This window comes from Cetorhinus maximus, chromosome 11 (genome assembly GCF_964194155.1).
Source record: "Cetorhinus maximus chromosome 11, sCetMax3.hap1.1, whole genome shotgun sequence".
Lineage (NCBI taxonomy): Eukaryota > Metazoa > Chordata > Chondrichthyes > Lamniformes > Cetorhinidae > Cetorhinus > Cetorhinus maximus.
In genome coordinates, this window is record NC_135889.1 from 62,154,423 (window position 1) to 62,298,601 (window position 144,179).

At 39.9% G+C, this 144,179-nt stretch overlaps 1 protein-coding gene across 5 annotated transcripts; it reads left to right on the forward strand.

The window, feature by feature from the left end:
- The first annotated feature begins 1,207 nt into the window (after positions 1–1,207).
- Positions 1,208–113,994, forward strand: LOC144686636 (neurabin-1-like). 5 transcript variants are annotated; one of them, XM_078552097.1, is made up of 19 exons: positions 1,208–1,308; positions 2,487–4,288; positions 46,162–46,294; positions 50,234–50,354; positions 51,340–51,444; positions 58,303–58,441; positions 58,702–58,845; positions 64,275–64,328; positions 64,434–64,663; positions 65,874–65,970; positions 66,068–66,215; positions 76,006–76,056; positions 77,783–77,934; positions 83,526–83,877; positions 86,520–86,601; positions 88,032–88,103; positions 88,364–88,562; positions 101,823–102,008; positions 112,029–113,994. In XM_078552097.1, the coding sequence occupies exons 2-19, from the start codon at positions 2,681–2,683 to the stop codon at positions 112,197–112,199; spliced, it is 4,044 nt and encodes a 1,347-aa protein (XP_078408223.1). In that variant the 5' UTR covers positions 1,208–1,308; positions 2,487–2,680; the 3' UTR covers positions 112,200–113,994. The 5 variants fall into 5 exon arrangements, with proteins under 5 accessions (XP_078408223.1, XP_078408225.1, XP_078408222.1 ...); XM_078552096.1 differs by lacking the exon at positions 1,208–1,308 and adding an exon at positions 1,802–2,084; XM_078552100.1 differs by lacking the exons at positions 1,208–1,308; positions 112,029–113,994 and adding exons at positions 1,802–2,084; positions 106,038–106,246.
- The last annotated feature ends 30,185 nt before the right edge of the window (positions 113,995–144,179 follow it).

Genomic DNA, 144,179 nt, shown 5'->3' on the forward strand with positions numbered 1-144,179 from the left:
TTTATTATTTAGCAGGCTGGGGCCAGACTGCCTTTGAAGTCTGAGAAAAGATTCATGCACCCGAAGTGCCTTTTCTCTCCACAGATACTCCCTGACCCGCTGAGTGTTTCCAGCATTTTGAGCCTTTAAAAATATCCTAGCCTTTACAATTAGGTCAACACACAAGGGAGGACATAGAAAATCCAATGGCAGATCTATCGAATCAGATCCATCTGATCCAAATCTTACGGAAATGTTAAGCAATCGGCACAAACTGCACAAATTTCAAGTGTGACTTATCTCGTCATTATAATGGCCAAACCTGTTACGATTATTGTAAAATCAACCAAAAACAGTCATTTCAGCATCCAATGTGTCTGCATGTCAGCGTTTACAGTAAGCAAATAGTTATTTTAATTATCTTAGACAAATGCTATCAATACATCTATGCAAGCGAGCGGTCACCTTCCTGATTAAATCTATCACTGTGGTATGGTTACTTTATCATTAACCACAAGAGGAAGCACTGTAAATTCAAGGAAATTGTTAACAGAGAAATGCGGCATTGAACAACATGCTAGTGTATTCATTGGTCATCTACAGTGCGAAATGCCTGTTAGATATACCTTACAGCAATTAGCATGACAGAGCCAAAAGGTGTTACTATAATCATTGTTGTTTTTGAGCATGCGTTAGTTTAGCTTCCCCTCCACCTTCATGCGTAATAACCCTTACAGATTGAACTACGATAGTTGGCAACGTTCCTTCTTTAAACAGACACGTTTAAAAATGACCAAGATTGACAAAAGAAAACAAATTTTTTTTTTCATCAAATTTCCTCATATATTGCTTTTTTTTAATGAGGAGTTTTGACTATGGGAGTCTCTCAATGCACTACTTACTTTACACTGAACCCTGGGGAGTATTTTAGTGTCACTGCCCCTTCCACCTACACTGTGGAAAACCTGTACAATTTCATTGGTGCTTTTAACAGGTTACGTCTTTGGCTCCGACTACATTTTAAGGATTGGAGCGATATGCTACAAACAAAATTAGAAAAACAAATGTCCCTCGTAACATTATAACTAAGTTTTAATTTGGTTGCAAAAAAATGATAAATTCATGCCTAACCTAACTAACTGGAAAATAAATTATTTTGAATCAATATTTTCCTGAAAAAAAAATCAGTAATATACTTGAGGGGGTGGGGCTAGGTCTTTAAGGAACTGTGGACAAAAAAAACTTATCCAAGAAGACACCATGAATAGTGAAGGCGGCAAACCCCAGCACAGTTCCGTCTTCAGAAGTTCGTGCGTGGGAGTTTTAATGGTTTGTTATTTCTCTGCAAACCAAATATGAACTCCGTGTCCCGGGTGTGGAGCTCCGTGTCCCGGGTGTGGAGCTCCGTGTCCCGGGTGTGGAGCTCCGTGTCCGGGGGCCCCTGTCAGTTACCGAGCTCCGTGTCCCGGGTGTGGAGCTCCGTGTCCGGGGGCCCCTGTCAGTTACCGAGCTCCGTGTCCGGGGCCCCTGTCAGTTACCGAGCTCCGTGTCCCGGGTGTGGAGCTCCGTGTCCGGGGGCCCCTGTCAGTTACCGAGCTCCGTGTCCCGGGTGTGGAGCTCCGTGTCCGGGGGCCCCTGTCAGTTACCGAGCTCCGTGTCCCGGGTGTGGAGCTCCGTGTCCGGGGGCCCCTGTCAGTTACCGAGCTCCGTGTCCCGGGTGTGGAGCTCCGTGTCCGGGGGCCCCTGTCAGTTACCGAGCTCCGTGTCCCGGGTGTGGAGCTCCGTGACCGGGGGCCCCTGTCAGTTACCGAGCTCCGTGTCTGGGGGCCCCTGTCAGTTACCAAGCTCCGTATCCCGGGTGTGGAGCTCCGTGTCCCGGGTGTGGAGCTCCGTGTCCGGGGGCCCCTGTCAGTTACCGAGCTGAGTGTCCCAGGCGCGTGGCCGTGGCTGGCGCGCGTGCGCGCGGCTCGGGCCGGGCTCGAGAGAGAGAGAGAGAGAGAGAGCGGGGAGAGGAGGAGGAGGAGGAGGAAGCGGTAATGGCGATGGTCCGGAGTTAGAGGCTGTAAAGCAGCGGCCCTGGCACGGAGAGTGCAGATTAACTGCCGGTACTGATAGCTATTGATCGCGCTGTGAGGATCGGGGGAGGGGAGGTTATAGTTTTTTTGCCTCTTAAAGTTGTTGGAAGAGACTTTTGCTCTTTTTTTCTGAAGCACTGACGGGAGTTGGGCTTCTGGACAAAGTAAACTCTAGGGACAAACCCGCTCCGGTCCCGGTCCCGGTCCCAGTCCCAGCCCCGGCAGTGGCCCTTCCCTGAGGGCGGGCGGTGGGGGAGCTGGCGGTCCGGGCACAGCCCTATCGCTGGGCTCGGCTGGGCGGGGAGGCGCTGTCTCCCGGCGGGACAGGGCACCGCTGAGTATTGGGGAATGTCTACATGGATTCGGGCCGCCCTGCCCTCAACTTCCCAGTCTTTAGTTGTTAATCCTTCCCGGCTTTTCCCCTTTCTGCAGATGGAGAGTTTGGAGTCGCTGAAGTAACCGCCGAGGCTCGAGCCGTCGGAGCGGCTTCTCGCCCAGAAGTCGCCTCTTCTCGCTTTGTTTTGCGGTGAAGGAGCCGATGGTAACCTCCGGGGAGCGGGCACATCAACTTTACCAACAATTTCCATCATATCGCAGTCGCCTAATGCTCGGGGATCTGGTCTAACATGATGAAAGCTGAAGGTAAAGGTGAGAGGACGTTCAGGAGCGCTTCGCCCCATAGGAATGCGTACAAGGCGGATTTTCAGGCTCTGAGGTGCACTTTTGACGGAAGCAAACAGGAAAACATTCCTAAAATGGGTGCCCAAAAAACGAATAGAGAAACTGGACACAGGGAAGAGATGAGAGGAAGGCATTTCGGTAATCGTGTACACAAAATAAAAAATATGTTGCTACAAATGGGCAGCACACCCGATGAAATTAATGAAACTAACAAGCCTGATTTACATCCAGTTTCTCAACCGAAGCAATCAAGTGGAGTTGCCTATAATAATGCCCATAAGTCATATCCAAAAGCATCCAGTTCAGATAAAACGAATAGTGAAGATGGGGATTTGGACAAAACTAGCATGGCTGAAAAATTCTCCGAAACGAGAAAACTTTTTGAGCGTCAAATTGAGGAAAAGGTGTCAGATAAAGTCCCTCATAAAAATGAGAACAAAGTTTCACTTAGTGTTTCATCCGAGAGTAGAAGGAGCGGCTCATCGTCTTCAGAAAGTGGAGGAAGAAAAGTTAAGAGCGACTTAAGTCCCACCACTGATCTGTCCAACAACGATTTGAGAGATCGAAGTAATCTGAAAGCTGCTAGCGATTTAAAACAAAACCAACCTCGCTCGTCTCTAAATGCAGGCCCAATTTCTAGACGATTAGAAAACTTTCTAGCGGATAGTGACAGCGATGAAACAAACAAAGACAACAAAACAAAGACCCCTGCAACTGAGTATCGGATTTCTGGAGGGCACCAAATGCCGCCTGGCACTGCATTTATTAGTAAAAGCACGTCCCCTGCAGGAGATGATGAGAAATTGTCTCGTTCGATTTCAGTGAATACACCTACACAAAGTGAAGATCAGAAAGAAACAGGAATACAGATCTGTAGCAACAATTTTAGGACATGTGAAAGTCACCTTTTGGAAGCAGAAAAATGTCAAAAAGATTCCTTTGGTTTCTCTGAACCACCATCTGCTCATAAAACGGTTCCTTTTAGCAGCAGTGCCTTCAACAGTGAATCAGACAGTCATGTTCCAAATGTGGGTGCAAGCAAAATAGGAGTAGTTCGAGCAGAATTGGTGGAAGTTCAGAATGAATCTTCAGAGAGTGAAATTGAATTGGATGATGTTTTTGTTGAGAGGGAGGTAGAGAAATCAGTGGAACCACTAGCTCAGAGCATTAGCCGTGTGGCAGGGCAGACACGTGAAACATCCAACATCAAAGAAGACAATGATCAGATGTTTGAAGAGACAATGAGCAAATCAGATGACAGTGTAGGAGAGGAGGAAGATGAGGATATTGAGAACATTGAAGAGGAAGATGGAGTTAGTGGAAAGTTGTTTTTGGGCCCAGAGGTTTGTGGGATAGAGAATGCTGCGTTTGTAGATGATAAAGATACTGAAGAATCTTTCCAAGAAGAAAATGAAAGCAAGTGTGATGATGAGTACTTGGCTGAAGAGATTAACTATACCCTTGATGATGATTATGAGGAAATATCTGGCCTTTCTGAGGAAGAAGAGCCAAATTCATACAGACAGGTTCAGTTCTCTACAGCTCCAATCAAGGTAAGTGTCTTGATTTTCTTCAGTTAAAAAATATTGAAAGAGGAAGAGAGCCTGAATAATTGCAGGAATAAAAAAAATCCCTCTTTCTCTTTATCCCAGAATCGCAGGCTAGACAGAGATTAGTTTAGAGACCCTTTCTGAAATAAATATCTTCTCTTCTAATTCCCATTTAAATTGAAAACCTATTACTGCAAGAAGTCATGAGAGAGTTTAGCAAAGTGTATAGAATTTTTCCGACATCTAGATAAAAGGAATAGAGGTCCAACTTTGGTGCCAGATCTGACATGTAGTTGCTCCAGCTCTACACAGGATTCATAGAGCAACCTGACCTCCACTAGTTTCATGTTTTAATTTCTCACAACCTGACTTTTCTGAGCTTTCCATTTTATTATCTACAATTGTGTATCTTGGACTTGCATTCACTTACAACTAGGCTGAGGCCAGTCAACTCTATTTCTATCTGGATCCTTCTTGTCAGCAGATTGGGTTTGATATCAGCCCCAGAAATAGAATAATATAATGCTGCGCCATTCTGTTTCTTGAGATAGTCAGGTTTCCTCCTGGGGAGGAAAGCCTTCCATCAGCAACATAATTATAAAAACAGAATATAAGCCTTTATATAACGGACTGAAAATGTAATTTAAAAAAAATCTAATTCTATATCTGATTAAAACATTTTCTGTTTTTGCCCTGTAACCTCATTTCACTTGCAAACTACATTTTATCATGTCTTCCCATGTAAAATGCCATTTAAGATTGATTAGAATAAAATAAATTTGTTCAGCTCCAGGCTTTCCGAATAGTTAACTATGTGTTAAAGGTTGTTACTGTTGTTAAAGTTGCAGCTGTTGTGTCCAAACTGAGTAAGTAGTTCGGTCTTTTCTCCTGCCCAGCATATGGTGTCCAGATCTGACTAGTGTAGAGGAGAGCACTGAGGACAAAAGCTTAGTAAACTCGCAGTTTGTTGTTCTCCACCAGGTTGCTGTTGTTCCACACTGCAAGAATTACTTCTATTAGTCACTTAACGGGCAGCCTGTCTTGTGAGATGATGATTTATACCTTGGTGGTCAATGCTGTGTGAAACATTGCTTGGTTGGGCTCAGGAGCCCCACTCTGGCATGGCAGTTTCTGCCAATCTTGCTACAGATGAATGCAGTGGCTGAAAAGATGCAGGATTCACTGTTTTCTCATCCAGCAGAACAGTATTTCTCTCCACCCCCACCCTTTTCTGATGTTCCATGCACAGTCAGCCTCCAGAGGCCCTGGCCATTGGCGACTGGCTCCCAGTTGTCTGTGTCAATGCCTGCTATCTTCATATCTCGCTTGCAGGTGTCCTTGTAGCAGGGGTAAGCATGCCCTGCAGGTGGTGACCCAATGGCCAGTTCACTGTACAGAAGGTCTTTGGGTATACGACTGTCATCTGTCCGATAAACATGACCAAGCCATCCCAGACGTTGTTGGCTTTGTAATGAGTATATGCTGACAGAATTAGCATACTCCAGGACCTCTCAGCTGGTGACCTTTTCCCACTTAGAGATGCCGAGGATATGTCTGAGACAATGAAGATGGAAACTGTTCAGTCTTTTCTCCTGCCCAGCATATGGTGTCCAGATCTGACTAGTGTAGAGGAGAGCACTGAGGACAAAAGCTTAGTAAACTCGCAGTTTGTTGTTCTCCATCAGGTTGCTGTTGTTCCACACTCTACTTACTCAGTTTGGACACAACAGCTGCAATTTTTGCAATGTGCATGTTGATGTCAGCTTGTGTCATTGTTGGTGACTGTGAAGCCTAGATACGTGAAACCATCAACAATCTCCAGTGCCGCATCAATACTGATTGCCAATGTCTTGACCCACGGATTTGTCGTCTTGATGCCCATGATCAAACCAATCCTTCACAGGTGTGAGCGAGCCTGTCCATTTTCTGCTGAAGATGTTCCTTGGAATGACATCATCGGTACAGAGCAGTTCTCTGTCTTTGATTTTGTCATCTGCTATCAGTTTATCTACAGATGTCTAATTGCATATAAGAAATGATGGAAAGCTATTCAGATCCAAGACAAAACTCTGCTGTGTCTCTTGGTCAAGTGCTCATTATTTTACTTGTGGTTGATGTGATTTTGAAACAATTCAACCACCAGGATTGAATTTTGTAGATCGATTTTGAAATTTGTCAAATGAGCTGTATGGTCTTGTTTCTGTGAAACCTTTTTCAGCAATTTTTTAATCAGCTGGTTGTGATCTAATATTTGAGATGACTTGGCAGCATATTCACTGATCAAGCATGTTAATTTAATTTTAATTTTAAAAATAGTTTACTTATCAAAAAACCTTACTACTTTGAAAGTACTACAAGACTGACTAAAATCCAGTTCTGACCATCATTCATGTTTTTCCTTCCACATCTCAAATTCTTAGAGGAATGAAAACCTATGTAGTTCATTCTTTCCTGTTATATCTGACTGCATATTTTAGAAAGGTTGTTAGATACATGTAAAATAATTATTGTACAAAATACTGATACCCCATCTCGTTTCATGTAGGTTGGGAAGTCCACATTTGAAATATTATTTGTGCTACAAACTATTTCTAAATTTTGCTGTCAAATGTTTAATTTTATGTCCTTTGTATGGTTCAGTAATTACATTCCTAAGTCATCACAGAACTAATATAAAAGTGTGCATGACTCTATCCTGAAAATATTAATACTTTAAAATTTAGGACCGATTACTCTTAAAACCCAAAAGTCCTCAAAGGAAAATAATTAAAAAGTACTCAATTTAAACTTTAGCTCCAAAGCTCCTATAAAAATTGTGCAGCCATTTGAAAATATTTTCCCACAATTGACATATGCCAGGTATGTTTTGTAAACAAATGGAGTGAAGGCATTTAAGGTTCATTCAGTGGTTCACCTTGAGACCAAAATGACAACTGATGATAAAAAAGGTTGGCATACATAAATAAGGTGGGATTTAGCCCTCAAATTTTTGTTGAGCAATGTTTATGATCCTTTAAAATGTTAGTACTTTTGGTTAATGCATTAGACTTTTTGACTGAAATGTGACACCTTGCAAACTAAAAGTTGTAGATTGAAAATTGTACTTTTCCAAGTAGTTTGTGGAGATAAATCAATGAGAGGCTCACTGTGTACGCACATGTGTGTACGTGTGTGTATGTACAGATGACATTGGAGAAGTACCACCAAAATCATTCAGGCCACCTGCAACCAGCGAGCACTTCAGGACATGAACTGTATTGTTAATCATGACAACGAGATTGTGATATGGTTTTAATTTGAACTGTTGTCAGTTTGAGTGAACCATAAGGGTGTTTTAATTAGTGATGCCTTCCTCAGATTGAGGGGTACTTGGATGCTGACGTCTGTCCTGATGACTGGGCTACCCATTGCTACTTTTTTCAGTTTAGTTCTGTCTCAAAAGTCTAGACTCGAGACTGAATTTTTTTCCCCCAAACACTTGGGAGCTTCCAGTCACATCTGTGTATTTTGAGCATTTGTAGTTTGCAGAAATCCCCAGAATCCATTTGTAGTTTTGACTGGAAGCAAAGTGTGTGTCCCCTTGCTCCTTAAATATCTATTTTTTAATAACTTTTCTCAATTACTTGAAAAGAAGTCCATTGAATTATTGAGGCTTTATTTAAAACCATATCACGTGAAAATATTACCTGCTCTAATTTTATTCTGAGCTGCTTACTTCAGCAACACTTGTAATGACGACACATGATTAGCAACAATGATTGCTTTGATAGCGAAACACAACTGTTTATTTAGAATATTTTCAGTCAAAAGATTTAAAAACTCAAAACATTTTTCTTTTCTGAACTGTTTTGGGGCTCAGGCATAATTTAGTGTATAACCCCTTCCTTAGGACTCTTGCAGCTCTACCTCTCCACAGTGTTCATAAGCAGACTGCTCCTTGCTCCTAGACTTTTGGATTTTACTCCCTAGTGCGACAAGTTTCCAGGGCCTGGGCTTGGAGTTGACGTTTTCGCTAGAGTTCTGACTCTGTTAGATGATGGAAGATGCTGTAGTCTAAATATGTGCTCAGTTTCCCGAGATACGTCAGTGGAATTTAGTTAATTCCCAGTGTTGGAAAGTTTCTGTTAGGCTTTCAGCAATTTTTGGTTTGTTGTGTTTTCCGATTATTGAAAAGTGAGGCCCGTGGACAAATTTTAATAGTTGTATTAAGATGAAGTTATTTTTTTAAATAGACTGTGTGTATGACAGGGAGAGGGAAAACCTCTAACTGAATTAGTTACTTTTCAATGAAAAATCAAATTGCCTTCGTCCATTATAGTTTGTGCTTTTTGAAACTTATTTGATTATTTTTGTTCGTTCTTGGGATTTGAGTGTTGCTGCAAAGCCAGCATTTATTGCCCGTCCCTAATTGCCCTTAATCGCTGCAGTCCGTGTAATGTAGGTACACCCAGAGTGCTGTTAGGAAAGGATTCCAGGATTTTGACCCAGTGACAGTGAAGGAACGGCGATATATTTCAGAGGGAAGCTTGCATGTGATGGTGTTCCCATGCATCTCCTGCCCCTTGTCCTTTTTAGGTAGTAGGTGTCATGTGTTTGGACAGTGCTGTCGAAGGAACCTTGACGAGTTGCTGCACTGCATCTTGTAGATACAAATTGGGTGATGAATTTGAGTAGGTTTCCAATTAACTTTTATCTCAAACATTTTTTACTTCAGAAAGGATTTATGCTCAGTGACATACATGGGCTGCATCTGCAGCTGAAAAAATAGCATAAAATGCAGTTTTAATGTGTAATTAAGTGACAAATTCAGGGAATTAAGTATGCTGTGAGTTGCAAATCTCCAGAAGTTGTTGGCTGACTTAAGCTGCTCAGTTTACTTCACTCAAACGACATTTTGCCCTTACCCCAGCAAGTTCTTAAAAACAACAGGGAGGCTAACACATTAATTGCCTATTAAATGTGCCACAGAAATGTAAGTCTGGCAATTAGAGCACAAGCACCCTTTTAACAACATGGTAACTGTTAATGGCAACTAATTCATCTCGCTAGCTCAGAATTTGAACAATCTAAATGCTTCAGTCTAATTTCTACATGTCAATGATTGGAGACTTTAAAAATGTCATTGTTAAATTTTAGGTTTTTTCCCTTTCTGTCTCACCTCTCTATCTTAATGCAGTTGTTTCTTTATTTCACTTTCTGTACCTGATTTAACTCTAGTTCACTCTCCTCCTCTGTTGTTCCGTTCTTTCTCAATCCTTAATTTCATTAGTTAAGGAGATATTCTGCTGCTGTTGTTCACTTAAGGTCTCAGATGCCCTGTTGCCCTTAGCACACCATATCAGGCCACATTTCTAGCAAATTACAGCTCAAAACATTTTTGAGCTGAAGGGTGTAGGGAAGAAGTAGTCTCGGCCAAAGGTGCACATGAGATGCCCCTTTCCAGCAAGATCTAGCCTAATCTTTTCTCTCCTATCAATTTTTTCTTCACAAATAAGTTGCATTTTGAAAATGTCTTTGGGAAATAGGCTATGAGTAGCTTTAATAAAACAGAAAATGCTGGAAATATTCATTAGGTTTGGTAGCATCTTTGGTGAGAGAAACAGAGTTAACATTTCAGGCTGATTATCTTTTGTTAGATTATCGATCATAATGATAAATTAATATCTGCAAAATAGGAACACAAGCTAATGTGATTTCTCAGTTACACCCTCACCAGAAACTCCCACTAAACTGCGTGACTACATGTATAATATCAATATTGCTTCTCATTAGAAGCAGCATCCTTAAAAGAATATGACCTAAAACCCTAGAAAATATCTAGCATAAAATCCTAAAATGTGAAGATTCTCCTGACTCTTGTAAGTTTTTATTGATGGTATCCCTTATGCTTGCTACTATGATTATCAAAGCCTCGAGGAATTTCAGATCCATATTGCGAGGTATGAGGCTGAATATCAGAATTGTTTGTAATGAAGTTAAGCCATAGCTGTAGTTATGTTCTGTCTTTTCTTCTTTACCCCTTGTTAAGGAAAATATATATTATGTTAATTTGATTATTATGTTAATATTCCATTGTTAGGCCTGTTTGCAATATGTGGTGTTTATCAATTGAAAGGATAGATATGTCTTTGCTGCAGTATCAGCTGTTAGGAGGGGTGCAAGGATTATGAAGGAATATTCCATGTGGTGATGGTTTCAAATACAAGGAACACAAGTTCATAAATGAGAAGGGAAATCAGGTGACACTTTGTTTTACACAAACAGTAATAATAAACTTAAAGCATTTGAAATGCTTCAATCTAATTTGATACAAATTGATTCAATAAAGTGTGTTTCAAAAGAGAGAAGTGGTGGTGATGAGTCATGCACATTGTATAGGATTTGTTGAAAAAAGACTGGCTTTTTGAGCTTGGTGACTTTTCCCTATTTTTAAAATTAATGAAATGCCTTTTCCTTTGCTTCTTTCATGTGGAAAAGGCACCTGTTTTTTATTCCCAGTTTGCGTGCGCATTTCATCTACCGCATTTATGACCTACCATAGGTTGCAGCATATAAGTGAAGCCCATTTTTTCCAGCCCAAAAAATCCATGTTTTTTGCACATAATCATTGTTTAAATTGACTCCCCCACTTCCTCCCCGCCCTCCCTTTTCTCAGCCATGACTTGCTATGTTTACATTAGCAGTCAGCCTTAAATTTTCACCCCACAAAACAATGAAATTGGTGTTCCAACAAAACGAACGAAATATGAAGCTGGTTTCAAGCTCAAAGTCATAACATTTGCTGATGCATCAAATAACTGTCCTGCAGCGAGGGAATTTGGTGTTGGTGAGAAATTGATGCAAGAATGGAAGAAGAGGGAATCTGCCTGGAAGAAGCTCTGCTAAAGACACAATGTGCCATGAGAACAGGGCCCATAAGGCACTGGCTTGATCTTGAGAAGCATGCATCAGAATGGGTCCTCAAAAATTGTCATAATGGTTACATCGTCACCAGAAATACAATGCATATACATGCATTTAAGTGGGCCAAATCATACCCCGAGTTCAGCAAAGATTTCTGAGCAATACCTAATTGGGGTAACCACTTTATAGAATGAAAATATCTAGTGTTCGGCAGAAAACCAAGCTTGCTCAGACTACCAAAAGATCTCTTCCAAAATTACCAGTTTCTAGCAATTCTTCATCAGATATGAACAAAAACATAGGTACCTGTTATGCCACATCGGTAACATGGATGAAATGCTCATAAATTTCGATCTGCCCAGCTACCAAACTGTGGAATGGAAAGGTTCAAAAACAGTTCTTGTGAAGACCACCGGACGTGAGAAGTCAAGATTCACAGTTGTGCTATCCTGAACAACTGATGGAGTGAATTTAAAGCCTATGGTAATTTTCAAATGTAAAACCATGCTGAAAACCAAGTTCCCTGAAGGAGTTTTTGTGCATGCGCATGACTACAAATGGATAAGGATGGAGTGAAATAATGGATTGATAATGTGTGGAACAGGCCATCCAAAGATTGCAGCTTATTGCTGTGGGACATGTTCAGAACCCATATAACCAATGAGCTCAAAAGGTGCCTGCGAAGAAATAACATCTAAATTGCAGTTATGCCAGTGCTCTAACATCTGTAGTTCAACCTTTGATTGTGTGCTGCAACAAACCATTTAAGATGAAGTTGGAGCTGAATGGAATAGGTGGATGGTTGATGTAGGAAAAAACCTTTACGAAGAGTGGAAATATGTGCACTGGCCTGCTTGACATTTTGTGTGGTTTCGTCATCAAATTGTGAGATGCTATTAGTGTACAAGTGTCATCAGTTTGTTCACAAATGCAGAATATCCAATTCGACGTCTGTAGAGGAAACTGATTTGTTGAAGATGGAATGATTATGAAACTGAAAGCGCCACATCTGATCCAGAGTGGGATCCTTATGATGATGCCAAAGCGACTCAGAATGAATTTGATTAATTCTTTGCATTGGATGCCGAAGACAATGAATTTGGTGGGTTTTAAAATGCTTAATTGTGGTTAAACATATCTTTGTAGAATTAATTCATTGAATAAACCGTGCAACATTAATTTAATGCTTTTTTTTTCACATTTCAAAATGATGACCACCCACACCAGCGGTTCACGCTTAAACTCAGCTTGTTAGTTGATCCCCATTTTTGTAAGGATTTTCGGAGGCTTCATAGGTCAACTTATACACTGATCTACGGTACCAAGTTGCAGTACCAATTGTGGTGTCCTGCGGATTTGGTTTTGTCTCGTATTCCAGTGAGGCCTGGGAAATTTGAATTGTTACATAAGTTTCAAATTAGTTTTTTTATACATCACGAATTGCTGTGTGATTTTTAAATCTTTTCCAGTCACATCATGACATGAGAGTCAGTTGCTTTAGCAGTGAAGCATGCCTGAAGGCTTGCTGTTAAACTTAGGCATGGTCAGTTAATAACAGTTTGAGCTGTAAAATAAAATCTGTACCTCTAGGCTGGAAAAGTGCAGGAATAGCGCCTGTTCTTTGAGACATTTGGTGGGCCAAATGGTCCGTCATGCATTACAATCTTAGAATAGATCAATTTTTCTTCTACAAGAAGGGGTAAAGAAACAAGAAAAGAATAGAATTATAGAAAGATAGAGCACAGAAAGAGACATTTGATCCATCATGCCTCTGTTAGCTCTTTGAAAGAACTGTCCAATTCATCCGATTCTCCTGACTTATCCAGATAGTCCTGCAAATTTGAGTGTTATCTATTTCAGATTATTTGCTTATTTCAAAAGTAAGCTTAGTGTTTAACCTTCTGAAGAGTTTAGCCAAACATGTTTTTGGCTCCCTGTCCTGTCTTCCTAATTCTCTCCCTCCAAATAACCTGCCCTACCCATTCATGGACATCACCTTGACCTTACTATTTCATGTGATCCTAAATTATTGACCCCTTCCTAATATCCCAAGCAACCCCATTTCCTTTTGCATCTGCCCCTGAAATAAATGCTTCCTCCTTGTTGCTTGCAGCTGCACTTTCAAACACTCTTCTGCCCACCATTTGGCACTCCATTTGACACAACAACTCTACAGCTACTCCCTCACCTTTTCCACAGCTATGTCTCCAATAAACTTTGTTTCCCATTCTAGTCATCCCACTAACATCCCTTTTCCTGTGGCATCCAGCTTTTCTCGCAGGTCCAAGGATATGAGGCTTCAGTGTATCTTGTGCACAAACTGGCTTAATCATCTGTCATCAGACCTGACTGGATCACAACAAAGTTTAGTGGGCCTCATTCTTCTCTGGCAAAACTGCCCTCCACTTTGAATTAAAGATAAAAGAACAAATCCATTCCTTTGTTCTCTCTAGACTTTACTATTTCAATTCAATGTTCCCTCCAAGCTGTGCAACAACCTGAAAGTTCCCACACCAGCTGAACACAAGTCAGCCCCTTTAAGATCCACGTGTGCCCGCCCACTCAAAGGCCCTGTGCACTTGAATGAATAGGCTGTGCACAACAAAAAAAACAGTTAGAGGGAAATGTTGTTCTAATGCTCTCCTTGACTGACCTCCCATCTTGCTTTCCCCCAGAAAGTTTAGTTTATCTAAAGTTGAACCCACACCAGGTCTCGCTGTACCCTCACTGAACTAAGTTGGTGGTCAGTTCCATATTGCTTAAAATTTATAACTTTACTTGTTTTAACTCTTTCCATTGCTTTAGCCCTCCTTCCCTCTGTAATCTCTGTCAATGATATAACCCCTTATCCCCAAGTTCTCTATTTCTCTGACTCTGCCGCATTCTCACAGTTCTTTGCACCAGTGGCAGCCTTTCTGCAATTTCCTCCCTAAACCTCTACCTTTCCACTTCTATTTTTTAAAAACCTTTCTTAAAATCCACCTCTTTGGCACCCTCCAAATATATCCCTCTTTGCCTCACTGTTCATTTTGCCCTTGCACCTTTGAGATATCTTGATTTTTTTCTACATTTAAATAATGTTTTTGTAATGGTTCTTTCTGGTATGGCAGAAATGAGTTTACAATTTTGGACCTTTGTTCTGCTTTGAAGTAAGCATTTGTTTTCAATAATTATTCATCAGTAGATAATGCAGATGGAGAGTTCATTTTTTGAAGTTTCTACTCTTTATTGGTGTTGCATAAATTTGATTTGATCTCCATTTTTCTAGGATCTTTCAGGTTGTAAAAATGTGGTCCAACACAAGTTTTAAAAATAAAGTTTGTCTGAGAAGTAATCCCTCTTCTGCTTCCAGCAATTTTTTTTATGTGTGCGTGCATCTGTCTTGAACCTCTACTTCATTAATATTTTTGCGACCAATCTCCCCTCATTGCTGCAAAATACCGTTTCTATTTTTCAATGTGTTGAAATCATGGCTGAAATTTGGAGTGGCAAAACTTAAACTGCTTGCCTCCCCTCTTTTTAAAACTTTTTTCACAATCTTTACACTTTTAAAACATGGGCTTGGAATCAACTATTTAACTCATCTGCACTTTATTCAAAACTGGTGATTTGCATGACAGACTGGGTCCTGTAGCTTGGTGTCACTTTTTAAAAAGTTGGCATCTTTTATTTTTCAACTCTGATTACTTACTGCATTCTTATGTTGCCTTTTTAAACATGTTTAGCTTTGCTTTTTTTGTTCTTATTGTGATATCCTGCTTTAATCTTTTTTATTATTTTGTCTTGTGAATGCTGCTTGTGCACTCTGGAGAATTATAATGTGATCAGTCTTAAAAAGTAGTGTAATTTACTCAGTATAAAAGCTGGAACAAGGCAGAATTACAGGGTATGCTATCCAGAATGATCTTTGCTTAACAATGGCAAGCAGTAGGCTGCTTTTTGAACCCTCGGGCGTGCAAATTTCTATAATGTTTTTGGAAAGAATACTTCAGAAGTATTTTCCTCTTAAAATGCAAACTGATGGAGGTGAGGAATGGAGCAGGAGTACAGTATCCCTGGACTTAATCATATTGCATTAGATGCTGCAGGAAAATGGGGCAATAGATGAATCAGTGTGTAGGGGGGGGGAATACACAAACTAATATATGCAGCTGGCCACTTAAAGACCATGCTGGGCCACCAAATTGTTTGGTACTGTGGGACATAAGATAAAATGTTAATTCCTACGCAAAATAAAAGCAAATATAAATCAAGTTCATGGTTCAGTATATAAATTATTTTAGACGTATAGGGGTTTGTCATTTTCATTTTTTGAGAGATTATGTAATGGACCTGCATTTCATATACAACGCACAGTTGTCCTTCCAAACTTGAGTTTGAATGAAGCTTGGCTTTCCATTGTAAATAGTACTTGCACCTTTTGCATTTTGGATATAAAAGGCTATTGTTCAAATTAAGTCTCCATGGTAACTTTCTTAAGAATGCTGAAAGGACTTTATATCTGGGCCACACAAGCTCTAATACTGCATGCAAATCATTGGAAATGCTTGATTATGCTGTGTGCTATTACAGTAATTTCTAGCATACTGTACACAGATGTACATACAATGCATCCTATGTACTGTAGCCCTTGGAAGGAGTTTACATTTTGTTTACTTTTGTTTAAATAACTTAAGCTTACTAATCATTCATAATGCATTTATTTTTTTAACTGCAAAACGTTGTCAATTGTTTAACTAAATCTAGGAAAGTATTTAAGATCTGGTTATGAAAGAAAATATTAATTTCCAGTGTTATTACAAACCGGCAAGTATCAATTTAATAGATTTAATAATTGGTGTGAATTTTGCTGAAGTTTTTTATTTCATGCATGAGAAAAGGTTGCCCATAGAATTGTTCAGTTTGAACCAGCCAGCAATTTGATGTTTGCCTGAAACAACGGGATCAAGAATTTTCCAATAGTTAATACAGGTTCATGATAAATTAAAACTTTTGATTTAATATATAATGTTGGGAATCGCATACCAAGGTTTGTATGTAGAGAGAGGGGTTTTGTCTATGGGTGATGGCTAACTTGAGGAAGATAAATATAAACTTATGTGGGGTGGGGAGAGGGATGGTGTGCGAGGGACCTGAAATGAAAGCAGAAAATGTTGAAAATGCAAAGCAGGTTGTTCAGCATCTTTAGGCCTGGATGTTTCTGTTGACAACGAAAGAACAGCACTTGCCGTTCACCTTGTTAACAAAGTTTTGATGGGCTTTAGAGCACAGACCTCCTGTCATCAGATGTCTGTTTCAGCACAGTGCCATCTCCAGGGGATTTGTGGCATTTAGAAATAGGGTAAGAATCAACAAGGCTCTTGAAGAATCTTTACTTGAGACACGTAGAGTCCAAACCAGGAAGTATAAAGGGAGAAATATAAATGACATTTAAAAATGTACAGAAAGTGAAGTATTGCAAAATACAGATGGGATTAAGAAAGAGCGAGAAAGGAAAAAAACAGTTTTTTTTAAAAGAAACTTCATAGATATAATTTTCTTCTAAGGGAAAGTCACCAAAAAGGAGCTCATGGATTGAATGACTTTGAAGTTGCTTTAACAGAGCAGCAGGAACTTATTAAATTATGAGAACATCTCAGGAACAAAATAACATGCAAATAGTTTAATAATGAAATTATAATGAAAAACACAGGAAAGATATGAAAAAAGTAGTCATTTGGTAGTACGGAGTTTGAGTATTGCTGAAGAAAGAGATAAGAGACACGCTGTGTCAGCTTTTCGCCTTGCACTCATCAGGACACATTGCAAGATTACCAGCAGTAAAGGGAACAACAGTTTATACTGAATGAGAAGAGTGTGCTGATTGGTTGGCAAGTGGACTCTGATAGAGGTGTTGCCACGGAGAATGCAGCAGGGAACAGTTAGCTGCCAAGCTTTTGTTCATATTCAAATCAGGCAGGTCGACTCTGGTCAAGGCATTGCCATGGGAAATGAGCCAGGGAATGGCTGTCCCCCAGGCTCTTGTTTAGTTGAAAAAGGTGCAATGGGTGGGCATGTCTCTTCAAAGAACAGGGTCCTGTGAATGTATGTAGCTTCTAACATGCGTAAGTGAGCCACACTGGGCCTGACAGATGATCTTAAGTTGGTTTTCAGTATCATTCTTAGCACAATCAGGATTGTTTAGCAAGTGTTGTTCATTCACAGAATCACATCTAATGTTGGACACTGTTTTGAGTTTTGCAAACTCAGGCTGGTTGGATACGGTCAGTACTTTGCCTGTTGTGAATAGCCAAAGGTACATGCTGTTTGATACGATCTGCCAGTCATTAGGATGTATGGCCTACATACCTGGCATCACACTGACACTGAAATTCATATATCACATTCCTCATTTGTGTGATAGATTGAACATCTTTTTGGCTTGACAGCAGCATCCTGTTGGTGGAGATCATTGCTAGCCACATATTGCGCAAACTTGTGAATGGGCCTAAGGCCACCACTTTTGGTCCTGAAAAGTACTCAGTCTACCTCAGATTACCCTGGAAGGCTAAGCGCTCTCAAAAATTTGAGCAACAGGTAAAGCTAGCTGTTTCACACTGTTACTATGCAGTAGCAACACGAGTGGTACTCTCCACTAACAGGATGCTGCCTTCAAGCCAAAAAGATGTTCTGCCTATCTCACAAATGAGTCGTGGTGTATGAATGGGCCCTGTTCTTCGCCGACAGAAGGAGCATGTCCACTCATTGCACTTGTTTCAACAAAATAAAAGCTTGGAGAACAGCCATTTCCCTGGTTCATTCCCCATGGCAATGCCTTGAGCAATCAGAGGCGACCTACCTGGTTTGATTTTGAGCAAAAGCTTGGCACTTAACTGTTCCCTGCTGCATTCTCCATGGCAATACCTCTACCAATCAGAGTCCACTTGTCAACCAATCAGCACAGTCTTCTCATGCAGTATAAATTGTTCCCCGTACTGTTGGCAATCTTGTGGTCTGTACTGATGAGTGCAAGACAAAAAGCTTAGACAGCAAGTTTCTTTTTTCAGCAAAATACAAAAAAATAAATTATTAGAAGTACATGATCGGTCAGTTAGACCTGAAAAGAAAAAATTGACTCTCTGTGGTGCTGAACACCTGCTGTAGCTGTATTTTGTAGTGTCCACACCCAAATGTTGCATCCCCAGAAGTCTTAGTTGAAAAGAAATGGGTGCAGTTAAGGTGTAAAGTTACTAAAAATAGAACTTGCATTTATATAACATCTTTCATAGCTTCAGGCTATTCCAAAAGTGTTTGAGAGCCAATTTGGTACTTTTGAAATATACCAGGTATTGTTATGTAGGGAAATAGAGCACCCAATTTGTGACAGCAAGGGTAGCAATGAGATAAATTGGTGGTAATGATTTTAAAGTTAGCCAAGATATTGGGAGAATGCTCCCCTGTTGTTCAAATAGTGCCATGGGATTTTCACCCATCTGAGAGAATAAATAGGTCATGTTTTATCCAAAAGTCACACCCCTTCTGAAGTCATGCATACAGTTTTGGGACAAGGCAGGAAGGGTGTATTGGTCTTAGGGTACTGTGCATATTCGCATAATGTAACCTTTTAGGCACCAGCATTTTTATGGAATCAGGCTGCATAAACATGGTTTGGATTCCCTTTAGTTTAGAAGGCATGGAGTGATCTAATCAAGGTGTTTTAAAAAGTTAAAAGGATTCGATAGGATAGGTCCAGAGGAATTATTTCCTCCGGTGGGGGAATCCAAAACAAGGGAACATTATGTTAAAATTAGAGCTAAACAATTTAGGAGTCAAACTGAGAAATACTTTTATGCAAAGGATATGGAAATCTGGAACACTGTCTCCCAAATGTTTGTGGATATTGTTCAATTGAAACCTGAGATTAACGCATTTTTGGTAGGTACGGTTAACAAGGAATTTGGAATAAAGGTGGCTGAATAGAGTTGAGGTACTGATTGACTATGGTCTGATTGAATGGTTGCACAGGTGAGAGAGGCTGAATGACCTGTTGCTGTGTTCCTATGTTCTTTTGAGAATGCTACCAAATGAGTCAAGGCTGACTGATAAGCTTATGCTAATTCTAGAGTGCATAGAAGAAAGGTAAGGTTCTGTTCCTGATGATTGTGTTGAGTTTGGTTGGAGGATGGAGAGTTGGGATTGTGAATGAAAGAAGAGCCAAAAGGACTTTAGGACAGAATAGAGGTAGTAAATCAATTTCCATTTGATAGTTTAGAAGAAATACACTGATCAGCAATATGGCATTCAACATTGGAGGAAGTACTCTTACACAGCTGTGTCACATGGAGTGTTTGGGTCCAGGATAATGCAGATCACTGAGCCCATGAATAATTTGAGTGTTTGAAGTATCTGTTTCACTTTTCTGTCTCTCTTTAACTGTGTTTCATCTCTGAAGAAGGATCTCATAATAAAATGTTTTGTCTCCATCTATCTTTTGTCTTAGCATTTTCAGTTTTTACTCTTTAAATCATTGTGATTTTCTTTCAAAATCCAATATTATCTTCTAACCTAGCAACGCATCTGTTCAGTTGGAAAGGTGTATGATCCAATCAAGAAAGCACACCCATGCCTCTTCATACCCTACCAAGGAACGCGCTTGATCAATCTGAGAAGACTTTTGGACCATCTATCTACCACTTAACCAGGTTAAGATTGGTGAATCTCTCACCTAAATCTGCATGGCTGCCAGTAGTAAGCCTTTAGTTTTGGTTTTCTAGATGGACATGTACTTTAGGTCTGTAGTTGCTGGCATTCCAAGCATTGGTCATTCAACTATTAGTTGTTTTTTTTTTTGGAAAACCTTTGTAGAACAATGCAATTTATCATTGGCACTCCTCAATTTGATTGCTAATGTGCAAAATGTGCTGGTGAAAGGGTATTACTTTCTGATTTGCATTAAGCTATAGTAAATCACTGTAGGAAATTTAGAAACCAGGAAAGACCAATTTGGTCCAGTATATTTTAGTTGACTCCTGCCTCCCTACCACAAGCCATTATATCTTATTTTCTTAATTTGAAGTTGTTCAGTACACTTCTCTTGATAGTTCATATTTTTGGGTTCTAAATTCTGCTTTGCTGTATTATTTATGTTGCTTACTTCAAATTAGTGGACTTTTTTAGTATTAATGATTTCAAATTATTAGGAGTAGATAGTTTAATAAGTTATGCCACTTAATTCTGAATCTGCCATAAGTATGAAAACTTTGAAATGATTTTTAATCCCTTCCATAATTTTGGGGAAGAAGATGGTTGGATCACCAAACTCCATATAAATTTGCCAAAATTGTACAGATTTACTAGGAGCTTGTTGGTAGCTGCCCTGACTAGTTTTACTTCTAAACAATGGAGTGGAACTTTCATTCTAGTTTTGATTCAAACTGTCCAACAATGTAAAGTGCACTTGTATTATACTGTTCCTCTAATTTCTCCCCTGCATCCTGCTCTCTAATTTGCCCTAAACTTAGTTTTATTACAGAGGAGAATCAATTGTCAGTTCAGAAACTTGCATAAATGGCAACACACAAAAAGGATATTATTGAAAGTGACAAATAACTTGAATGGTAAAACATACAAGAAGCACACTGAAGCCATGGATACTTGCAAATTGCGAGCTATGGACAACTCTCGATGTACCAAACCCTTTTGCAGCTTAAAATCCAGGGTGCTGCTGTATCTGAAACTTTTGGGTGTTCTTCTCCTTGCAGTTTGCTTCCTGTTGTGCCACCAAATTCTTGAAGTCATTGTACTCAGACCAGTGTGAGGCGGTGGCAGGTTTTGTGGAATGGGAACTTCTTTATCCAACATACATTAAGATAGAGAAACCGCTCTGTCTCAGGAGTTGAATGTTTTCATGGCTCTATCCCAGAGAGAGAGCGTATTCTTTGCCACTATGAATACTGACTAGTACGTACAATGCCCATTTTGAAAATAAGGACCGGTATCTGTAATTTATAGCCGTCACTGCACTTTTGCAGGTAAATTCTTTCTCGCCTCCTTCCCCTTTCCCCTTCTGCCCATAACATCTGTTCCATGACTCCTTTAAGAGAAAATATACCCCACTTGTATAATTACAAAAGCAGCTGAGGCTGACCACTTGTTTGGTTTCCTGACCATTAAAGAACTTTTTGGAAGATATATCTGGCACACAGATGGATTCAAAAAATAACAGAATTTACTTTATAATTCAATATCTGCCTACTTCTGATAATTTCCATTTATTTTTAGCATAAAATTGAGTTACCTTTAATTTGAAATAATCACTGTAAATAATACAGTAAAGTGGGAATTTAGAGTTCAAAAATCAAGGATATCAGATTTGAGCTAAGCAATTTCAAATTGATAAAAGTACACTCAAGATGGCTGCTAGTCATCAGATCAGAGATTGACGTTTCATCTGGATTCTAATCACAGAGCTTGAATTCAGTTCAAAGCTTCAGTACAAATTGGGCCTGGATCTTGGCTGATTGGATCTGAGGTAGCTGAAGCATTTCCTTTCAGATAGTAGATATATATATATATTGGAGAGTGCTGTCTTTCAGATGAGACATTAAACCAAGGTCCTATCTGCCTGTTCAAGTGGACATAAAAGATCCCATGGCACTATTTCAAAGAGCAGGTGAGTTATCATCGGTTTCCTGACCAATGTTTATCTCTCAATCAGCATCAGGAAAAAGCAAGATTATTTGGTATTACCACATTGTTAACCGCATTCATAAAATTTTGGCAGAATACAGATGTTAGCCTGTGATGCCAACACAACTAAAACAGAGGCAGGAACAATTTATACCCCATCCTCTAGACTTCTTTGCTTTCCTTCCTTGTTTGAGTCTTTAACTTGTGATCTGGTTCACATAGTGGATTCCTTAAATTGCAATACCGAATGCTTTTACTAGTTTGTATTTTCTGCCACTAATTTTTTTTCATGTGTCCTCTGAGCAGTTGCTGCTTACTTAGTGGATAATCTGTTCCAAAGATTTGCTTTCAAGAAAGGGGAAACCACATTCCAAATGCCTTAAGCTATAGTGGCTAATTTCCAATTTTAATAATGAGCGTAATAGTCTGACTAATGAGGAAATTCTCACCGCTCCAATTATCCAAATACTGAGTTATGCAGGAGTAATGTAAGACGGAGCATGTTAAACTACATGTGCATTGAGTGTTGCAAATTTGTTTTTGAATTATTTTTAAAACCAGGGATAATTTGCATTTATTCTGATGGCAATCATACAAAACACACACCGCTGCGTAGAAAAATAAAAGTCCTTCTCTCCTAATTGTTCTTGGTCCATAATATCCACAAAGCCATCATGTAATTGCATTGTGTTGTAAATGCTTTATATTTTAGATCATGCAGCATTCTTCCAGAGTCGGTTAATCCCTGCAAAGTACAGTCATTGTTGGCTTAGTAACATTAAAAGAGAAACTAAAGTTGTTAAATGTGTTATATAAATAAGATAAGCTGAGAGATAACTGCCTAGATTTATTTGGTGTGTTGTAATGCATTGAGTTCTATCATGCATCCTCTATAAATAGACCTAAAATCTAATAAGAACCTTGTGGTCCTAAGAATTTTTACTTCTGTTTGCTGTAGTAAAATATGGATTTCATATTTTTCCCCACCAATAAACATCATTAGTTAAGGATACTCTAGAACTGTCATGGTATACTGCAAAATATGTATTGGCTTTTAACAAAAGCTTGTGAAAATGGCAAACATGAAAAAGTGAGGTATTTTATCCTCTAGTGAACGTGATCTATTCCTACTTCCGCAAGATGCTATCAGCTAACTGAACTATCATTGAGAAGATGATTGGTTAGGGCCTGCACCTGAACCAGTGGCACCCTTTGGTCAGATGTTATGAAATATGCGACGGCAATCTGGCAAGGCTATAATTGATTTTTCTCTTATTCCAGAGGAAGATGCAGTGCCGTCCACCTTTCATTTCTCTGTGTGGTGAGGTTCAAATTGGAAGCAGAATGGCTTCAGATTTAATCTGTGTTTTCCCATTTGCTGTGTCACTACATGTTGATATTCAATCATGCTGGTGGGATTGCCTTCAATTAAAATGCACATATAGTGGCTATGTAAAGCAATAATTCTGATGCCTCTATATTGATAACTATACAGTACCTACTGGCGGGAGTATAGAATGTTGTCTGTAACTACATTAAAGTTAAATCTTTAACTATGAAGTAGGAGTAGGCCATACAGCTTCTCAAGCCTGCTCCGTCATTCAATAAGATCGTGACTGATCTTTAACCTCAAGTTCACTTTGCTCTGCTCCTCGTTTCTCTTGATTTCCCTAGAGACCAAAAATCTACCTGCTTCACCCTCGCTGATGACTGAGCATCCACAGCCTGCTGGGGTAGAGCATTTCAAAGATTCACAACCTTCTGCGTGAAGAAATTCTTCATCACTGCAGTTTTACATGATCAACCCTTTATTTTGAGACTCTGTCCCTAATTCTAGACTCTTCAGCCAGGGTAAATAAGCTCTCAGGATCTACCTCATAAAGCCCCCTTAGAATCTTAAGTTTCAATGAGATCACATCTCATCTTAACTCCAGAGAATATAGACCCATTCTATTCAACCTCTCATAGGACAACCCTCTCTTCCCAGGAATCAATCTAGTGAAGCTTTGCAGCACCACCTCGTCGGTAAGTATTTGCTTCCTTTAGATAAGGAACCCAAACCACACACAGTACTCCAGGTGTGGTCTTGCCAGAGCCCTGTACAATTGCAGCAAGACTTCCTTAATCTTACACTCCAATCCCAGTGCAATGAAGGACAACATTTACTTTCCTAATTACTTGCTCTATCAATATGTTAACTTTGTTTCTTATGAGTGCACACATATCACTATGAACATTAACATATTAGAAGTTTCTCACCATTTAAAAAATATTCCGCTTTTCTATTTTTTCCCTACTTCACATTATCCATGTTATACATTTCTCACCTTACTGCCCACTCATTTAACCTGTCTATTTCCTGTAGAAGCCTCTTTGTTTCTTTCTAACAACTTACTGTCCCACCTAGTTTTGCACCGTCAACAAACTTGGATACATTACCCTTGGTACCTCATCTAAATCATTAATATAGATTGTAAATAACAGAGGTCCCAGCATGAATCCTTGCAGCACCCCACTGGTTGCAGTTAGCCAACTTTAAAATGCCCATTCATCCCTACTCTTTGCCTTTTATCTGTTAACTAATCCTCTACCCATGTGAATATGTTTCTGTCCAACCCCCTGGCCTTTATCTTGTGTAATAACCCTTTTTATGGCACTGTTATGAGACAGCCTTCAGTAAAGCTGTTATTTAAAAATCCCAGAGGGAAACTTTAAACAGTTGTCATAGCCTATATTTTTAAGTGGTATGTTTGAGATGCAACTCTAAATTCAAGAATCAGACCACCAGTTCCCGAGAGGTTTTATGTTAAACTAAATGAAACATTTTATTAATTTACACAAGTTAAATATGTACACATGGCTACAGGTTACTACTATCATAACTTTTAACAAATTCCCAAACTAATCTCCATTAAGGCAACAGCAACCCATGGACTTAACCAGACACCAGGCAAAGCATTTTCACCTTATGAGTTCAAAATGAGGCTCTTTTCACTTTGGTTCCTGTGGATATAGGTGTAGGCTTACAGCTACTTTGATCTTACATTGTCTCTGCCCCGCATACACGAAAACTGCTGAAGTTATACCTAGCACAGCTCATTGAATGTAAATTCTCATTGTATCACTAGCCTCTTCTAACAATAAAACCTCTTTCATAGTACCAATTGCATTAGTAATATAAACATATTGCTTGGTCTCTGCTAGCTAGATGCCAGATTTCACTCAATGCCCTTGAATGCTCTATTCAAAAAATGCAAATACACTCTACCTCTCTGTTTACATCTCAAAATTAGTGCACATAAAGCACCCAGACTAGCTGGCTGTAATCCAATTAAGACACACCCACAGACTAAACCTCTATTTTAAAAGAAAAATAATTTCCAATAATATTATATACATTAATGGCTTCATGACATCGCCCTATCGAAAAGTGAACCGTCATAATTCTAAAAGACGGCTTCATTTTAATAACCCATCTCACACTACTTCCTATACTTATTACACTATTACATTAACAGATTCATGCATTAACATAATATATATATACACAAGTCCTTGGTATCAACAGAAATCACTCCAGTTCAATGCCTAGGTTTTTTTAAAAGATGTCCCATTTTCCTTTACGCTTCACTTCTTGATAACGCATCTACGAACAGATTTTCTCTTCCAGCAGTATGTATAACCATAGATTAAATGGTTGTACTAATAGACTCCATCTGAACAGCCTTGCACTTTTGTCTCGAAATTTGTCCAATAACTTCAAAGGATTATTGTCTGTATAAACAATAGTTTCTGAATTGTTCGCAGCATAAATTTCAAAATGCTGCAATGCTAACACCAAACTCAAAGTCTCTTTTTCAATTGTTGAATATCTTCCCTGTTATACATTCAGTTTCCGTGAAAAATACCCTATCGGTTTTTCAATTCCAGTATTGTCATCTTGTAACAGTACAGCCCCAATGCCTATCTTGCATGCGTCAATGGCCAACTTGAATTGCTTGGCATAATTGGGTACTGCCAAAACTGGTGTTGTAGTTAATACAGTTTTCAAACTATCGAATGACTTCTGACAGTCCAGTGTCCACTGAAACTCCTTGCTCCCTTTCAGTAGTTCAGCCATTGGAGCAACCATTTGGCTAAAATTTGGTACAAATTTCCGGTAAAACCCACTCATGCCCAAAAATCTCAAAACTTGTTTTGTTGTAGGCACTGGGAAATCCACGATAGCCTTGACTTTCACATCTCTCAGAGCCACCTTACCATGTCCAATGGTATGGCCTAGAGACGTAACTTGCGCTTTTGCAAATTCACTTCTGGCCAAGTTCATCACCAAATTAGCTTCTTATAGTCTGGGTGCTGTAAATACTCCTCCCACATCTGACAAAACAATTAAATCATCAATATAAACCGCACAATTGCTTAAACCTGCAATTACTTTGTCAGCCTTTGAAATGTCGTAGGTGCATTCTTCACACTAAATGGCATGACTTTAAACTGATATAGTCCACTTGGCGTTACAAAAGCTGATATCTTCTTTGTTGTCTCCGGCAATGGTACCTGCCAATGTCCTTTTAGCAAGTCAATCTTTGTGATAAATTTCGATTGTCCCACTTTCTCAATGCAATCTTCCAACTGTGGTATGGGCTACGAATCCGCTTTTGTCACCGCATTCACCTTTCGATAGTCCACACACACACTCTTTGTGTTCCATCAGGTTTCGGTACCAGTACAATAGGCGAACTCCACTTACTGCAACTAGATTCAATTATATCATTTTGAAGCATGAAATCAATTTCTTTTTGTACTCGTGATAACTTTGCCGGGTTTAATCTCTCAGGATGTTACCTTATTGAAGATGATATTTCTATACATGCACATGCATAGCTAAATTTGTCCTTCCCAGCTTATTTCCACAAATAGGTTTGTGTGACTGCAATAGCTTTTCCAAATCACTTTGACACTTGCTTGGAAGGTAATTCAATGTTTCATTTAAATTTTCAAGCACCCACTATTATCCAATCGAAAATCAATTTCAGAGCCCTGCACTACTTCTTTCTCATCACCCACCATCATTAATACCTCTTTTCGGTCCTCTTCCCTGTCAAAGTGCTTTTTAAGCATATTTACATGACACACCCTCTGCTTCTTTCTTCTATCTGGAGTATTTATTAAATAATTTACTTCACTCCATTTCTTTTCAATCCTGTAAGGCTCACTAAATCTTGCATTTAATGAATCACCTAGTACTGGTAACAAAACTAGTACTTTCTCCACAGAAACATAACTGCGAGTTTTAGCATTCTGACCTGCTTTCACTTTCATCACTTGCTATGATATCTTTAAATATTCCCTAGCCAGCTCACATGCTCTGTTCAATCTTACCCTGAAATTTGATACGTAATCCAGGAGAATAATTTCTGAATTTTGACCCATCAATTTCTCATGAATCAATTTCAGTGGTCCCTTCACCTCATGACCATAAGCTAGTTCAAAAGGGCTAAAACCAGTCGATGCATTAGGAGTGTCTCTAATAGCAAATAAAAAAAATGGAATTCCTGTATCCCAATCCTGTGCATAATCCTAACAATACGCTCTTATCATAGTTTTAAAGTTTGATGCCATCTTTCCAAAGCTCCTTGCGACTCCGGATGATAAGCTGTTGACTTAAACTGTTTTATCCCCAAACTGTTCATTACTTCCTTAAACAGCTGTGACATGAAATTTGACCCCTGATCTGATTATATTTCCTTAGGTAAACCATATCTTGTAAAAAAAATTATTTAGCTCCTCCACCATTTTCTTAGTTGTAATATTTCTTAAAGGTATGGCTTCAGGAAACCTGGTAGACGCATCCATTATTGTCAATAAATACTGATTTCAACTATTAGTCTTAGGGAGGGGTCCTACACAATCAATCATGACCCTGTTCTTCAAATGGTTCTTCAAATGCTGGTATTGGGATTAAAGGTGCCGGCTTAATCACAGCTTGTACTTTTCCTGTTGTTTGACATGTATAACAGGTTCTACAGAATTTGACTACACCCCTATGCAATCCTGGCTAAAAAACCCTCTAACTTTTCCTGTGTTTTCCTAATTCCTAAATGTACCCCCATTGGAATTTCATGAGCAATCCTCAGAATCTCGATTCTATATCCTAATGGGATAACAATCTGATGCACCTCCCTCCAGCTTTCATTTGCTGAGACATGATCCGACTGCCACTTCCTCATCAAAATACCTTCCCAAAGATAATAACATACTGGAATACATTTTGCTTCGGTTTCTGAATAAGCTTTCTGATGTAGCTGTTTTAATTGCATATCATTTTTCTGTAACTCCACCAACCTCCTTGAGCACTTCAACTGAACTATCCTGCATTCCTTCCTCTTGAACAATGTTATCAAATACAGTGCCAGTTAATTGGATTTCAACACCCTCTTCTTGCCTTTGAACTGCCTGCTTGCTTATCTTGTTCTTTCCATTGAGCCTTTGATCTCATTACAACACAATCGGGAAACAATCCAAGACGTTCCTTCTGTAACACCTCTGTTGAAAACGCTTCTACAGGCTGCTATAGACTACCATAGGCATCACCCACATTTGCAATCCAGGTATATCATTACCCAGAATAAATTGAACCCCTGTAATGGGCAATTTTTCCACCACTCTAACTATAACTTCACCAGTCTTCCATTTGCTCTTTAAATTTACCTTCCACAATGGAATATACTTAGCATCTCCATGAACCCCTTTTATTATTACCTTCTCCTGCAATACACCCTTTGAACAAATATCACTATCCCATAACATTAAGGTTTGACTAGCCCTTGTGTCTCTTAAAATTTTAACATCGTTACCTACTCCACCCTGTACACCCTTCACACACAAAGTCTTTAAACATTTCTATAGCCTGCTCCTCAGAATTCTCTTGAGTAAACTGTGAACACATTCCCACTTCTTTACCTTTCACTGATTCTCCCTGTCTCACCTGGACACAAACCACTGGTTTCTCCCATGCCTGAACCTCAGACCCCAAGGTACTTTACTTACAGAGCTTTTCTGTACCCCAACAATTCCAACAGATTTTTCTGAAATCTCCAACACACTGAGTTTGTGTGCCCCACTTTATTACAATGAAAACACCTCAATTTTCAAATGTCACTTCTACCTTCAGCACCTTCCTTTTTATTCTGAGAAAAAAACTTCCTGAGAACTTCCAGCTACTCCTCTTCCCTGACTACCTACCTTCCTTTCACCTTTCCACTTTTTATCCTTTTCCAATTTGAAAGAGTGACAATAAAAAGGTTTAGCTCTATGAACTAACTCATAATCATCAGCTATCTCTGCTGCTTGTCTTACAGAATCAACCCTCTGTTCCTCAACATGAGTTCTCACTGCCGAAGGGATTGAGTCTTTAAATTCTTCGAAAATAATTACTTCCCTAAGAGCTGCATAGGTTGTTTCTATTTTTAACGCCCGCATCCACCGGTCAAAATTACTTTGTTTTACTCTTTCAGACTCAATATAAGTTTGCCCAGGCTGTTTTCTCATATTCTTAAATTTCTGCCTGAATGCTTCAGGAACCAACTCATGTGCATTCAAAATAGCTTTTTTTCACTACATCATAATTCACCGACATTTTTCTGATAGTGAAGCATATAACTCAAGCGCCCTACCTAACAACTTAGACTGTAATAATAATGTCCAGTTTTCCTATGGCCATTTCATCTGTTTAGCTAGCTTCTCAAATGAAATAAAGAATGCTTCAATATCTTTTTCCTCAAACTTTGGAGAGCTTGTACAAATTTAAACATCTCCCCAATGGATTCTACTCTAGAGTTAAATCCTTCCTCACCTACTGGCATCTTTTTTAACTGCCAACCTTTTCAGTTGGGATTCATTTTCTTTCTCTCTCTCTCTCTCTCTCTCTCTCTTTCCTCCTCCTCTATCTTCACAATTTCTAATTCCCTTTTAAAAGCCATTTCTCTGCCCTTTGCTTCTAATTCAAGGTTTTTCATTTGCAACTGAAGTCTCACTACCTCCAGCTATGACTCACTAGTGTCAAGTTTCACTTCCAACTGTAGATGCTGTGTTATACTTTTAATTAAAGCTGATTTCCTAGCCCCCTCAGGTAACCTCAATTTTAACTTATCTGCCAACTCTGTTAACTTTTGGTTATTTTTCCCAACTCACTCAGAGTTATCTCTTCTGCTGCCAGACAAGTCTTAGCAATTGCCAAAGCCATCTTGCAGTCTTACTACTTCTAAAATACCCCACAAACTCCTGAATTCAAAGTGCTTATCGTACTCGTACCCTTAAGAATGACCAATTCCAAACCAATCAAGGAATTAGAAATATTTCGATCCTGGCAAGAGCCCCCAATTGTTATGAGAGAGCCTTTTGGTAAAGCTGAGTTATTTAAAAATCCCAGAGGGAAACTTTAAACAGTTGTCATAGCCTAAATTTTTAAGTGGTATGTTTGAGATACAACTCTAAATTCAAGAATCAGACCACCAGTTCCCGAGAGGTTTTATGTTAAACTAAATGAAACATTTTACTAATTTATAAAAGTTAAATACATACACTTGGCCACAAGTTACTGCTATCATAACTTTTAACAAATTCCCAAACTAATCTCCATTAAGGCAACAGCAACCCATGGACTTAACCAGACACCAGGCAAAGCATTTTCACCTTATGAGTTCAAAATGAGGCTTTTTTCACTTTGGTTCCTGTGGAGACAGTTGTAGGCTTACAGCTACTTTGATCTTACTTTGCCTCTGCCCCGCACACTCCTTATACCTAGTACAGCTCATTGAATGTAAATTCTCATTGTATCACCAGCCTCTTCTAACAGTAGAACTCCTTTCATAGTACCAATTTTATTAGTAATATAAACATATAAAGAGGGGAGGTGGTGGCGTAGTGGTATTATCACTGGACTAGTACTGCAGATACCCAGGGTAATTCTCTGGGGACCTGGGTTCGAATCCCACCATGGCAGATGGTGAAATTTGAATTCATTGAAAAATCTGGAATTAAAAGTCTAATGATGACCATAAAACCATTGTCGATTGTCGTAAAAACCCATCTGGTTCACCAATGTCCTTTAGGGAAGGAAACCTGCCATCTTTACCTGGTCTGGCCTACATGTGACTTCAGACCCACAATAATGTAGTTGACTCTTAAATGCCCTCTGAAATGGCCTAGCAAGCCATTCAGTTCTCAAGGGCAATTAGGGATGGGCAATATATGCTGGCCCAGCCGGTGACACCCACATCCCATGAACGAATATAAAATAAAATATTGCTTGGTCTCTGCTAGCTAGGTGCCAGATTTCACTTGTCTTCTTGGATGCTCTATTCAAAAAATGCAAATGCACTCTACCTCTCTGTTTACATCTCAAAACTAGTACACATCAAAGCACCCAGACTAGCTGGCTGTAATCCAATTGAGACACCCCCAACAGACTAAAACTCTATTTTAAAAGAAAAATATTTTCCAATAATATTATATACATTAATAGCTTCATGACAGGCACCTTGTCAAATGCCTTTTAAAATCCAAAGATACTACATTTCACTGATTCTCCTCTATCTACCCTTTGGTTCCATCTTCATTAAACTCTAATCAGTTTGCCAGACACAATTTCCCTTTGTAAACCATGTTAACTCGGCTAATCATATTATGATTTTCGAAGGGCTTGCTTAAAAATCATTACAGCATTTCCCTGATGACTTGTTATCAGGTTAACTGGCCTGTAGCTTCCTATTTTCTCTTTCCTTTTCTTGAATAACAGTGTTAAATTTTCTACCTTGCAATGCATTGGGACTGGTTGGAATCAAGGGAATTTTGGTAGATCAAACCCGGCGCATCCAATATATTTAGCCACTTGTTTTAGAACACTAGGATGTAGACCATCAGATCCGGGGGGAGGAGGCAGGCAGTTTATAGGCTTTTAGTCCCATTAGTTTCTTTAGTACTTTTCCTCTGTTGATATTAATACTTTTAAGTTCCTTACTCTAACCAGCACATTGGTTCCCTACTAATTTTAGTATATTTTCTGTGAAGACAGATACAAAAAATTGTTTGATGATTCTGGTATTTCAATATTCCCCATCATAATTTCTTCTGTTTCAACCTCTAAGGCAATTTCTTCATACATACATGTAGAAACTCTTACAACTTGTGTTTATATTTCTTGCTAATTTACTCATTCTATTTTTTACCCCCATTACTTTTTTGGTCATCCTTTGCTGATTTGTAAAACTTCGAATCCTCAGACTTTCTTTTCTTTGTTACATTATAAGCCTCTTCTTTGAAACAAATACTATTTTTAACTTTTTTAGTCAGCTATGGATGGATCACTTGTCCTGTGGAATTTTTGCATCTCAATGGAATCCTTTTTCTTTGGGAATTCTGAATTATTTCTTTTAAATGTTTGCCACTGCTCATCAACCTACATACTTTTTGATCTATTTTGACAGTGAACCTTGGCCAACTCCCTCTCATACCTATGTATTTGGCTTTATTTAAATTTAAGACCCTTGTTTTGGAATTAAATGTGTCACTCTCAAACTTGATTGAAATTATATTATGATCGCTCTTCCAGTAGGATCCTTTACTATGGGATTGCTAATTAATTATTTTGATTACTGAGATTACAAAATTAATTAACACATAATAAGGATGGCAGAGCAGGTGATGTGTTGCAGCTGCACTATTTGGGAACTGATGGATGCCAGTGTAATCCAAGGCAGCCACATTGAGCCACACAGTAAGTGTCTGTGGCTCGAGGAACTTCGGCTCAGGGTTAGTGAGTTGGAGGCCAAGCTACAGACACTGCGATGGGAAAGTTACCTCGACACTTTGTTCCAGAAGGCAGTCACACCCCTTACAATAGAGTCACCTGATTTGGTCAGTGGCCAGGGGCAGGAGAGTGTGACTGTGATTGAGGCAGGTAAGGAGATCGAGAAGGTAGAAGTGGAGGAGCCTCAGCCCTTGCAATTGTCCAACAGGTTCGAGGTTCCTGCAGCTTGTATGAATGGGAGCGGGGGCTGCAAGGTGGATGAGCAAACTGACTGTGACACTGTGGTACAGGAAACCATTCAAGTGGGGGGAGTAAATAGGAATGCTGTGATAGGAAACAGTACTGTCAGGGGGATAAACACAGTTCTCTGCAGCCAAGAGCGAGAGTCCAGAAGTCTCTGTTGCCTGCACGGTGCCAGGGTTTGGGACATCTGCTTGGGAGTAGAAAGGAACTTGTAGTGAGCAGGGGTGGATCCAATTGTCGTGGTCCATGTGGGTACCAATGACATACATAGGACTAGAAAAGAGGTTCCCAGGTATACAAATAGTTATTTGGTAGTATAGAACTTGAGGTTTGCTGATAAAAGAGACATGTTGAAGCTTTTCACCTTGCACTCATCAGGACAGTTCACAAGAATACCAATAGTAAAAGGAACAACAGTTTATACTGTATGAGAAGAGAGTGCTGATTGGTTGGCAAGTGGGCTCTGGTGGAGGTGTTGCCATGGAGAATGCAGCAAGGAACAGTTAACTGCCAAGCTTTTGGTCAAATTCAAACCAGGCAGATTGGTCAAGGGATTGCCATGGGGAATGAACCAGGGAATGGCTGTCCCCCAAGCTTTTTTTTAGTTGAAAAAGGCACAGTGTGTGGACATGCCCCTTCCATCTGCAAAGGACAAGGCCTTATGTGTGAATATACATGCAGCTTCAAGCATGCATAAGTGGGCCACACTGCAAGCCTGATGATCTTAAATTGGTTTTCAGTATAATTCTTAATACGGTCACGATTGTTTAGCAAGTGTTGTCCAATCGTGGAATCACATCTAATGTTGGGCATTGTTTTGAGTTTTGCAAGCTTGGGTTGGTTAAATACGATCTGTATTTTGCCTGTTGTGAATAGCCAAAGGGACGTGCAGTTTGATACGACCTGCCGGTCATTGGGATGTATGGCTTACATACCTGGCATCACACTGGCACTGAAATTCGTATACCACATTATTCACTTGTGTGAAATGCAGAATGTCTTTTTGGCTTGACAGCAGCACCCTGTTAGTGGAGAATTCCAATTGTATTGCTGCTGCATAATAACAGCGTGAAATGGCTAGCTTCACCTGTTGCTTAAATTTTTGAGACACCTTAATCTTTCAGGGTAGACTGGGCATTTTTCAGGACTGAAAGTCCTGAAAGCCTTAGGCCCATTCATGAGTTTGCTGATACACAATGAGCAATGATGTGATGTGATCAGGGTAACCCTCAGGCTGGCTTTAATACACCCTATTTCAGCACTAGTACTGGGGATAGTGGGAGCTGCACTGTTGGGACTGTCTTCACCTGAATCATGCTGGAATCAGCGTTCTGGTGAGTTGTATAACTAGAGCTGTAGGAAACCTAGGAAAATTGGACTTGGGAGCAAGAATAGGCCATTCAGATTTTCAGGCCTGCTCTGCCATTCAATAAGATCATGTCTGATCTGGCTGTGGTCTCAACTCCATTGTCTGCCCCCTGTAACCCTTGAATCCCTTGTCTGTCAAAAATCTGCCTTAACTCTGCTTTGATTAAATTCAGTGGCCCAGCCTCTACTGCTTCCTGGGGAAGAGAATGCCACATACTAACCACAATTTGAGAGGGGAAAAAAATCTCCTTATCTCAGTCTTAAATGGTAGACCTCTGATTCTCAAAACTGTGTCCCCTAGTTCTAGTCTCTCCCAAAAGTGGAAACATCCTCCTGGTATCTACCCTATCAAGTCCCCCCAGGATCTTATATGTTTCAATAAGATCACCCCTCATTCTTCTAAACACCAATGGATATAGGCCCAACCTGTTCAACCTTTCTTCGTGAAATAAGTCCTTCATTCCAGGAATGAACCCATTGAAACTTCTCTGAACAGCTCCTAATGCAATTTTCAAATAAGGAGACCAAAACTATACACAGTACTCCAGCTGCAGTAAAACTTCCCTACTTTTATATTCCATTCCCTTTGCAATACACACCAGCATGCTATTTACCATCCTAAACATTTGTCCCTGCATACTAACATTTTGTGATTCAAGTACCAGGATACCCAGATCCCTCTGTACCACCAGGTGTGCAATCTCTACATTTAAATAGTGCACTGCTTTCTGATTCTTCCTGCCAAATTTTCCCACATTATACCCCATCTCCCAAATTTTTGCCCATTCACTTAACCTATCCATATCCTTTTGTGTAAACTCTTTAATTGCTGTTGACAGCTGACTGTTTTATCTACTTTGGTGTCATCGGCAAATTTAGCTACCATATATTCAGTCCCTTATGCAGTTCATTGTTACAGATGTTAAATAGCTGAGGCCCCAGTACTGATTCCTACGGCACTCCACTAGTTGCGGTTTGCCAACCCAGAAAGACCCATTTATCCCTACTCTGCTTCTTGCTAGCTAACCAGCCCTCTATCCATGTAATACATTACCCCTTATATCTTGTGTAGTAACCTTTGATGAGGCACCTTATCAAATGCCTGTTGGAATTCTAAGTACACCACATCTACAATGTTCCCCTTTATCCACTTAGCCTGTTACTTCCTCAAAAAACTGTAATAACTAAATTAAATAATGATTTCTCTTTCACAAAATCATGTTGACTCTGCCTGATCCAATTATGACTTTCTAAATATCCTGCTATAACATCCTTAATAATGGATTCTAGCAATTCCCTATGACAGATGTTAGGCTAACTGGCCTATAGTTTCCTGTTTTCTGTCCCTCTCCTTTCTTGAATGAAGGTACTACATTTGCTATTTTACAGTCTGCTGGGACCCTTCCAGAATCTAAGGAATTTTGGAGTATTATAACCAATTCCTCTACTATCTGTGCAGCCTCATTTTTTTAAGACCCTAGGATGCAGGTCATCTTGTCCTGGGATCTTGCCTGCTTTTAGGTCTAATAGATTTCCCTGCCCCTTTTCCCTGGTGATGGTGATTGTTTGTTTTAAGGCCGTCCCTCCCTTTTACCCCTTTTCAAGTATCTTTGGGAAGTTTTCTAAGTCTTCTATAGTGAAGACAGATGCAAAATACCTGTTCAATGCCCCCACCATTTCCTTGTTTTCCATATCAATTCCCAGACTCGCTCTCTAGAGGACCAACACTAGCTTTAGTGCAGAAACTCTTGCTATCAGTTTTTATATTACAAAATAGCTTTCTCTCATACTCTACTTTCTCCCTTTTTTTGGGGTCAGATTTTAAGAACCAGCAAAGAATGACTAATCTCCTGATTTACCACTAATGCTTGCAGATTTGTAGACCTTTAACTTGATACTATCCTTGTCTTCCTTATTTAGCCCATATGATGCATCCTTCTAGAGAGTTTCTTTCTCACTGGGATAAATCTTTGCTGAGAGTTATTAAATATCTCCTTAGAAGTCTACCACTGCATCTCTACTGTCCTACCTTTTATCCTAGCTTCCTGGCTCCCTTTTGTGAGCTCTGCTCTTATACCCTTATAATTACCTTTATTCAGGTTTAACACACTAGTCTTAGACTGACACTTCTCCCCTTCAAACTGAACATGAAATTCTATCCTGTTATGATTGCTGTCACCTAGAGGCTCCTTTACCATGATGTTATTTGATTAGTCCTGTCCTTTTGCTCATCACCAGGTCTAGAATAGCATGCTCTCTGGTTGGCTCTAAAACGTACTGCTCTAAGAAATTGTCCTGCAAACACTGTATGAACTCATTTTCCAGGCTACCTTTGCTAATCTGATTTACCCAATCTACATGTAGATTGAAGTCACCTATGGTTATTGTGGCATGTTTCTTACATGCCCCATTTTATTTCTTCCTGTATAATCTGTCCTACAGTGTAACTACTGTTAGGAGGCCTATAAATTACTCCCACAAGTGACCTCTTGCCTTTTCTATTTCTTATCTCAACCCAAATTATTTCTACACCTTGTCCTTTCGAGCTAAGGTCACCTCTTTACTACTGAACTAATGACATCCTTAATTAACAAAGCTACTCCACCACCTTTTCCTAGCTTCCTGTCTTTGCAAAATGTCAAATGCCCTTCAATATTAATTCCCAGCCTTGGTCACTTCGCAACCATGTCTCTCTAATGGCTATCGGGTCATGCACATTTACTTTTATCTCTACTAACAACTTGAACATGTGAACAAGGAGCAGTAGTAGGCCATTCAGCCCCTTGAGCCTGCTCCGCCATTTAATAAGATCATGGCTGATCTGATAGTAACCTGCATCCCGCCTACCCCTGATAATCTTTCACTCCCTTGCTTACCAAGAATCTATCCACCTCTGACTTAAAAATATTCAAAGACTCTGCTTCCACCACCTTTTCATGAAGAGAGTTCCAAAGACTCTCAACCCTCTAAGTCAAAAAATTTCACCTCATCTGTGTTATAAATGGGCGACCCCTTATTTTTAAACAGTGACCCCTAGTTCTAGATTTTTCCACAAGAGGAAACATCCTCTCCACATCCACCCTGTCAAGACCCCTCAGGATCTTATATGTTTGAACCAAGCCTCTTCTTACTCTTCTAAACTCCAGCGGATACAAACCTAGCCTTTCTAACCTTTCCTCATAAGACAACCCACCCATTCTAGGTATTAGTCTGGTAAACCTTCTCTGAACTGCTTCCAACACATTTACATCCTTCCTTAAATAAATTGACCAGTACTATACATTGTACTCCTGATGTGATCTCACTAGTGCCCTGTACAACTGAAGCATAACCTCCCTACTTTTGTATTCAATTCCCATTCATCCATTTTGTTATGAATGCTGCACATAGGGACTTTGTTAAGGGGGGGAACTGGAAAAGCACTAGAGTGGAGAAGATTGAAAGATTTTTTTTCAAAATCATGGATGGTTCTGATAGAATAAATAAGTGGCAGAAGGACCAAAGAGCAGAGAACACAGACTTAAGGTGACAGGCAATAGAACCAGAGGTGCCATGAGGAAAAGCTTTTTTTAAGCAACCAGTGATTTGTGATGCCTATTAGAATAGTGGAAACAGATTTAATGGTAGCCTTCAAAAGGAAATTGGACAAATACTTGAAAGAGAAAAGTTGCAGGGATATGGGTAAAGAGCGGGAGAGTGGAACTAATTGGATTCCTCTCTGAAAGAGCTGACGCAGATTCTGAAATGATGGCCTCCTCACGTGCTGAACTATTCTATGGTAAAACTTAAAGACATCACGTACAGTTTTTTGATTACAAAGAATTGACTATATATGGATAATACAATATGTATTTCCATTTATACTTGATCTATGGCTTTTCACCTCAAAACTGACATTATTTAATTGAACTTTGCTTGTCCATTTACTGTAAGGTTAAAACCTCTGTAGCTCATAGTTAAAAGAGCAAAGCAGGAAATTCAAATCAGGGTGGTATAGATAGATGGCTGTTGTTCAAATGCTGCCATTTTTTATGGATATAGAAAGGGTATGGAAGGTTGAGAACACATTTAAATATCAATGACTCATGAAATCAGTCTGGCCATCTTTGATGTAAACTGTTTGCAATCCCTACCAGGTGTTCAGTATAGATGATGTAGACTTTTTATAAATGTAGTCACAATTTTATACTGTATTTGATTATAATGTAACAGTTTGACTGAATTTATGCAGTTTGTGTGTATGCCAAGATCTGTAACTTTCCTTCTATTCAGGACAATTACTGTCTAGTGAGAAAACCAAGCAGAACAGTAAGCTTATTGTAATAAATGGACAGTGTAATATAAGGAGTAACAATGCTAGATCTGGTAATGGCAGTCATGTGATGTTCAGTTTTGACTGATATAAAAATCAAACAAAATGAGAAAAATGGCATTTTCAAGTACAAAAATTTTGAATGCTCACAACAGTCTTCCTTCAGGCCTTTCAATTAAAAAGTTACATAAACTTGAACTGAACCTTTGAGCACTTTCAGCAGAACTATTAAGTTAAACACTTCAGTAGAAACTAATCAGTACGACAATCTGCAAATCTGTTTCTTGGCTTCCTTTGGTTGAGGCAGTGAGTAGCTGGGACATGCAGACTAAGAAGGTCCCAGGTTTCATTCTGGCTTTTGTCAAGTTAGTTGAACTCTGCCAGGGCAGTGCTAGAGGCATGACTTCAATGCCCCAGGATTAAGGATAGTGAAAGTGAGTAGCAATCCTACTTTTGATTTGCTATCCAATGATCCTGCCTGGGAATACTTTTGTGGATGTCAGGTCAGGAAAAGATTGGTTTATATTGTGATGCTCCCTGAGATTGAATAGTTAATTCAACTATTGGCCAGTTGAATGATGTTTTGGAGAGCTCCCAGAACCGACAGAACTGCATTCCAGCGTAATTATTGATAGCTTCAGACTTGGAATAAAGAAGCAAAAGCGAGAAAACTGGGTGGAAATTAGAATGGAGGAACCAAAGCTAAACAGTTGAATCGCACACGAAGTAAAACAACAAAATTTTCAAACTAACATTGGATGTGTTCCAGCATTATTTCAAAAACTATCATCCAGCCACAGTTAAAGGTATGGCAAGGTTTTCTCCACCATTCTCATTATATAGATGAACCATTTGTTTTCATTTTACTGCAAACCAATACCTTTTCTGCTACTATCCCTGCTACTGATGAGTTCAAAGTCTTGTTATCAGTTTGTTTTTAAAATGACTATCCTGCTTTATTGTAAATCATTTTTCTCAGTTTAAATTTATTCTTTTTTTTTGTTTAATTCAGTACATTAGTTAAGACCAAATGTATTTCTTTTACTTCGTGCTTTTCCTCTAGTTTCTTGTAATATCCAAAACATCATGTTTTGGGACAATAATCTTGATAATATAATGAAATATTTTTGTGCTTGCACTCCTCTCAATAAAAAAGTAACAAACTATTTGCCATCTAACAAAATCGAAGTACTACTGGTTGAACAATACCAACAAATTCAAGAAATACAGAATTGCAACAGTAGGGTATTTGTGGCAGCTATTTAAAGGAGCCAAGACCGTAGGCAATATAAATATGGCAATGGCTAATGTGACCATGATAAAAGGTGCAATACTAGTTGCAAACGCAAGTGTAAAACCTGCCCAAAGAAACACTGACCTGGATTTTTCCATAGAAATAACAGTAACAGTGCTCACTGTTATTGAGGAGTAAATCAGACAGCAATCTCTGGCATCTGCACATGTGCAGTTAATTGTGGAAATCAAAGTTGCTGTGAGTTCCCCTGCTCCTCCAAAAGTTTTGCTACACTGGTACCTCACTGAGAAGCTCTGCATTCAAATAAAGGCAATGGCCTGATGTCGTGGCACTCACCAGTCAGACTAACTTGCCAGAAAAAGATAGGGCTTATCCATTTAAGTGTAAGTGAATTTGTAATGACTTCATGAATCTTACTTGCTGCTAAGCAAACTCTGGCAGGGAAAGTATACTTTTACAAGTGTGGAGCCCTAGTCTTGCAAGTTTTAATTATTGGAGATTTTAACCAGTTAAAATAATAAAATTTTTGCTGTGCCTCTCCCTCATAATTTTACCTTTTCTTTCTTGTTGCTTTCTTGGCAGTGAATTAATTATTTTAACTGTGCTTTCTGGTTTCAGTAACAATTTCTCATTCTGGTTAAGGGGGGACACACCATTGCTTGCCCTATTTACACAGGTCCCAGATCCCTGTGTCCCTTGCCATTCACCACAACTCTGTTTTCTATCCCTTAGCCAAGTCTCTATTCATGCTGCTGAAGTCCTTTCTGTTCATGGGCTTAAATTTTCGCTAATATGCCAAATATGATGTACTATATCACATACATTTTGGAATTTCATATCCACATCATCAAATGCATTGCCCTCATCTGCCCTCTTTGTTACTTCACTAAAAAGCTTAATCAAGTTAGGCAAACACATTTTGCCCTTATCAAATCTCTGTTAGGTTTGCTTTAAGTCTGTTTTTCCATGTAGCTGTTGATTATCTTCCAGATTATTGTTTCTAAAACCTCCCCACCCCATGATGTTAAATTAATTGGCTTGTAATTATCAGTTTTATCTTTCTCCCCTTTCTTGGAGCAAGGGTATGCCATTTGTAATCCTTCAGTCCTTTGGCACCACCCTGTATTTAAGTAGGATTGGAAGATTGTGCCCAATACGTCTGCAAATTCTGCTCTATTTTCCTCAGTTGCACCCCTAGGATGCACCCCAACTGCACTGGGCGACTTAACTATAATTGCTGAAAGCCTTTCTGTCTTTTTATTTCACCTAGTATCCCAGCCACCTCCTGGCTTTCCATAACTTTTGCAAATACATCTTCATAAAGACTTATTTTGTTACCTCGTCCATGCCTTCTGCCTTCACCAGTAGATCTCCGTTTTGGTTCCTAATTGTTACTACCACTCCTCTGACTACACTTTTACTGCTAATATGTCTGCAGAACACCTTCAGATTCCCCTTTTTATGTAAGCTGCCAATCTTTCGCTTTTCCTTTGTTTCCTTTTTTAATTGTCCTCTGTACATTTTTATATTCAGCCTGATTTCTCCCATATGTTATCAAGCTGACATCTGTCATATGCCCCCTTATTCTACATCCCGCTCTCTAATTCTTTAATCCAGGAAACCCTGGCTTTGGTCGTCCTCCCTTTCCTCCCTGTGAGAATTTACCTAGACCGTACTTGAACTATCGTTGCCCATTACTCCATTACATTCCTCCCTGTCGGTCTTTGACCTTACCTGGGCCGGATTCTTCCTCAATTCACTGTAATTATCCCTCCCCCAGTTAAGTAGTTTTATTCTAGATCGCCCATTGTCCTTCTCCTGGCCAATCTAAATCTTACAATAATATGATCACTATTCCCAAGATGCTTCCTGACCGTGACATTCTCCACTTGACGCAGGAATTGATTCAGGAAATATACTGTCAAATATTAAAAGGCAAAATCTTGAGAACCTGAATCCCCAAATCCCTCTGTTTAACCACATTAACCAGCCTTCCCCCATTAAAAATAAATCACCTCAGACCACCACTGCATCAAACTTAAATTCCTCATCCTTATGTTAACATTCCCTCCATGACCAGCCCCTACCAGCGCTTCCCTGCCCACCCTGCAATATCTCTAGGCTCCTACAGCTCTGCGTTCCTCCAACTCTGGCCTCTTGTGCATTCTCCAACACCTTTCAACCCACCATTGGCAACTGGGTCGGTAATCTAAGCCTTAATCTCTGGAATTTCCTTCCCTAAACATCTCCACATGTCTCTCCTTTTAAGACCTTTCTTGAAATCCATCTCTTTTAGCTTTTAGCCTTTGCATTGAATATGTTTGTATGGCTCAATGTCAATCTTTTCTGATTATGCTCTTTTAAAGTACCTTGGGACATATTCCTACATAAAGGTGCAATATGAATGCAAGCTATTTCTTGCCCTAACATCTGGAAGACAGCAAAGGAGTGTGTTCTCAACTTCAAAAGATAACATCCTTACCTTTTGACTATCATGTAGTGGTTAAGCACTGAAAATATCACAGTGTATGTTGTAAAAGCTAGAATAGGAAAGAAATGCTCAAGTCCAAGAAAATGCTATTAATGCTAAAGGATTAATAAGATCACACATGGGTTATTGTATTCAGCTATGGTTATGAAAGAAAGGATGTATATTTTGGCAACAAAAATTTTGTGAAGGACAACAAAAATGATTTCAGAAAAGGCTGAAAATAGTAAGCAGGTCAGGCAGTGTCTGTGGAGAGAAGAAGGTAAGCTTAACATTTCAAGTCTATGACAGTTCAGTAGATCTTGGAAAAGATGATTCCAAGTTTTGCTAAATCTCTTGGAAGCCAGAAAGAGGAGTAAATAAGCCGAGGACAGGAACTCATTTAAAGTACTTTTATAGCAATATACAAATTATAAAACAAATGATTAAGATAAGTTGGAAGAAAAAAATGTACTTGTATTTGTATAACACTAAGTATTGTCACTGCATCCCAAAGTGCTTCACTACATTAAATTACTTAAGTGTAGTCCCGGTTGCATGGCAAGCACAGCAATCAAAATGTACACAGGGTAGTCCCACAAATAGCAAATGAGATCAATGACTTAGTTGGTCCCTTTTTGATGGTGTCACTTCAAAGAATGTTGGCCAGGAAATCGGCCGAGCTCCTCGTTGTTCCTTGTATAGTGGCATGGAATGTTTTGCATCCATCAAAATAAGCTGGTGGTGCCTTGGTTGAACAGATTGCACTGTTGAGAATGGGGTACTCCCTTGATACTGCACTGAAGCATAAGCCTAGGTCATGTATGAAAGTCCTTGATCAGAACTTAAACCTATGATTTTATGAATGAACCACCATCACTATCCCTGGTTTTGTCCTGTCCTGCCGGCAGGACAGACCCAGCAGAGGTGGCGACACAGTGGTATACAGTCAGGAGGGAGTTGCCCTGGGAGTCCTCAACATCGACTCCGGACCCCATAAAGTCTCATGGGATCAGGTCAAACATGGGCAAGGAAACCTCCTGCTGATTACCATGTAGCCCCCCTCCATCAGCTGATGAATCAGTACTCCTCCATGTTGAACTTTACTTAGAGGAAGCACTGAGGGTGGCAAGGGTGCAGAGTGTACTCTGGGTGGGGGACTTCAATGTCCATTACCAAGAGTGGCTTGGTAGCACCACCACTGACCGAGCTGGCCAAGTCCTAAAGGACATAGCTGCTAGACTGGGTCTGTGGCAGGTGGTGAGGGAACCTACAAGAGGGAAAATCATACTTGACCACATCCTCAGCAATCTGCCTGCTGCAGATGCAGATGACAGTATCGGTAGGACTGACCACCGCACAGTCATTGTGGAGACTGAGTCCTGCCTTCGCATTGAGGATACCCTCCATCGTGTTGTGTGGCACTACCACCGTGCTAAATGGGATAGATTTCAAAAGATTCTAGCAACTTGAGACTGGGCCTCCATGAGGCGCTGTGGGCCATCAGCAGCAACAGAATTGTATTCAAACACAATTTGTAACCTCATGGCCCAGCATATCCTCCATTCTACCATTACCATCAAGCCAGGGGATCAACCCTGGTTCAATGAAGAGTGCAGGAGGGCATGCCAAGAGCAGCACCAGGCATACCTAAAAATGAGGTGTCAACCTGGTGAAGCTATAACACAGGACTATTTGCCTGCCAAACAGCATAAGCAGCAATGATAGACAGAGCTAAGTGATCCCACAACCTAAGCTCTGCAGTCCTGTCACATCCAGTCGTGAATGGCGGTGGACAATTAAACAACTCACTGGAGGAGGAGGCTCCACAAATATCTGATTCCTCAATGACGGAGGACCCAGCACATCAGTGCAAAAGATAAGGCTGAAGCATTTTCTACAACCTTCAGCCAGAAATGCCGAGTGGATGATCCATCTCGGCCTCCTCTGGAGATCCCCAGCATCACAGATGCCAGTCTTCAGCCAATTCAATTTGCTCCACGTGATATCAAGAAGAGGCTGAAAGCTCTTGATATTGCAAAAGCTATGGGTACTGACAATATTCCGGCAATTGTACTGAAAATTTGTGCTCCAGGACTTGTCGCGCCACTAGCCAAGCTGTTCCAGTACAGCTACAATACTGGCACCTACCCAGCTATGTGGAAAGTTGCCCACGTGTGTCCTATACACAAAGAGCAGGACAAATCCAACGTAGCCAATTACCGCCCCACAAGTTTACTCTCCATCATCAGTAAAGTAATGGAAGGGGTCATCAACAGGGCTATCAAGCGGCACTTGCTTAGCAATAACCTCCTCACTGATGCCCAGTTTTGGTTCCGTCAGGGCCACTCAGCTCCTGACCTCATTACAGTCTTGGTTCAAACATGAACAAAAGAGCTGAACACCTGAGATGAGGTGAGAGTGACTGCCCTTGACATCAAGGCCGTATTTGAGTGTGGCATCAAGGAGCCCTAGCAAAACTAGAGTAAATGGGAATCGGGGAAAACGCTCCTCTGGTTGGAGTGACAACAGCACAAAGGAAGATGGTTATGGTTGCTGGAGGTCAGTCATCTCAGCTCTAGGACATCACTGCAGGAGTTCCCCAGGGTAGTGTCCTCAGCCCAACCACCTTCAGCTGCTTCATCAATGATCTTCCTTCCATCATAAGGTCAGAAGTGAGGATGTTCACTGATGATTGCACGATGTTCAGCACCATTCACGACTCCTCAGACACTGAAGCAGTCCATGTCCAAATGCAGCAAGACGTGGACAATATCCAGGCTTGGGCTGACAAGTGGCAAGAAACATTCACGCCACACAAGTGTCAGGCAATAACCATCTCCAACAAGAGAAAATTAACCACCGCCCCTTGACGTTCAATGATATTGACATCACTGAATCCCCCACTATCAACATCCTGGGGGTTACCATTGACCAGAAACTGGACTGGACAAGCCACATAAATACTGTGGCTACAAGAGCAGGTCAGAAGCTAGGAATCATGCAACAAGTAACTTACCTCCTGACCCTCCAAAGCCTGTCCACCATCTACAAAGTACAAGTCAGGAGTGTGATGGAATACTCCCCACTTGCCTGGGTGAGTGCAGCTCCCACAACACTCAAGAAGCTTGACACCGTCCAGGACAAAGCAGCCTGCTTGCTTGGCACCACATCCACAAATGTTCACTTCCCCCACCACCGACGCACAGTAACAGCAGTGTGTACCATCTTCAAGATGCGCTGCAGAAATTCACCAAGTCTCCTACGACAGCACCTTCCAAACACACGACCACTGCCATCAAAAGGACAAGGGCAGCAGATAGATGGGAACACCACCACCTGGAAGTTCCCCTCCTAGTCACTCACCATCCTGACTCGGAAATATATCGCTGTTCCTTCACTGTCGCTGGGTCAAAACCCTGGAACTCCCTTCCTAGCAGCACTGTGGGTACACCACATGGACTGCAGCAGTTCAAGAAGGCGGCTCACTACCACCTTCTCAAGGGCAACTAGGGATGGGCAATAAATGGCCCAGCCAGCGAAGCCCACACCCCTGAATGAATTTTTTAAAAAGCTGACACTTAATATTCATGGTTGAAACAGGCAAGTAGAGAAAATAATTTTAAGTGCCTTGTACTGTATATTTATATAAATAATGGAGGTTATTCTAAAGAAAACAATTGATTGTGGGGTAGTGTCAAAGCATTTTTGGTCAATATCCTGGTAATTGTTAAGCTGCTTGGTGTAATTACAATAAGAAAGTTTTGGAGGGGATCTGAAATGAGTTAATTTGATATGAAATGACCCTGTGGAACACACTTGCAATGTCACTCTACTTCCTCTTTTTCAGGTTTATAGCACCTACTCAAATGATGACTATGATAGGCGTAATGAGGAAGTTGACCCTGTGGCAGCATCAGCAGAATATGAGTTGGAGAAAAGAGTGGAAAAAATGGATGTTTTTCCAGTTGAAATTGAGAAGGGTGGGTATTTAAGTAGCTGTGTTGTTTGATGCTTTTCTGTATCTGGGTGAAGTTTCAATTTTTATTATTTAAAAGAAACAAACTTTGTATTAAAAAAATCCTTGTCAATCTGTATTCTAAGTATGCCAATTAATAGTTGCAATTAAAAAGATATTTAAATCATTTTCAATACCTTTATTGGATACTATCTATCTAAAGCGAGTCTGTTTATTTTCTCACTCATTCAATGTTCACATTCTTAGACAATGTACTCCAATCTTTAGCGGAGAAAGCAACCTGCATCATTGCACAAAGTTGTGACGGTGTTCTATTAGGTGACGTGAAGATTTATTTAAATATGTAGGTTATATTCTATTTAAAGAATGAGGATGTCTTAAATTTTGATTGGGAATTAAAAAGCTCTATTTGTTTTATTATTTTCTCTACATCAGTAATTTCCGAGGAGAAAATAAAGGAATATAAAATACTCTGTCTGCCAGTGGGGATCAAGGTTTGAATAGCTTTTATGTGGCCAGTCCTACGCTCAATGTTTCAAATTTGCAACCAAAATCTTAAGGCTCAGCACTATAAATCAAGTTTTCTTAAAATACTAAGCACAGTGCTTCTATTATTAATAACTTTCTATCTACACAATGCAGCCTGTTCCTTATCCAACCAAAAATCTGTGCGCTAAACTCACAACTGAACCTTACTTCATAGCCTTAAAAGATGGTGTCACAACTTTAATCTCCTTCTTCTAGAATTAACTTTTTAACCCATCTGCCTTCCCACATCTGTCCTCATCCTCAGATTTTCCTTAAAATCTATTTAAAGATAAAATCACTTCAATTATGAGAGAAGATGTTATGAGAGGTAGGCAGGCACTGGAGACTTTGAGTAGAATTAAGAAATAGAAAAGGATTTCAGACTAATGTAGAAGTTGTATATAGGACCCTTGACAATAGCTGTCAAATTGTAGTTGCTACAAATGCTGAGGTTAGGCAAGCATGTAGTAAAGACTTGAATGGAGTATCTTAACCTTAATATAGATTGCAAAACAGACTAGCAAATGTCAGATACGTAGTGAATTTTTTGAATAAGTGTGGGATAGTTTTCTGCAACAATATGCCCTAGAACTAACAAGGTGGGTGTGCCATATTAGATTTAGTAATGAGACAGATTTATTTAACAGCCTAATGGTGTGTAGATATTTATCTAATATCAATAATATGATTTAGTTCATCATAGTGTTTGAAAGGAGGAAATGCTGAACAATCAAGTAAGGCTGACTTTAATGGGATGAGATAGAGACTGTCTACAGCAAACTGAGTAAACCTGTTAATGACTGAAGAGCTGTTTAAAGAAAGAATTTAATGTGATACAGAATTGGTTTAATCCGCAAAAGGGCAAGAGTTATATTTGCTAAATAACACTGCCATAGACAACTAAAGGGGTAAGAGGCAAAATAAAAGAAAAAAACATGCAAAAATGCAAAAAATAGCATGATCCTCACAAATGAGAAAGATGCAAAGGACTGTTAAGTGTGACAAAGCAATTGTAAGAGCTACAAAAAGGGAGTAGGAAAAGAAATTTGCAAAGGATATTAAAATTAACAAACTTTTACAATTGCATTAAGAAAAAGAGGGTGATCAGAAACAATGTAGGCCCCATAAACTGATCGTGGTGATGATGTCAGTGAAAATAAGGAAATGGCAGCCGTGCTGAATAATTACTTTGCATCAATGTCTACAGTAGGGGAAGAGGTCAGCATGCAGAGCATCCCATGAAAACGATTATTGAATCAGGATCAAGGGCCCAACAAAATTAACAAAAGCAAGATAACAATAATGGAGAAATTAATGGCACTAAAGAGCAGCAAATCCCCAGGAACAGATGGTTTCCACCCAAGATTTTAAAAGAAGTAGGTGAGAACATTGCAGACGCCCTAACTATAAACTTCCATAGTTTTCTCGATTTGGGAACTGTTTCTTTAGATTGAAAAATTGTGCATGTCATTCTGCTATTTAAGAAAAATAACAGGGAAACCAGGGAATTGTAGATTGGATAGCCTAACGTGTTGTCAGGAAATTGATGGACCCTATAATTAAAAATAGGGTGATTGAACACCTTGAAAATTTGCAGTTGACCAGAAACAGCCAGCATGGATTGTAAATGGTAGGTCATGCCTGACGAATCTGTTTGAATTTTTTGGAGAAGTGACTAAAGTAATGGACAAGGAAATGTCAACGGCTGTTATTTATATGGATTTCCAGAAGGCATTTGATAAAGCCCCTCATAAGAGACTGTTAAAATTGAAGCTAATGGAATTGGAGGCAAATTATTGAACTGATTAGGAAATTGGTTAAGCAGCAGGAGACAGAGAATAGGGATAATGGGCAGGCACTCTAATTAGTGTGATGTGACTAGTGGTCTCCTGAAGGATCTATGTTTGGCCTCAGCTATTCACTGCGTTCATTAATGACTTTGATGACTCAAGGACATGCGGTATTTCCAGCAGTGTAGATGGAAGGGCAAAATTACCAAGTGATTGATAGATTAAGTGAATGGGCAAAACACTGGCAAGCGGCTCTGAATGTAGGCAACTGTGAGTTTGTCTACTTTGAACATAAAAGGGATAGAATAGAGTACTTTGTAAATAGTAAAAAGCTAGAAACAGTGGAAGTCCAAAGAGACTTGGGGTCTGGGTGAACAGATCATTAAAATGCCATGAGCAGGTACAGGAAATATTCTCAAAGGCTGTTGGACTGCTTGCCTTTATATCTAGGGGATTAGTATACAAATCATACTTCAGCTTTACAAAGCCCTGGTTAGTCCTTACCTGGAGTAACATGAGCTGTTCTGACAAATCACACCTTGGGAAGGATGTACTTGACTTGGAGGAAGTGCAGCATAGATTTACTAGATATGACCTGGACCCCAAAAGTTAATCTAGAAGGAGGGTTTAATCAAACCAGAGTTGTATTCCCTGGTGTTTTAGAAGGTTAAGGAATGATTTGATTGAAGTTTCCAAGATATCAAGGGGAATAGAAAATGTAGACTGGGAGAAGGAAAATATTTCTGCAAGATGGGAAGTCTTAAGACCAGAGGCCATTGTCTAAAAATTGGAGCCGGTCCCTCGAGGAGTGAAGTTAGGATACATTTGCTCATGCAAAGGCTAGTAAAAATTTGGAACATTCTTCTGTAAACAGCAATTAATGCTAGGTCGGGGGAGGTGATGGTGTAGTGGCATTGTCGCTGGACTAGTAATCTAGAGACCCAGGGGATTGCTCTGGGGACACAGGTTTGAATCCCACCATGGCAGATGGTGGAATTTGAATTCAATAAAAATCTGGAATTAAAACGTCTAATGATGACCATGAAACCATTGTCAATTGTTGTAAAGACCCATCTGGTTCACTAATGTCCTTTAGGGAAGGAAATCTGCTGTCCTTACCTGGTCTGGCCTACATGTGACTCCAGACCCACAGCGATGTGGTTGACTCTTAAATGCCCTCTGAACTAGGGCAACTCGGGATGGGTAATAAATGCTAGCCAGATCAGTGACGCCTATATCCCATGAACGAATAATTTCTAAAAATAGTTAATTTTGTGACTGTGATTGATAATACCTTTCACAAAAATCTAAGGGATATGAGGCAAAGGTGAGTATATGGAGTTAGGTCCAAGATCAACCATGATCTCATTGAATGGTTGAATAAGCTCAAGAGTCTAAATGGCCTACGCCTGTTCCTATACTCCTATTTCTCTGATATTGGCTTAAGCGCTATTACCTAACACTCCCCCCACCCCACCCCCCCACTGCATCCTGATTTCTTGACTGTCACCCATCCCTTTTGAAGCACATTGGGATACTTTGCTACTTAAAAGATGCTAAATACATGCACGTTAGCATTGTCTTACAACATATCAATGCTGTTTATAAAATCATCTGAATTTTAGGCGAAGGTGGTCTTGGAATTAGCATTATTGGAATGGGCGTTGGAGCAGATCAAGGACTTGAAAAGCTGGGGATTTTTGTGAAGACTATCACTGAAGGTGGAGCAGCATATAGAGATAAACGGTAAGATGTTAACCAGTTAATTTATTGCACTTTTTTTGTGGTTTCTACATTTGAATTTATAAGAACATAAAATCCATAGATGTTGCAGCATCTATGAAACATTATTAAGAAATTAAGAATAAAGCATGCACATTCTTTACAATTGATGTAGAAGTTCAATTTTTATGTCAAATATGTTATACCTTTTCACTGACTTATTCTGTCCTGCTTTCTAGTTCTTCCATAAAGTATTATGATTTTGTTTACCTTAAGTTTGCATACCATTTTCTGAAATGAGACTAGTAAATTAGTATATCCCTGTATAAATTTGCATAGGAGGTATCTACTTTCAAGATATTAATACTTGAAAGAGCAAAAATCATTGCAGCAATTGTTAATTTCAATCCAGCTTCATTCAACTGTTATAAACCTATCGTTTAAAAGTATATTTTTCTCATTCCAACAGAAGTTCAATTAAAGCTAAGAAAGGGATTCCAATTTTAATATTACCTTGGAAAATAATCTAAATATATACTGTTTTTGTTGTATTGTATTGCTATAGTGCATTCTATTGTCTTTCATTGATGCTTCTTAATTATAATTGCCATTAAAATTTGATTCCTTCAGTGTATCCACTTTAATTTCCATGCTACAGATATCATTTACTTCCTTCCATCTTTGTTTTAGATATTTTCATAATTGCTAAACATGTTTATAATTTTCTTGTGACTCAGATTAGAGTGTAATGCACTTCAATACAGCAATGTATGAGTGTCAAAACCTGCAGGATTAGTTATTAAAAGAATTGATTGAAGTGAAAGCAGCACTTTTCATGCAGTTTGATTAGCCTAAAATATTTGAGGAAATCTACCTCATTGCACAGAATCATACTGACATGGTATCCTTATCTGTAGCTTACTTATTAGAGCTGCTTGAAATTTACGTGCAAGTTGAAATATATTGTATCTTAGAACATATGTACATGTGTTCTTGTTTTTAATTACAGAATCCAAGTAAATGATCAGATAGTTGAAGTAGATGGTGTTAGCTTGGTTGGCGTTACACAAATCTTTGCAGCTACTGTATTGAAGAACACTAAAGGCATTGTTAGGTAAGTGGGCATAATAAGTGAAATTAAGCACTGGTTATACACCAACACTGATCCTTTTCATTTAGGATTTAATATAGATATATTAGTATGATACAAGTGCCTGGATAAAATTGGAGAGTGGATGTCACTCAGTATTTTCATGTCAGTACCATTTAATTTTCCTTTTACTATATTTATTTAATTACCCCTCTGTTACATTATTGCATTTGTTTTCTCCCACTATAAACAGCAGTCATAAGATAAAACTGGAATAACTTACTATGTGAACCAAACCTTGTAAGTGACTTAAGAATGCTAGGGGTCCATAAATAAAACCTAAACAACAAAAATTGTAACTGGACTTCCTTTCATTAGACACTGCACTCCTTTCTTTCAAAAATAGACACGCTGTGGGAAATGTAGCACGTCAATAAGTACTAACATCTTGTTCATCCTTTTGTAATGAAGATGACCATGTTCATCATCAGGGGTATTTGTTAGCTTCCAGTAAGTATGTAGGTGATTGCTAAGGCCGACCTGCGATCGGAGGTTCTGCTGCAGGATAGGATACCGCAGATGACTGCGTTTTGGACAGGTTGCTGGCTTGGAATTTACTCTCCTTGCATTTTCTCCCTGCCTGTAATTTGTGCTTGCTTTTGGAGGAGGCTGCACCCTTTTTTATTTGTACCAAGTGCAGCGATCCTGGGTGACCTTCTCCTAGAACTTGAAGTTTCCATCAAAACACCTAAGTGAAGCCTTCAGAGTGTCCTTGAAGCGCTTCCTTTGACTGTCATGAGAGCGCACCCCAGACTGGAGCTCTGCATAGAAGATTTGCTTTGGTAAGCGGGTATTAGGCATTCTGGCTACATGACCAGCCAAATCAGTTGTGACTATCTCAATATGGTGTGGATGCTTGGCATACCAACTTGAATGAGCACTTCATTGCTGGTATTTTGTCCTTCCATATTATTTTCAGGAGCTTTAAATGCGGTTCGTGTGAAAATGGTTGAGCTTCTTGCCATGACACTAGTACACAGCCCTAGACTTGCATATGTAGAGCAGAGTGTGCAGGACCATTGCTCTGAAGATTTTCAGTTTGGTAGGCAGACTAGCTCTTCATTTACAGATTGTAAATGAAGTCTGTCAAAGGCTGCACTTGCTTTGGCAATTCTAATGTGTCTCGTCATCAATAGAGACAGCTCGAGAGAGTGTGCTGCCAAGAAAAGCGGGTTTATCAACTGCCTCCAGGTTCTGGTCATGGACTGAAACCTTGGGTTTGGGATAGAGCTTTCCTGGTGCAGGTTGCTACATTACTTCAGCTTTCTTCACGCTGTTCATAAGGCCGAAGTTGTCGCATGCATTGGAGAACGAGTCCGTGTCACTTTGCATGTCCAGCTCTGAACTGGTCGCTAGTGCACAGCCATCAGCAAACAGGAAATTGTGAAGCATGTCCTTGGGGATCTTGGTCTTTGCCTGGTGTTTCTCAGATTGAGCAGCTTCCCTCCATGTAATATCTGATTTCGATGTCAGGATCACCCATCATGGAAGGCATTGGAGAACATGGTGGAGAAAAACATGCTGAAGAAGATTGGTGCCGGTACACAGCCCTGTTTAACTCCATCAATGGGAATGGGTCAGAAGACTCACCATCATCCAGGACACGTGCAAGCATGTTGTCATGGAACTGTTGAACCATTGAGATTAATTTCTCAGAGCAGGTGAATTTCCCCATTCCATTCCAAAGGCATCCATGGCTGATTGCGCCAAAGGTCTTGGTCAGGTCAAACGTGGTCTAGAAGTTCATGTTCTGTTCCTGGCATTTCTCCCGGAGCTGTCTAACTGCAAACACCACACCAGTGGGTCCTTGACCTTTTCTGAAACCACACTAGTTCCGTGGCAGCAGACCCTGGTCAAAGTGTTGCGCTAAGTGGTTCAGAAAGATCCTGGTGACGGTTTTGCCAAGGAGATAGAGAAGAGTCAAGCCTCTTTAATTGTCTCCAAGATTGGCAAGTTCCTTTCCACTTGTACAGGTGGACAATGGAGGCATCTTTGGATTCTTATGGGATGCTTCCTTTAGACTGAAAGAGCTCACTGAGCTTTTTGACCAGGCATTGATCTCCAACGTTATGTACCTTAGCTAGGATAGCATCAGTTCCTGGAACTTTGCCACTAGACAGGTGTTTGATTGCGTTATTCATTTCTAAAAGCTGGGGGAGGTCATTAAGACAGCAGTGTATGGCAACCAGTAACAGCCTGTTGATTACTTCATCGTTGATGGGTGAAGGCCATTTGGGGACATGGTTAATGTACTCTGCCCATCTTTCCAGAATTTGGGAAATTTTTTTGTGCATTGCTGACCCATCAGCACTGAGGACTGGTGATGAACTGATAGACTGGGGACTGTAGAGTGATTTCAGAGCATCGTAGTGGTCTGCATATGACTGAAGTTTGTCTGCTTTCTGATTTAGCTAAGTGCCTTGCATCTGAGCTTGCATCGGAGAGTTCTGCAGGTGTTTCGGTAGGCATCATGCTTGGATAGTGATGACATATCATTGAGGTAAACCCTGTAGAGATGATGTTCCTCTTCCAAAAGTTTCCAGATTATCTCATGGTTTGATGGAAATAAATCTTGATGCTTACAAGAGATGGGGCCAAGGGCCTCTAGAGCAGTAGAGTACACTATATCCCTGAAGGTCACCCAGTCATCCTCAATGCAGTGAGCGTCCATTTTCTGTATATAGAGGTGACTCTCATTTCTGTGAAAGAGATTCCTTTATGACTGCCTGTTTGAACCTTGAGACATTGAGATGCTTTTTTATCCTCTCACAGACTGTGGCATTGCTGGCTAAGCCAGTATTTGTTGACCATCCCTAATTTCCCTTGAAAATGCTGTTGGGGAATCAGGGGAATAGATCTTGATGCGAGCTTTGAAATGATAAGATGGTGGTCAGTCCAGCAGTCAGCTTTTGTTACGTGCAAATCCTGCCTGTCCCTCTGCCTGGTGATCACACAGTTGATTAGAAGCCAATGCATAGAACAGGGGTGCATCCAAGATGTCTTGTGATTAGGAAGATGAAAAACTATGTTGGTGGTTATGAGTTCATGCTCAGCACATCTTCAGCGTGGAGAGACCATTGCTGTTATAACTGCCAACCGCACATTTTCTGATGATCCCTTCCCACGTCAGATGATCTGCACCAACTCTTGTGCTGAAAGCACCAAGCATGATTATTCTGTCTGACTTTGGCACAGTAGCAATTGAGTGGAGGTCATCTAGAATTTATCCTTGATGACTTCAGAGTTGGTCATGGTAGGAGTGTGTACATTGGTGAGAGTGCTTGGCTGTTGCCATGCAGGGAGAATTTAAGCACTGTCAAATGATTATTAACACCCTTGGGAAGGCAAGTCAATTTACTGATGAGATGGGTCATGACAGCAAAGTCCATGCCAACTTTGCTCTGTTCTTCACTCCAAAAGAATGTGTAGCCTGCACCAATCTTCTTGAGCTGACTCTCCTCAGTAGATAAATCTCGCTGAGGGTGGTGATCTGAACGTTGTACCTAGTCAGTCTCAATTGATGTGAGCAGTTCCTCACTTGAGTCTGTCGACTGTGGCCAATGTCACCTATTTTGTGATTGACTTAGGACCACATTGATGGGATCCCTGCCAGCTGCGGCTTGCCAGCCAGGGAGGTGAGCAGTGTGATCCTGAAAAGGGCTGCCAAGTAGCTCGGGCCTGCCGAGTTCCAGCGCTGCTTCCTTCTAGAAAAAGAACCCTACGGCCTGAGACATCTGTGTCCAGCTTTGCGGCTACAGCACACAGTGAATCCACAACTTCTACTACGTCACTCACCCATTGCCACAGGACTTGTGACAGATAGATGATGGATGACAGATAATAGAAAGATGAACATGACTTGCATGTGAATTAGATTATAGTGAGGGAGAGCTGTTGTTTGCTAACAGTTGCTTGGTACCACAGATGAGAGCTGGATGAAAGTGAGGGCCAAGACAGGATGAGCCACTCCAAAGAGTTTGGCAAGTCTGCCTGTGAAAGGTGGTAACCCTCCCTCACACCCCACATACTAATGTGCTGTGCTACAGAGTGGTTGAATATTCTGAGATCTTGTATAGAATGGTAACGGCACAGAAGGGGGCCATTAGGCCCATTGAGTCGATGCCAGCTCTCTGCAAGACCAATTTTGCAAGTCTTCTCCTGTTACCCTACAATTTTTTCTCTTCAGGTCATTATCCATTTCCATTTTGAGAGCCATGATTGAATCTGTCTATCACCATTTTGGGCAGTGTGTTCCTGAAAGTACCATTCGTTGCATACAGAAGTTTTTCCTCACACCACCTTTAGCTCTTTTGTCAATTAGTTGAAATCTGTATCCTCTGGTTCTCAACCTTTCTGCTAAAGGGAACATTTTCCTTCTACCTACGTCTAGACCCCTCATGAATTTGAATGCTTCCATTAAATCTCCTCTCAACCCCCTCTACTCTTAGGAGAACAGCCCTAGCTTCTCTATTCTATCCACATAGCTGAAGTCTCTCATCTCTGGAACCATTCTTGTAAAAATTTTCTATACCCTCTTTAAAACCTTCACATTCTTCCTGAAGTGAGACACCCAGAATTGGTCACAATTACTTCGGTTGAGACTAAACTAGTGTTTTAAAAGGTTCATCATGATCTCCTTGCTTTTGTACTCTATGCTTCTATTTATAAAACTCAGGCTTCCATGTTTGTGAAAGGGAAATCATGTTTAACCAATTTATTGGAGTTCTTTGTAGGAGTCACATGTGCGGATAAAAGGGAAATGGTGGATGTACTGTACTTAGATTTCCAGAAGGCATTTGATAAGGTACCACATCAAAGGTTATTGTGGAAAATAAAAGCACATGGTGTAGCGGGTAACATATTGGGATGGATAGAAGATTGGCTAGCTAACAGGAAACAGAGGGAAGCCATAAATGGGTCTTTTTCTGTTTGGTGGGACGTAACAAGTGGTGTGCACAGGGATCAGTGCTGGGGTCACAACTTTTTACAATTTATATACATGACTTGGATGAAGGGACAGATGGCATGGTTGTTAAATTTGCTGACGACACAAATTAGGACATGAGGTTGGCTACAAGTTGACATAGGTTAGGTGAGCAGGCAAAGATCTGGCAAATCTGGTATAACATGGGCAAGTGTGAAATTGTCCATTTTAGCAGGAAGAATAAAAAAGAAGCATATTATCTAAATGGTGAGAGATTGCCGAGCTCTGAAATTCAGAGGAATGGTATGCAGGTACAGCAAGTAATTAGGAAAGCTAATAAAATGTTATCATTTATTGTGAAGGGAACTGAGTACAAAAGTATGGAGGTTGTCCTGCCACCTTCAGCGTTGTACAGGGCACTGGTGAGACCACATCTGGAGTATTGTGTACAGTATTGGACTCCTTATTTAATTAAAGATGTAAATGCGTTAGATGTAGTTCAGACAACGTTTACTAGACTAATACCAGGAATGGATGGGTTGTCATATGAGGAAACGTTGGACAGGTTAAGCTTGTACCTACAGGAGTTTAGAAGAGTAAGAGGCAACTTGATTGAAACATATAAGATCTTGAGAGGTTTTGAGAGAGTGGATATGAAGAGGATGTTTCCTCTTGTGGGAGAATCTAGAACTAGGGGTCATGGTTTTAAAATAAGGCATTGCTCATTTAAGACAGATGAGGGGAAATATCTTCTTTGAGGATTCTGAGTCTTTGGAACACTCTTCCTCAAAAGGCAGTGGAAGCACAGTTCTTAAATATTTTTGAGGCAGAGCTCGATAGTTTCTTGATAAGCAAGGGGGTGAAAGGTTATTGGGGGTAGGCAGGAGGTTACAATCAGATCAGACGTGATCTTATTGAATGGGGAGCAGACTTGAGGGGCTGAGTGGCCTACTCCTGTTCCATGTTTGTATGTGCCTTTTTAACCACTTTTTCAACATTTTATGCACATACATACCTCGGTTTCTCTGTTCCTGTATCCCCTTTAGAATAGTATCCATTAGCTTCTTTTCTCCCTCTTCATTCTTTCTACCAAAAAGAATCATTTTGCACTTCTCTGCATTAGATTTCACCTGCTACATGTCGGTCCATTCCACCAATCTGCCCTGCCTGTGTCCTCTTGAAGCCTATTGCCATCCTCCTCACTGTTCACTACTTCCAAATTTTGTGTCATTTTGAAATCATTTTGAAATTTTGCCCTGTACAGCCATGTCTGAATCTTAATATATATCAAGAAAAAGCAGTGGTTTTAGCACTGACCCCTGAGGCACCCCACAGCATACCTTCTACCAGTCTGAAAATCAACTGTTTACCGCCATTCTTTTTCCTGTCACTCAGCCAACTTTGTATCCATGCTGCCACTGTCCGTTTTACTCCATGAACTTTGCTGACAAGCCTGTTATGTGGCACTTTATCAAACACCTTAGAAATCCATAGGCAGCATATCAACCACATTACCCTCACAAACCTCTGTTACCTCAACAAAAATGTCAACCATGTTAATTAAACATGATTTACCTTTAACAAATTTGTGCTGACTTTCCTTAATTAATGCACACTTGTCCAAGTGACTGTTAATTTTATCCTGGATTATTGTTTCTAACAGCTTCCTCACCACTGAGGTTAAACTGATTGTGTTGTAGTTGTTACGTTTGCCCTTACACCCGTTTTTTGAACTAGGCTGTAACATTTGTGATTCCCTAGTTCCCTGGAACCACTCTCATATCTAAAGAGGATTACATATATATTACTAATGCATCAGGGAGGAGAAAAGCAAATGTATTATGAAATATGTGAAAAATCAAAGGTATAAGCAAAGAACTGTGAAAATGTTTATACAGATTCCGAATTGGTCGGGAAAAACCTGGACAACAGAGTGAAGTTGCCCGGCTTATCAGTGAAACATTAGAACAGGAAAGATGCCAGGAGGCACTTTTGGAGCAGCACTGTACTCGGTATAGTACAAGTGATAATGAGCAGGTAAGCTGATTCATCTTCTCATTGGTGTACATGTGATACTGAGTTTTATTTCCTTGCTGCTGTTACTTTACCAGAATTATCAGCATGGACTTAAACCACAATGTATTTTTGTTTTGAGGATTTTAGCCAAGATGAAACTTCCATGCAAACAGTTAACAGTTGATAGAAAAGGCAGCACTTAACATGACCACTTACCTAGTTAGAAGTGGTCATGTGAAGTTGCTTGGCATTTTATGTTTATCGCTTTGATTTTTTTTAAGTCTGAAGAGTTTCCTGAAGATGAAAGTCTGACTGCAAATGAAGATGGAGCTGGAGGGACAGTTGAAGTTTCTCAACAACCTGAAAATGAAAATCTAGATTTACCATCGGACATGGATTCACTACTTGCTCTTAAACTGAAAGAGGTAAATAAATTGCATTTAGCCTTGTGTATTTCACATTTTCCGTTACTCTGAAACATTAGGGTCCAGATCTTTTGCACCATTACACTGCCTATACTTGGTGATTCATCAACATGGTGTCATACTATATACGCATTTACTATGGGCATTTTGATTTTTTGTTTTGAGGAGATGAAATACATGTATCTGTAATGCCTATTTCACAAAAACATGATTAAATTCATACATTGAATTATCCTTTGTGCCATTTAGCACCTTTTAGTTTTTACCTTAAAGTTAGCACCTTAAAGTTTTTATTTTAAGGCCTTGGCCTCTCCCAAAAACCTAGGTTTGAAGTTTATATGTTTGCCTGCAGCTGAGAGTTGAACTTCAATTGTGTAGGCTGAATGAGTGAACCATACCTAAGTTCCCAAGGTGTTTCTGTACTCACCATCAGTTGTACTGAGGCATGTTTTTCCCTTAGCTTCTAGTAGTTTCTACTGAAGTATTTCAAAATTATTTGAAGAAAAACTGGAAGAAAAAATTCAAAAACTTTACTGAGGTAAAAGTTCTATGGAGTGTTATTTTGAAAAACAGAGGATATGTACTTCTGAATACGTGAGAGTTTTAGTTTGTGTACTTAAATTTTAGAAAGCGAAGGAGAAAGATGAATCATATAAGAGACTGACAGACAAGGTTAAGGTGAGAAAGTGTGCCCTGTAATGCTGCTGCAATTAAAAAAAACACAGTTGAAACCATGTTTTGCTAATCAAATAGGCAATGGCTTACACTTCAGACTCTAATTTTTATAATGCATGAGAGAGAATGTAAAAGTTAGAAAGAAAGGCAGATTTTTTCATTCTAATTTGATTTTTAAAGAAAAACAAAAAAGCAAACCGACCTCTTTAAGGAAACAAAGCAGGCCTCTCACCACCCACCCTTGGAGGTAATAACTGGGAGTGGAATGAGTGTTAAGAGTGAGATGAATTACAGCAGAGGATAAGTTCAGAGGGTGAGGTAGGAGTAATGATGGGGTAGGAAGGGGTTTGCGATACAATGAAGGGGGAGGGGTGAGGCAAAATACAGCTGACTGAGGGAGATGATGGGAAAAGAGCTGCTGTGGATCACATTTTTCCTGCAACCTCCACTCCAAATGCAGTTTATAGCCGTTGGTGGCTCCTTTACCTGCCATGGCACTCACCACCTCCCATTTGAAAGGAAAGAATAATAAACCAAAGAGAAGCAAATAGATCAAATTAAGGGAGAGAAATAGACAGAAGTCGAAGTGCAGAGATAAGATACAAGAACTGCAAAAAAAAAACGTAGGTAAGAGAGTGACCATATTCACTGACTTACAATTTGCAATGCCATTAAACATTGACTTATGTTTAAACATCGGAGTATCAATAAGTAACAGTTTCTGATAATATAAATTATATTAAAATTTTGCATTTGCATGTGCTTTTCTGTTGTCACATTTGTGTCAATTTGTTCCATTTATAATGAAGTTGCCTATTTAAAATTATTATTACAGCCTCCCACCAGTAATGACAATATTGTCTGTTTTTCATCTAGCTGCTCGACATTTAATGTAGAGAACTTCCTATGCTCCAACCAACTTTGATTTACTGCTTCCTAAATTTTTATACAGGACGGTAGTGGCACCAAAATCGCATATAGAATAGAAAAGCTGGCTTACTGCTGATTTCCCATCCATCCTAATTTTTGTGTGGACCTGATCCAGGTGACTGGAACTCTCATCTGAAACATGTGTATGCTAATTGGGGTTGGATGATTCAGTTAGGCTCTCCAATGCTGTTTTTGCACCTGCCCAGTTGTAATTACCATTTGTTGCTTTTGATCCACAAACATGGATGAGTCCAAGTCAGGTGGCAGTCTTTTCCAGTGATGTTTACAGGGCTGTTCAGCTGTTTTTCAGTAAAGCTGTAGAAGGTTTTGATAGACATTTTGCTAGCTTTAGCCAATTTCTAAGGGCTTGTAGTTACTGTAAAAAGTTCTGAACTGTTTCAGGAGCTTCTGGCATTGCACTTATTTCTTTGTGGCGCCTAGTAGCCCATTGAAGAGTGTTTTGGCTGAACATTTTTTGAATGTTATGTATGTACCACCTGTACTAAATTTATTGGTCTTGAGTCTGTCAGTGACCTCCATGCAAATGATGTCAGTTATTAAATTTGGTTGTAAAACCTCCCATGATAGGTGGAAAGCTAATAATGTCTTCTTTAGGGAATGTTTCCATAAAGTAATTACTTAGTATGGTAACTATTTTGAATTGATTCTCAGTTATGACCTTTGCAGCCTTAAGGTACTTTACAATGTTCCATTGATAAACTTTTTGTTATAATAATGGAACAGTATGTTGCCTTTGGCTTCTTCACTTCTACTTGTTTCTAGTATCTTCTTTGCATTTGGGTAACTTTTTAACGTTTTTCACAAGTTTCTTTATTCTTAGTTGTGTCTTTTCCCTTTTTCCCGACTGGCTGTAGGTTTTCGAACTGGAGTGGTTAGACTCTAGTTAATTTCTCTCTATTAATCATTAGATTGTTGGGCTAGCATGCTATTTAAGTTCCTGTTATGATTAAATGTGCTCTGCAGCATTAGCTATTTTCTTTATGTAGCTAGCACTATTTCAGATTTCAGAATAGAAACATTCTTTTCCTCTTGAGTGAATTTTTATTTCTGGGCATCCCTCGACAAAAATAAAAACGCTGGTTTGGACTGTTCTAATCAATAGTTGATTATTACACGAGATGGAGGTGATAGAACCACAATTATATCCAGAATATAAAAAGTACTTCAAAACTACACAAGGTTGTTATTCCATATTTCTCACAAAAAATTAAAATAATTGTTTTAAAATCCCATATTTCAAGAGTTGGGTTTACCATGATCTATTATATTAGACTTTTCAATATAGTGTTTTTAGTGACATTTTTGGCCTGGACTTTGCAGTTTAAATGATGTTGATAACTGTCAGAGTTTACCAATATTATCTTGTGAAACAGATTTCAATTTTGTGCCTGTTAAACTTGGAAATCCAAATGCTACTGTCAGTGATTCCCTGCTCTTCCACAGGATGCATTGTCAAAGACCCCGCAAATGGCAATCTTTAGAGCTAGTTGAACTGACCAGAACTTCCTTTTTTATACTCTAATATCCCCGAATAGTTACACCTTGTTTATGAGGTGTGATTGGATTTTTAATAGTGCACTAAGTCATAACTATTGTTGAGCAACCTCTCTGACCCTGGAAAGCTAATTTTATATTTGTGGAATGTCAGTTTTGCATTTTGATAGTTTCATAGTTTAATATAGAAAAACTTTTAAAGTTTTGTTTTTAATATTTCAATTTTAAAATGCCTATGTCCTAATCTTAATTTTTTTCTCTGAAAAATGTCTAAAAAATTGAAGGATAATCAGTGAATATTATTTCCTGATTTGCTGTCTGTAAGAATTCTTCAATGTGATTGGCTGTTTTACCCTGCATGAGGACATCACTGTTGTTGGACACCTGGAGGCCACCTTGTCTTGGCACCAGATTCAAATTTACATCAGGAAAAGTGAAATCCACACCAGAGATTTCTAGACAGCATTCTTCGAGATCAGCAGCGAGTGTTGTTATTACACCAATGAATGCAAAATTTGGTCCATTGTGTTCAGCAGGATCATGGGATTTACAAGCACTGAGTTTTTTTTAAAGAGTTGGGGAGCAAGAAGCCTTCCATTCCATTAACTAGGGCATCTCATTGCACTAATTCGTCTGCTTTGACAGGAAGAAGAGAGGTTTGTGTTCATACTTTTTAAAAATAAACTTATTGCCAGATTGGTACCAACTTCATAAATGCACTCTGTTTTAGAAACCAGGTTTTTTTTGGAACTTTGTGTATTTCATTAGTTGGATTTAAAGATAAAATGTACCTTTAGTAACTTAAAACAACACTATGGTAAAACTTTATTCAAAGTCATCCCATTTTACTTTGAGTACTTGAGTAAAAGGGAAAGTAGCAGCATGGATGCAAAATTGGCTGAGTGACAGGAAACAGAGAATAGAGGTTAATGGATGTTTTTTGGGCTGGAGGAAGATTTGTAGTGAAGTTCCTCAGGGGTCAGTGTTGGCATCCTTGTTCTTCCTGATATATATCAATGACCTAGATCTTGGTGTACAGGGCACACCAGGGCAAATTTCAAAATTTGTGGATGATACAAAACTTGGAAGTACTGTGACCTGTGAGAAGGATAGTATAGAACTTCAGTACGACACAGGCAAGTTGGCGGAGTATGCGGACAAGTGGCAGATGAAGTTCAATGCAGAGAAATGTGAGGTGATTCATTTTGGTAGGAAGACAATGGTGAGACAATATAAAATGAAGGGTACAATTCTGAAGCGAGTGGAGGAACAGAAGAACCTGGGTGTATATGTGCATAAGTCACTGAAGGTGACAGGACAGGAGCACAGTTAATAAAGCATACAGTATCCTAAGCTTTATTAATCGGGTCATGGGATATAAGAGCAAGGAGGCTATGTTGTAGAAGACACTAGTTCGGCCTCAGCTGGAGTATTGCGTCCAGTTCTGTGTGCCGCACCTTAGGAAAGATTTGAATGCATTGGAGAGAGTGCAGAAACGATTCATGAGAGTGGTTCCAGGGATGAGGAACTTCAGTTATGAAAATAGATTGGAGAAGTTGAGACTGTTTTCCTTGGAGAAGAGAAGGCTAAGAGGAGAATTGATAGAAGTATTCAAAATCATGAAGGGTCTGGACAGAGTAGATAGGGAGAAACTGTTCCCATTCATGAAAAGATCGAGAGCGCGAGGGTACGGATTTAATGTAATTGGCAAAAGAAGCAAAAGCGACATGAAAATCTTTTTCATGCAGCTAGTAGTTGGGGCCTGGAATGCACTGCTTGAATGTGTGGTGGAGGCAGGTTCAATCAAGGCATTCAAAGGGGAAATACTGTTACCTGTGAATGAAGAATGTGCGGGGTTACAGGGAAAGGACAGAGGGAATGGCACTAGGTGCACTGCTCACTTGGAGGCCCAGTGCAAACATAATAGGCCGAATGGCCGCCTACTGCACTGTAACAATTCAGGGATTCTGAGCATCATGTAATCCAACCAATGAAGGGAAATGTACCTTAAATTTCCCGACTACATAGACTGGCAAATCTTTGTCTTGGTGCTACCTGAAGGTATCCTTGAATTTGTCATATACTAATTCATCACAAACTGGTTTTTGATAAAAAGAGGTTCAACTAGACACCTGAGTAAGCAGAACTGTTTCGGCCAGTCCTCCTCCTGTATAGCAATGGAGTATTTCATAGTGTCAGTTAACTGGGAAAAGTCATTGGTCCATACCTGTGCATCAGCTTCAATTTACCTATGCAGTACTTTACAGCATCAGTCTAATTGTATTTTCAATTTGTATATTTACCTTCAGCTTCAAACTAAGAACACCATTAGTGCAGCAGAAATCAGTGAAGTGACAGAAAGGGTGTGTAGAATTTTCTACTCAATTTATTAAAAATAAATGCTGCTTTTTAGAAAACTGCACACGTGGACAGCTCTAATACTTAAAGATGTTCTTTATTTACAATAGCTGAAAGTTGCTGAAGCAGAGAAGATTAAATGGGAAACCACAAAGATGCAGCTTCAACAAAGTGTTGAAGAGAATAAAGAGAAAATGCAAAAGGTGGAACGATACTGGTTAGAAGCACAAAATCTTTGCAAAATGGTAAATGAGCACTTGAAAGAGACCCAATCTCAGTATGATGTTTTGGAGAAAAAATATAACAAGGCTAAGAAACTGATAAAGGAATACCAACAAAAGTAAGCTTTTTTATGCACTGAACAATAATATGGTGATGTTTGTGAACTGTTGTATTTAATACGGTGTAGAATAACATTATGCTTCGTTCGTTGTGTTTTGCTTTTAAAGCCGACTACCCTCTACCATTGGTATTTCACCACTGAGATAACAAAAAGAAAATATTTACATTTACATTACTGCCTTTCACTATCTCAGGACAGCCAGCATGCTTTACAGCCAATAAAGTACTTTTGAAGTATAGTCACTGTTGTAGGAAACGCAGTAGCCGATTTGTGTAAAGCAAACTCTCGCAAACAGCAATATGATAATGACCAGATAATCTGTTTTTGTGATCTTGATTGAAGAATAAATATTGGCCAGGACACTGGTGGTGAGGCCCCTGCTCTTCCTTGAAACAGTGCCTTGGGATCTTTTATGTCCCTCTCGGAGAGCTGACAGGCCTCAGTTTAGCATCCCATCCAAGGGATGACATCTCTGACAATGCATTTCCCCCTCACTACTGCACTGGAGTGATAGCCTAGTTTTTTGTGCTCAAGCCTCTGGACTGGGACTTGAACCCACAACCTTTTGACTAAAAGGTGAGAATGCTAGCAACTGAGCCACAGCTGGCACACATTCTAGGAATTGATTAGTATGTATCATATAATGATTTTTAGAGCAGTCCCACAACCCAAGCCTCAGAGTGGCCAAAGAACATTACATGGGGTGATCAAGTGTTCACACACTAATGGAGAATGAAACACATTTTTAAAAAAAGATTCCAGTGATACCAAGCAATATGCCCAGGTGTTATTGCAGGTTGGTACATGGAAGGTTGATAGCAATGAAAGGTACCTGGAGAGAAAAGTTGATACGGATCAGACACCTAGTAAAAGCAATGCATTATGTATTGATTCTGATATTTTCTTAAAAAGGTGTCAATCACTTTGAGCAGGATTGAGGATCATCAACATAAGTACAGTTATATATTAAATGCTCTGTGGAACATGAACATTGAGCTGTTGGACATGTAGAAATCTTATGCCAAGAAAGCCAGTGATGAAAAATATATGGTTAGATAAATATTCTGCATTTGGAGTTTTCGCTTTTTGGGGCTAAGGAAACAAATCCTTGTGCAACAAAACAACAAAAACCAAAGAATTATTTTTTGTGTTGGTTGTAAAATTAAAATTGTGATAAAATGATCTCAGAATCTACTTTTTACTTTAGAGAAATTGAATTTATTAAGAAAGAAGAGGATCACAGAAAAATTCTGGAAGATCAAGAAAAAGAACATGCAGAACAGCTGAAAGCATTACATGATCAGGTTAAAACTGCAATTAAAATTCAGTAGCTCTTTGTGTACAGAGTACATTAGTATATGAAAGAAATAATAGCTGAGCATAAACACATGTATTCTTCAGATACTAGAACTGAAAAATGAACTGCATTCCACTGGAGAGATGCCTCCATCGCACAGCAACAATGAACTGCACAATGCGAAACTGGTGTTTGAGAATCGAGAGCAGTGTGAAGATATTTACAGTAAAGAGGAAGATGAGACAAGCCAAAGTAAGTCATAATATGTAAAAGGGGTAAAGATCTTTTATAGAGTAGCTTTAATTCTGTGAGGAGGAACTCCACAGACCACTGGAATAGGATATGTTTTTGTTGTGCTAAAATTGCATCAATGGCAGCCTTATTTTTACCCTTTATATGACATGCCCCTGTGTGACTCTTTATGTTTCGATACTTGTAAAGAACCCTTCCTGATGTTGTACATTTTCAGCTCATTTTCATCCAAGATATTTCAAAACATAAATTAGCTATACTGTACCTTTGCAAGATACATAAGAATAGCTGGTTAGGACAGCATAGTGTGTGGATTGAGATAGAAGAATACCCTGCTGGGTGCATAATTTTTCTGTTTTCTGCATACCACATTCTCCATACATTGCTAAAGATAGTAAAATGTAGGTTGTGAAGGAAAGTGATCCTTGTAATATAGAAGAGAAACATGGAATTGTTACAGCACAGAAGCAGACTATTCAGCCCATCATATTCTCTGCTGGCTCTCAGCAAGAGCAACTCACCTGGTGCCACTCGCTCGCCCCATGGAAACGAGCTCCAGTAATGATGACAGATTTGCCAAATTTTGTGTCTTCCATGTTAATGTTCAATAAAAGTATGTAGATCATTCAGATAATTCAGCATTAGGTAAGAACATAAATAGGAGCAAGAGTAAACCATAGGGCCAGCCCCTCACCGCTATTCAAGAAAGGAGGATGTGAGAAAACAGAACTGCAGGCCAGTTAGCCTGACAGCAGTTGTTGGGAAAATGTTGGAATCTATTATTAAGGAAATAAGTCTTAACGATGCACTTAGAAAATCATAGTATAATCAGACAATGTCAACATGGTTTTACAGAAAGAACGATCATGTTTGACAAATTGAGTTTTTTGTGGATTTTTTTGTTTGTTCATGGGATGTGGACATCGCATTTATTGCCCATCCCTAATTGCCCTTGAGGGCGTTTAAGAGTCAACCACTTGTTGTGGGTCTGGAATCACATGTAGGCCAGATCAGATAGGTACAGCAGATTTCCTTCCCTAAATGACATTAGTGAACCAGATAGATTTTTACAACAATTAGCAATGGCTTCATGGTCATTATCAGACTTTTAATTCCAGATTTTTATTGAATTCAAATTTAACTATCTGCTGTAGTGGGATTTGAACCCAGATCCCAGAGCATTACCCTGGGTCTCTAGATTACCAGTCCAGTAACAATACCACTATGCCACCGCCTCCCCCGGATGTAACTAGTAGGGTCGATAAAGGGGAACCAGTAGTTGCAGTATACTTGGATTTCCAAAAGACATTCGATAAGGTTCACACAAAAGGTTAATGCACAAGATAAGGGCTCGTAGAGTTAGAGTACTATATTAGCATGGATAGAAGATTGGTTAATAGACAGGAAGTAAAGAGTAGGGATAAAAGAGGCTTTTTCAAATTGGCAGACTGTAATTAGTGTCGCAAGGATTGGTGATGGGCCTCAGCTGCTTACAAGCTATATCAATGACTTAGACAAAGAGATTGAAAATGATGTATCTAGGTTTGCAAATGTTGCAAAGCTAGGTGGGAATGTAAACTCAGAACACAGAGGCTGTGAAGTGATAGGTACAGTTAAACGCGTGGACAACAAAGTGGTGGATGGAATATGATGTGGAAAATGTAAGGTTATTCACTTTGGTAGTAAGAATAGAAAAGCAGAATATTTTTTAAGAGGCGTGCAACTTGCAAATGTTGATGTTCAAAGGGACTCTGAAGTACTTGTACAAGGAACACAAAGTTAGCATGTAGGTACAGCATGTAATTAGGAAGTCAAATGGCATGTTGGTCTTTATTTTAAGGGACTGGAGTGCAAGAATAAGGAAACCTTGCTACAATCACACAGGGCTTTGGTGTATTTAAATTACTGTGCACAGCTTTGATCTCCATATCTAAGGAAGGATATACTTGCCTTGGAGGCGGAACAGCAAATGTTCACTAGATTGGCTCCTGGGATGAGGAGAGGGTTGTCCTTTGATGAGATTACATGCTGTGTAAATTGGCCATGTACTGTCTGGATTTTAGGAGAATGAGGTGTGATCTCATTAAAAGATACAAGAATCAGAATACATTGAGAGGTTGTTCCCCCTGGCTGGGGAATCTAGAACGTGAGGGCACAGTCTCGGATAAGGGGTTGATTAATTAGAACTGAGATGAGAAAATTCTTCACTAGTGTGTGTTATTTTTAGAATTCTCTATCCCAGAGGGTTATGGAGGCTCCAAAATTGAAAATATCCTGGGGGGGGTTTCCATTGACTAGAAATTGAACTGGACCAGCCATGTAATTACTGTGGCTACAAAAACAGTTCGGAGGCTAGGAATCCTGTGGTGAGTAACTCATCTCCTGACTCCCCAAAGCCTGTCCACCATCTACAGAGCACAAGTCAGGAGTGTGATGGAATATGCTCCACTTGCCTGGATGAGTGCAGCTCTCAGGAAACTTGGCACCATCCAGGACAAAGCAGCACACTTGATTGGCACCCCTTCCATAAACATTCACTCCCTCCACCACTGACGAACAGTGGCAGCAGTCTGTACCATCTGCAAGATGCACTGCAGAAGCTCATCAAGGGTCCTTAGACAGCACCTTCCAAACCCAAGACCACTGCCATCTAGAAGAACAGGGGCATCAGACACATGGCAACACCACCACCTGGAAGTTGACCTCCAAGCACTCACCATCCTGACTTGGAAATATATCACTGTTCCTTCACTGTTCCTGGGTCAAAATCCTGGAACTCCCTCCCTAACAGCACTGTGGGTGTACCTACACCACACGGACTGCAGCGGTTCAAGAAGGCATCTCACCACCACCTCCTTAAGAGCAATTAGAGATGGGCAATAAATTCTGGCCTAGCCAGCAACGCCCACATCCCGTAAAAGAAATGAATTTAAAAAAATTAAGGCTGAGATTGACAGGCATTTGGTCACTCGGAATCGAGGGATATGGGAAGTGGGTGGGAAAATGGTGCTGAGGAAGAAGATAGCCATGGTCTTCTGCTTAAACTCTCTTGCCCGCTTCCCATATCCCTTAATTTCCTGAGACCCCAAAAACCTGTCTATCTCAGCCTTAAATATGCTCCATGGTGGAGCATCCACAACCATCTAAGTTGGACAACTCTAAAGATTCACAACCCATGGTGAAAGATTTGACCAAATAGTTGAAAGAGGAGATTGTTGTGCAAAGTGGAGAGATCAGGCACTCTTGAATGACAGGATGACCAAGAACTCTGGTTTACAAGTAAGAAGTTAGCAGAATCACTGTTGTTCCCCCTGCTCAGATCTTCTGTATCACCCTTCAAACTGGCACGTGTGTGGAGCTGGGAATATCATGCACCACTTCAATTTCAGTGTAAGGTGAATTAGATTTAAATAATTTGCCATACTAATATTGGGTATTTAGGACATACCTAGTTTTCCTGACAATGAATTTAATCACATTTTTAGTTAGATGGAGAGATTGTGACCCTGAATTTTTACTCTGCTTCTCACTAATTGGAGCTCAAAAAACTTTTTTCTTGTGTGGATGCTCATAGAGATTTGTCATATGACACTGTAGCTAGTATTCTATAGACAGATAAATAACAATCCATCTGGCCCTGGGATTTTTATGCCTTTAGCTTGTCAAGTTTCCTGATGTTGCGTCTACCATGTTTTTTTCATTGTTAAAAATTCAAGCAAAGTAACAGTTAAACATTTCTGCCATTTCACATGATTGCCTGTAAATTTAGCTTGTTTTCTTATTCATTCATGAGCTATGGGCATTGCTGGCACTTTTTTCCCATCCCTAACTGTCCTTGTGAATCCCTTGGTGGCCCTATCTCTACCTTAATTTTCCAGGATTTGGTTTGGCACTGCACAATCATAACTCCAGTTTCAGCGTACATGATGAATCAGCAGGACAACTTGAGGGCTGTTTTAAAAAAAAAAATTTGGCTTTATGAATAGAGGAAAGAAAATCTGCTAAAGCTTTGGAAAACGCTTGTTAGGTCTGAACTGGGGTAGTGCATTCAATTTTGGGCAGCACACTTGTGGAAGGATGTCAAGGCCTTTGAGAGGGTGCACAAGATATTTACTCGAATGGTGCCAGGGCTGAGGCACTTCAATTGCGTGGAGAAACTGGAGAAGCTGGCGTTGTTCTTCTCTGGTTAAGAGGAGATTTTGTAGAAGTGTTCAAAATCATGAACAACTTTGATAGAGTAAATAAGGAGAAACTGTTTCCAGTGACAGATGGGTTGGTAACCAGACGACACAGTTTTAGTGTGACTGGCAAAAGAACCAGAAATGACATGTAAATGTTCTTATACATAGTGAGTTGTGATCTGGGATGCACTACCAGAAAGACTAAAGGAAGCAGGTTCAGTAGTAATACGCAAAAGACAATTGAATAAATTCTTGAAGGAAAAGGATTTTCAGGACTATTGAAAAGTCCAGGTGATGGACTGTTTGGGTATGTCTACCTAAGAGCCAACTTGGGCATGAGGACCTTTCAGGACATCATGCCCTCCTGTGCTGAATCATTCTATAATTGGATGATTTTAACATACATGCCCATGAAAAAAGCAAACTTTCCAACTTCATTCATACTGACGTATTCATCAGTATAGGTACAGGAATTATTGATTGACATCTAGGCAGGACAGAGACTGGGTATTCTGTGGTGAGTAACCCCTTCTGACTCCCCAAGCCTGCCCACTAACTACAAGGCGTAAGACAGGAGTGTGATGGAATACTCCCCACTTGCTTGGATGAATGCAGTGCCAAAAATACTTGAAGTTTGACACCATATGATGACCAGCGACCTCAACCATCTGGAAAGACAAGGGCAGCAGACGCATGGGAGCACTATACCACCTGCAGGTTCCAAGCCAGGATGGTGTGTGGTTTGGAGGGGAACGTGTAGGTGGTGATGGCCCCATCCACCTGGTGCTGGTCCCATGCAACTGATGCCCTTGTGCTTCTAGGTGGTATAAGTTATGCATTTGGTAGGTGCTGTTGAAGGGTCCTTGGTGTGTTCCTGTAGTGCATCTTGGAGATGGAACACACTATTGCCACTGTACATTGGTGGTGGAGGGAGGATGTTGAAAGTGGCGGATGGGGTGCCAATCAAGCAGGCTGCTTTGTCCTGGATGGTGTTGAGCTTCTTGAGTAGTGTTGAAGCTGTACTCATCCAGGCAAGTGGCGAGCATTCCATCACACCCCTGACTTGTGTCTTGTTGATGGTAGATAGGCTTTGGGGAATCAGGAGGTGAGTTACTCTCCACAGAATTCCTAGCCTCTGACCTGCTCTTGTAGCCACAATATTTATATTGCTGGTCCAGTTCAGTTTCTTGTCAATGATAACCCCCGGGATGATGTTAATGGGGGATTCAGTGATGGTAATGCCATTGAATGTCATGGGGAGATGGCTGGATTCTGTTTTATTGGAGATGGTCATTGCCTAGCACTTGTGTGGCTCAAAGTTACTTGCCTCTTAGCAGGCCAAGCCTGAATATTGTCCAGGTCTTGCTGCATATGGGCATGGTCTGCTTCAGTATTTGAGTTGTGAATGGTGCTGAGCATTGTTCAATCTGCAGCAAACGACCCCAATTCTGCCCATGTGATGGAGAGCAGGTCATTGATGAGCAGCTGAAGATGGTTAGGCATAGGAGACTAACCCACTAGCCTGAGGAACTCCTGCAGTGATGTGCCAGGACTGAGATGATTGACCTCCCCAACAACCACAACCATCTTCCTTTGTGCTATGTATGATTCCAGCCAGCGGAGTTTCTCCCTAATTCCCAATAACTCCAGTTTTGCTTGGGTTTCTTGATGCCATACTTGGTCAAATGTTGCCTTGATGTCAAGGGTAGACACTCTCACCTCGCCTCCTGTGTTCAGCTGTTTCATCTATGTTTGGACTAATGAGGACAGGAGCTGATTGGCCCTGGTGGAAGCCAAACTGAACGTCAGTGAGCAGGTTATTGCTGAGTAAGTGCTGCTTGATAGCACTGTTTCAATCACTTTGCTGATGATCAAGAGTAAACTGATGGGGGTGGTAAATGACAAGGTAGATTTGCCCTGCTTTTTGTGAACAGGACAATCCTTTGCAGTTTTCCACATTGCCAGGTAGATGTCAATATTATAGCTGTACTGGAACAGCTTGGTTAAGGGGCCAGCTAGTTCTGGAACACGGGTCTTCAGGATTATTGCCGGAATGTTGTCAGGGCCCATAGACTTTGCAGTATGCAGTGTTTTCAGCTGTTCTTGATGTAACGTGGAGTAAATCAAATTGGCTGAAGACTGGCAACTGTGATGCTGGGAACCTCGGGAGGAGGCCGAGATGGATCATCCACTCGGCACTTCTAGCTGAAGATTGTTGCAAATGTTTCAGCCTTGTCTTTTGTGCTGACGTGCTGGGTTCCCCCATCAATGAGGAGGGAGTATTTGTGGAGCCTATTGCTCCAAATATCCCTATTCAATCAGCTGAATTGTCTATCCTAGCCACATTTTGCAAGAATGTCACCAGTGATATGGTCAACAAGGAACAGTCTGTATAATTCCTTGATAGAAAAAACAAGATTGGCTTCTACCCTATTTGTCATTATTCTCAATAGAGTGAAAATGTCTGATGATGAGATGTATTCTTTGTTCAATATTGATATGTGGGTAGACTCACTTATTATCCAATATCCCCAAAGCCTAGCTATTCTGTAGGTGTGCCACTCCCCCACCATCTTTGCTTGGTGGCATTCATCACTATTTGAGTAGCTGGCTGTTATAGTCATATTCCCAGAACATTTTTTGCCCTGGGATTACCGGAGCTGATCGGTCAATGCAGTTATTACACAGGAAACCATCGGCAAAGAAAAGTTCAACTCCAGTGACCCCATAAACCTTTGTGGTTTCTAAATGGTAATGATAACTGTTACAAAGTCATGCTTCATAAAAAATTACTATGAATTTACTATCAGGAAACCGCTGATTAATTTACTGAAGCCACATTCCAGTGACTTGAAAATGATACTCCTGAGATGGCTGCAAATTTGCATCACTGTACCCGATCAATTCAAAAGCCATTAAGTGGAGTCAACTAGCTAGAAAACCTCAACAGAGACAATTACCTTGAAGGAGCGTGAATGGGATTATCTTATAACCCATTCTCAGAACATCCCGATAATCACATGGCTGGGTAATACGCATTAGATGTAATCACCTCAGCCAATGAACACTAGCTGAAAAGGAATCCACCCCAGCCAAAATCTAATCAAGTCAAAACTATCCACCTGGAATACACTAGCCATAACCATATTTGGGTAACTGTCAGCTGGGGAGAGGATCATGTGACTAGCCAGCTGCCTCTTTTTATGATTAAGGGAACTGTTTTCTCCAGACCAGTGACTGAAAAAGAGAAGACATCAAAGTGGCAAGACCCCTGTGTGGGTCTTGCCAGATGGGGAGAGAGAGAGGACAAGTTTGAACTCTGTCTGCTCTTTGACTATCCATGTGCTGCAGACAGAGATTTTAGAAAGAACTCAACCAAGCAGCTGCTATTTTCAGAAGAACGGATAATTCATCCTGCTACATCATTAAACTGCCTCGAAGCCAGGATGAGCAGGACCACTGAGCCCAGCCTGGATCCACCCAAGTCATCGACCTGCAAGAGCTGTATCACTTAAATCTTTATTGGACTTTTAAGTATCACTTAATCTATCCTCCCACTGCCTAACTTGTCATTGTGTGTGTGTGTATGAAAGTTGGAATGTTTTGATTATTTTTCTTAGACCGGGTTAAGTAAAATAATACAATCTTTTCAAAAAGCTCAAAATCTGTCTGTCTTTGTAGTCGCAGCACCTAAACAGTTAAACATTCACTGAATTAACAAACACATCCTCTTTAAAATAAACCTGTTGTAGTCAAACAATGAGTGGGGGAGAGGGGAGCCATTTGACCCCTCACCTGATTGTAACATCACCAACAAACCATGATAATGTTGTGGTCTTCAACTATGGAGAGAATACACAAGGCTGAATGACTACAAGTTGTTATGGGAAAGGCAGGAATGTTATGTCCTAGTTTAAACTATTCATCTTTTATAAAACCATGCTTTGTAATGTGGTCGGTATTTGCTGCATTGCCATGTGAGCAATTACTTGGCAGAAAATTCAAGAATCTTAAGTAGCAAACATCCTGAAATCACTCTGTTGCTAAACCGAAATTTAATGAAGACCCTGGAATTGGAGGAAACCCCAAAGAGGGACACATGCACTCGTAGTTGAACCTGCAATGATGTAGCTGATTGACTCTTGAAACCCTTGTATCCTTAAAGTTTGTTGTGGCCACCCAGCCTCAGGGAGACTTGAGATAATGACCATTATCTTAAACTTTTTCTTGTGGAGTAATCTGCTCAATTCTCTGAGATCGAAGATGGAATAAAATTAGTTTAAAACTCTCTTTCCTGATCAGATGAACTCCCTTGATTGTCAGAAATTGTAAACTCGCATGCCAGTAGACCAAGCTGCTGTATTTTGGGCATCAACTTTAAGTGGCTGCTACGTTGAGGGATTCTGTGAAAAGCCCTCAACTAGACGTTAGTAGCCTTAGCCACTGATTTTTCAAATACCTGCTGACAAGTTGTGTGTAAGCATGTACCATTTCTTGTGCAAAACACAAACACTCTTGCAGGGTTAGCCATGGCTCAGTAGGTAGCACTCTTGCCTCGAAGTCAGGAGGGTTATGGGTTCAAGTTCCACTCCAGCACAGAAATCTAGGCTGACACTGTAGTGTAGTACTGAGGGAGTGTTGAATTGTCAGTGTTGTCTTCCAGAAGAGCAGGGGAGTTATCCATCCGGCTGATATTTATCCCTCAATCAGCATCACTAAAAGCAGATTATCAGGTGTTATCACATTCCTGTTTGGGGGACCTTGCTATGTGCAAATATCATGTTCCTGCATTGCAACAGCGACGATACTGTAAAAATATTTCACTAGCTGTAAAGCACTTTGGCCATCCTGAGGTCATGAAGTGTACTATTGTAAATGCAAGTCTTTCTTTAGCCTACCTGCGAATCCAGCTTCTTGGACTTGTGACTGAGGAGTGAAACTAGTTTACTTGAGTGCTGGGAAGAACAAATTGATGCTCCAGGGTGTAGAAAGTCCTTGCATATTACATGCAATGTCTGCAAAATGCCTTCATTTTATTTCTACCCATGCACAGAAAAGTGTGAAGAAGCAAATTTCTAAATTCATCCTTTTTAAATTGTATGCTTTTTCTTGACTGTTTGTTGAGGACAAGCTAATGACAAGGACTTGTACACAACAAGCAGCGAATACCAGTACTGGGTATGGAAAACCTTATTTAACTTTTGGCATCAAGGGTTTCCATCTGGTATTCCTAATCAAGCACAACACAGCCAAATGCAGGGTAATCCGCCACAACAATATGTATTTCAATTCTTCTTTAAATTCTTCTTTCGGGTTTGATAACCAAATTTTGAGGTGGTTTGTGTTATGGAAGATATGTTTAGGCACTTGATTGAGACCACTTGGACTTAATTTAATAAAGGACCTTTTGAGCTGGCAGGGAATGGTTCTTGTCATCAGTTTGAATAAACCCCAGATTAAGAGCTCACAGATGAACAGAAAATGTGTTAATTTCTTGTTCCAATCCACTCCAAATTATTATATTTTCTAAAACTAAACATTTTAATCAGTGGTGCTTCTAATCATTAAACATGTAGCCATTAAAATATATTTTTCTGTTTTTTGCAAAGCTTCCAAAGCTGCTGGGGAATGGGAATGTAGCAACACTTTCAAAACCTGTGGTAAGTTGGTACACTAAGTTAAATTATTAAATAAATTAAAAGGATTCTCATAAATTAAAATAATTTAAGTTTGAGAGCTATGAACAAAAGTTAAATACAAATTTGTGTGTCCGCATAATAAAGGAAGTTTAAACTGTATTGGTGGACATTTGAAGTGTTTAATATGTTTAACCACTGATTAGCCCCTCTCATCAGTACCCATGATGTACTGAAATTTTCTTTTTGACCTTCTCAATGAGAGTTAAAGCTATTCCAGCTAATAGATGAATTTCTCACTATGAAAGCTGCTAGATTAGTCTCGCTCTTTCTCCCAGTGCTCAATCCAAAAGAAACTGAAAGGAAGATTTCTTTGTTATCAATATCCCTCAGGCAAGGCTTTGATTTTGCCTGTGAGATAAATGTAGCTAATTATTAGCTAATGTAGGAGCACCAGACGGTAGGGTTTTTTCCAAGGAACATTGGGTGAAGGGGGTGAGAAGGCATGGAGTTAATGGTACCAAAGATTGTTGTGGTATTGGACAATGTGCCTTGTGGTCACTTTGGGCTGTATTGTTTTACCCAGGGATATATACCTTGTTGCATTGCCATTTTAGGACCACACAGCTTAATGAAGGGGGCCTCCTGCAGCAGTCCAGAGGGTCATCAGAACCAGAGGCTCCACTCCCCAAGAAGGTCAACCCTTGGCTCCAATGATCCAAATGGAGGGGTTTCCCTGCACTCAGAGGGACCTACTGCCTTCCCCACCCCCTGAAATATTTATTTTTATGCCTCCAAGGTACCCTCATGATCTCATACCTGCCTTAGCAACACCCATCTCTTCCAATGAGGTTTCCAAGGTTCTAGAGCTGTGGCCTTTGATTGGGCTAGCAGAATTAGTAGGTAGCCTCTGGGGACATCACTGAACCATTCTCGTTATTGGCAAGTCTAGCCTCGGGAGCTGCATTTGGCCCTGGCATCAAGGTCCCGAAGTCCATGGCAAAATCAAACCGTAACTTTACAGTCGTGCAGAGTGAGATAATTAAACAAAGCAGGAGAGACAGATGGCAGAGTGAGTGGGAGGGGGAATGGGACTTGAGTGAGGAAGGAAGAGTGAGGGGCTAAGGGAGAGCAGTGACTGATGGGAGTCGATATTTGCCTCTGGAGAAGGGAGCCATCAAGGGTACTTTCAGTCGTGGAGGGTGGCAGGAGTAGATGTGGGTAATCGCATTTGTGTGGGGGTGGTTATGAGGTTGTGTTTGTATGTGTGTTGGTGGTGGTGGTGCAGAATAGAGTACCAGAGTACTTCATGTGCAACGTTCTATTTTGAACTGCAGTGATTACTGTTAATGAAGGACAAGTTAGTTTGGCTATGTTGGTTGAGATGGTATATTGGGAAAAATCCCTGCTTCTCCAAATGTTGCCATGGAGTCTTTTACATTCACTTAAACCACTGGAGGGAGCAGATTGTCTCTTTTTATTGTCACTTTCAAAAGTTTATATTTCCACCAATGCAGCATTCTTGTACTTCACTAGAGTTTTGATTATATGTGCAGGTTCTGAAGTTGTGGTTGAAACCAAAAGCCAAACTCAATTGCAGGAGTGCTTCTATCTAGTCATATTGAGAAAATGAGCTAGATTAAGTTTTTTCCCACCTTGGGTTTAAGTCTAAAACGTCTTGTCTGAAAATTAAGTATTTTACTGACTTTTTAAATTGCAAATGTCTTTGTAAACTATTTTAATATTTCAGATTTTGATGAGGCTGTTCCCGAAACCAAGCGATTAGACACGAGTTCACACAAAGCAAAAGCCCTGCTTGCTTTAAAAGTTAAAAGACAGCCTCCATCTAGGTTCAAACTAAAGGAATCTTTTGGAGCTGGTGATGATTATGAAAATATACAGGTAAAGACAGTATAAATTGATATATTTTTGACAGATCACTTCTAATACAACCTGTTTAATCATTTTTGCACTGAATTAATTAATCAGAATTAAACAAAGTAGATAATAAAACAACTTAGGAATTTAGTATGGGTCGAGTATCCTTTATCTGTAAATATTAAAACCAAACACATTTAAAAGCTGCACTTTTTTTTAAAACCTCATCAACTTTTAGCACAGGAAGCCTGTGACCCGCGACCCGTGTATTTATTATTCAGTGGCATGTCTTACTTTTCTACCCATTTTATTCATTTTAGACTATAGCTAGCCTAGACTTTGGCGATTGTAATGTAAGTAGGCCTATGTGCAGTATCCAAAAACAGAAATTATCTGAAATCTGAAACGTGATTGGTTTTGGAAAAAGGATACCTGACCTGTACTCAAAATGAATTATCAGATAATTTACAACCTTAGAAGTTTGCCATGCGGCAAAAGGTCATTTGGATTATTATACTTGAGCATGTTTTGCTATGGTGATCTTAGAGCCCTGATCTTGCCCCACAGCCTTGTATTTTCCTCTGCTTCGAACATCTATCCAGTTTTGCTTTAGAAAATTGGATGGTTTCTGTCTCTACCACTCACTGTAGCAAGATATTCCATATTCTAACAATACTCTGTATAAAGAAATTTCTCCTAACCTATTCCGTCTCTATTCCCTCTTGAATTTTTAAATTAATGGCCTCTCATTACTGCTCCTCCAAACAGAGGAAATGGCCCTTCCCTATGCACTTGATCAAAATTCTTCATAACTTTAAAAACTTTCATTAAATCTCATCAGCATTCTCTGCTGCGCTGAAAATATCCTAGTGCCTGAAGCCTCTCATCATAACTATATTTTCCCATCCTTAGTATTATCCAGGTGAATTGATGTCCATCCTATATTTGGCGCTAAAACTTGACACTTAACTATAGCCTAAACATTTTGTCAATTCACGATTATTATTTTACTGTTGTACTCTATGCCCCAGTATTAAAGTATTGGCCTAAGAATGTATTTATCTACTAATTCTTTCATGGAATTATATATTTGAACAAAAAAAGGTGTCTATGTTCATCCACATTCTCTAAAGTCTTCCAATTAAGTAGCTACTCTCATTTATTTTTTATTTTCTTCCCAAAATGCATTGCATCACTTAATCTACATTAAATTGCACCTGCTAGTTGTCTTCCTATTTTGATAAATTTTCTGTCTTCCTAAATCGTTCACAGTGTCAATTCTCCACTCCCAAAGATATATTTATTCCATTCAAGTTCAGTGTTCAGTGATTCCAGTTACACCACAGGTTAAATGTCCTCCAGTATTTCCTGTTTGCCAAACCTCTTTGTGCTATCAATTTTTGAGATTTTTTTCCTCTATATCCATTCCAAATTGTCTACATACACAGAGAACAAAAGTGGATCTTATGCTGACCTTTTGGGCATATAGCATTTCCAGGCCTTTGCCATTCTGGACAACATCCATTTACACTAACTGTGTGTTTTCTATCTGTCAACCAGCTTTTTGTCCATGTTATTACATTTCTTCTTATAAGCCTGAACTTCTAATCAAAGGAAGGAACTATAAACAATTTTGCCAAATACAATGGATCATTGATAAGAGTGCAGTTTGTAAATAATTGAAGCCCCAGCATTTGGTCAATAAAGTGCCTGGCACTTTAACCCCAAATCAAGTTGATACAGCAACCCTTGAGGATATTGGCCTTGACTCTGAGGTGCAATTCATTTGTCCTGTCCCTTCTCCCCCAGATCCAGTCTCGGATGTCCCAGGAATCTAATGCCCTCCTTCCTGCAACATCTCTCTAGCCGCACATACATTTGTCTGCCCTCACATTTCTATGCTCAATGGCATGCGGCACTGGGAAGAATCCAGAGATTGCTACCTTTTGAAGTCTTTCTTGCTAGTTTCCTTTCAAGCTCCATGCATTCCATGAACTTGTCCCCCAAACCACTTTTGGCAACGTGATTAACCAAGTCAATATGGGGGAGATAGAGGATCAAATATGTAATCAAATTTCAGAAAAGTGTAAAAATAATAGGGCAGTAATAGTATGGGATTTTAATTGCTCAAACATTAACTGGGATAAAAACAAAAAGCTAAAAGCTACTGCGGATGCTGGAAAACCAAAACAAAAACAGAATTACCTGGAAAAACTCAGCAGGTCTGGCAGCATCGGTGGAGAAGAAATCAGTCAACGTTTCGAGTCTTCATGACCCTTCGGCAGAACTATGCTTCAGTTCTGCCGAAGGGTCATGAAGACTCGAAACGTTGACTGATTTCTTCTCCACCGATGCTGCCAGACCTGCTGAGTTTTTCCAGGTAATTCTGTTTTTGTATTAACTGGGATAGTTTTAGTGTGCAAGATAGGGAAGGAGCAAAATTCTTAAGTTGCATCCAGGAGAACATTTTTTAGCCAGTACATAGCCCAACAAGGGAGGGGGCAGTTCTGGACTTAATATTCGGAAATGAGCCCAGGCAGGTGGAAGGCGTATCAGTAGGGGAGCATTTTGGAGATAGTGACCATAACTCAGTTAGATTTTGGATAGTTATGGATAAGGATAAGGTTGGGCCGGGAATAAAAGTTCTAAACTGGGGAAAAGCTAATTTTACTAAGATGAGATGCAATTTGGCCCAAGTAGACTGGGAGCAGCTACTTGCAGACAAAACTGTGTCAGAGCAGTGGAAGGCATTGAAGGAGGAAATAGCAAGAGTACAGGGCAAATATGTTTCCGTAAAGACAAAGGGGGAGACCAATTCCGGAGAACCCTGGATGTCGAGGGACACAAAGGTTAGGATTAAGAAAAAAAGAGAAGCTTATGGTAGACATTGAGGGCTCAATATGGCACAGTCCTTAGAGGAGTGTAAAAAGTGCAGAGGGGATCTTAAAAAAGGAAATTAAGAAAGCTAAAAGAGTGCATGAGAAAGCATTGGTGGGTAGAATAAAGGAAAATCCAAAAGAGTTTTTAAAAATATATAAAGAGCAAGAGAATAACTAGGGAAAGAGTAGGGCTAATTAGGGACCATAGAGGTAACCTGTGTGTGGACCCAGAAGACGTGGGTGCAGTCCTCAATGAATACTTTGCATCGGTCTTCACAATGGAAAATGATGATGCAGATATAGACATTGAGGTGGAGGACTGTGAAATATTAGAGGAAATTAACATAGAGAGAGAAGAGGTACTAGCAGGTTTAGCGGCCTTAAAAGTGGATAAATCCGCAGGCCCGTATAAGATGTATCCCAGGCTGTTGAGGGAGGCAAGGGAGGAGACACAAGGGGCTCTGGCAGTAATTTTCAAATCCTCCCTGGCTACAGGTGAGGTGCCAGAGGACTGGAGGACTGCTAACATTGTCCCATTATTAAAAAATGGAGGAAGGGATAGACCAGGAAATTACAGGCCAGTCAGTCTAACCTCAGTGATGGGGAAGTTACTAGAAGGAATTCTGAGGGACAGAAAATACCTGCACTTGGACTGACACGGATTAATCAGGGATAGTCAGCATGGATTTGTTAAAGGAAGGTCGTGTTTGATCAATTTTAGCGAATTTGTTGAGGAGGTAACCAGGAGTGTTGATGAGTGTAATGCATTTGATGTGGTCTACATGCACTCTAGTAAGGCTTTTGATAAGGTCCCTCATGGCATACTGGCCAAGAAAGTAAGAGCCCATGGGATCCAAGGCAAAGTGGCATGTTGGATCCAAAATTGGCTGAGAGGCAGGAAGCAGAGGGTGATGGTAGAGGGATGTTTCTGTGACTGGAAGTCTGTTTCCATTGGGGTTCTGCAGGGCTCGGTGCTGGGCCCTTGCTGTTTGTCGTGTACATAAATGATTTGGACTTAAATGTAGGGGGCATGACCAAGAAGTTCGCAGATGACATGAAAATTGGTAGGACGGTGAATAAGTGAGGAGGATAACCGTAAACTGCAGGAGGATATCAATGGACTGGTCAGGTGGGCAGAGCAGTGGCAATGGAATTCAACCCAGAAAAGTGAGAGGTAATGCCCTTGGGCTAATAAGGCAAGAGATTGCACTATGAATGGTAGGACCCTGGAAAGGATTGAAGATCAGAGGGACCTTGGTGTGCACATTCGTAGATCCTTGAAGGTAGCAGTGCAGGTGGATAAGGTGGTTAAGAAGGCAGACGGGATACTTGCCTTTATTAGACGAGGCATAGAATACAAGAGCAGGGAGGTTATGCTGGAACTGTATAAAACGCTGGTTAGGCCACAATTGGAGTACTGCGTGCAGTTCTGGTTACCACAGCATAGGAAGGATGTGACTGCACAGGAGAGAGTGCGGAGGAGATTTACCAGGATGCTGCCTGGGCTGGAGGGTCTGAGCTATGAGGAAAGATTGGATTGGTTGGGGTTGTTTTCCCTGGAGCAGCAAAGGTTGAGAGGGAGCATAGATTTAGGATAAATAGGTAGAAGGTTAAGAGAGGAGTTGAGGAGAAATCTTTTCACCCAGAGGGTGGTGGGAGCCTGGAACTCACTGCCTGAAAGGGTAGCAGAATCAGAAACTCTCGTAACATTTAAGAAGTATTTAGATATTCACTTGTGTTGCCATAGCCTCCAGGGATATGGGCCAAGCGTTGGGAAATGGGATTAGTGTAGTCAGATCTTTGTCAACCAGCGTGGAAATGATGGGTTGAATGGCCTACTTCTGTGCTGTAGACATCTATGAATATCAAGATTAAAGATTCCCCATGATTATTTAATTGTTCTTGTTACAAGCTCCTCTTATTTCTTGATTAATTCTCTGTGCACTAATATAGCTACCAATTGAGGGCCTATAAACTGCTCTCACCTGTGTTTTCTGTCCCTTGTTATTTCTTACCTTCACCCATATGATTCTACTTCTTACTCTTCCCAGCCAAGATCCTTCCTCAGGACTGTCCTTATGCAATCCTTTGTTATGAGGGCTACCACCCTTCTCTTCCATTTTGTGTCTTTTCAAAACGTTAAGTGTCCTGGAATACTTAGGTGTCAGCCTTGGGCACCGTGAAATCACATCTCTGTAATGGCTATGAGATTAAATGCATTTACCTGATTATGTCATTCATTCATCCATGTTATAAATGCTTGCCCTTTCAATTTTAACTTTTCCCTATTTTCCTTGAGTTGACCTTATTCACTGATGCACTATTAACATTAAACGCTCTTGTCCCTTCCTGTTGCACTCTGCTTTACCCAAATCACCACACTGCTCTATGGCTTTGACTTTCTTATTTATGTTTATAAGTTTCCACTCACTTGGACATCCCCTTCAATACCACCCATTTTTCAAATTAAAATTTTCAAAATGTTGTAAGAAAGGAAATTAGTGTTTTATATCAGCATTCTAAGTACCTCAAGAAAAGTTTACTCTTGATCTCTAGACAGAATCATCTATTTTTCCTTAAGTTACTTGATCTCCCTTTTGAAATGGCTACCTGGAGAAACTGAATTTGAGTGACCATGCTAAATTTTCTATGACCATTTTACTTTTACGTGGTTACTTATTTATAAAACACAAATATGTACATATTAGCTAACCAGTTAATATTTTTTCTTTTCAGAATAATGAGGAAATTTATGAGGAGAATGACGAAGTCCAGCAAACAGAAGATTCATGTTTCCTGAGTAGCTTGGATTCTTTGCAAGCTATTGAAGATATGTCTGTCCCTGTGCCTGATGCATCAATGAAAGATGAAGCATTAGATGAAAAGCATGAAGTGGAGAGCACAACCAGCTTGCATGATCAAAGCTCATCTGCATCCCCTTGCTCCTCTCCAGTTCACAAGATAGATGAGAGTAGCACAAGCTCAAAACATTCTCTTTCTAGAGTCACAGCACCTTCAAGTTCTCCTACATCATTTCTTACAAAGATGAAGAAACGAGAATCAAAAGGCAAAGGAAAAGAGACCAATGGTAAACCAATGTAATGATCTCTGATCATTGTATACAACTGAAATGTCCATGTAGAAACTTCATTGACTGCTTTCATGAGCATGTCCAGTAATTCTGAGAGATAATTGTGCAGTAATTGAAATAAATTGCTGTCAAAGTTAGAATATACAGTAGTGTATTTTAAGGGTGTGCATTAAGATATTCATTTCAGACTGTCCATTGTTCATCATTTATTTAGCACAGGGCTCATTTAAGGTTTTGCTTCCCATGGTTTCAGTCAAAATGCCCTTTTTGTTTGAGAGAAATTTTGTAATTGACAGTAATGCACTTTTACTTTGAGCTTTGGTGAGGGTGAAGGAGCAGAGGAAAGAAGATGTGAAAATCTTCCACTTTTAAGACACATCCAATACTGAGGAAATTATCCATACTGGAATGATTTTAACTCCTAAATCTTTACTTTATAAACAATCTTTGTTTTGACTTGAGACAAAATTCCATTGAATTTTTCCTGCTGAGCCCTTAGTGGATGTAAAATTTGAATATATCCTGCTATAGAAGATTAGACGGGTTGTGAGGTATATTCTGCGCTACTTTTTATATCAGCATTGGATTTTGGCTTTATTCTTGGTCAACTAATATAAGTTCCTTTTGAACATGCGTTGTTGTGATCTCTGGACTTTTACTTTCAGAACTATGGCCATGGTGTTTGTTATCTGCAGACAACCTCACATGAGTTAATATTTGCACTTATCCCAAATATTGGATTTGCACCCAAAATAGACCATGTAGAGAGGTTAATAGGCAGCAGCGTTATCTGTGGCTCATTAGATAGCGCACTCGCTTCTGAATCAAAAGGCTGGAGGTACAGTTCAACTCCAGAGAGGTGAACACACAATTTAGGCCACATGGCAGTGCAGCATGGAGGGAGCGCTACACTACCGAAGGTGCTTTCTTTCAAATGAGAGGGTGTACCAAGGCCCCATCTGCCCCCGCAGGTGGACAGATGATTCCATGTATTATTTTGAAAAAGAGCAGGGAGTTCTCCCTCAATTTAGTCTACTGCATTCACTGCTCCCAATGCGGCCTCCTCTACATTGGAGAGACCAAACGCAGACTGTGTGATCACTTTGCGAAACACCTTCGGTCTGTCCGCAAACATGACCCAGACCTTGCTGTCGCTTGCCATTTCAACACACCACCCTGCTCTCATGCCCACATGTCCATCCTTGCCTGCTGCATTGTTCCAGTGAAACTCAACGCAAACTGGAGGAACAGCACCTCATCTTCCGACTAGGCACTTTACAGCCTTCCGGACTGAATATTCAGTTCAACAACTTCAGATCATGAACCCCTTCCTCCATCCTCACCCTCTTTTTGATCCAGTTTTTTCTAATAATTATTATATATTTTTTATATATATATTTTTCTTTTCCCACCTATTTCTATTATTATTTTTAACATTTATTTCCATCCATTGTTTTATCTCCACCTTTCAGCCTATTTCAATTCCTTCCCCCTACCCCACCCCCACTAGGGCCATCTGTCACTTGCTCATACTGCTTTCTACCCTTAATGTCACCATTAGCACATCCTTTAGCTAATATCACCACTGTCAACACCCCTTTGTTCTTTTGTTTATGACATCTTTGGCAATCTCTCTTTGCCTCCACCTATCACTGGCCCTCTATCCAGCTCTACCTGTCCCATCCCCCTTTAACAGTTTATATTTCACCACATTTCTATTCCTCTTTAGTTCTGATGAAGAGTCATACGGACTCAAAACGTTAACCCTGTCTTCCTCTCCACAGATGCTGTCAGACCTGCTGAGTTTTTCCAGCAATTTTTGTTTTTGTTAGGGAGTTCTCTCTGATGTTTTGGCCAATATTTACCACTCAGTCAATATTAATATATCAGATTATCTGGTTGTTGTAACTTTGTATTTAAGATCTTAATGTGCACAAACTGATTGCCATGCTCCTAGCAGTACAGCAATGACTGCACTTCTAGCAGTACTTCATTGATTGTAAAGCGCACTGGAATGGCCTGAGGCTGTGAAAGACAATTGCTTTCAATACTTCAGGGCTAGTGAGAGGAAAATAAGAGCCATATTTTTGATTGCTATCCAATGATGCTTGTTGGAAAGTACATGGATGTTAGAAATGTTTGGCTATGATGCTTTGCATGACTCAGTAACGTGTCAGCATTCATTGTCTAGGTTCATCCACCAGCTACTTGGGTTGGGAATGGGGGTGATTGGTGCTAGTGGAATTATTATTCAGCATGCATGATAAACTTCAAGAGAAGGCAAAAATTATACAATTGTGCATGCAATGAACTGTATTGGTCTTTGCACTGGATCCCAATCAGACCTCCTTCCTTTCTAAAGTGTTGGTGCAAGATGAAAAGCACAGAGAGGCATCTCCTGTGGTTGTCCCACAACCTGCTCTGGTTGGCATGTTTGCTTTAGTGATCATTAGTTGTATTAACTGCACTTGTAATTTTTAGCATGTAAATCAGAATATATTTTGAAGCATTTTGTCATTGTACATATTTTTGATTGCAATACACCACTATGCCTTGTACACTTACTTGATTATTGATAACTTTTATAAACAATTATTAATTGGGAAAAAAAAATTAGCTCAATTATTTTATCTTGACAGAAGGCAAGAAAAATGAAGAAGAAACATCCTTTGGGAATGAAAATACATCAGGAAAGCTTAAAAGAAGATTTGCTGATTTTGGGTATGATCTCCATTGCCTATGAGAGATCTTTTTTGTGTGATTATCATTGTAATCATTTAATAATGGATACTATTAATGTTACCTTTCTCTTGCATGATATTTCAAACACAGTCGGGAAGTATTGAATCTCCGTTTGCTTGATTCTGAGCTTAAGTTTCCCTCTCCAAGTTCCTTCTGTGACTAAATTCAGTTTCTTTCATCTAAGTAGCATTGTTGTTTCTGTCCCATCTACTACTTCCTGTACAGGAAACTTTAGTTCATGTCCTTATTACTTCTCCAGCACCCTTCTTGCTGTCCACTGCTAATGATCCCTCCATAAACTATAGTTTATCCTGGATGCTACCTCTTTCATTCTCATCGCCCATCTTATCCAGACATCCCTTATCCCAGCTAACAATTTTAAGCTTTTGTTTTTTTCACAACTTTAAGGAGTTGATGATCAGCCACAGATCCCATTCCTGAACCCTTTCCAGAACTCCTGTTGAAAGTCTGTGTGTGTGTGTGTGTGCCTGAAAACATATTCAGTATTGGTTGTGTTCAACCCTGCACTTAAATAATTGAATAGTCTGCCAGTATTCATAGTTGGCTCTCATCATGGGTATCATTTGATCTCTGTAGTCTAATTTTTAAAAAATTTTGTTAAAGGCTGGCTTCCAATATTAAATTAATACATTGAAGTTAGCAAATTCGATTCAAATATAAGATGTAAGCTGCATACTTATAGCTTGGTATTAGATCTTAACCTACATATCTTGAATCTTAAAACTGATCAAAACCTGCTGAACTGTCAGAGGTATTGTGTATTTGAAAAAATATGGCACTGATGAGTCACCTGGGCCACTTTCATGAAGAGTAGACATAGAAACATAGAAAATAGAAGCAGAAGTAGGTCATTCAGCCCTTCAAGCCTGCTCCACCATTCAATATGATCATGGCTGATCCCCCATCTCAACACCATCCCGCTCTCTCCCCATACCCCTTGACGCCTTTAGAGTAGTATTGCTGGAGACATGAGGGCAAGTACCTGCTCACAGTGGATGAGGAGGATGTTGTCACTTGGTAAATTAGGATTGTGGGGGCCACTGTTTGTGTGCTGTCTCCCTATGATTTGCACTGCTAAATTTTAACTTCTCTCTGCAGCAGAATCATAGACCCACTTTTCCTCCTGTGATCCAAGCTAAACCTATAAGAATGTGAAAGCACCTTCTATTAGAATATGGTTTTAAGCACGGGGAGAACAAAAAACAAGGCAACATTTGGGGAAGTAAAGCTACTTTAAAAATTCAGAACATAAAATTCAGAACATAATTTGGGTTTATTGTTAGTAGGCAATATCCACTGATTAGCAGTACTTGTGAATACATACAATGATTTCTAATGGTATAACTTTTTTTTCTCCTCTCTTACCCCACCTTTTTTTACATAAAAAGTGGATTAAGAAAATCTGGTGGAAAAGGCAAGAAATTAGATAAAGAAGATCGTAGAACTTCTCTTGATAGCAGGTATTCTGCTATAATTACACAATTGTAATCTTTAACTGCCTCATGTATTCAGATTTTAAATGTTCAAATATTTGTGAAAACTGTGTAACCCAATGGTTCCCTAAATCATTGTCAGTAGAGTTTGCTTGCATTTTGCGTTTATAAAATTAATAATTTTGGTAGGGTTAGGCATTGCATGTAGTTTTCTTAGCCTGTTGGTTAATTCATGTGACTTACATGTAAAGAATAATCTCATACTTTTTTACTTTTGTGTATGACAGGGGATCTAAAGAAATGCTTGAGTGCTCAGGTGGTAACCTTTCTGCTGCAGAATCAGTCACATCCATACCAACTTGCATGCCTTTTTCTTGGTTTGGGGATAGTCGTAAGGAAGCTGTCTCTTCCAACAGCAGTCTTCATTCACCTTCAAATTCACATGACATCGTTTGTGAACAGGACAAGGAGAAGCCTAGAAGTAAAGTGAGTTGAAAATAATTGCTATTTGTTCCTTTCTTACAATTCAGGTGCTTTCATGACCAGGTAGTCTCTTGATGTAAATGTGTTTTTGAATAATTAACAGAATATTGGTACTGATTAGTTTCATTGCTATATTGTAGCAGTGGAAGGAATATTTAGGAGACTGGAAGATGCTAGTTACATGTCTTCACTTACTTTGCAGAAATAATTTGTGTATATAAATGTGACATGGTGCCAGTTGTACTCCTATAGTAGGTTATAGACATAACTGTCCTGATTGGGTTTTGGGTAACACAAAGATAGTGTGCAGGAAACAATGCTGTTCCTATTCTTTGAATTATTTTATTTAGATTTCACCTTATATTTGTATTTTAAATAAAGGCTATACTTAGAAAAAAAACCAGCTTTTTTCTTTTCTCAAATCCCTCCATAGCTTCACCCCCTCCCTCCGTCTGTAATCTCCTCCAGCCCCCCCAACCCCCTCCAAGGTACCTGTGCTCCCCTGACTGCTTCTGGCAGCTTGAGCATCCCCGATTTTTAATCGCTCCACCATTGGTGGCTACGCTCACCTTCAATTTCCTAGGACTAAAGCTCTCTTATGGCAGAGAAACCTCAATACTAAGGTGGTTTTTGCTTTTGAGTTGTCCAAATCCAAGGTCTGAACATTAAACATCGCATATCTCTCTTTTATAGAGAATAATGTGTGACAGAGATTGCGTGAAAATAATCTGAGACATTCTGACAATTTAAATGGCAAGACTTTTGTAATCCCTCGCTTTTTAATATTGTAACATTGTTTTCAGTGATTAAAAGTGTAAGTCTAGCTTACTGCAAATGCATGTCGCAGTCCTGTTTTCTACTTTATCTCATCTATCTGTAGTTAAGAAAGCTCTCCTTTATGGAAGCAGAAGATGGTAAATTGGTAGGGCACTACATTTCCGGGGATGAGCATGCTTCTCCACAACAAAATAATTAGTAATGTTTTGGACAGGAGTACCTTATTACTTTATCTAGCCAACTTTACTGAATCACCTACCAGTTTCTTTACTTTGATTCTGGAACTAATAGTTCTATACCTGCTTTCCTTATAGTATATCATATGGCTCTTTTTCAAAATCTGCCATTGCTTTTTGTTGCATTAATCATACAAGTAATCTGTTCCGCACTTATTTTACTGCCTTACTAAAAAGAGTATTGCCCAAATTTTGTATTTTCTTTGACACGCCTAACTTAACGCTATGATCCCTAGTCTTCAAGGCCACTTCCTATCAGAAGAACCTACCTCATTCCAAGTCCTCTATTAAGTGTTCTCTCATTGCCCTTTTGTCTAGAGAATAAAGTTCCAGGGCAAACTGTAATTCTTCACCCCTGTATTCCTTTCCTGGATTCATTCCAATCATGCTACTTTCTCCTTGTATTATGAAAACTAAAACTGATCAGGGCTGTCGAGATATAGTAGACCAAGACCAAATACAACTTCCAAATCACCACCTTAGGTTTTATGTCACACCTTCAAACTATACATCCAAACATTTTACTACTTTTCCACCAACTATGAACACTTGCTCGAAATTGTATCTCATTTAGAAAAAACAGATTATCATTAGTTAACATCAATAAATGCTGCAGTTAGGTACCATCTGTAAATTTTGGCACTTTATATGATATATAAAAGTTATTAACAACGATGGCTTAACAGTAACCTGTAGTGTTCCAGTGGTCCAGCACTTCTATCACATAACACTAGACTTTGTTGTCTTTGATGTATTAATGAAACAGATTCTTTATCCCACCTCCTCCGAATCCACCCCCCCCCCCCCCCTCACCAAATCTATTCAATGCTTACATATCTCATGAATTAGTCTATTGTGTGAATCTGGGTCAATCTTGAGGTTGCTTAATGGCTTAGAAGTAGCAAATCTGGTGGTTAAATGGTGATCGCCTGTTGGAAAGTAGTGTGCTTGGAGGATGCTGGGTTCGGAGAAGTGGAGCAATGACAAAAAATGCAATACTTTTGTCCTTGTTTCTATTACAGGCCAGAATACGCGCAGAAGGTTAAAGTCAGTTATTGCTAGTTATTTTTAGATTTACACAAGTCGTATAAAGCTCATATTGCAGTCTGCTTATATTCACATGTCAGGACATGGAAGAGATTTGCGTTATTTGGAAGGACCTTGCCATACATGGTTTGATCATATTATACCTGGCCTGGGATCTGTCAAGCAGATAATTCAAAGTACAGATCAATAAACCAAATCATCTCATTCAATTTCAAACTTCCAAAGTGATGGACATCCTGGGCTTAATGGTTTTGCTTAACATCTGTGCCTTGGTGGAGATGTTGTTTGGACCTATGTGAGGGAGAGGTCAAAGATTCTTTGTAGTCCCTGTTATAAACAGCTCGGTGGCCAGGGGCTTTCAATTGTTGACTTGTATTTGGCTACATTAGCTTAGTGAATCAATTTGAAGCCAATACATAGATTAAACTAGATTGCTTGTTTTATTTCTCCACATTAACCAAAAATGAGCAACTGTGTTTCAAAGATCAAGTTTAATCTGAAAGAAACCAGAAGCGAAGTGTCTTTTATGGTTTGGGCATTTCAAGAAGAAGAATAATGGTTGTAACTATTGTAAATGTTTGTACTAAATGTTCATTTACTGTTAAATACATTTGTTGCTTTTAACATGAACTTCCGTCTGATGGAATGTATATTTAATTTTTTGAAGTTGAGCAAGTTGTGTGGTAATATATCTATTCCAGTAAGCCAGAATGCAGGAACAAGCATTCACTATTTAATCCAAGTATTATTATATTTACCTAGATATTGAGGAGATAAAAATGCTGTCTGGTTTGTATTGAGTGCAAGGTCACATTTACATTGAATCCAAGTGGAATATCTAACATAGAAACCCAAAAATATAAAACAAAAGGTCCAATTTCTTCTGGGCTCCACTTATACGTATGTAATAGGAGAACTATGTAACCTTTTAGGCATTTTTCAGGTCTAATGGGGAAACTAAATCAATATTCGGAGGTTTCATTCTCAATCTTCAAAATGGAACACAATGAAGTCCAAGCTTTCTAGCTTGGTATATTTGGTATATTTAATTGGCAAGATTTCCTTAAGGAAGAAAATATCATGATGACCTGTTGGACTGTCTTTTTTGCTTTGATTTAATAACTAAGATGTTCCCTTTGATTAGCAATTCTCATAAATTAGGGATGTTCAAACTAAATACTGCCTATAAGCATACACAGAGCATCACTTCTGTTCCTGGTCTTATTTCTTTGGCACTGCTACCAGTTGCTGCCACCTGCTGTTCCAAGTGATTGCAAACCGTGAACAAGAATTTATTCCAATATCATGGATTCCCACCCACAGTGTAAAACAGTGTTTAGTTGCTTGAAGTGGCTGGTGATACAATACAATGGCACAGAGGGGGATGAGCTTGCAGATGCACAAGGCAGGAAATTGGCTGTGTGAAATTGAGGCAAAAGCGCAAGCATGAAGTGGGTAGGAAGACAACAAAGCGCGGATGGATGCTGAAGAGCATATGGGAGAAGAAGAGTGCAGAATGATATTGAAGGTGATGGCTGAAAAGCAGTAACAACATGAAATTGAAAGAATGCCAAGATAGCAGTAGCAACGGGGGTAAGAGTGCCATCTTGAATTTTGAGGAGTTGGGCAGGAAAAAGATTGGCAATGTAAAGTGGCGAGAGGGAAAGAAAATGCCAGGTATTAGTGTTTTTTTTAAAAATTGCAAGAAACGGGAGCTATCCCTGGCTACTGGTACTAATGCTTCCTGTATGCAACCGAGGGCTTGAGTAGCGCACAGAGGAAGAATGTTTGGGTACCACTGTCTAAAATGGGCTTCTGTATACAATGCTGCTTTGGAATGAAAAACAAATTTATTAGTTAAATAGGCTGAAGTATAATTTGCCATCCGTTCAAAAGTGGTTTTGTGATTACATAACCAGTGTCAGATGTGCAATTTCTCCTATATTAGAAACAGCTGCTTTTAAATTAAATTTAAGCTTGGACTCATTGGTACTGGGATAACTAATTTACACAACTGTTATGAGACAGCCTTTTAAATTCCAGAGGGAAACTTTAAACAGCTGTCATAACCTATATTTTTAAGTGGTATGTTTGAGATGCAACTCTAAATTCAGGAATCAGACCACCAGTTCTTGAGAGGTTTTATATTAAACTAAATGAAACATTTTACTAATTTATACAAGTTAAATATATACACATGGCTACAAGTTACTACTATCATAACTTTAAACAAATTCCCAAACTAATCTCCATTAAGGCATAGACTTAACCAGAGACCAGGCAAAGCATTTTCATCTTATGAATTCAAAATGAGGTTCTTTTCACTGGTTCCTGTGGGGATAGTTGTAGGCTTACAGCTACTTTGACCTCACATTGCCTCTGCCCCTCACACGAAAACTGCTGAAGTTATACCTAACTCAGCTCATTGAATGTAAATTCTTATTGTATCATCAGCCTCTTCTAACAATAAAACCTCTTTCATAGTACCAATTGTATTAGTAATATAAACATATTGCTTGGTCTCTGCTAACTAGGTCCCAGATTTCACTCGCCTTTTTGAATGCTCTATTCAAAAAATGCAAATACACTGTACCTTTCTTACATCTCAAAACTATACACATCAAAGCACCCAGACTAGCTTGCTTTAATCCAATTAAGACACACCCATAGACTAAACCTCTATTTTAAAAGAAAAATACTTTCCAATAATATTATATACATTAATAGCTTCATGACACAACTAAATCAGGTACTTTATAAAAACAAAAATGTATTACTGGAAAATTAAAGTGCTGTTAGAACATTGCAATATAAATGTTATATTTTTCTTGAATTTTTATACTTATTAAAATGAGGGATGTTGAAAGCAATGGAACATGTTTCTGCTTCTGTCAACCAGTGTCAGCATTTAACAGTCCCAGAATCAAGTTCCCTCTTCTCTGCCCCAAACCTGGTAAGAACAATTTTTGGTCAGTTTTATCCATTCACAATTCCATTAATAATGGAAACTGGGCTCTGAATTTCTGACACTGTAATTATAGTCTTCCCTCACCCAGTGACGATCCTGCCACCACTACTGTCAGTGCGGTGAAATAGTAATCATGGGCTGTCAGGTTTGATGGAACATAGAACAGGGGCTGGGTGATTTAGGAATACTTAAAGATAAAAAGAATAAGAGCAAGGCTCTGAGGGTGAAAAAAACCCCTAAATAACCCAAATTAACATAATAGTATAACAATTAATATACCTGATGTAAATAAAACAGGATGTTGAAAAATAAAAAGTGTGATAAGTTTTAAAAACTGGAAAAATCCTCCATGTTTTTGTGGGTCCTATTAACTAAATCAGATTTCTCGACACACATGCACATAGCACAAGCAGACAAGCAAATTAGAAGGACAGATTCAGCTCAAAGGGTACAACACAGTAGCCAGGAGGATCCTGGCTCTATGCTAGGCATGAATGGAAGCTTCATTTAGACATGTTGGAAGAACTGATGTGGAAGGGAACATTATCAGAACAGATGCAAAAGAAGCAGAGAAACTGGGAGCAAGGAGTAGATCCGTTACAGGAAGTAGAGTGACAGGAAGCGTAATCACGGAGACTGTAGGAGTGTAAAGTAGATACTGATAAAAAGCCATTATCTGTGAGAAGTTAAGGAAGAGAAGAGATAAGTCAGAGATGGACCATATGAAGGTGAGGGAAGGATGAAAATAAGAAAAAAGTTGATTAAATTTTCCAGTTTGGGGTGAAAGCAGGAAGTAGTTATTTAGTCCTCCTCCTGATTTTGTTTTTTCAGAAGTTCATACATCTTGAAGCCTCCCAAGATTCTCCTCCTTCGTACTTTAAAATATAATACTTTTGACTTTCCACTCTATCTTTTCTTCATCATGCTCTTCATTATAACTGTCATGGCAACCTCTTTCCTGCTCAAGCCTCATCCCACAAGCTGCCTCTGTTGTTCCTGCTGATCACCTAATTTTCTCAAACATTTCAACACTGCCCCTGCTGGACCAACTAGAAACTTATGGACTTTCACCCTGCAGGCACTGATCCCCAAGGGCTTCCTGAGTAGCAGCCATAACACAAGAGAGCTGATGGACATCTGTGTGACCCACAGCAACCACATCTGCAGCAAGTGTCTGCAACTTGAGGAACTTCGGCTCCGAGCCGACGAGCTGGAGTCTGTGGTTCGGACACTATGATTCAGGGAGTGGGGTGGTTACTTGGGTAATTTGTTCCAGGGGGCAGTCACACCTTTTAGGCTAGATATTTCAAATTTGTTGTGTGGCCAGGGACAGAAGGGTGTGACTGCGAGTGAGACAGGTAAAGGGATCCAGAAGGTAGTGCTGGAGAAACCTCAGCCTTTGCAATTGTCCAACAGGTTCCAGGCTTTTGCAGCTTGCCTGGATGAGAGCAGAGACTGCAAGGAGGATGAGCAAATTGATAAGGGTAAGGGTATCAGTGACATAGGTAGGACTAAGAAAGCAGTTCTGCTAAGGGAATATGAGCAGCCAGGGGCTAAATTAAAAAGCAGAACTGCAAAAGTAGTAATGTCTGGATTACTATCTGAACCACGAGCAAATTGGCATAGGGTAAATAAAATCATACAGTTGAATGTGTGGCTCAAAGATTGGCGTGGATTTTGATTTGTGGGGCATTTGTACCAGTACTGAGGAAAACAGGGAGCTGTACCATTGGGACAACGTTCACCTGAATCATACTAGGGTCAGTGTCCGATTATAGAATTATATAACCAGAGCTGTAGAGAGAGCTTTAAAATAAATGAGCGGTGGTGGGCAGGGGATTGGCGGAGGTGGTGAGGAAAGTTCGTGTGAGGGAGATTTCAGAAGTTAAAAAGGACAAGACAATAGTGCAGGGTAATGATGCAGGCAATGATAACTAGAGTGTGACAGGACTGGACAGGGTGTACAAACTTAAGAGTGCACTAGCAAGTGAGGTCAGAGTGAGGAAAAATGATAAAAAGACAGAATTAAGGGCTCTTTATCTGAAAGGTCACAGCATTAATAACGAGATGGATGAATTGATAGCACAAATAGAAATAGATGAGTATGATATGATGGCCATTACAAGACAAGCTTGCAAGTTGACTATGGACCTCAAGGGTATTTGCCATTTTGAAAGGACGGGAGGAAAGGAAAAGGAGGTGGTGTGGATCTAATAATAAAGGATGAGATCATTATAATAGTGAAAAATGATCTTGGTTCAGAACATCAAGATGTAGAATCAGTTTGGGTGGAGATGAGAAATAGCAAAGGAAGTGGGAGTAATTTATAGACCACCTAACAGTAGCTATGTAGTAGGACAGAGTATGCATCAAGAAATAATGGAGGCCTGCAAGAAAGGCACTGCAATAATCGTGTGACTTTAATCTTCACATTGATTGAACAAATCAAATGGGCAAAGGCAGCCTGGTGGATGAGTTCACAGTGTATTCAGGACAGTTTCTTAGAACACTGTTCTAGAACCTACCAGTGATCAGGCTATTTTGGACCTGGTAATTTGTAATGGGGCAGGATTAATTAAAGACATCACAGCAAAGGATCCTCTGGGCAATAGTGATCATAATATGATAGAATTTCACATTCAATTTGAAGGTAAGAACTAGTCCGTAGCTAGTGTCTTTTTAAATAAAGTCAATTATCAGGGTATGAAGACAGAGTTGGCTGAAGTGGACAGGGTAAATAAGTTAAAAGGTAAGATGGTAGAGAAGAAGTGTCAGGCATTTAAGGAGATATTTCATTGCTCCCAGCGAAGATATATTCCATTGAGGAAGAAAGATCCGATCAGAAAGATGCACTATTCGCAGCTAACTAAGGAAGTTAGGGATGGTGTCAAATTGAAAGGAAAGGCATAGAATGCTGCAAATATTAGTGATAGGCCAGAAGATTTGGAAAGTTTTAGAAACCAGCAAAAGATGACTTAAAAAAAAAATGAAGAGGGAGAAATTGGAGTGAGAGAAAATTAGCAAATATAAAACAGACAGTAAAAGCTTTTACAAGTATATAGAAAGGAAAAGAATAGCTAAAATGAGCATTAGTCCCTTGGAGGGTGAGACTGGGGAATTAATAATTGAAAACAATGAAATGGCAAAGGCGTTGAACAAGCATTTTGTACCTGTCTTCACAGTCGTAGACACCCAAAACATCTCAAGAATAGTAGAAAATCAAAAGGCAAAAGGGAGGGAGGAACTTAAATTAATCACGATCATTGGAGAAAGAGTCATGGGAATACTAATGGAACTTAAGGCTGAGCTGACAAAGTTCCCTGGATCTGATTGCCTGCATCCTAGGGTCTTAAAAGAAGTGGCTGCCAAGATTGTGGATGCATTAGTTGTAATCTTGCAAAATTCCTTAGATTCTGGAAAGATCCAAGCAAATTGGAAACTTGCAAATGTAACACCTGTTTTCAAGAAAAGAGGGAGACAGAAAAAGGTCAGGGAGGTGAGGGAGGCAGGAAACTATAGGCCAGTTAGCCTACCACCTGTCATTGGGAAAGTGCTAGAATCCATTATTAAAGAGATATTAGCAGGGCATTTAGAAAATCATAATGCCATCAGGCAGAGTCAACATGGTTTTGTGAAAGAGAAATAGTGTTTGATAAATTTATTCTTTAAAAATATGACAAGCAGGGTGGATAAAGGGGAACCAGTAGATGTCATGTCATGTATTTGGATTTCCAAAAAGCATTCAATGAGTGCCACATAAAAGATAAGATAGCTTTAGATCTCATGGTGTTGGGGTGATGTATAGGTATGGATAGAGGACTGGTTAACTAGCAGGAAACAGAAAGCCAAGATAAATGGATCATTTTCAGGATGGAAACTTATTATAACTGGTGGAGTGCCACAGGAATTGGTGCTGGTGCCTCAACAACATCAATGACTTGGATGAAGGGACCGACTGTATTGTAGCCACATTTGCTGACACTGGCGATAGGGAAGCAAGTTGTGGGGAGGATACAGAGAGTCTGCAATGGGATATAAATATGTTGAGTGGACAATGTGGGAAAATGTGAGGTTGCTTTGGTAGGGAGAATCAAGAAGCAGAATATTATTTCAAAGGAGAGAGACTGCTGAGGTACAGAGGGATCTGGATGGCTTTTTTTTTATTCATTCATGGGATGTGGGCATCACTGGCTAGGGTAGCATTTGTTGAACATCCCTAACTGCCCTTGTTCAGAAAGCATTTAAGAGTCAACCACATTACTGTGGGTCTGGAGCCACATGTAGGCCGGACCAGGTAAGGACAGCAAATTTCCCTCCTTAAAGGACATTAGTGAATCAGATGGGTTTTTACAACAAATGGTTATCATTAGACTTTTAATTCCAGGTTTTTAGTCAAATTTATTGAAATTTCACCATCTGCCGTGGTGGGATTCAAACCCGGATCCTCAGAATACTAGTCCAGTGACAATACCACTATGCCACTGCCTCCCCTTGAAGTTAGCATGCAGGTACAGCAAGTAATTAGGAAGGCAAATGGAATGTTGGCCTTTATTGCAAAAGGGCTGGAGTATAAAGGTAGGGAAGTCTTGCTACAACTATACAGGGCATTGGTAAGACCACACCTAGATGTTCGCCCACCTTATTTTTAAGGAGGGACATACTTGCATTGGAAGCAGTCCAGAGAAAGTTCACTAGGCTAGGATTCTTGGGATGAAAAGGTTGCCTTATGAGGAAAGGTTGAGCAGGTTGGGTCTATGCTTACTGGAGTTAAGAATGAGAGCTGACCTTATTGAAACCTATACAATTCTGAAGGAGCTTGACAGGGTAGGTGCTGAGAGGATGTTTCCCTTTGTAGGGAATCTAGAATGAGAGGCCATGGTTTCAAAGTAAGGGATCTCCAATTTAAGATGAAAATGAGGAATTTCTTCTCTAAGGGGTCATTAGTGTTTGAAATTCTCTCCCCCAGTGAGCGTTGGGGTTGGGTCATTGAATATATTCTGGGCTAAGTTGGACAGTTTTTTGATTGACAAGGGAGTTGAAAGTTATGGGGGGTAGGCATGAAAGTGGTGTTAAGGCCACAACCAGATCAACCATGATCATATTAAATGATGGAGCAAGTTTGAGAGGCCAAATGGCCTACTCCTATTTATGTTCTGAGTTCATTCAGCTAGTTTATTGAGTGGCATAATTAAAATAGAGTGAAGGAAATGAGCAATTTCAGTTTGCAGAGGTTGAAGATGCTGTGTAGGATTTAACTGAAAAGCACATATTTTGCATTGAACAATAGTGGAAGAACGAAGAAATGGTTTGAGCATGGAGTAATCCAATTTAACTGTTGTATTGCTCCTTAATTGAAATCATAGATACCAGTTTCACTTGTTTTTAACCCAGTATTGACTTTATAGGCGGAAGCTTTTTACAGGCAAGTGGAGGGAGGTTTTGGTGCGTGCGGTAATTAAATCCCCTAAACGTGATGTTGGATTGGGGTCCTGGCCTCATTGCCTCCCCGCTTCTTCTGGGTTTCCACCCAGGTGGATTTCAAAGTGAGCATGGGAGCCAATGTGCAGCTGTCGGGTAAGATATTTAATTATTCAAATAGGTCGTTATGTTCTGCTTTAACCAAGGATTCTGCATTTAACGCCAATGGACCAATTTTCCGAATTGTCAGTGTCTCGCCAGGGTCACTGAGGTGAGTGCAGAGAGAGGAGTGCTTCTTTCAAAAGACATACAGGTTGGGTAGCTAATGAAACTGAAGAGCTACAGCCATGGCCAGGTAGGAGGTTACTGCCGATTCTCTGTCAAGCTTGACAGGTGATTGCCAAATTCTTGGAAGTCACTTCACTTGACTTGCATTTCATTTACCTTCAGTTGCACTTCCCTGCTGCCAGCTTTCACCATGGCATGGGAGCATCTCCCGCAGCCCTACCTTACACATCCAATGAAGAACGAGGAGCAGCAGGAACAACCCCAGTACCGACTCCAGCTGCCTTCTCTTCACCCACGTGCTGCTCCACCAGACAAAGGGGGTGGTCATAGATCCAGCTGCAAGGCTGTGAGATCCCCATCACATAGTTTACATGGAAGGAAAGAAAATGGAGAGTTATAACTATTAATAATGGCTTTTATGAATAGGATGGAAGGAGAACATTTGTGGAGAGAGCTAGTGAGGCATGGGTGCTAGAGTGCAGTAGGATGAGGGTGGGTGTGTTCATTTTGGCTGCTGAAATGGGGATGTGAAAGAGGAATGAGTGCAGTTGCATGTTGTGTTGCTCTGAGGAGTGCTGTGCAGGAGAATGCTGGAGAGGTCAGTGTGGATATTGTTGCTTGAAATGTTATGCCATCGCGTTAACTGGCCTCCTGAGATCCTGGATCATCTTGGTACTGTTTCACAGTAGGAGGGGTGACACTTCTGCTGCTGACTTCTTTGGCTACTTCCATTCACACCTGTATGCTTAGAGAGGTTGTTCCCCCACAGATCTATCCTTGTTCCTCTCATCAACATGCTGCCCCTTAGCGACATCATCTGAAGAAACATCAGTTTCCAGTACGCTGATGATGCCCAGCTTTACCTCACAGCCATCTCTCTTGGCTCTTCCACAATCTCTGAATTGCCAGATTGCTTATGCGACATCCTGAATAAAGAGCCATTTCCTACAATTGGTAAAGTTGAAGCCATTGCCTTTGGTCCCTGCCACAAACTCTACTCCTTCACCATCAACTCCATTAATATCCCTGGTGGCTGCCTGAGGCTGAATCAGACTGTTTGCAACCTTGGTGTCATATTTGACCCCAAGATGAGCCTTCAACCATATATACGCCTCAATGACCGTCTATTTCCAGTACCCAACTCCGCCCATGCCTCAGCTCTTCTGCTAAAATCCACAACCCCTGCGTTTGTTACCTACAGCTTTGACTGTTGTAGTGCTTCCTGGACAGCTTCCCACATTCTATCTTCAGTAAATTTGAGGTCATCCCAAAATTCTGCCACCTCTGTCCAAATTTGCACTAAATCCCATTCGCCCATCACCCCTATGTTTGCTGACTTACGTTGGCTCCTAGTTAAGTAATACCTCCATTTTTAAATTTTTCATCCTTGTTTTCAAATTACTCCATTGCCTGGCTCATCTCTACCTCTGTAACCTCCTGCTGCCCTACAATCCTTCAAGATAGTCTGCACTTGTCTAATTCTGGCCTCTTGATTTTAATTGTCCCCCCCCCATTGGTGGCCATGTCTTCAGCTACCTAAGTTCTAGGATTCCCTCTCTAAATAAATCTCTCAGTCCTTTGCTCCTTTAAAACCCCTTAAAACCTACTTCTGGTCAAGTATTTGACCAACTGCCAGATTATCTCCTTATATGGCTGGATATCATATTTTGTTTTATAATGTCTCTGTGAAATGCCTTGAGACAATTTATTGAGTTAAAGGTGCTATATAAATGCAAGTTATTGTTGTAAATAACCCTATTTGACTGAAGAAAATTAGTCAGCCCTTGCTAGTGCCTTGTAAACGTTCTTCAACTAAAACTTCCTCAACTTGACATTCTTTTTAATGTCATCTTGCTGTGTGTAAAAATGCTGGCCACAATTGCCTGCATAAATTGATGTACTTCAAAGTAATTAATTGAAATATAAAATACTTCGAATTGTTTAGACGTGATAAGGCACTACATAAATAGGGACTTATCTCTCCCTGCGTGTATCTGGTAGTTTAGGATTGCAAGCGCTTTGGCATTTATTGTTTCTGAACCGAATGTGAAAATATTCTGCATCCCAGCACCAGTGCCAACAATATATTGATAGGCTCCTATTTCTTTGACATGTTGCATCAATGAGAGAGCTGTAGATAAATGGTATAGTGCTTTCCACCAGCTCATATTTTAAACTTTTTATTTTATTTTGAATACAGTCATATATGATGGCAAATGGCGTATAGTCTTAACATTGCTGGATACATAAAAGGGATACACCATAGAAGTATTGTAATTTGTAGCCATATATGTTTTGTAACAATTTTTGTCATTGTTAGTGGTATTGATATAAGAGAAGGCAGATGACAAATGATCTGGCTCTGAGTGCTCATAATGAAAATTATTCCATTCCCCAGTATTGACATTGCTTTAATTTTAATCACCCAACCCTTTAAGTGAAGAACTTAAGATTTTCATTGTACCTCATTTACAGGATAAAAAGACTATATACTTTATCCATGACTTTTTTTTTACTTTGGCAAAACAGGTACTTGATGATCAAGCAACAGCAGGGAAACAAAACCAATGGCAAAATCGAGCTGTTTCTGAATGGACAACCCAACAAGTCTGTCATTGGCTGATGGGAATGAATTTAGAGCAATACACTACAGAATTTGTTTCTAAAAACATTGATGGAGAACAACTAATGCAACTAGATAGCAATAGACTTAAGGTATGATATCACAAGTTGTTCCACAATGCCTGCCAAATTTTGTTGGATTCATTAAAGACAAACTGTATTGCAGTTGCAGATCTACTGGATGTACCTTAAATATTACATTAGAGGAAGCATGAAGTGTGGTTGTATGGACCAGGATGCTCATAGGAATCCTTCCATCATCAGGACAGGGAGTAAAAATGGCTATTTTTTTTCTACTGATATCTCTTCATTGATTCATGCTAGAAAATGCTTATGCATGGACATCAGTAGGCTTGATTGTGATGCCCCAAAGTCTGATAGGCTTCCATATAAAATATATTTTCTTGGGTAAGATTCTTGGTATGTTTGGAAGTGTACCTCAGGGCACCTCACTGCCTTCAGAAAAAAAAGGTGTATAAGTTGCATCTTTTTTTTTTCTCTGTCAGCTACGTATCTGACATTTGGAATCTCATAACCCTAGTTTCAGAAGCAAGCTACTGAGAATACTAGAATACAAGTTCCTATATGGAAAGTATTCAAAATATACCTTTACAACTGCTCCTGCTTGTTGCAGAGTAGCAGCAGGTTGCTGCATCCTGCCAGTGTGTGTGAAAAGCCTGAAGAATGTCAAGATTACTTCTTTGCTTGAGCATGTTCAATATTGAGGTGCAGTTGCTGTAAGCAAAATTGTATTATCGAGCCTTTGTATTAGTGATTATTTAGGTTAAGTGTATTTACGTTTTTTAGTTATACATATAGGGATGGCAGGGCAAGGAAATCTCATGACGTGTGCACCACAATTTGTAATTCTTTGGCATATCCAGGGGCTGTACTTTTGTACTAAGTGTTGAAAAAATGACCCTCTGGAACAGCAAACCTCTGTCGTAGTCTGTACTTCCTGGAATACAGTCATCAGTGAGGCACTAATCAACTGTTCAGGATGTGAACTGTATAGAAAAGATGTAGGTGTTTTGCTGAGACAGCAGAGGGAGACAAGACTCGGGAGCTCCTGAGATATTAGTACTGTCCAAGGGATATAGAATGTTAAATATGAGGTGAGGACAGTGTTAGTGACTCCGAAGAGTTTGTCCCTCTGAGAACACTGTAGAACAAGAGAGATGTAAGGAGATGATATGCAGGCAAACAATAAGAATAGTAGATTCTATAGCTGGGGCTTTAGACAGCCATTTTTCTGGTCTTAACAAAGCGTCTGTAATGGTATATTGTGTCGTTGGCCTGTGGGTGAAGGATGTCATGGCATCCGTGGGAAAACTTCTGTGAAAGCAGGGAGAGCAGCAAAAAGCCATGGTCCATGTTGGAATCGATGGCATAGATTTAATTGGAGATAATTAATCTGTAATAAAAATATGAAATATACCTAAAATATACTGATTACCAATGGGCCAAACAGAAACAAATCTTAAATTTACACTGGAAATTTGAGGTTTAAATACAGTTCATTTAGGGGGAAAAAAATCAAACTATTCTGAGCTAATGCAGATAACTCAAAACTACCACAGATTTAGCCACAATTTTGCAATCACTGTGACGTTTACACCTTGTGTCCCTTATGAAGTGTGGATATAGCAAGCTGTAATGGAAAGGTTGACACAAAAAGATGGCACAAGGAAATCTAGTGGCACTGGCAGTCCATGCAGATGTTCAGGTTTGTAATATAGTAGGAGGGATAAATATGGGAGAGATCTGACTTAGCTTTGTACAGGATTGAGAACTTAATGTTCCAAGTTACATTTTCAAGAGAAGTGGCAGGTGGATGGGGGTGAGATTTGTGGGGTAGTGAAGGGCAAAGGTGGCAGTATAAAGAATTTTAGAGTAGTGCTAAAATGTAAGGATGATGTGGTTGCATTAAAAGGGAACACATATGAATAGAATTCAGAAATAAGTGCACTATGGAGGCTGACAGACTGATGAGTAAGAGAAAAATTGGAAATAGCAAACACAATATGGTTAAGTTCAATGTAAGAATAAAAAGGATAATGAAGAATCAAAGTGTGCTGAACGAGAAAAAGATGAAGCTTAATCAGATAAAGGAACTATTCTAATTAACTGGGCAAGAAATTTAACGAACAGTTGATGGATCAATGGGAATTTGTTAACTATGAAATTGATAGAGTGCAAGATAAATAAAACTTGAAAGGATGTATCAAAGAACAGAATTTTGTTGCTAGAGAGATTAAAGTTACACTCAAACTTTAAATGGCATTCGGTAAAATTAGCACTAACAGTGCTAAAGATAATCATGAATAAACAAAGTCTGGTATGTGAAAGAGGCTACTAATGGAGTGTTAAAGGAGATGTTCTTATGTAAAGGTTTTGTATTAGTGTTTACAAATGATGGTGTAACCTCATAAATTGTTAGGGGTAACTGTAAAAGGTACGGTTCCTTGATAAATGGGGGAGGCGATGGCATGCTGGTATTGTCGCTGGACTAGTAATCCAGAGACCCAGAGTAATACTCTGGGGACCTGGGTTCAAATCCTGCCACGGCAGAATTTGAATTCAATAAAAATCTGGAATTAAAAGTCTAATGATGACCATGAAACCATTGTCGATTGTTATAATGTCACTAATATCCTTTAGGGAAGGAAATCTGCCCTTACCTGGTCTGGCCTACATGTGACTCCAGACTCTCAGCAATGCTCTTAAATGCCCTCTGAACAAGGGATGGGTAATAAATGCTGGCTTAGCCAGTGACACTCACATGAATAAAAAAATGAATAGAACAGAGTAAGCCACAGATTGAATTGTTAGTTGTTAGTCTAACATCATTTATGCGCAAATTCTTAAGGTTGATAATTTAGACTCCTTAATGGCTCCTTTGGAAAAAATATAGGATAAATAACAGGAATAGTAGATCTAGCATATATGGATTTTCAGAAGATACCTTAGAAGAATATTGTTAGAAAAATTCAGGGGTGTGATCTTAGACTGAAGACATATCTGAATGCATAGAAAATTGGCTGACAGACAGGTAAGGCTTCTTGGACTGAACAAGGACTAGAAATAATATTTTTCAGGGATCAGAACATTTTTCATGGTATTTATAGAAGATTTTGGTATAGAGAACACAATTTCAAAATTTGGAGAACAAATAAAACGTTTTAGGAAAACATAGATGAGATTTATAACAATGTTGCCAGAAATGGAGACTTTTAGCTATGAGGCAATATTGGAGCAAAGGAGATTGAGGAGAGGTTTAATTGAGGTGCACAAAATATGAGGGGCCTAGATAAAGTTGATGAGGAGGACCTATTTCCCTTATCAGAGAGGTCAATTACTGGTGGCATTGATTTAAAACAATTAGAAGAATTTTTAGAGGCAAGTTGACAATTCTTTCTGCACAAAGTTTCGTGGGGGTCTGAAGATACTGCCTGAAAGGGTGGTAGAGGCAATAACCCTAAGTGTATTTTTTTAAAAAGAATGCTTGGCTACACAGTGTTGTAACCTATAAAGCTAAGAACCTAGAGCTGGAAAATGGGATTAGGATGAACACAGACATGATGGGCCAAATGGCTTCCTACTGTGCCATAAATGTTCTATGTTCTTACATTAGCAGATGGCAGAATGTATGCAAAATCATATATTTTGGGAATGAAAACAAGGATTTTTAGTATGTAATTAATGGAACGATGCTGTAGACAGTGATGAACAGACACTCCTGAGGGTTCTTCTGTAATTTCCTGAAAGTGCAAGTTTGGTAAATAAGGCTTGAAAATAGGGCCAATAGTACTTTTGATCTAAATAGGGGAATGTGAAGAAATAGGAGTGCAATATATGTTTTGACCACACTCGGCGACCCGGGAGTAAATTGGACCTGCTTTGAAAAGTGCCCATTCGTCACTACCTTGTTTTCTGCTCAAACTGAGCTGCGTATTGTCAGATGCAAAATCTGCCATAAAACACCACAATTGGACAGCATTTTGAAACTAAATTTTTTAAAGACAATTTTGATTTTAAAAAACATTCCTTGATAAATTTAGGAGTGATAACTTGGCGCAGTTTGATTAGTACAACTGAAATGGTTTTATCATGATGTCCTAGGCCCAACCATCTTCAGCTGCTTCATCAGTGACCTTCTTTCCATCATAAGGTCAGAAGCGAGGATATTTGCTGATGAGTGCACAATGTCCAACACCATTCGCAACTTCTCAGACACTGAAGAAGTCCATGTCCAAATGCAGCAAGACCTGGACAATTTCCAGGCTTGGGCTGACAAGTGGCAAGTAACATTCGTGCCACACAAGTGCCAGGTAATGACATTTCAATCAAGAAATAATCTAACCTTTGCCCCTCGACATTCAATAGCATTACCATTGCTGAATCTCCCACAATCAACATCCAGAAACCGAACTGGACTAGCTATATAAATACTGTGTCTACAAGAGTTGGTCAGAGGCTAGGAATCCTGTGTTGAATACCTCACCTCCTGACTCCCCAAAACCTGTATACCATCTACAAGGCACAAGTCAGGAGTGTGATGGAATACTCTCCACTTGCCTGGCTGTGTGCAGGTCTAGCAACACTCGAGAAGCTCAATGCCATCCAGAACAAAGTAGCCCACTTGATTGGAACTCTATCCACAAACATTCACTCTCTCCACCACTGATGCACAGTGGCAGAAAGATGCACTGCAGAACTTACCAAGGCTCCTTAGACAGCACCTTCCAAACCCACGACAGCTACCATCTAGAAGAACAAGAGCAGCAGATGAGTGGGAACACCACCACCTGGAAGTTCCCCTCCAAACCACTCACCATTCTGACTTGAAAATATATCGCAGTTCCTTCACTGTCGCTGGGTCAAAATCCTGGAACACCCTTCCTAACAGCACTGTGGATGTACTGACACCACATGGACTGCAGCAGTTCAAGAAGGCAGCTCACCACCACCACCTCAAGGGTAATTAGGTATGGACAATAAATGCTGGCCTAGCCAGCAAAGCCCACATCCCATGAATGAATTAAAAAAAATTTTTTTTTAAAACATTTTTAGTCAGTGTCAGTACTCCATTGTGAATAACCTGATTTTCAAATTACTGAAAATTTCTTTTTCGGAAAATAATGTACAAAACTATTTTCTTATGTTAGAGTACACTAGTCAGTTTCCTGGTAAATTTAAAAAAATACGTTCAGGATCTTTTAAAATGTGACGATTGATATTCTTGTATTCAAAAGATCCAACTTAACTTTTAGAGCCTCCTTGAAGGCCTTCAGATGCACACAGTTAGCCAATACTCCCATTGGTGATTAATTCATCCTGGAGAAGTGGTCAATTTTGTGGGCAGACCTAATGCAATGTTATTAAAACAAGTGCAAAAGATGATGGAAATTCAGTTTGCATTGAATACAATTTGTTTCTTTTCCGCTGGTTATTTTGATTTTGGCCGAATTACAACAACAGAAAAAAACACAATTGAGCAGAAATTCCTGTTCATAATCTGTGTAAAACATCATTCAGTCTACACTTAAAATACGAGCATTTTGTGCACACCATTATAGAAAGGGCATTAAAAGTCATAGAGCATTCAGTGTAAATTCAGCAGGATGATAGCAGGAATTGGAAAGCTAAGTTATGAATATTGAAATACTCAGATTATTTCTATGGCAACAAGTAAGCCTGAGGATATTTTTATTAATTGAAAAAGTTTTTTTAAATTATGAATAGTTTTGATAGGATGAATGGAGAAAGACGATTTCCTCTGGTTGGAAAGTCAGTGACAATAGGTTATCAATTTAAAACGGTCACATAATGAGGAGAGTGATCACGAGAAACCTCTTTAGGTAGCGAGTCATTGGAGCATGATTTACCAAGGAATGATTGAGGCAGACACTATTGTATCTTTTAAGAAAAGAATGGATAAATATTTGAAGTGGAGGAAGAAGTTGTGGAATTACTTTTTCAGTGCCCAAGCAAAGAGCAGGCGCAGACATGGCGTCCTTCTGTATTGTAAACCTCTGTGCTTCTAGGTACCATATCGAAGGACTTTTTTCACCTCTTTGCAGTAGCCTCAACAACAGCTTTCATTTGCATAACATCCCTAGCATAAAATATCCAACATTTCTAAATAACCTGAAGCTGAAAAATAGAGGGAGAACAATTAAGGTGTTGATCGAAGACAAGGATTTTGATGTTAATGAGGGCATTGAAGGGAAAAGACTGCCAGGCAGAGACACTTAGCAAGCATTCAGCATAAAGCTGCTGAAGTTTTAGCTGAAAGTAGAACGGTGGGGGGGAGGTGCAAAGAATGGCAGAATTGGGAGTAAACTGTGTGTACTAGAACAGATTGCACTGATAGGCAGACTCAAGGTCAGAAAGATTTATTGGTGAGGACAGAGATTGGGAGTGTTGCTGAAGTGCAAAATGTCAGCCTTTGTTATGGCACAGCGGATGTTAAATGCTGAGCTGTTCAAATCCTAGAGGGGAACTTGAAACAGCTGCCTCGACTGTTTTTGCAATTGTATTTTTATTTCAAGATGCGTGCCTTGAATTCAATAGTAATAAGACCACCGAGTCTTATAGGTTTTTACAAAAGCAAATTGAACATTTATTAATGGAAGAAAAGATTTTAAGCACATCCGTAGGTTTACGGATTACTACTGTGATAACTCCCAGCTCCCCTAATTAACCTGACTCTCAGTTACACCTCCATTAAGGCATCAGTAAAAACAAAATAGATTTTAATAGACCCAGGCAAAACACACGAAACCCTGAACAGGGATATTCACAGTGAATTCTCTTAGCTTTGGTTCCTGTAGGTAGCAGCTTGGTACATAGAGGCTGGAGGCTTTTCACACTTGTTAGATCTTAGAATGTCTCCTTCCCTTACACACATAACCTCATCTCCTTTATTCACGTTTCTCTCTTTTTAATGTAAATCCCACTGTTCCAATATGTCTTTGGACTTTACCTTTCTAATAATAAAAATCTTTCATGGTACCAATTTTATCAATAAGCTTTGGGGAAAAATAAACACACTGTTTGTCTTAGCCTCTGTTGGCTAGGTGTAACAACACCTTACCACCTCTTTGAAATTCACGACTCTGGTTTATCTAACAATGCAAATGTTCTTCACACCTCACATTCTAAAACTTCAGCCATGTTTACTTACTTAGCATTTCAAACCTAGCTTCTCTTCTGATACATCAAAGCCTTCAGACCAGCTGTCTTTAATTCCGTTAAGTGCCACACATACACACACACAGAAACTATCCAGACCCCACCGTTCCTACTTTACAATAAATCCCAATAACATTATGAAAATTATAATATTTTAATGACAGCCTTAAAATTGGCAAGGCTGGCAGTTTAGGTTCTCACAGGCATATTGCAAACTGTCTGACTTAATCGGAGAGAATTGCTAGAGAGAGTGCATTGGTTGCTAAGGTGTGGAGTTCTGGACAGGAGCTAAAGAGGTAAGAGCCTTTTGTCTTGCTAATGTTGAGTTGAAGGAAGTTGTTGCTAAACCAGCACTTTATGTCAACAAAGTACACTAGTGGTTGAGTCAAGAAGGGTAGCAGATGAGTAAAGCTAGATTTTGTCAGCACACTTCTGAAAGCTGTTGGCATGTATTAAACTGATGTCAGCAAGGGGCAGCATGTAGACTTGCAAATGATGGAGGCTCTGTATAGAGCCTTGGGGCACATGATGTTGCTATAATGAAATGTTGAAATATCATTATAGGAGATGTGATAATTGTGTAGGGACAAGTAGAAGTTGAATTAAGTTAGAGCAGTGCCATGGAGGTGATCCACAGGAGGATCCACTGGATGAGTGCAGCTGCAACAACTTGACACCACCCAGGACAAAGCAGCCCTGCTTGATTGGCATCCCATCCACAAACATTCACTCTCTCCACCACCGATGCACAGTAGCAGCAGTGTGTACCATCTACTAGATGCACTGCAGGAATTAACCAAGGCTCCTTAGGCAGCACCTTCCAAACCCATGACCACTACCATTTAGAAGGACAAGGGCAGCAGATAGATGGGAACACCACCACCTGGAAGTTCCCCTCCAAGTCACTCACCATCCTGACTTGGAAATGTATTGCCGTTCCTTCACTGTTGCTGGGTCAAAATCCTGGAACTCCCTCCCTAACAGCACTGTGGATGTACCTACACCACATGGATTGCAGCGGTTCAAGAAGACAGCTCACAACTGCCTTCTCGAGGGCAATTAGGGATAGGCAATAAATGCTGGCCCAGCCAGCGAAGCCCACATCCCGTGAATGAATTTTTTTTTAAAGTTGGTGGAATGGTCCTGCCTAGGGATATGTGACTGCCAGATACTAGCTTGTTTTCTGTTACTTCAGTTGCAGAGACCAAGAAATTATCTGCCATCAAGTTTCCCTTATCAACAGCTATGAAAGTCCAGTCCAGTCATGCTTTGTAGTTGAGTGCCTTGGTCTGATCACCTGTAGCATAGGTGTCATTAACCACTGCAACTTGACTGTCGTCCTTTGCCATAAGTACACCCTTCACTTTCATGTGAAAGTAGGCTTTTTAAAATAACTGGCTACTGACTGATAACCAAGTTTCCACTAGATTCAAACACATACTTGGAAAACTAAGGACCTTTATGGGCAGGTTTATGCCTTGGTTATACAACATGTTTTGATGCAAAGGGAATGTGCATAAGTGTGTGTGTTTATTTTAATCGTTATTAATCGTAAAGAAACTAATTAGTGCATAGATGTAACCTCAGATTTTACAGAAGTTGTTGATAAATATAATTTGTTTAACTTGGAGTTCTAATTTCCCTAGATGGAGCATTTAATAAATGTATAATATATCATGCGTGGTCAGGTCACTGCATTCCATTTTTAAAAAACATATAAACAGAAGTTGATTTTTCTTTCAACAGCAACCAAATTGTGAACAAACTCTCCTTCACTGCCAGAAAGGTTAATTATTTTTGGATGAATGAAAGTCTCTTTGAAGCGCAGTCTTATTCTTCTCTGAATTTCTAACCTTTCTTCAAGGCCATGGTTGCTTTCCATTTGTCTGGTCTGAGTTGGTAGCAGAATTGTATAGAGTGGTTTCATTTTTTGACGATGTCGGTCGACACTGCTGGTCTGCACCATTGCGAGAGACTAGTATGGTTCTGTATGTTGCACCCAACTAATTTATATTGCCGGGCATTCCCCTGTTGCAGAATGTGCTACTTATTTCTTCCACACCTCCGGAGTGAAAGCATATTACTCGGATAAGCAAATGTAATGCTGCAGATCATATTTCGAGCGTTGAGCATGTTGTATCCTGCAAGTCTCAATTCCCTCCACCTCCCACCACCACGACAGATAAAGTTTGGTTTCCTATTGAAAGCCCAAGCCACGTGTCTATGGAGTGAGTTTATCACTATGGTATCCCTGCTGAGTGAGTTTAGCAGGTTGTTTCCCAGGCCCCCATCCTCTGCTGATTGAGATTGCCTGCCCAAACATTTTTTTTGAACTGAACCAGGAATTTTAGCTGTATGCCAATTTTAGGAAGACAGACAAGAGGAAGCAAAACAGCCCTTTTGCAGTGGTTAAGTGGTTTCCTCTACTTTTGTCTTCCCCACAACAATGCTAAGAGAGTTTTCTGGCTCAGCCACATCCCCATTCAAGTCCACCCCTAGCTAAAAAAGCCTACCAGCCTGCTTCACTGTGTTTGACAGCCAAGGGCAAAAGTAAGCTGCCCTGCATGGTGATGACTTCTAGATTACTTCAGATTGCTGCCTCAGTAGAACCAATTTTAAACTATCCTGCATTGTGGATATTGATTCATGTAAAACGGCCTTTTCCCTTTTCTGGATAATGTTGCATCACAAATAGATAGCAGTTGATGTATACACCTGAAAGATTTTGCATTCAGCAGAAGCAGAGTATACTATCCTTGCTTTTGTATAAGAAGAACCTACTTTTCTCACTTGCACCACCAACCCTGTCAGCGTAAAAGTAGAACATTCTATTTGTAGAGGCTATAATATAACACAGATTTTGCATGTTGTAAGCTTCAAGTGCGTTTACAATTTTGTTATACTTCGATTTTTCAGGCTTTAGGTGTTGCCAGTCAAAATGATCGTGCCACCATAAAGAAAAAGCTTAAAGAGATTAAGAAAGCACAAGAGAAAGTAGAAAAACAAAGAGAGAAGATTCAAAAGAAAGAAAAAGATCAACAGAGGAAAGCTGGTAAACAGGCCACCTCTGTAGAAACAATCTGTTAAATGGGACTAAAAGTGTGATTGAGATCACTTTAGACAGTTATGCTATCAGTGTTATAGTATATTATATACTTCACAAAATAAATGATTCAAATATACAAAAAAACTCAAATGTATGTTAGTTTGACATTTTTATTAGATAAATTTATGGTACATTTTCATGTTTGGAGTAGGTAAATTTCTGTATATATTGTTAATACATTTTTGTAGGTTTCTAATTCTGTGCAGTTTTAACTAGCTCTGGCCTTATAATGGTAATAAATGAAATTAATATTTTAATAAAACCTAGAGTATCATTAAAATTTCATAAAATACCTTGATAAAGGGTATTGAAAAGTATCTTGAATTTCTGAATGTGATGAGAGCTTACATGGAAGAAAAATTACACTACAAAGTCACTTATGTACAAAGTTTTAGAGAATATAGTGCAACAGTAAAACACATATGCCTGTGGGATAAATGGCTTCAGGGTTTGATGTGCATTTCACAAAAAGTGATAGATTTTTGTACTTACAGGGAAAACTGTACAATATTACATTTTTATAATTCTGTAGCTTATAAATCCATTGCATGTAAGGGCCAACACTTTTTTGTATATTTTCTTTAATCCTCTCCATCGAGTTAATATGAACGATTTAATTTTTTTCCAAAGAATAATGTGTGATTGGGGAGTGATTACAAGAACATACATTGAGAGTTCTAATATTGTAGACCACAAAGGCCAAGCTTTGAGAGGGTTGTTATCCTTTGAATCCAGGAGGAGATTACTTTAATTCCCATCTCTCCTGTTGATAAATTTTTATAATGTTTAAGGCTGTATTACTTTTATGGTTCTTTGATTTCAGTTTCTACGTTTTCCTGATCTTGATCACCCAAACATTGAATACCCCTCAACATCTGCTATTACCTGAAATTTTATTATTTTTGTATATGTCATTAGATGTTGTTGTGCGCCTCTTGCAGTTGCATATCAAGGTATCATCTAGTATACTGTGTAGTACTTTTACCCATTTCCTCTCCAATATACTATCAAAAGATAAATCACAGTGGGTACTTATTTACTTGCATCCCTCTGCTGCCTGTTTGGTCAGCGTCACCTTTCTTTCCCACTCAAATTTCTGGTTTCTCCATGTTGTCTCATTGTGTCTCAACTGCATTCCCCTCTGTTCTGTATCCAGCTAGCAAATAGCACTAGCTGATCTAATTCAAAGCTGGTATTCTGAAGCTGCCTGAGTTCCCTTGACAGACTTCAGATTTTTAAGTGATTCCAGAAAACTAAATAAAATAAAATATTTGTTACATTTTGTTTCTCCCCCAATTTTCTTAACTATTTAAATAAAATTTGGGGGAAAAAATTTAAAAACACTAAATGGAAAGAGACTATGCAAATAAGCTTGCAGTTATTTTTACAAAGTTTTGGTAGCGTTGAATTTCCACCTGAAAAATATATCATTCATTTTTTTTAATGACATTCACTTGAATTTAAATTTCTGAAGTAAAAACTGTAAGCAAAGAGCTGTTGAGTACTATTATTTAAAATCAAGTTTGACATGCTATACGAAAGCATTTTTTGCCAATGGGTCTTATTGCCAATGACTGGATCCAGGAAGCTGCTTTCAGTAGTATAATTACTGCAAAATGTAATTTTGTATCATGAAACTTGTATTTGTATTCTTCTGAAAAGTTGGGTTTTCCACTATTGTTGCTAAACAAAAAAAGTTGTGACAAAAAGGAAAGAAAAATGGTTTGTTCTTAACTGTTTATCCACTGAATAAAAAATAAATAATCATCCAAATAAGGATTTGTAAGATACTGTTTCTTAAGACTCTTACCCTCACCAGTCATGTGCTTTGCTGCCTTCTCTTCCTCCTACCCAGTTACTGCATACAAGACTTTGCAGCTCTGCTATGTCATGAATTCTGCTATTGCACAGTAGAATAAGAGTCAATTTGTCATGTATCAGCTATTTTTCACAATTCTTCATGTTGATATTTAATAGATTTTTACTCTTTTATATGCCCTTTTAAAATAGATTTTACTTTCAGTTTTTCTTTGTTTTAGGAATGTTTTGTTTCACTAATATCTGCATGGAAGCACAGCTATTCAGTACTGTTCAGAATGAAATCTAATTTCACTTTCCTAATGCCCGGAGCATGTTTAAGTTGTGAAGGAGGAAATACATTTTGTATGCAGAGTATCGTCTAAATAAGGATTTGTAGGACACTGTCCCTTTGTAAGACCTTTCATCCACACACTAGCCCAGTGTTCTCCTATCCCTCCCAGAAATTAACAAGTTGTATTTCATGCTCAGTTCCTTATGAAAGCTTTGTGTAAATGCTGGAGAATGGTGCTGGAAGTAAGGATGATATCATTGTATTGCCTTTGAATGATCAATGAAATCTTATATGAAGAAAGCAAAATACTGTGGATGCTGGAAATCTGACATAAACACAATAAGTGCTGGAAAAACTTAGCAGGTCTGGCAGCATCTGTAGAGAGAGAAACAGAGTTAACGTTTTGAGTCCGTATGACTCTTCAGAGCTAAATAGAATAGAAATGTATTGGATTTTATACTGTTTAGGAGGAGGTGGAGCCGAAGGAACAAGATAGAAGGTCAGGGATAGGTGGGAGCTAAGGAGAGATTGACAAAGATGTCATGGACACGAGACAAAGGGATTGTTAATGGTTGTGGTAAAGACAAAAGAAGTCGCTGATTGTGACATAAAGGTAAGAACAGAATGTGTTAATAGTTGTCAATCTCGCCTTAGCTCCCGCCTATCTCTGACCCTCTATCTTGTTCCATCTGCTCCACTGGGGTAGACCATTTAGGACTGAGATGAGGAGAAATTTCTTCACCCAGAGAGTGATGAGCCTGTGGAATTCGTTACCACAGAAAGTAGTTGAGACCAAAACATTGTATGCTTTCAAGAAGGAGTTAGATATAGCTCTTGGGGCAAAAGGGATCAAAGGGTATGGGGAGCAGGCTATTGAGTTGGATGATCAGCAATAATCATGAATGGTGGAGCAGGCTCGAAGGGCCGAATGGCCTACTCCTGCTCCTAGTTTCTACCCCCTCCTAAACAGTATAAAATCCATCACATTTCTACTCTTTAGCTTTGAAGAAGAGTCATACTGACTCGAAACATTAACTCTGTTTCTCTTTCCACAGATGCTGCCAGACATGAGTTTTTCCAGCATTTTTTGTTTTTATTATATAATAAAACCTTACAGTCCAGCTTGCATTGGTATAATAACAAATGTTGCTGTATGGAGCTTTGGACTTTCTACAAGGGTGAAATTGGGGAAATCTGGTCTTATGTTTAGTTATTTGTGAACAAATCTTAAGGAATGCTCACTGCCAAGTGTTGAGTTTCTGAATGGGTAGTGGAATATGCTTCTTTATGTTGCATTTCAGATTCTCAAGATCCTCCAGGCAAAGTGAAGGCTTATTCTACTTAGGGTGTGAATGCATCATGCCCAATGTGCAGCATATTTATCTTGACACAATGTGCATAGCAATGTAGAGTAATACACATATTTTTGCAAAAAAATACTGTATTTTGCTGAATGTTTGTAACGACAAGTAATTTATAATTTCTAAACTGATAAATTCCCCTCATTTTGGTGTGGCTATCCTCATTTCTTATGTAATTCATCCAACCCATATAAAGCTCCCTCCTTTACTTCCCTGATCTGTAGTGCTTTGAGCTTTGTTACATAGCATGGTGTGTGCATAAGTATCTTGCTGCTTCCTTCATCAAAGAGTCCAGGTGAGAATCAAAATAAACTTTTGTAAACAATACAAATGACTTATGCGCAACTGCTTGTTTTCAAACAATCTCTCTTGATTCACCATCTTAGAGGATAAACTACTGTCAAAGAATGAGAAAACATAGGACTTGAGGGCAGGAGTAGGCCATTCAGCCCTTCGAACCTGATCTGCTATTCAATAAGATCAAGGCTGATCTGTTCCCAACTCCATTTTGCCATCTGCTCCCCATAACCCTTAACTCCCTTGTCTATTAAGTATCTCTCTAACTCTGGAATAAATTTGATGACCCAGCCTCCACCACCTTCTGGAAATCTCATCCTTTGAATGCAAAAAATTCTCCTTACCTCCATCTTAAATGGTAGATCTCTGATTCTTAAACTGTGTCCCCTAGTTTGAGCTTCTCCCACGAGTTGAAACATCCTTCTGATAACTACCCTATCAAATGAGAACAAAACTGTACACTATTTCAGATGTGGTCTCACCAATGCCCTGTACAGCTGCAGTAAAACTTGCCTACTTTTATATTAATTCCCCTTGCAATAAATGCCAACATTCTATTTGACCCCCTAATCACCTGCTGTACTTGCATACTAACTTATTGTGATCCAGGACACACACATCCTATTGAAGACTATTCATTTGAGGATTTGCAACAATTTGTGTGTACTGGATTGCTATTTAAATGATTGTTTTGATGATCATTTTAATCTTCATTCACATTTCTTTAGTCCTGCTTTTGTTTTGAGCAGTACCATGTTCTAGAATAGTTTCTAGTAATTATAGAGATCTTAATACTTGTAAAAAGTTATTTATTTTGTCATATTGAAATGCAACTAACTAATGTCCAAACAGCTTATCCTTTTAGAATTAAAATGAGGTATTGCACATAGTAAATTCTATTAAAACAGTTTCTTTTTAGAAATTAAAATAGAGATGATGCAGTCTTAATCGTATTTTTTTGGGAAAGTGTCAGGAACAAGACTAACATAAAACAAATTAAACAGATTTAAAAATGCATTGACTGTAATCTCTAATTGAACATGAGAATGAATAGTTACATGTTCTGTCAAAAATATTGAATTTGGGGAATGTACATTAAAATTGATAACCTGGCAAACAAAAAACCTGTAAAACAAAACTAAGGGCAGAATTTTATACCCCTCCCCTGTGGTGAGTCCCCCCAAACCCCCCCGCCTTTGGTGACGAACCCCTCTCTTGCCTTCACTCAACTGTGCCTGGGTGCTCCAGCAATCCTGGGTCTCAGGCGGGAGTAGTACCATAGCAGCCATTACCTCCCTGGTGGCCGTGCTGAACAATGTTGCACAAATTTTCCACAATGTGGCCAGGCAGTGGGATTTCTGCCCCCAGTGCCCTTGATCCTGGGGAAGGCCTGCTGCTGCCCGGATAAATGCCTGATTGGCACTTAATGCAGCAGGCCTTCCCAAAAAGAGACAACACAGCGCTCTTGCCAGCTTTCCAGCTGAGGGGTGAGACCCCTGTCAACTACATTGAAAAACACTTGGCATGGAATTTAATGTAAAATATGGAATTTCTGTATATATCTGTTGAGTTTCATGCACAGACATGCATTAAAGGCATCTACATCAAGAAAATGTATTTTTGGCTATTTTATAAATTTCCTTGTAGAATACAGTGGTTCATAAAATTACTTTAAAACAGGACTGATAACTACATTTTTACGTAGCGCCTTGAACATAATGAAACATTCCAAGGTGCTTCATTGGAACATTATTAACCAAAGTATGACATTCGGCTGCATAAGGAGATATTAGGTCAAAGCCTGATCAGAGAGGTAGGTTTTAGGGAGTATCTTAAAGTAGGAATGCTCAGTAGAGAGAGAGAGAGATGTAGGGACGGTATTCCAGAGCTTGGGGCCTAGGCAACTGAAGGCATGGCTACTAATGGTGGGGCAATTAAAATTGAGGATGTACTTGAGGCCAGAATTATGGGGGTGCAGATATCTGAGGGTTATGAGTGTGGAGGAGACTAGCGATAGGGAGGGGTGAAGTCATGGAGGGATTTGAAAATGGATGAGAATTTCAAAATCAAGACATTGCTTGACTAGGTGCCAATGTAGGTCAGCGAACACGGGTGATAGCGGAACAGGACTTTGAGTTAGAACAACCAGGCAGCAGAATTTTGGATGACCTAACTTTACAGAGGGTAGAACGTGGGTGACCAGTCAAGAGTGCGTTAGAATAGTCGAGTCTAGAGGTAGGGAAGGCATGATAGGTTAGAATTTACCTGAGAGCACAACTTAGCCAGGGTAGTAAGGCAATCTTGCTAACTCTACTTCCACACTTAAATAAATTATTCTGTTCTCAATATTCAGGGTTTAAAGGCAAATACTTATTTAATGCACCGGTCAGTGTAGTACTAAATCATACAGACCTAAATGTTCCAGCTTCAAATCACGGTTTGTGCTAAATTTAATGATCCCTGTGGAGAAGCAGTTCTGCAGCAGCAATTGCCCACAACAGTTGGTCACAATTGCCTGGGCTACAGAAAAAAAAAGTCTCATGACAATCCAGTGATTGTGTGAAAGTAATATGAAGACCATAACTGGCCCTATATATTTGAATAGTATGTTGGCATTCAAACTATACTCAAATGTGAAGGATGTCCACTTAGGCAAGATGCCTACTGCTGTTAATGCCCAGGAACAATGTTAAAACAACAACTTGCACTTATATAGTGCCTTTAGCATAGCAAAAGGTTCCAAGTTGCTTCAAGGGCATATTATCAAACAAAATTTGATATCGTACCACATGAGATATTAGGAGGGTGACCTAAAACTTAGTCAAGAGTAGATTTTATGGAGTGTCTTAAAGAAGGCTAGAGAGGGTTGGGGAGTGAATTTCACCATTTAGGGTCCAGCAGCTGAAGGCATAGCTCCAATGTTGGAGCAATAAAAATTGCAGATGTGCAAAAGGCCAAAATTGAAGGAGTGGAGTTGGGAGGATTGTACAGGCTGGAGGAGGTTCCAGATATGGAGGAGGTTACAGAGATGGCAGAGGGGCTATGTCATGGAGGGATTTGAAAATGAGCATTTAAAATGGAGGTGTTACCAGACTGGGGGTGCCAATGTAGGTCACTGAGCATGGGCGATGGGTGAACGGTATGGTGCAAGTTAGGATGCAGACAGAAGAGTTTTGGATGAGCTCAAGTTTATAGAAGGTGCAAAGTGAGAGGCTGGCCAGGAGAGCATTGGAATAGTCAAGTCTAAAGGTAACAAAGGCATGAATGTGGGTTTCAGCAACAGTTGAGCTGAGGTCGGGATAGAGATGGGTGATGTTTTGAGAATTATAGAGTAGGTGGTCTTGGTGATGGGAGAGAATGTGGGGTTGGAAATCAACTCAAGGCCTAATGCAACACAAATGTTGTGAATGATCTGGTATGGCCTCTCAATTGTCAGGGACAGAGATGGAGTTGGGGGCTAGGGAATTGAGTTTGCAATGGGGGTCCAAAGACAATGGTTCTGGTGTTCCCAATATTTAGTTGGAGGAAATATCTACTCTAGCACTGGATGTCTGACAATTCAGAGGCAGTGGAGGGGTCAATGTGGTTCAGTAGAGCCAGGTGTCATCGGTGTATATGGAACCTCGTGTTTTTGGATGAAATCTCTGAGGGCAGCACCTAGGTCTTCAGTAATATTTGACTGTGATGTTAGCTCTGCATTTTGTTGGTGCTATGTACTAATATATATATTTTATTTAATAAATGTTCAGTTTGCAGTCGATCTGGCAAATGATTTTAAAGAAAATTTTCCCCAGCGAGCTTGATAATTTCCCATCCTTATTTGCAGAATTCCAAGGTTGCAAACATCCTTTTCTCCTGAAGATACCATTGTCCCAGAGGGATAAATTTCTGTATCCCAGTTCTACATGGGATATCATTCAGGAATAAAAGTTTAAGTAAAAGAGGCTTCCATCAGAGCCACAAAAACCTGATATGGATCCCAGATAACTGCATAGTTACAAGATTGATGAGCAAATTGAATAACTGACAAATTTTAAACCTTATTTTGAAATAAGTGAAGACATTTTCATTTAACCTTTTGTGATAACTTCACTAATTCTATTTTACAAGAACAGTTCATTTATCTGATCGAACTTGAAAACTAATTATAAATAAAATGTGAATAGAGAGTCGATACATTTATTTTCTTGGATTGATTGATTATTTTCTGAACTTCTGTCTTTTTACTGTTTAGATTTTTTTCTCTTGTTTCTTTTTGCCTTTTTTGACAAATGAGATCCTGTGATGCAGTTTACAGTGGTATGCCTGATTCCAAGCTGTGGGTATACAGAAACTGCAGTAGTGCTGCATACTGCCATCCAGTGGCTGTACTTGAGTTTATAATGTGGATGTCATAGACCCACCCAGTGATGGTGGTGTGTTATAGATCACTGAATCTGAGCTGCTGTGGCAGCATGTATTTTTACATGCATGTTGTAGACTGGAGCTTTGGATAGTGATGGTAGAGGCTCCAACTTTCTTTCCATCATAAGGCTGACCAGGAACCTCTCCTGTTCTTACAACTGACATTGGGGTGTTGGAAGGATTTTCAGACTGACAAATATAAATGAGGCCACATTACTGATATTAGAGAGGAATGAGCAGAGCAGATATTGGGTCTGCTGTGCTCAGGATTCTTTGGGGACCAGCAATGTTTTCTTTTTAAACAAAGTAAACAAGATTGCCATGGAGCCAGGAGGTGCAGGAGCACATTTCCATCTCAACAGTGCTTCCAAACAGCCCCTTACCCCTTTGTTGTTTCACTCCTCTCTGTGGACTTACCATCAGTCTGCTGCCACTGGAGCAAATAGTCATATATTCAATTTCTTAAAATGGGAGATCTACCTGTGGAGGAACAACAATTACCAGCCACTCACCCACATAACAATGATTAAGGCCTGATTTTGCACTGCCTTCTGGTCTCCTGGTTGGGGCACATGCTCTATAAATAGCCATTTCAGGGCCAAAAACAGACTTGAAAGTAATTTCCACCCCAGAACTGAGTTTTGTAGACTCTTGCTGTGCCAATTTAGAGAGTAGGAGATAATAAGTCAAGGGAACATAGCTGTATTTTATCTCCCATTTTAAAGCTTTTTATTCTAACCCTAGTTTTATATAATAATTTTTCTTCAATAGAATAACAAAATCTATAGCAATTTAGGAAGCACAAGTAGTGGCTGGGAACAGGGGAGTATTTCTACAGCAGAGGCTGAGATGAATACTGGGATGTGGCAACATCGATAAGAGCTGGAGGGGATCATTGCAACATGGCAAGTTTGCTTGGACAAATCCATTACAAATGTTAACTTGGGCGTTAATAATGAAAAAACTACATAAAATATGACAAGGTTTTATACAAGGAGTGTGCATAGATCAGTGACTTTTAATCTGGATTATTTCGCAAAGCAATTATGAACTCTGCTATTTTCTATCTGGGAAATTCATTATACTTAATTGCTATAAAAATGTTTCTTCATTCTTTCATGGGATATGAGCGTAGGTGGCAAGGCCACCATTTGTTGCCCATCCCTAATTACCCTTGAGAAAATGATGGCAAGCTGTCTTCCTGAATCACTGCAGTCCATATGGTGTAGGCATTTCCAGGTTTTTAACCCAGTGACAGTGAAGAAATGGCAATATAGTTGCAAGTCAGGATGGTATGTGGCTTGGAGGAACACTTCCAGGTGGTGGTGCTCCCATGCGTCTGCTGCCCTTGTTCTTTTAGGTGGTAGAGATCATGGGTTTTGGAAGGTGCAGTTGAAGGAAACTTGTTAGGCCCCTGCAATGCATCTTGTGGATGGTACACACTGCAGCCACTTTGTGCTGGCAATAAGAACATAATAACATAAGAAATAGGAGCAGGAGTAGGCCATTCAGCCCCTCAAGCCTGCCCCGCCATTCAATAAGATCATGGCTGAGCTGCCCCAGGCCCCAGCTCCTCTTTCATGCCAGCTCCTCATAGCCCTCAACTCTCTGATATTTCAAAAATCTATCCACCTCCTCTTTAAATACATTCAGTGATCTAGCCTCCACAACTCTCTGGGGTAGAGAATTCCAGACATTCACTACCCTCTGAGAGAAGAAATTCCTTTGCATCTCAGTTTTATTGAGTGTCCCCTTGTTTTTTAACAATGTTCCCTAGTTTGAGATTCCCCCACTAATGGAAACAGCTTCTCAACAGCTACCCTATCAAGCCCCCTCAGAATCTTGTAAGTTTTGATAAGATCACCCCTCATTCTTCTAAACTCTAATAAATAAAGGCTTAACCTGTTTAGCCGTTCTTGATAAGTCAATCCCTTCATCCCAGGAATCAGCCTGGTGAATATCTTTTGAACTGCCTCCAATACCAGTATATCCTTTCTTAAATACAGGGACCAAAACTGTACACAGTACTCCAGGTGTGACCTCACCAACACCCTGTACAGTTGTGACAAGACTTGCCTATTTTTAAACTCCAACCCCATAGCAATACAGGCCAAAATTCCATTTGCTTTCTTAATTACTTGCTGCATCTGCATGCTAACTTTTTGTGTTTAATGCACAAAAACATCCAGATCTCTCTGTGCTGCACTTTTTTGGAATCTATCTCCATTTAAATAAAAGTCTGCCTTTTGATTTTTCCTACCAAAGTGCATGACCTCACACTTTCCTACATTAAACTCCATTTGCCAAGTTTTTGCCCACCCACTCAACCTATCTATATCCCCTTGCAGATTCCTTATGTCCTCATCACAACATGCCCTCCCACCTATTTTTGTATCGTCAGCAAATTTGGATACATTACACTCTGCCCCCTCTTCCAAGACATTAATATAGATAGTAAATAATTGAGGCCCTAGGACTGATCCTTCTGGCACTCCACTAGTCACACCTTTCCAACATGAAAAAGACCCATTAATCCCTACTCTCTGTTTTCTGTGTTAACCAATCCTCAATCCATGCTAATATATTATCCCCAAAGCCATGAGCTCCCATCTTGTGCAATAAGCTTTTATGTGGCAACTTATTGAATGCCTTCTGGAAATCCAAATGCACTACATCTACCGGTTCCCCTTTATCAACTCTGCTTGTTATATCCTGAAAGAACTCTAGCAAATTTGTCAAACATGATTTCCCTTTCACAAAACCATGTTGACTCTGTTTGATTGTGTTAGGCTTTTCTCAATGTCCTGCTATTTCTTCCTTTATAATGGACTTCAGCATTTTCCCAATGACAGATGTTGGGCTGACTGGCTTTTCTGCTTTTTGTCTCCCTCCCTTCTTGAACAGGGGCATCACATTAATGGTTTTCCAATCCGCTGGGACCCTCCCGGAATGCAGTGAGTTCTGGAATATTTCGACCAATGCTTCCACTATATCTGCAGCCACTTCCTTTAAAACCCTTGGATGCAGGCCATCAGGTCCTGGCAACTTGCCTGCCTTTAGTCCCATTAGTTTGTCAAATTCTTTGTCCCTCATGATAAAGACTGTTACAAGATCTTTCCTCCCATTAGCTCATTGGTTATCTGATATCTTTGGAATATAGTATATTTGGTTTATAGTGTCCTCCACCATGAAGACCGATGCAAAATATTGGTTTAAATTATCTGCCATTTCCTTGTTCCCTGTTATCAGTTCTCCAGTCGCATCCTCCAAGGATCCAACGCTCACTTTAGCCACTCTCTTTTTATATACCTGTAGAAGCTCTTGCTGGTTGTTTTTATATTTCTTGCAAATTTGCTTTCATAATCAATTTTCTCCCTCTTTTTAGTCATCTGCTGCTGGTTCCTAAAAAAATTCCTAATCCTCTGGCCTACTACTAGCTTTCACTACTTTACATGCCTTAGTTTTTGATTGGATACTCTCCTTGACAGTCTTTGTTAACCACAGGTGGTTCATCCTTCTCATTAAGTCCTTTTTTGACCGGGATAAATTTTGCTGAGCATTATGAAATATCTGCTTAAATGTCTGCCACTGCTCATCCACTGACCTTCTGCTTAGTCTATTTCCCAGCCCACTTTAGGCAACTCTTTCTTCATACCTCTGTAATTGCCCTTATTTAAGTTTAGGACACTGGTTTGAGACCCGAGTTGCTCCCCCTCAAACTGAATTTGAAATTCTACCATTTTGTGATCGCTACCCCCTGGATCCTTAACTACGATATCTCTTATTAATCCCACCTCATTTCACATTACTAGAACAAAAATAGCCTGTTCCCAGGTAGGTTCTGCAATGTATTGCTCTAAGAAACAATCCCTGATACGGTCTACAAATTCATCTTCCATGTTATCCCTGCCAACTTGATTTGTCCAGTCAATATGCAGATTATTTCCTGATTTATACTTTGTCCTACAGTGAGGCAACTCTTCCGGGGCCTATAGATGACCCCCACCCATGACTTGTTCCCCTTGTTATTCCTTATTTCCACCCAAACTGATTCCACATCATGATCTATTGCACCTATATCACTACTCACTACTGTACTGATACCTTCCTTTATTAACAAAGCTACCCCACCTCCTTTTCCTTTTTGCCTATTTTTCTGGAACGTTGATTATTATTGAGTTCCCACAGTCTTGGTTGCCCTGCAACCATATCTCTGCAATAGCTATCAAGTCATATTCATTTATTTCTATTTGTGCTGTCAACTCATCTATCTTGTTACAAATGCTGCATACATTCAGATGAAGAGCCTTAACCTTTGACTTTTTATCATTATTGCTCATTCTGGTTCAGATTTCTGCTGCACTCTTCTGCTTATATTTTCAGCCCCTTCCTATCACACCTTGATTATCGTTCACCTCTTCACTACCCTGCATTTCTGCCCTCTCTTTTCTTTTTGATTTTTTAAACTTCCCTTCAATTGAACCCTCCCCCTCACTAATCAGTTTAAAGCCGTATCTACAGCCCTAGTTATACGATTTGCCAGGACACTGGTCCCAGCATGATTCAAATTAAGCCTGTGCCAATGGAACAGCTCTCTCCTTCTCCAGTACTGGCACTAGTGCCCCATGAATCAGAACCCATTTCTCCCACACCAATCTTTGAGCCAAGCATTTAGCTTTCTAATCATATTTACTGTCATGAGGCTATTAATGTATATTATATTTTGGAAAATATTTTTCTTTTAAAATAAAGGTTTAGCCTGTAGGTATGTCTCAATTGGATTAAAGCAAGCTGGCCTGGGTGCTTTGATATGTATTAGTTTTGATATGTAAGAGAGAGATAGTGTGCATTTGCAACTTTTGAATACAGCATTCAAGAAGTGGGGTGAAAACTGACGCCTTTCTAGCAGCTACCAAGCAATATGTTTATATTACTAATAAAATTGGTATTATGAAAGGTGTTTCATCTTTAAAAGGTGAAGTTCAAAGAGGCTGTTGATACAACGAGAATGGGGCTGGTAGGTATAACTTCAGTAGTTTTCGGGTGTGCAGGCAGAGGCAATGTAAGATCAAAAGGCAGCTGCAAGCCTCCAACTGGCTCCACAGTGAAAGGAACTTCATTTTGAATTCGTAAGGTGAAAACGCTTTGCTTGGTGTCTGGTTAAGTCTATGGGTTGCTTTTGCCTTAATGGAGATTAGTTTGGGAATTTGTTAAAAGCTATGATAGTAGTAATTTGTAGCCACGTACATATATATATTTTTTTTAAACCTGTGTAAATTAATAAAATGTTTCATTTAGTTTAATGTAAAACCTCGAGAACTAGTGGTCTGATTCTTGAGTTTAGAGTCGCATCTCAAACATAACACTTAAAAATTATTGGTTATGACAGTTGTTTAAAGTTTCCCTTTGGGGTTTTTTTTAATAACTTCGCTTTACCAACTGCATCAGCCATAACATTTACCCTATGCCAATTTGCACGTGGTTCATGTAGTAATCCGGAGATTATTACCTTGTGGTTCTGCTTTATAATGTAGCCCCGAGCTGCACGTATTCCCTCAGCAGAACATCTTTCATAGTCCTACCAAGTCGTTGGTACCAACGTGGACCATAACAACTGGATCCTTCCCCTCCCACTCCAAGTTTCTCTCCACCCCAGAAGAGATGTCTTTAACGTTGGCACCAGGTAAGCAACACAGCCTTTGGGACTCTGTCTTTGCTGCAGAGAACAGTATCTATTTCCCTAACCATACTATCCCCTATTACTACTACATTCCTCTTTTCTCCCCCTACTTGAATGGTACTCTGTACCCCAGTGCTGTGGTTAGTTCATTCATCTTCCCTGCAGCCCTTGTCCACACTGGGAGCAAGAACCTTAAACCTATTGGACAAGGGCACTGATTGAGGCTCCTTCAAAGCTACATTTTGAATCCTGCCTCACTCGCAGTCACACCCTCCTGTCCCTGACCATGTTCCAAATTTGATGTAATTAGTCTAAGGGTTGTGACTGTCTCCTGAAACAGAGTGTCCAGGTAATTCTCCCCCTCCCTGATGTGTTGCAGTGTCCGCAGCTCGGGCTCCAGCTCACCAACTCTGAGCCGAAGTTCCTCGAGCAGCAACACTTGCTGCAGATGTGGTCGCCGTGGATCACACTGGCGTTCAACAGCTCCCACATACTATTGCTGCAACACAACCTGCCCAGCCATCCTTATTCTATTTAATTAATTATTTTGGATATTAAATATTTTAAAAGTGAATTTCTTAACTGTACTCTTCAGCTGTAATAACGTTTCCTGATTTAAACCACTTGGCTAATCAAAAGAGACACGGAAGAGATATCCACCAATCACCTACGTATTTTCCTTTGATGTCATACTTTAGTTCCAGCAGGCAGAAACAGGTGCTCCTCTCACACTCTCCACTAGGTGCTGTTGACTGCCTGTCCTAGTGTCCTCCTCTCGCACTCTCCTCTAAGTGCTGCTTATTTTTTTTTTTGCGAAAATATACTTTATTCATAAAATATCTTCAACCACATTCCAAACCATTTCAAAAACACCATTACAAGGGTACAATCCGGTTCAACTTTTACAAAATGTATCACCAGGTGCATCAGTACAAACAATATTATAATCATTTACAGCCTTTCATTTTGAACTGTACAGCCCGAGGGGATTTAAACAATTCCCAGCCCCTCAGTGCACTGTGGCAGAAAGGTCTTAGACAGCGACCCTTCCCCATTGCGCCTTTGCGGCAGCCTCTAAGTGCTGCTTACTGCCTGTCCTAGTGCCCTCCTCTCGCACTCTCCTCTAGGTGCTGCTGACTGCCTGTCCCAGGGTCCTCCTCGCACTCAACTCTAGGTGCTGTTTACTGCCTGTCCCAGGGTCCTCCTCTCACACTCTCCTCTAGGTGCTGCTTATTGCCTGTCCCAGGGTCCTCCTCGCACTCAACTCTAGGTGCTGTTTACTGCCTGTCCCAGGGTCCTCCTCTCACACTCTCCTCTAGGTGCTGCTGACTGCCTGTCCCAGTGTCCTCCTCTCACATTCTCTTCTGGAGGGTGTGAATGTTTAAGGTGGTTGATAAGATGCCGATCATGTGGGCTAATTTGTCCTGGATAATGTTGAGCTTTTTGAGTGCTGCTGGAGCTGCACTCATCCAGGCAAATGGAGAGTATTCCATCATAGTTCTGAGTTGTGCCTTGTAGATGGTGGGCAGGTTTTGAGGAGTCAGGAGGTGTGTTATTTGCCACACAATTCCCAGCCTCTGACCTGATATTGCAGCCACAGTACAGCTGATCCAGTTAAGTTTTTGGTCAATAGTTACCCTCTGGATGTTGATGTGAGGATTCATCAGTTCAAGGGCAATTGGGGATGGGCAACAAATGCTGGTCTTTCCAGCATTACTCACATCCTATTAAAGAATAAAAGAAAAAAATAGGCAATGTGGTAACGCCATTGAATGTCAATGGGGGAGGTGGTTAGCTCTTATCAAATATGGTCAATAAATGCTGGCCTTGCCAGTGGCACCACAACCCATCAATAAATGCTAATGTTATCAGATAATTGAGGAGTGAGGAAGTTAAACCTGAGACCATAACGACCTGGTCAGTAGGACAAAAGGGCACAAGTACAATCTGTGAAAACTTTATTTGGGAGCTGTTGGGGGGGGTACTTCTTTAGACAGAGGTCAATCATTAATTGGCATAAATCCCCAGAAAAGTGGTGGTTGAGATCAGGGCACTGGACTTATTTAGGAAACACTTAGACAGTATAATGGGGAGGATATAGGGTTGATATTGGAAAGATGTGATCAAATGACCAAAATGCCACCTTCATTTGAACATATCGTGTGACAAGTAACTGCCTTCAGGAGAGTAGGGATAAATAAAGTCAGGGAAAAATTGGTTCTTCAGGATCTGGTGATTGCCATTAGACAGGACAGCTCTCTAATCAGTGGAGAAACAGAACCAGGGCCAAGTGGGATAACACGGTAAACATCTCTCACCACAGCAGCACATTGCAACCTCCAGCTAGTCCTCTCAACAGCACACCAACAAACAAATGAAAGACTTCACGACTGCTGGATGTCTCAAAGTATTTTACAGCCAATGAAATATTTTTGAAGTGTGGTTGTTATAATGGAGGGAACAGGGCATCCAATTTGCACACAGCAAAAAATAATCTGATAATGACCAGATAATCTGTTTTTGTGATGTTGATTGAAGGTTAAATATTGGCCAGGATATCAGAGCTAACTCCTCTACTCTTCAATATCCAAATGCAGCAAGATCTGGACAATATCCAGACTTGGGCTGACAAGTGACAAGTAACATGTGTGGCAATGACCATCTCCAACAAGAGAGAATCTAACCATCGCCCCTTGATATTCAATGACATTACCATTGCTGAACCCTCCACTATCAACATCCCGGGCGTTACCGTTGACCAGAAACTGAACTGGAATAGCTACATAAATACTGTGTCTACAAGAGCAGGTCAGAGGCTAGGAATCCTGTAGCGAGTAACTCACCTCCTGGATCCCCAAAACCTGTCTACAATCTACAAGGCATAAGTCAGGAGTGCCTGGATGAGTGCAGCTCCAACAACACTCGAGAAGCTTGACACCATCTAGAACAAAGCAACCCACTTGATTGGCACCACATCCACAAACATTCACTCCCTCCACCACTGACGAACAGTAGATGCACTGCAGGAATTCATCAAGGCTCCTTCAACAGCACCTTCCAAACCGATGGCAACTACCATCTAGAAGGACAAGGGCAGCAGATACATGGGAACACCACCACCTGTAAGTTCCCCTTCAAGCCACTCACCATCCTGACTTGGAAATATATTGCCATTCCTTCACTGTCGCTGGGTCAAAATCCTGGAACTCCCTCTCTAACAGCACTGTGGGTGTACCTACACCACATGGATAGCAGCGGTTCAAGAAGGCAGCTCACCACCACCTTCTCGAGGGCAATTAAGGATGGGCAATAACTGCTGGCCCAGCCAGTGACACCCACATACCATCAATGAATAATAAAAAAAGATATAGTGCTATGCCCATGTGCGAGGGCAGACCAGGCTTTGGTTTAACATTTCATCTGAAAGGTGACACCTCCAGCAGTGCAGCATTTCCTCAGTACTGGACTGAAGTGTTTACCTGGATTTTTTTGTGCTCAGGTCCTGGAGTGGGACTCAAACCAGTAGCATGGTGAAACATCCCAAGGCACTTCACAGGAGCATTATCAAACAAAATTTGACACTGAGTCATATAAGGACACATTGGGGGAGGGGACCAAAAGCCTAGTCAAAGAATTGTTTTAAGAAGCATCTTAAAAAGGAAAGACAGGAGCAGGCGGGTTTAGTGAGGGATCTGGCAGTTGAAGGCGTAGCTGTCAGTGGTGAAGTGATTAAAATCAGGGAAACTTGAGCTGAGAATTAGAGCAGCACAGATATCTTGAAATGTTGTGGAGCTGGAAGAACGGGGCCATGGAAGCATTTGAAAGCAAGGATGAGAATTTTAAAATTGAGGCATTGCTCAACCATGAGCCAGTGTTGGTCAACGAGCACACTGGTGATGGGTGAATGGGAATAAATGTGAGTTAGGACACTGGCAGCAGAACTTCGGATATCCAACTTTGCAGAGAGGACGACGTTGGAGAAGTGCATTGAAATAGTCAAATCTAAAGGCAACAAAGACACAGATGACATTTCATTAGCAGGATGGTCTGAGGGCTCTCCACTTCTTCCTTGAACAGAGGCCCGAACAATCCCCATCCACCACTACTCTCCTCCATCTGGCTGAACTTGTTCTCACACTGAACAATTTCTCCTTAAACTTGTCTCACTTCCTCCAAATAAAATGTGTGGCTATGGGTATCTGCATGGACATGGGTCCCAGTTATGTCTGTCTCTTTATGCGGTATGTGGAACATTCCTTGTTCCAGTCCTACACAGGCCTCCTCCCACAACTTTTTTTTCAGTATATTGATGTCTGTTTCGGTGCTGCTTTATGCTCTTATCTGGACCTGGAAAGATATAACAATTTTCTTTCCAATTTCCACCCCTCCATCATCTTCACATGGTCCATCTCTGACACTTCTCTTCCCTTCCTTGATCTCTCAATCTCAATTTCTGGTGATAGACTGTCCACCAATTTTCATTACAAGCCCACCAACTCCCGCAGCTATCTCGACTACAGCTCCTCACACCCTGCTTCCCGTAAGGACTCCATCCCATTCTCTCAGTTCCTTTGCCTTCGTTGCATCTGTTTCAATGATGCCACTTTCCAAAACAATGCTTCTGACATGTATTTTTTCTTCCTTAACCAAGTTTTCCCACCCACTGTGATTGATAGGGCCCTCAGCCATGTCTGACCCATCTCCTGCACCTCTGCCCTTACACCTTCCTCTCCTTCCCAGAACCATGATAGGGTCCCCCTTATCTCCCTTGTCCCCCTTGTCCTCACTTTTCACCCCACCAGCCTCCACATTCAAAGGATCATCCTCCGCCAATTCCTCCAACTCCAGCATGATGCCACAACCAAACACACCTTCCCTTCACGCCCCACTGTCAGCATTCCGTAGGGACCATTCCCTCCGGAGCACCCTGGTCCACTCCTCCATCACCCCCAACACCTCATCGAACTCCCATGGCTCCTTCCCATGTAATCGCAGTAGATGCAACACCTGTCCCTTTACCTCCTCCATCCTCACCATCCAAGGGCCCAAACACTCCTTTCAGGTGAAGCCGCGCTTCACTTGCACCTCCTTCAGTTTGATCTACTGCATTCACTGCTCCCAATGCGGTCTCCTCTACATTGGAGAGACCAAACGCAGACTGGATGATCACTTTGCAGAACATCTTCGGTCTGTCAGCAAGCATGACCCAGACCTTCCTGTCGCTTGCCATTTCAACGCCCCATCCTGCTCTCATGCCCACATGTCCATCCTTGGCCTGCTGCAATGTTCCAGTGAAACCCAACACAAGCTGGAGGAACAGCATCTCATCTTCCGATTAGGCACTTTACAGCCTTCCAAAATTAACATTGAGTTCAACAACTTCAGACCATGAACTCTCTCCTCCATCCTCACCCCCTTATTTATCCCCTTTGTTCAATATTCATTTTCATTTTTTCATTTTTATTTTTTATCCACATTTTTATTTATTTATTTTCATTTTTATTCATTGTTTTATCCCCACCTTTTATCCTATTTTCAATCTTTTTCCCCCCACCCCACCCCCCACTAGGGCCATCTGTCACTTGTTCATGTTGTTCTTTCCAGAGTGCTTACCCTTGTCCTGCTATTATCACATTCTGCTTTCTAACCTTAATGCCACCATCAGCACCTCCTTTAGCCAGTACCACCACCATTAACACCCCTTTGACCTTTCATTTATGACATCTTTGTCAATCTCTCCTTTGCCTCCACCTATCACTGACCTATCCAGCTTCACCTGCTCCACCTCCCTTAAACAGTATAAATTTCATCACATTTTTACTTCTCTTTAGCACTGAAGAAGTCGTACAGACTCGAAACATTAACTCTGTCTTTCTCTCCACAGATGCTGTTAGACCTGTTGAGTTTTTCCAGCATTTGCTGTTTTTGTTTCAGGCTACAACTGTACATTGATTAGGGGTGGGAGACTGGCAGGCAAGGCTTTTGCCCCTCTTAAAGCCCAGAACAAAAGGTACCTGAATTTTGCACAGAAAAAAACAAACAGCGTGGAAATAAATAGAAAGAACTTGCATTTTTTTTTTAAGCTTTTATGTCCTCAGGGTATTCCTAAATGCGTTACAACTAATTAAAGTAAGTTACTCTCTTGTAGGCAACTGTCACAGTAATGAGGTAAGAACCAGTTAATCTGAAGCTGCAGGTTGAGAGATGAATGTTGGCCAGGTCACCAGGAGAACTCTCCCCTTGAATAGTATCCTGGATATTTTTACATCCATCTGAACAGACACACAGGTCTGGTCTGAAGTCTTTCAGTGGGAGTTGAACCCAGACATTTCTGACTCAGAGGCTTGAGGATGTCCCAACTGAGCTAAATTCTTCCCACTTAGGCTATGACATCATTGCTAACCAACAGTATCAGAACAGAACAGTCCAGTCACTGGAGCTAGTAATTTATTTAAAACATAAATTTACTTCAGTTCGTCTATAGGAGGGTTCGACAGATGAGAGAAATTAGATTCTTCCTACTGGATTTATGCAAAATTTAAGCATGGGGAGGCGGGGTGGGTGGTGGAAAGCAACAGTTTTTGTTGCTAACTGATTTTGCTACATGTTAATCACATAGATTCCATCTGGAGAGTGGGCTACTCTTTATTCTTCTGCTTCTCCAGATTCAGTCTGACAAATAGCTGCTCCTTAGGAGTGCCAGGTTTCTGTGCCAGTATGTTTCTGGAATGCAAAGTTGGCAATGTCCACTAAATTTGTGCCGAAAGTGCATCTACAGAATTGGCAGTGTACAAAATTTAACTTTGTAATCAGATAAGATTTGAACACAATGAAACTACTGCATTATCGCAAAACTTGGTCTCAGGATTCCAGATTTTAAGCTTGGTTCATCTATGTCTTAATAAGGAGTGTTAGCAATTATTTAAGAATTAAGTTACATTTTTGCACAGTGCTTTATACAGAGCCTATTTAGAACGCTGAAGGCTTTTCTCAGACTCCTAGGTAAGAAAATATTTTATAACTGCATTCCTCCTGAGGCAGAACAGATAAAATATTTCTGTAAATTTTATTGAACTGACCATTCAAGATAAATTACATAAGCTGTTAGGGCCAGATCCAGCTGAAGCATTAATCATTTCAATCAGTGGTCAGTTAGAAGTTAGAAATATTTGCAATGAGATGAATTTCTTCAGAGGATGTTGCCTCCAATTTTCTGCCCTGAAGGTGCTGACCTATACAGGGGATATAATTTTACGTCTCAGGAGCCTGACAGTAGCTTAATTGAAGTAATATTTTGTCATGACTATCTGGCAGGAGATAATTCTGCAAATTCTACAAATTACTACATGTTAACAGTCAACTTGTACCAATTGAGAATACAAATTGGCTAACTGATATGTTGTTTAAGGTCATCCAGTGTGGCAAAGAGCTCTTATTACTGGCTTGATCAGTAGCAGAGGGGAAGCAAAGGCCACTGCTGATATTCTTTTTTTTCCCTGATACTAGTGTTCACTCAAGATCATAAGGTAAATATGAATGAAGAAGGCCATTTGTCCACCTTAGTTCATCTAACCAGGAAGAGCCTATAGTTTTACATTGCAGCATCTAATTAATTTTAAATGCTAATAGAGTTTCAGCCTAGTACGCTAGCTAGAAGTCTTTTCTTTATTTTTTCATGAATGTGGGTATTGCTGGCAAGGCCAGCATTTGCTGCCCATCCATAATTACCCTTGAGAAGGTGGTGATGAGCCACCTTCTTGAACCGCTGCAATTCGTGTGGTGCAGGTACACCCACAGTGCTGTTGAGAAGGGAGTTTCAGGTTTTTATCAGAGAAGGACTGACACTATATTTCCAAGCCAGGATGGTGTGTGTTGGGAATACTACGAGCTTCAAGTAGCCCTCCATGTGTTCCCTGCTCTTGTCCTTCAGGTGGTAGTGGTTGCAGGTTTGGAAGGTGCTGTCGAAGGAGCCATGGTGATTTGCCGTAATGCATCTTGTAGATGGTTACTGTTGCAAATACGAATTTTATAAGATTGTTATGTTTTGGTACTGTCTCTTTAAGATTAAATGGAGGAATGACCTGCTCTGAATTTTGCCTGACAACAAGCCTGGGTAGCTTAGTTGCTATGGGGACAAGGGGGGCTCAAGTCAAGAGACTTGCTGAGAAAGTGCAAAATGTTCAAAACAGACAATGGTAAGAACATCTGTGCTGATTGTGGGTAGACTGTTAGCCTCCAAGTCTCACAGAGGGGTGTTAGGAATGTCAGGTTTTATAAACTGTTATACTTTGAACTATCTTTTTAATTCCATGATAGAATGGAGTAAGAGGTCTAAGGAATAGCTAATTAGCATTTCTATCTGGATATAAGGCCCATGTGGTTCATGTTGCCAAGGAGATGGGCTTAGGAAAGAGAAGAGTCTATAGCAAGCCATTGTAGTACTGAGTTACAGGGTACCTAAGATATCACTGAATCTCACAGACATGAGTTAGTCTACTGTCATCTGAGAGATAGAAAATGGGATGATAGGGGCAACTGGTCCTGTATCTGAAGCAGCGAAAATGCTGACCCTATTGTTCACCATGCAGAATGCAGGAGGAAGCTCTCACTCAGATTGAAGAGACTGAATTTGTGAGGAGATAAAGGAGACTGGAAGATTATCCAAGCTTGGGCTAGAGGGAAGGAATTTCCAGGGTAATTCTCACCGTGAAAGTCAGTTCTGGGATTAGAAGTTACCCAGCTGGGAAAGGAAAAAGCAAGTAGGCCATTGGGAGAGCAGAATAACTAGTTCCAGGAGAATAAAATGTCCATGTAAGGAATAGTGTGAAGTAAAACAATGGTGGGGAGAATTTTTGGTCATTTTAAAAGTCAAATTTCTGTGAGTTAGAGTATCAGTTGCCAATAAAAATAGTAGTTATTCAATGTTGTTTTTAGTTTGCTTATTACAGTCAAAGTCTTAAAATTTGAAATCTTGTCAAGTTGTTAGTCAGTCACTGGCTCAACGCAAACTGAAGGAACAGCACCTCATCTTCCGACTAGGCACTTTACAGCCTTCCGGACTGAATATTGAGTTCAACAATTTTAGATCATGAACTCTCTCCTCCATCCGACCCTTTTTGTTCCCAATAATTTATATAGATTTTTATTTTCCCACCTATTTCCATTATTTTTAAATGTATTTCCATTTCCATCCATTGTTTTATCTCTACCTTTTAGCCTGTTTCAATCCCTTCCCTTCACCCCACCCCACCTCCACTAGGGCTATCTGTACCTTGCTTGTCCTGCTTTTTACCCTTAATTGGCACATTCCTTAGCTAATATCACCTCTTTGTCCTTTTGTCTATGACATCTTTTGGCTATCTCCACCTATCACTGGCCCTCTATCCAGCTCTACCCCTGCCCACCCCCCTTAAACCAGCTTATATTTCACCTCTTTTCTATTTTTACTTAGTTTTGTTGAAGAGTCATACAGACTTGAAACATTAACTGTGTTCCCCTCCGCAGATGCTGCCAGACCTGCTGAGTTTTTCCAGGTATTTTTATTTTTGCACTGGAATTCAAATACTTCTTTAAAAGTTATCAGTCTCTACAAAGATCATACCAAATTGTGTGCTCTTTGTGGGATTTGAATCCACAGGCTGAAAAAGAGTACACTTGGATTTGCCAGTTTAAATAAACAAGATTTCACAGTGACTTTTGCTGTATTTATTGAAAGGTTAACAGGGCTTTGCCTTTTGCTGAAGCATTCCTTGAGAGAGAGGATCTGTCTGTTAGTGCCTTGCAACTGTTAACAAAGGTTAATTTGAAGGCAATAGCAGAGAGGTTGGAAATAGATTTAAAAGGAGGCGCTAAAAAGGCAGAAATTATTGAAATATTGGTTCAACATCCGAATCTTAAGGAAGAAAAGAGTAATACAGATAAAATGCAAATTGAGTTAGCTAGGATTCAGTTGCAAATGAAGCCAATGGAATTTGAGAAAGAAAGAGAAATGAAAAAAATTTAATTCGAAAGAGAGGAAAAGAAAAGAGAAATGTGAAAACATGAATTTGAGTTTCAAAGAGAAAGGGAAAAGAAAAAAATTAGAAAGGGAAAATCTTAAATTCCAAAGAGAAAAGGAATCTAGAAAATTTGAACTGGATAGATAAAGGCTTTGATTACACAACCAGGGAGTAGCAGGGAGACGTGACAATGAGTCAGCTTTAATTCCTGGTTTTGATTTGGCAAAGAATATTTATCTAGTTGTTTGGTAGTTCAGAACTTGAGTGTTGCTTAAAAAAGAGACATGTCTTAACATATATTAATACACAGGGCCCTGTTCTTTGTAGACAGAAAGAACATGTACACACATGGTGCTTGTTTTAGCTAAACAAAATAAGTGACAGCCATTCACTGACTCATTCCTCAGGGCAATGCCTTGACCAATCAGGGTCAAGCTGCCTGGTTTAAATTTCAAACAACGCTTGACAGTTAACTGTCAGTCACCATCACTGGTGCATTCTCCATGACAACACCATTTGCCAACCAATCAGCATTCTCTTCACATACAGTATAAATTGTTGTTTTCCCCTTAGATTAATAGTCTTGTGAAGTGTCCTGATGAGTACAAGATGAAAAGTTTAGATATGTCTCTTTTTCAGCAATAGAATATTCACCTCTTGCCTAAATTCAGTGAGGATGGAGTTGAAATGTATTTTGTATTATGTTACACACAGGAGGGGGGGTTAATATAAACAGCACTAATTTTTCCTCTCACCACCCATCCATAAACAGAAAGGTGTTTTGATTTGTTTCCCTCTTTATAAGCGGTGGCATATTTCCCCAACACCTCAATTTTTGTGCAATCCAAGTTTCTGTTAATAACCCCACAGCAAACTTGAGATAGGATGAACTCAAAGGGCAGAATTTTGCCCTCGGTTGACAGGCAGGCCCACCAACTCGGCAGCGGGCGGGCAGCCGAACTCCACTGCCGAAGCGGGCCCTGCTGCCATTTTAAGTGGGCGGGCCAATTAAGGCCTGCCCGACGGGAAGCACAATGCACTTCCTGTGCGCGGAGGGGTGGGGGTGGAGGGATTCCCCATTTTTCAAAGTGCACATGCGCGCGAAAGAGCGCACTGCTCCCTGAGACTAAGTGCTGTCTCAGGGAGATTAGTGAAAGTGTTACAAAGTTAAAAAATAGAAAAATAAAAAAATTATTAACATGTCCCCCTCATGTGACAATGTCACACAAGATGGGACATATTAATAAATATCACATAAAATTTATTAAAGTTTTTAAAAATGGACATGAAACCTCATCCCGCTAGCGGATGAGGTTTCATGTATTATCAGAAGCCCGCTGGGGCTCCTGGCCTGCCCGCCAACCTTAAGGTTGGATGGGCAGGGTCTTTAATTATCTTAACTACCCTGTCAATAGCCTCAATTGGCCATTGACAGGTCGGCGGGCGGACAGCTGATTTCGCTGTCCACCCGCCTTCCTAAAGATTTAAATGGACCGGGATGACGTCGGGGGTTCCTCCCAACGTCATCCCACGTCATTTTCCTTTCGGTAAGCGGGCCCCGCCCCCAAATCACAGACGGGAAAATTCACGCCAAAGGGTTAGTTTATTTGCACACACAAAATGTTCTCAAGTGCTCACAACGTCACCCCCACACTCAGGCAGTAAAGAGAGGGATAGCAAAAAGATGGTTTTACAGAATAGGGACCACAGAGAAAATAAATATTTGTATATATATATATATATATAATACCAATATTTATTTTCTATATGGTCTATATATATATGTATAAAAATAAAATAAATAATAATAAAGATGTACAGTGTGAGCTCTTAGTCCATCAATTGTTTGAGAAAATTGCTACAAAGTTACAATGGCCAAAATAAATTTGGACAGTTTTACTATAAAGTGTTTTGGTAGGGAAAGAGTTGGCGATTTATTTAACACTTTCAGATGAACGGTTTGCAAATCATGATACAGGTAAGACTGCTATGTTTTATGCCAAATGAGTTAGTTCCAGAGGCTTACAGACAAAAAATTAGAAATCTGAGGACGAGACAGAATTTATGTAATTTGCAAGAGATAAGGAAATGGGAGTTGATAGATGGTATAGAGCTATGACACTTGAGCAAGATTGTGAAACTCTTAATGAAGTGTTTTTAATGGAATAATTTTAAAACAGTGTTCCTTTCAGAATAAGGTCACCCAGATGACTGTAAAGTTTCTAAGATAAGAAAGGCTGCTGTTATAGCTGATTGTTAAGAACTATCCTACAAATATATAGATGGCAGCAAATCTTTGTAAACCCATACAGAAGCTGGCGAGATAAGAGAAATGATAATGAACAGAACACTAGTTACACTGAAAGGGAATGGAGGAAATGAAAAAAACACAATCTCCTCAAAGTAGTAAAAAAGACAGTGTGGGAGGTATGTATGATTTGAAGGGACCAACCAGTTACTTTTGCCATAAGAGAGGCTATGTGAAGGTAGACTGAAGAAAATTGAAAGCTAAACCAATGACATTTTTAGGAGTGACTAATGTTTCTCCAGAAAATACTGTACCAGAGAGTGAAGCTTGTGACAAACCAATACCATCTAATGTATTTACAGTGGGTGCAATTACTGAACATAAGAGTATGGGAGTTTTATATTTGAAGCTGAAGCAACTCCATTTTTGCCTGATAAAGGAGCCAAAAAATGATCATAACTCAGAGCTACGGGGTCAGAACAAGTCCTGATGTTAGCAAAATATGTGGATTTCTCTCCAGAGAGTTCGCTAAATAAAAGTGTATTGATACAGGGCAGTGAAGGATATTGTTTACTTGTTCCATTGAGTAGAGAAGTCCACTGGAATTGTTACAGTTAAGGATGTATCAGAAAGATCAAATGACTTGGAAAAACATATCTGTATTTGAATCTGTTGTTAAAAAATAAACAATAGTTTGACTCAGGAAGTGTCCACAAAATCAGTTTTATGAACTGACAAGACTGAAATGGAAGTTGAAGATGAATTGACATTGTATGAACTAAAAATGCTCTTGTACTCATAGTATTTATATGGTTGGCTCAGTTAAATTTATGGTCAATGGTACCACACAGTATGTTGATGATAGGGAATCCAGTGGTCATAATGCCGTTCAATGTCAGGGGAAAATGGTTAGATTCTCTCTTGTTGGAGATGGTCACTATCTGGCACTTGTGTGGCACAAATGTTACTTGACATTTATCAGCCCAAGCCCAAATGTTGTCCAGGTCTTGATGCATGTGGACACAGTCTGCTTCAGTATTTGAGGGACTGCTAATGGTGCTGAATACATCAATGAATATTTCCACTTCAACCTTATGATCATTTTCTGTAAAGAAGAATTTCATAATTTCAATCTTAAATTTACTTTGACTTTGTATCCCAAATTCATCCAGGATCCTGGAGCTGGCTAGCACCATGGCAGAAGTCAAGGAGTTGCATATCATCCCCTGACATCTGCAGCTTGCTGTCCACATGATGACATGCTTAATAATCTGGAAAGACAGGCTTGCAGTAATTGTAAGAGCTCTAGAGGTCCTGTTCTAAATTTCTTTCACTCTATCTTGTATCTATGGCTCTTGTTCTTGACCCTCAGCTTGCAGACATGTACAATCAGTGGAAACTCATAATGATGATTAATTTGATTGGAGAGCCAGTTTTGTGGGTGACTTCTAGTGCCATGTTTTTTAAATCAGCACAGATGATTGTGGAAACTTGATTTGCACTTGATATAATTTGTACTCGAAATTCCTCTTTTTTTTTTGCGGTTTGGTTGATATTGGACAGATTCCAGTGAAGCAACCAAAGGAACTTGCCAGAAACCCTTATCCTAGATCTAGACTTGTATCATCTGCAGATTTCAATAACACTCCCTCCAGACTTGTATCTAAATTGGTGATGCACAGTGATCAGACCTTGATCCCAGAATTGAACCCTGAGGGGATACTATTACATACATCCAACCACTCTGGAAAAATGGCCTATAACACCTACTCTCTTTTCTCCCTGTTATGACCCAGCAGTTGGTAAAGCTGAGTTATTTAAAAATCCCAGAGGGAATGTTTAAACAACTGTCATAACCTATATTTTATTTTTTTGTATGTTTGAGATGCAACTCTAAATTCAGGAATCAGACCACCAGTTCTCGAGAGGTTTTATATTAAACTAAATGAAACATTTTATTAAGTTACAACACGTTAAACAGATACATATGGCTACAAGTTACTACAATCATAACTTTTAACAAATTCCCAAACTAATCTCCATTAAGGCAATCTCCTGCCCATCTGGCGGGCCGGTCGGGAGCGGGCGTGGAGCTAATCGCTGCCTGCGATCGGCTGCATGCCACCATTTTACGTGGGCAGGCCAATTAAGGCCCACCCAGCGTGACGTGAGCCCGGTAGCGCTCAGTGCTACCTGTGCGGGCAGGGGGTTGGGGGTGGCGGAGGAGGGAAAGTTGGGGCCTGCACTCAGAAATCTCCCTGAGGCATGGAGCTGCCTCAGGGAGATAATGTTCACTTTTAAAGTTTGTAAAAAAGGAAAGATAAAAATTATTCAGACATGTCCCCTCATGGGACATGTTTATGAAGTGTCAAAATTTTAAAAATTAATTTAATAAAACCTTGTTGAAACCTTGTACTGCACCAATGGATTCATCAAATGCTACTGCTTGATTTGGACTGATCAGTGTCCTTTTATATCTTTTAAACAGGGTCAATTTGCCCAGAAGTTTTAGTTTCCAAACCTCTGTTTGTTTGTTTCCTTAGAAACTGGGAGGGTCAGTTTCATTTCTATGTTTACCTGTTCTTTTTCTCTTTCTGTTCCCTTTTCGGTTCTGTTTCTCTTTTAGTTAGGGTCTGCTGCAAAAAATATAAATTAAATTTAAAAATACAGATTCCCTCAAAACAACTGGTAGTTTATTCTTTAAAGACTCTATAAAAAAAGAAATCCCTATCAAAACTGTTGAGCTAACTGGATTGCAATTACTCAGATTATCTCTGGTGTCTCTTTGTTCTCCTCTCTCTCAGGGAGATATCTCTATACTGACTGGTATTTCTCAGTCCCTCTCTCTGAGAGGGATACCTCTTTTTAAATATGATTAAAATGTTGGACACTATCCAGTTCTCTTGCACATATTCACAGTCAACAGAGCCCTGAAATATAAATTCCACAATTTCTTACCCTATCCCTCAGGATCCTAGAATGTATCTTACCATCCCTTAGCTTAAACAATTTATCAAAAAAATTACCTTTTACCCCTCATAATGTTGCTCATCCTACTGTCAATCACTTCATGATTCATCTCCACGTCCACTTCAAGATACGTTTTGTTAAAGACAAACAGAATGTAACCTATTAAAACCCTGTTTTACTTTTGATTATCCTCTACAAATTGGCAATCCTCTACACTCAAGGGCCCTAACACACTCCACAGTTATATTTGTCAATTATCTTTCAGTTTCTTTTGAAAAGATTTCTTTTTTTCCCTCTGCTTAATCACTTATTTTTTCATACTGATTTTTAGTGCTTTCATCATTCTTCTTACAGATCTCAACAGCTCCTTTCTTCAATTTTAATTGGTTTCTGATTGCTTTATTTAGTTACCCATGACATCCTAGAGAACTACTTGCAGTTTTTAAAAAATGGAATTTGCCATTGTAATCTCTTTTCTACAAACATCGCAACATTGCTCTACAGTCCTTGTGCTAGTTTCTCTTTCCACCTCAACTTAGCTAGTCTGTTCCTCGTCTTTGTGCCCTTAACCAATCTGAATTTTTGTACTGATTTTTTTCCCTTTCGAGCTAGATCTTCAACATCATTGAAACATAGGAGCAGGAATAGGCCATTCAGCCCTTTGAGCCTGCCCTGCCATTCAATAAGATCACGGCTGATAAAAACAAAAAGCTACTATGGATGCTGGAAATCCAAAACAAAAACAGAATTACCTGGAAAAACTCAGCAGGTCTGGCAGCATCGGTGGAGAAGAAAAGAGTTGACGTTTCGAGTCCAACATGACCCTTCAACAGAACTGAAGTATAGTTAGGAGAGGGGTGAAATATAAGCTGGTTTAAGGTGGGGGGCGGGGGGAGAGAGAAGTTGAGGGTGGGGTGGTTGTGGGGACAAGCAAGCAGTGATAGGAGCAGATAATCAAAAGATGTCACAGACAAAAGGATCAAAGAGGATCAAAGATCATGGCTGACCTGGTTGCGATCTTAATTCCACGTTCCTGTCTGCACCCCACCACCCCATAACCCTGGAATCCCATGTCCATCAAAAATCTGTCTAACTCTACCTTGAATAAATTCAATGACCCAAACTTCACTGCTCTCTGGAGAAGAGAATTCCATATACTAATAACCCTTAAGAGAAAAAAATTCTCCTCATCTCAGTCTTAAAGGTAGGGCATAAACCCTCGTTTCATTAAGGTCACCTCTCATTCTCCCAAACTCCAATGGGTATAGGCCCAGCCTATTCAACCTTTCATCATAAGATAAGCTCTTCATCCCAGGAATGTCGAGTGAACCTTCTTCATACTGTTTCTAACACAAGTGTTTTTCTTTTCAAATAAGAAGACCAATACTGTACACATCATTCCAGATGTGGTCTTGCCAATGCCCTGTACAGCTGCAGTAAAACTTACCTTTTATATTCCATTGCCCTCACAATAAATGCCAACATTCCATTTGCCTTCCTAATTACTTGCTGTACCTGCATACCAACCTTTTGTGACTCATGTACAAGGACACCCAGATCCCTCTGTACCACTGAGTTCTGCAATCTCTCTCCATCTAAATAGTGTACTGCTTTCTATTATTCTCCCTGCCAAAGTGGACATGTTCACATTTTCCCACATTATACTCCATCTGCCAAATTTTTGTCCACTCATTTAACCTGTCTATATCCCTTTGCAGACTCTCTACCTCCTCTAGCCAACTTACTCTCCTACCTATCTTAGTGCCATGGGCAATATTATAAATTTGGTCCCTTCATCCAAATCATTGATGTAGATTGTAAATAGTTGAAGCCCCACCACTGATTGCTGTGGCACTCCACTAGTTACAGCTTACCAACTAAAAGGCCATTATCCCTACTCATTGCTTCCTGTTAGCTAACCAATCCTTTATCTATGCTAATATGTTATCCCCTACACCGTGTTCTCCTATCTTGTATAGTAACCTTTGATATGGCACCTTATCAAATTTCCTTTGAAGATCCAATTACATTACATCTACAGGTTCCCCTTTATCCACCTTGTTTGTTACTTCCTCAAAAAATTCTAAAAACTTAGATAAACATGATTTTCCTTTCACAAAACCATGTTGACTCTGACTGACCACATTATGATTTCCTAACTATCCTCCATAATAATGGATTCTAGCAATTTCCCTATGACAGATGTTAGGCTAACTGGCCTGTAGTTTTCTCTGATATTGTGGTCACTCATTCCAATGTGCTCAACCACATCTTAACATTCTATGAGGGATAACATTATTCCTGAGGATTTATTCATTTTCATGCCTTTTAGCCTACCAAATATATGTGTGACAAAACCCTTTGCAGAGTATTTTTGACTAGGGCGAAAGCTTTAAAATGGATTGTAAAATAGCTACATAATAGAATTCTAAAGATCAGTCCCCTTCTGGTCACGTGGTAAATGCACCAAATGTCAAGGTACTGTTTACAAATGTCAAAGTTTGATAATTAGTCTGTGTACGTTGGTTGATCTCAACTGAATTAGTTTCAGTACCATTGGACAAAGGAGAAAAAGCTACAATTCCTGTTCCTGATGGTTATTCAGGATAGAGACCATCCATTCAGCTGCTCGGTTGCTTGCCCCACCCTCTTGCCCAAAAGGCCAAACCTCCCATTCAGGTTCCCTCTTTACTAGTCCTTAGCCCATGTCTCTAATTTTCTCCCTCACCTCATTCATGAATCCCACTACCTATTCCATTGACCCCATTCCAACCCAGAGGTTGACAACTTTGGCCACATGCTATCAGACATTTTAAATGATTCTCTTCAGGATCTGTCCCTCTTCCATATAAAACAATATCATAATTTCCTCAAAATTAATTCACCTTAACCCTTCTGCCCTTGCAAATGA

What these genes read in the sequence shown, in the direction of transcription:
- LOC144686636 (XM_078552097.1), top strand. Translation starts at nt 2,681, where the DNA reads ATGATGAAAGCTGAAGGTAAAGGTGAGAGGACGTTCAGGAGCGCTTCG. An exon ending in TCTCTACAGCTCCAATCAAG is followed by an intron (nt 4,289 to 46,161) that starts GTAAGTGTCTTG and finishes CCTCTTTTTCAG; the next exon opens with GTTTATAGCACCTACTCAAA. An exon ending in ATGATTATGAAAATATACAG is followed by an intron (nt 77,935 to 83,525) that starts GTAAAGACAGTA and finishes TTTTCTTTTCAG; the next exon opens with AATAATGAGGAAATTTATGA.